At 42.1% G+C, this 144179-nt stretch overlaps 4 protein-coding genes across 4 annotated transcripts; 3 read left to right on the forward strand and 1 right to left on the reverse strand.

Moving 5' to 3' along the window:
- Positions 1-17783: 17783 nt before the first annotated feature.
- On the forward strand, positions 17784-20550 carry marcksl1a (MARCKS-like 1a). Its single transcript, XM_035168345.2, has 2 exons — positions 17784-18137; positions 19169-20550. The coding sequence occupies exons 1-2, from the start codon at positions 18051-18053 to the stop codon at positions 19712-19714; spliced, it is 633 nt and encodes a 210-aa protein (XP_035024236.1). The 5' UTR covers positions 17784-18050; the 3' UTR covers positions 19715-20550.
- Positions 20551-24248: 3698 nt separating this feature from the next.
- Positions 24249-28810, forward strand: adi1 (acireductone dioxygenase 1). The gene is made up of 4 exons (XM_035167158.2): positions 24249-24433; positions 25205-25324; positions 25813-25992; positions 27272-28810. The coding sequence occupies exons 1-4, from the start codon at positions 24311-24313 to the stop codon at positions 27386-27388; spliced, it is 540 nt and encodes a 179-aa protein (XP_035023049.2). The 5' UTR covers positions 24249-24310; the 3' UTR covers positions 27389-28810.
- Positions 28811-30032: 1222 nt separating this feature from the next.
- trappc12 (trafficking protein particle complex subunit 12) lies at positions 30033-63523 on the reverse strand. Its single transcript, XM_047341820.1, has 12 exons — positions 63370-63523; positions 61574-62938; positions 58608-58724; positions 46032-46145; positions 42388-42526; positions 38719-38831; positions 38385-38457; positions 36685-36758; positions 35040-35138; positions 34189-34292; positions 33414-33501; positions 30033-31762 (listed from the first exon to the last, which is right to left on the reverse strand). The coding sequence occupies exons 2-12, from the start codon at positions 62924-62926 to the stop codon at positions 31520-31522; spliced, it is 2517 nt and encodes an 838-aa protein (XP_047197776.1). The 5' UTR covers positions 62927-62938; positions 63370-63523; the 3' UTR covers positions 30033-31519.
- A 20-nt stretch (positions 63524-63543) lies between these two features.
- On the forward strand, positions 63544-118891 carry eipr1 (EARP complex and GARP complex interacting protein 1). Its single transcript, XM_035167157.1, has 9 exons — positions 63544-63742; positions 63978-64061; positions 71830-71962; positions 76295-76451; positions 85331-85430; positions 94174-94310; positions 111146-111313; positions 114980-115147; positions 118457-118891. The coding sequence occupies exons 1-9, from the start codon at positions 63701-63703 to the stop codon at positions 118629-118631; spliced, it is 1164 nt and encodes a 387-aa protein (XP_035023048.1). The 5' UTR covers positions 63544-63700; the 3' UTR covers positions 118632-118891.
- Positions 118892-144179: the final 25288 nt, after the last annotated feature.

Consider the following 144179-nt stretch of genomic DNA (forward strand, 5'->3'; position numbering starts at 1 on the left):
GAATGGAGGGAGCGAAGGGTTCAGGGTCACAGTGTATGTGTGTGTGGGAGAGTGATTAGTGCCTCTGTTGAATGCTTGAACGTGAGAGTGAGCCATTTGTAATGGTAACCTTTGACCTCTCATTTCAGGGCTGCTGTCGTAACTACGTGTGTGTGTGTGTGTGTGTGTGTGTGTGTGTGTGTGTTACTGCACACATGTGCTGTCACAGGGGGAATTAAATGTATTTCCTTGTGCAGAAAAATCCTTCCCAGCACAATGTCTTACTGGGAAAATAATGATAATGCTGAAGCAATGAGGTCAGCTTCTCCCTGTCTCTCACTCACTTTCTCTCAGCCTTGACTGACCCAGATTGCCGCAACGGCCAAAGCAGATTCTGGTCCAATCCACCCTCCAACACTGCCACCCACCCCCCATGGACAGAGCGTAGCCCCCAGGCCTGCATGGGAGCCCACACTCCTCTTTCCCTACTCATGCCTATACTGTGTTTATCATTGTGGCACTACAACATTGTCCACGAGCAGCTAAAACCAGTGGTGACATCCACACATGCAGCTACAGCATGATATGCTTATAGGCCCTACATCATATAAAATGTTCACCAGCGCTGTCTATTTTTGCTTCGCACTGTGTTTTTTTATATCCTATAAGAGAAAAATATAGTATGCATTATATATAGAATGTTTACAACCTTTTGTCTAACCTCCTACATGTTTTTGTCTCACTACAGAAAAACAGACTTGAAAGGAAGGGAGACAGACGAAAGTAGAATCGAGCCAAGGGAAGGATGTGAAGGACAGGATGAGGTGAAGAAGTATAGGGATGCGTGTAAAAAGGTATTTATACTCTCCTATCTAACCGACTAAATGACAGACGGGAGAGGCAGACTAACAAGCATACAGCCAATATAGAGCCGCAGGAATAAAGCCGGGCGGCTGAACCAGGCAGTATGCAATCAAAAGTGGAGATGGAAAATCCAAGGGTGAAATTTTTAGACAGCTGAAGAAGCCTTTGTGATCTGACCCAAAGCCAGACATCATGTAACAGATGTTAGCGGCAAAGGGCAGATAAAGGCTTACTGATACAGTTTGAGAGGAGTTAACATTGAGTTACTCACACATGACTTTGAGTGTGAGGTCATAAACTATAGCCTTACAACACAACTGCTATACATTCTAATAAAGTCCCTTAACAACGTTGAACACAGATCATGCAGCTATTCCACATTGGTATCACATCATTTTAAACCTCAGTTTTCGACAAGCCAATTGGTTTAGATAACTCTACAGAAGGTAAACACTGATATTTTACAGTTGCTGTCACTTGGTTGCAAAATGAAACTTAAATACAGTAGCTAAGGTTGTTCACCTGGTGTGATGACGAGGGTAGCACTGGGGCGAACCACTTGGAATATTGCGTAATCACTCTCAACATCAATCTCCCACAGCTGCCACCTTCATCACAAAGCTCCAGCTACATACCACACATATTCTCACGTTCTCAGTCACACACCTACCAACAGCAAACCAGCAGGGAACCTACAGGTGTTTCTTAATCATCTCACTCTTTTTCAACTGCAGACTTTTACGACCTTGTTGATAATTTAGGAGTTTTTGTGATCTCCCACAATTCACCAAGGGACACCTGTGTGGCACTTGTTGTGGGTCAGATTAATGCAGGCATACTGTGTGGCACTCTGTGTTGGCAGAAGGCACTTAACCTACTTCCATGAAAGCATTAAGATCCAGTCATGTTAAGAGTATAAGCCAGGGGCCAGAAAAACAAACAAATATTTGATTTGATGGTCTCGCTTGAAGAAATCCAGCACTTACATCTATACAATGACATAATGTCCACAGTGTTTTCATAGATGGAGATGACAAGGTGTGGTAAGACCTAGGCTGATGGGCAGAGGCCAATTGTAATGACCCATAAACTTAGCACCGGGAGCAGTAATCGGCTTAGAAGTTCACAACAGCTTCTGAGAGTTTGACGGCAGGCAGGGTGGTAGAAACCACAATACATAATGAATTAAAGAGCTCAAGGCCGCCCCTAACAGAGTAATGTTATTGAGTTATCCCATAACTGGCTCAGCCAAATCTCTCTGCTGCACTTTGCTTAATGTACAACAGCTGGTGGCAGCTGGGGCCTGTGGTAGCCATCATGGATGTGATGGCATATCGCAAATCCCGCCTATCCCGCCTATCCTGACCTCCCATGATTCCTCGTGTCCTGCGGGCTCTCAGAGCACTGGGATTGGATGAGTGGTAAGTGCATATTGTATGTAGATTGTTCATGATTTATCCCTTCAAAACCGGATTCCTCCTAAATCAGTGGAGTATTATTAAGAAAGTGCTCTAGTTGCCTAACCATGAGTATACTTTCATCAGAATGAATTTGCCATATCTATGACCTTACGTCATAATTCTTAATTGTAAATGTTGCCATTGTACAAAAACAATCACTATATATGATTGTGTTCAGACCATAGACTGTATATAAAGAGGGACAATGTATCTATACTTCCATCCACTATCCAAAATTGAAGCCAAAACAATCTTATTACAAACACAGCCATCTTGCACATTTGGACCCAGAGTCTGCGCAGTAGCAATCGGGGGATAGAGATGGAGTAGCGAGGTCCCCCCGTTACAAACACTCAACTATAGCATCAAATAGGGTTGGGCAATATGACTTCAATTCAATAACACCATTATTTCAAACTTTTTCCCTCGATTACAATTAATGATCGATCACATTTATTTCGTTATCATTCGGTGTTGTGGGATCATGAACCTGGATCATTCAGGTCACTTAATGTCTTGTTTTCAGTCAATGTGTTTAAATACGTGTCTCATGAACTCTATAGCGAATCAAAGCGGAAACGCAACAGTTCGTGAATACGCGCATTGGGGAGAGTAGTAACCGCATTAAACGAATGAGCAAGATTAAGTCGGTTAGAGGTATAAATGTTGATTTGGATCCATTTTCGGTAAATTGCCCAGCCTAAGCATCAAATAACTAATTAAATCAAACTTACCTGAAATAGGAACACTTGAAAGTACATCAGTGTGATAAGAACTACTTAAAGTTTGGTCCATGTCCCATCAATTAACATGGAGGAGGCAGGATTTGTGACCTATAATGCAGCCAGGTCGTCCATCTTTATACTAAAATTTTGGATTATTTGATGTTAAAAAAGGGAACAATATGTATCGAGCCAGTGTTTGTGTTATAAATATTTGTGGGGGTTAATGGAGTCTATATTTTTGCTCTCTACGGAGAAATACGAGACGTGAGGTTTTTCAGGTTGAAACTCCTTCATTCATGTGAGCCCCATGCCCAATGAATTCCATAACTGTCGTCATGGCATTGTCATGGCAACCACAGAGACCCATGTCATTGATGCTGCTGCTCGGTCAACAAGGGGAAGTGAGAGCCAGACGGGGAGCAAAAACAGAGAGTGAGAGAAAAGCAATATAAAGGCAGGAGGAGGTCGAAAGTGGACCTGTCACTGTAGAGTCAGAAGTGACAAGGGGAGATCTACTATGAATAACATATTAAGAATCAAAATGTCATGTGAACCGACCATTAAAACGGTTTGATAAAGTATAGGGGCTGTGAGCACCACGTAAAATGAGTGCTACTAGAGACAGAGGGCTTTACACGGATCCAATTCTGTTAACAGACACATCAACTATGACTGTCCCCTCCTCTCTCTCTCCTGCAGGGATACTGGAAAAGAGCTGGGATGCACAGCAGGTACATGGTTTATTAATGGGTCTGACTCTATTTTGGGCCTCCATGTGAGGAACAGTTGCCCGAGAGGGCAAAAAAAAGTGCAAAACACATACTTCATCTTTACATAGCAGAGGGCATAAAGTTCCTTCCTCTCCTTTTCATCTGTGTCATGACATAGAAACAAAAATATGCAGAATATAAACAAATATCGTTGTCACATTAAACCACATGTTGAGTTATATTGCTCTTGCACTTTTTTTCTTACTCATGCAGGCTCACAATGAAACATCAACTGAGCCCTTCTTCCTCCATCTGTTTTCCTATTTCTGGCTCATTTTTTGTTACAATTTCTGACACACACACACACACACACACACACACACACACACACACACACACACACACACACACACACACACACACGCACGCACGCACGCACGCACGCATGCATATTTAACTCTGCCCTGACACAAGCACACCACTCTACCCTCCCCTCAGACTGGAAGGTACAAGATTAATCCATTTGCACAGCAGCAGGGAGGAGAGAGGGGTGACCAGTGGGACCAACATGGAGGGAAAGAGAAGGGAAAGAGGGCTGAGAAAGAGTCATGCACCGTTAGTTGTTATTTGACAGGGACATTACTGTATCTTTTACATTTTAACAGTGACAGTCAGAGCGTGCAGTCAAAGGAGGAGAAGAATGAGTCAGGGAGGCTCGGGTGTCACTTTACAATCTACTCGCCACAAACGTGATTCTTACAAACACGCTCTACCTCTGAAAACAATACTAGCACCGTCTGAAAACAAGACTGTGGCTTGTTTGTATGTGCGAAGACTCTGAGGCTGCTCCTCTTTGATGCATCGGTGGATGATAAGTGACATGTAATGATGCAAGCTGATGAAAAAGTGAAAAAAGAGGGGGGGGCTCAGCTCAGCAAGGGAATGTGATTCATGTCGGCAGAGAGCATGTCAAGGCTGATGAGAACCGTCTTCATTTGCCGTCTGTGAAGATGCATATGAGCCTACGGGAGGTGAGGAAACAATCGGAGAGAGAGGTATGCTGCCTGGTTCCATTTTGAGAGAGTTAATTAGGCTACGACCTCTGATAAGTGGATTGTTTATGGAAATATGAAAAACCATTTTGTCTGTTTGCAAACCTCAACAGTATTACATACACTGTTGGTCAAACAAGTAGTTTGTTTGAAAGCCAGCTGCTCCTGGACTGGCTTTCATCACTGTTGTGTAATTACCGTCTGTGTAATTGCTGGAGAGGCCTGGGCCAACGCCAAGTTGAGTTGCTTTCCATTGCAGTGACCCCCTCCCTCTTACTCTTGTGTTGTCCTCATCTAAAAGGTGCATCTTCCTATTGATCCCCTCCACCTGCCAAAAGATCCAGGAACAGCTGCTTGGTTGGACAGCCACATTACTCACCCCGGACACTTAGCAGATATCAATAATCAGCCGTTTCCCTCTTCTCTATTTGGAATAACAAGGCCATACATCAGGACCAACAGTCACTCGCCTGCTGCCAAACTACCTCAGGCTCCTTTCAGGCCTTATAAGGGGATTCAGTCTGTGGTTGGACAGGGCAACCAGGAGATGGGTCTATAGGTTGGGACATTTTTTGTCTTAGGTCAACGTGCCCAACAGAGACTGTTGCTTCTCTTCTGTGTCGTGTTTATATCCAGCTGCGAATGCCAAGACATTCAGCTTATTAAGTTTGATTTCTGCCTATAGCGGAGCCATTGTTGTCCTGAATCAACCTCTTGTTAGACTGTGACACAGCACTTTGGGAACACACACACATGTGACATGCTATCGATCAAGCTGAAGAATGCGTCCTTGGACAACCTTTAGTGTGTGTGTGTGTGTGTGTGTGTGGGCAGCATACACACAGGTGCGTTGTGGATTGTTGTGTTAACGCAGAGCCGAGCAGGCCCCTCTGACGGTTTGTGGTGTTTGATGATAGCACAGGAGCTGAGATAAAACCGGTCAAAGCTTCTCGCTGCTCGTTAATTACTCCAAATCTCCTTGACCTTGAGGAGCCCGGGGTCACTCAGCCCATTAGGAGAGACAACTTGCCTCCACCTTGACAACTTTCCCACGACACCCTCATAAATCTCCCTAAACGAATCCCTTTGAATGCTCTGCAGAGAGCCTAAAACCACACGGCACGGTTAAATAAGACACAGCGTCCTTTTAAGCTGTTTGTTGCCAGCCCATATACCAAATCCCATCCAGGGTCAAAAGTTAAAAAAGTTCTGTAAATTCCGGAGCCTTTTCCATTTTCTGTCGACTTGCTGTTGTGGGTATGACAGTTGGATACCTCCATGCTGGCAAATTTAGGCAGAAAATCGGACACCCTGGAATGTTTCAGGAATGACTCCCTTTTAGGCAAATTCTGCGAAAGTGAAAAAGGAGCTGGCCCATAACTAGACACATTGACAGCCATCATACTCTGCAGGGACCAATCATGACACCAAATAGCTTTGATAGTTCAACAGTCTTTGTTTACCAGAATGAAACCACCACTATACCCGAGGGCACTCTGCACCAGAAATCAGGCCACAATGGACAGTGATCAAATTGCTGCTGTTGTGCATCAGTCTGGTCATCTCCCTCTGACACGGGTTATGTGCTTATGTTACACACCTATAGGCTTAAATCCCCGCTGACATCAATAAAGAGCTGACAATCTCATCAAATTATGGCCGTCTATATAGTATATACTGTATATATCAAAGGCATTGTCATTGGGTTTAAGCAGATTATCTCCCACACCATCCTGAATGGGCCTGATCGGCTTACATGTTGGGTATTTGAGGATGTTAGGGAGGTCCGCCAGGCGCACCTGATCATATGGCGCAGACCCTCCTGAGACCTGCACCAACCAATGCCCTTGGCCCTAATACCGTGCCTGCTGTCACCCTGTGTCCCTCCTGATGGCAAGAGCTCCATTGTACATTGTTGCTGAAAGTCTTCTAACTGATTTCCAATTGATCTCCAGTCCCAGCTCATCACTGACCAATGATAACCTTGTTAGTATGCCCAGGGGGGAAGACACACAAAGGAACTAACAAATGGCTTATAGTTCCCTCGGCTGTTGTCAGAGCAGGTGTCCTTCATATTGTGCCTGTCAGTGGGAGATATATTCATCCCACTTTGTTTTAAATGTATCTTTCTTTTCAGGCAGGGATGCTCAAGCTCTGGCAAGGAGTGAATATACGAGAGAATAATACAGGCAGTAACAGTAAATCTTCGTCCAACCTGACTGCGCTCATTTCCTGATGAGACACAAATGTAAATAACTGCCTGCTGTACCCCACACCCTTACCTCGCTCCACCTCCCTCCCACTACCCTCTTTCAACCAATCAATCCCCAATCAATCACTTGCAATCACTGTCAGGCCGTATCCACAGAGTTATGGGCAACAGACCTGGGTTTGCAGGAGGTTAATACAGACTGGGCAGGTTGGTCGGGCTAGAACAGATCAATGCTAGCTGTCTCTGCAGACCAGTGGAGATGAGGTCAGTGCCGCACTGCAAACACAGATCATAGATCAATTCCAGCTCTGATAAGATAGTAAGTGTGCTGGCACAGTGGAAGGAAAAACACGCCAGACAGCCAGAAGTCTTGATGAGTGCAATACTACTGGCGGTGTGATGACAATTTTGAACCCTGGCTTGAGGACAAAGCCAGCAGGCAGGGTGAGACTTTGACAAGCGGAGACCATTGTCTTTGGAGCCCCATAGTTGTTAATCTAATAAGGAGAGGGAACTGTAGATGTATGTACAACATTCAGGCTGGAGACTCCTTACCTCATTTGAATGACTGACATGTGAGGTCTTCAGGTAATCTAAACCCAGCAACAACAAAAACAGAAGACATTTAAAGACACTGTGAAACTAAAAACATACATTTTCCAAGGTCGAACGGCTATGTCCCTTTCTTAATTGTTTGGCTTTTAATAGGTACATGCTGGTATATGTAACAAAAATCATTCCTCCTATAAAATTCTGGTCGTTAGTGCCCGTCTTTACATGGACAGCTATATTCCAGCTATTGAACATATCCTGAATGTGACATTATTTTGATTATAATGTTTTCATGAGTTGTTAATAGAATATTCAATTCACATTTCTGTTTACATGTCACAGAGCATAGTCTGATTATGACATCAAGCAGTTGCTAACTTCCATATGTCGATGTCTCAAAATGCTAAGAAAACTCCAACAGGACGTTATAATGCTATTAAAGTGCATAAATGTCTACATAATGTGACTAAGATCGGAATACTCCACATATTATATTAATTATTCCAAGTATGACCTTCAGGTTAAGGTTTTCAGAAAATGTTTCAGAAATCTTATTCAGACTTCAGTCTTAATCAGGATAATATTGTAATATTTCTGTCCATGTAAACAGAGTCAATGACTCATACCATGGTTGTTAGCGTATATAGAGTAATTTTTCCCAAATCAATATGTGACAACTGTTTAACCTGGTTCATCATTAAAAATGGCGGTTGAACATTAGCTTGGTTCGCAGTAGCTGGCAAGAGATGTGATGTGTTCAGATCTCGATTGAAAAGAACTTTCTCATTCTGATTTAAAGCTGCATTCAAGCATTTTTGGCAGGAAGAGAAAATTTGTGTTCGCTTTATTCTGAGGTGTTAGCCACAGCGCTAACCCTGTAATCATACCAGATAGGAGTTTGTTGCCAAGTAAAAGCAGATACAAACTACAGCAAGTTGTGTATCTCTTGTATACAACGTTGTTAATATTATAAAGTCCTGATAAATGTTGGAGGCTACAGGGAACAGATTTCCACACTCAGACTGAGGCAGATGCACATGTGCAGACAACAGGACAGTGTCAGAAAATATACTACCATTAGCTCCCATTGTTTTTCTTTGTACAATAAACATGTGCCACTCGGGTAATGTGTTTTTGTCGTGCCACTGTTGAGCCCAGGACATTTCTCAAGAGTGAAATGTAAATAACCCAGACTTAACACCTCAACCTGTCTCCTGAATGATTTAATAACTCACACAGATTTTCATGCCACGGTGACGGAGCACCGGTTCAAAGGGAGCTGGTTTTTTTTTATATTTAACTGTGTTTTGATAAACTGAAGGAAGACAAGAGAGGGACTTGGGGACAAGAGATAGAAGGGGTGGGTTATAAATAGGTCAGTCACAAACAAGCGCAACACACGGCAATGATGCTCCATGACAACCCAGCTGCAATGGCAGATGGATAAAACAGAAAAGTAGAGCAAAATGACAACCAAATAATGAATCACGCCAAGGCAGAGTGAACCGAAAAAAAAAGTCATCCCTCTCTTTGCCACTCAACCACTACTTGTTCTGTAAAGCTGCTTTCAGACTTGCATTGAACGCCGCACGTTTCCTGAAATTTTCAGGACAGGCTGTTTTGTCGGAACACAAAAGTAATTTGCTCCAGTTATTTTAAGGAACCTTTCCTGCCCCCGGGTGAAATATATCTGAGTGAGCCCATGTGAGAATACAGCAGGAAAATTCACAGTGAACGTTTCCAGCACACGAAAGACACAAAACTAGGAAAACATCTCCAAAAGAATATAAATATCTCAGCTTTTGATAGAAAAGGGCTGACGGCAAATTTTTGACTTCTTCCATTCTCCCCCCCAAACTGAGTTCCCACTGACTTGAAGACATAATTACTACAATATAATGTATAATGTCCTCCTGAGTGCTCTACCCAGGTATCACCCTTCAACTGAACTCTCCGGACATTTTCCAGTTATGAGCGCATCTGACCTAGACAACCTTTTGCAGTTCATGTCTAAAAATGGCTCAATTGAGCAGGCAGATGTAGGCCTAGAATAAAACAACGTCAACATACTTTTACCAAACGACCTTTAAAGTGCTATATAAAAAAGGTTGCTAGGTTGTTATTATTTTTATTAGATCATCATTATTATCATAAATGTCTATGAAAGCACATTAAAAATCCTCTTATCCAAACAGAACCTTGCATATAAGCGTACGCTGTTTTCTTCTTATGCGGTTAGAAAGCAATTTAGAGTAATCAAACTGTGAATGAGGAGTCGACGGCAGAAATAAGCTGCCCGTCATTTTTTTCAGGGCAGTAAGAGGTCCAGAGTCAATAAATCCATCCCACACACGGCTCATTAAAACACAATGGCTGAGTATCAACTCTAGACATGTATTCATTTTCGCTGCAGGCCTTTTCTGCTCTCTGCCATTTCTGCCCCCCCCCCCATGCTGGTGTGTGGGTTTGTGTGTGTGTGTGTGTGTGTGTGTGTGTGTGTGTGAGTGCATTCGGTGGGAGGGGTGGGGTGCTTCGTGCGCTCGGTAAACAAAGTTTGACTTCTCGCCACTGCTCTCGGACAGACACGCAGGATTACAGTCGGACAGCTGCAGCGAGTGTGGACACAGTTAAAGCAGCAGGGATAAGAATTAGACAGGCACCACATACACGCACACAGACAAAGTGTATATACACAAACTTACACAACAGACACACCCTGACACACTTGCAGGAAAACCCAAATTTACAGCACTGTCTCTCGCCGCACAATAGCATAACAATCTGTCGGGGTAAATTAGTGAGATTTCGCTAATGGCTTTACTGCGTCCACACAAATAATACACAGATTAATACAGTCCCATTTGTAAATTATATATTCATTTTCCACTTAGTCTGACATGGTATTATTCTGTGACAGAGGGAACAACAACATGACCTCGGTGACATTAAGCTCATTATGTCTAGACAGAACAAAACGCCGTCAAACATCCCATTCTTCTGTGTTCCAGTCCTGGATGAGATTACTGTCGAGCGGAGGTCCGAGGGGCACGTCTGCCATCTTTTATTCCAAGATGAGGCTGGGATGTTGATATCTGATGTCTGAGTCATGTATACAGGATGGGGGATAACCCTCAAAGCTCTCTCTTTCTCTTTCTCTCTGTGTCAGGCTCCCCTCCCCCAGCCCACGCTGGACTGCCCGCTGAGGCACAGCAGGGCTGCCAGGTCATACTTAACACCAACCACAGCCTCTCCACAAACCTCTCTCTCTCTGTCCCCATCTCGCTACCCTCCCCCACCCGATCTTAAATCTGCATTACAATGAGGATGGTAGAGGAAGACGAGGAGGGGGCAGGGGGTTTTGAGAAGCCGGGGGAGAGGAAAAATTGACGGGGGCTCGGAGAGAGTGAAGATCTCACAGATTGGCCCAAAAAAAAAATGGCCCCCTAGTAGATAACCCAGAACTGAGCTAATGAGTGTGTGTGTGTGTGTGTGTGTGTGTGTGTGTGTGTAGCGGTGGTAGGGGGCAAATTAATTTGCATGTGGCTGCACGCAAGTGGTTGTTGTCAGATATATGTCTTTGTGTACACTTAAACAAACCATTCTCGGAGCAGCAGGGGACCCATGTGTGTGTGGCGTTGTAACGCTCAGGCCTTTTTTTTTAAATAATATGCAGGAATGCAAAGCTGTGTCATGACAAACGGCCCATTAGGTTTTATTGGGCTGCTTTTTTAACAGTGCAGAGTGTGTCAGGGTATCTATGCCCCTCCGCTTCCAGACCATTAAACTGATTCAACGAGGGATAATTGATTTATGTCTGTCACAGGGCAGCAGACGTTTTGTGATCTTTGACGGAAAAAAGATGTGTATTTAATGATATGTGTAATTAAAGGTAGATAAACGGTTCCTTCTTCTAATAAAGTGCTTTTCGGTTAAAATAACAATTCAGCCTTTTAAAATAATGTCATTGTCCACGAGACACGGGTTTGCATATTTACCAGCAGAGGCTACACCCACACCACTTTGTTGTGGTTTTAAAAGGCATCACTGTTGCAATATGTTTACACCTGCCTTCCACACTTTATACTTTTCCAGCAGCTACAGCAGACAAGTTTGGAAATGCTGTGGGCCCAGTTTTAGTTCTAGTTGCGTTCTTGTCTGGACGGGTAAAAACTGAAAATTTGCGTCATTTGCGTCGTGATCATAGTATTTGCTGTAAGTATGCAACCAACTGCAGAGGACACAATCTGCTTCCTGTTTACCTCAGCACACACGTGCCCAGTGTATGTGGATGGTTCCTTGATATACATTTTCAGGTGCGTTAGTATGGACAGGAGTTATTACTGATACGGAGCAAAAACGCAAATAAAACCTAAAGTGATCTCGTATTAGTATTAGTCTAGACGTAAGCAGAGACTTCATCGGCTGAGCTGACAATATATGTTGGGTGGCTATTTTTTAAACAAATTAAAAACCTTTTATCATTAAAAATGTTCCTTAATATGTTTTTAGGTTTTATTAGTGTGCCTCGGAGGTGCTTGGTGAATGTCTTCATGTCCAGCTCGCATTTTCCCCACTGCCTCCAGTCTTTATGCTAAGCTTTGCTAAATTCCAACATCAGCATGCTAACATAATCACAAAGACAACGCTAATATGCTGATGTTAAATGGTAAATGGTTCTGTATTTATATAGCACTTTTCTAGTCTTGATGACCACTCAAAGCTCTTTACAGTACAGTTTTACATTCACCCATTCACACACACATTCATACAGTGCATCTATTAGCAGCACTTGTTGCTATGAGGGGCAATTCGGGGTTCAGCATCTTGCCCAAGGACACTTCGGCATGCAGATGGGGAAGACTGTGGATCGAACTGCCGACCTTCAGGTTGGAGGACGACCGCTCTACCCCTCAGCCACAGCCGCCCCTGTATATAAGCAGGTATATAAGACAAAATACAACTGAGGTTGATGCATGGCCAGATGACGTAAGCCATTGTGATTCCTGTGGATCTGAAATCAAACCATCAAATACACATCTGCTATTTCTGGGTTTACTTTCTATTCTGTCTATAATGCTTAGTGTGTGGGTGTGTGTGTGTGTGTGGGAGTAAGGGAAGAAGAGGACAGCTACTGCAAGAAAGCGTGGGAGGAATGAAGAGCGGGAAAGTGGAGGAAGAAGAGCAGGCTGTGATAATGATGAATGGGATGATGGCACACTGACCTAGTAATGCTGCGGTGCCGTCGCCATTGGGGATGAGCTGCCCTACTACTGTGTGCCCCTGTCTGACACAGGCACACACACACACACACACACACACACACACACACTCTAACCCCTATCCTCTCTCTCTGCTTCACTCATCAACACTTCTTAACCCCGCGCCCTCCCTTCTTGTCTTGTCATCTGTTTTATCTCCTGCTTATCACTACTTTTTTTCACCTGGCCTACATGTCATGACAACAGATGGAAACAAGCCACCGCTGGGTGAATTTGGCTGCAGTGACTCAAGCAGAGGCAACCGCTGGCAGAGAGAGAGGGAGGAAGGAGATGCGCAGTACACGAAACTTGAGAGAAAGAATGAGGGGGAAAAAAATAGAATGTGACGACGGGGTGGCGAGGGTAAAGGTTAAAAGGAAACCGCGTTTCATTTCCCTGCGGTCACACGGAGGTTGGGATTCTCAGCTGCGTAAATTGTGGGAGTCGGAGTCATCTCAAATAAACATGCAAGAGATGATAAGGGAAACAAAAACAACGGCAAAGCCATATCCTCTTCCACCCCCCTACACACATACACCCTTGACTGGGTTCCCACCGACTAACATCCCTCCGAAGATGTCGATAGGAGCAGCGGTTGCCGTGGTAACCAGCTCCGTGGTATGTCTGCACGCACACAGCAATGTCTGACACCTTAGGCACCGGGAGACGGAGAGATTGGGGGGGATGTGAGGCAAATCTACACACATCAGCATGATTGCTGCCGGTTTCCCTGTGTTGCGTTTCCATGCTCCCCTGTGACGCCGACGACCGCTTTATCAATGAGGCGAGTCAGACATGCAAGCCTGGCTGAGCATTGGACATCCCAGCTACAGCATCCATTCCTCCTCCTCCTGCCCGAGCCCCGACAGCCAAATGCGTCTGCACAAGCCGCCCGGCCAAGATGGCTGCCATGTGTAGCAGTGTCGGTCGCCTGCTGGTGAGCTCCTTTTTGCAGTCAATAAGCCAGTTGATCGAATTAATTAGCATCACAAAAGGGCTTTCTCTTAAGTCTTACGAGCCCTTATTCATGCCAGTGAAGAGGCAGTTGCACCTGATTCTCCTTGTGATTAGGTGCTTGGCAATGCAAATGTTGTGTTTGTGCCAGACTGTAGCAGACCTATAAAATCACATTTACATCTCAACATGCTCACAGAACTGCTTGGATATCACTTCTGAGTCAAACGTTTTTTTGCATTGGATTTACACGCAAACGTTTTCATTTGAAACGGTCCCTCGATATAATCCACTGTAACGTTTGTCGTCAGATTATTTCCAATTAAAAACCTACTTTAAAGCCACACCCCACTCATGTGTTTAGCCCATTAGCTCAGGAAAATGGCAACAAACTATAAACCGTTATTATGTCACAAAACCATAAGGCAGCACGCAGGAAACGGCCCCCTCTTGTCTCTCCGATTGTGTATGCATGAGCTTCTGACGAATGGAGGAACCTTGGGAAATTACATATTCATCATGCTGAAATGCCCGACTAATCTGTTCAAGGTGACTGTCATAAACTTTTCTCCTTCCTGAGGCAAACTGAGCCCCGGGGACGTGTTTCTGATTCTTCCTCCATCGCTCTGGTCCTCCTTGCTCTTTTTTCCCCCTTTTGTTTTCACTCTCTCCTCTCTCTGTCTCAATGGAAGCCTTTTAGCAGGCTTTGCAACAGGGGCATTGATGAGTGCAGGAGAGAGAAGAGTGTGAAGAGGAGGAGGAACGCTGTGTGAAATGTGAAATAAGTTGGCAGGCTGGAGGCTGGAGGAAGTCCTGAAGCAGTAATCTCCTTTTTTCTCAAGGAGATCAGGCCTTGTCATCATCATACCATGTGTGTGGTACAAGTATGTACTACACACTGTACGGGTATGTACACACATTCACACCTTCACTGTCAGTATTCACTATGAAAACAGACACATCAATCTCAGCTGCAGCCGTCTGCATAGACCCGATAAGCAGTTTTCTGACGTTTCCCTGCAAACACAGAGTGTGGAGGACAGCAGTAAGTCAAGAATCTCCATATACAACACTACAGCTGTTTTAAGATGTGATCCTTTGGTTTGCGTTTCACCTATGAAGAACACAGCGGGAGATTGTGTGGGTCAGACGCGTTCACAAGAGCAGGAAAATGTCCAGAACTTCAAGGTGAGGGGTGGTGCCTGGGTAGAGCATGCAGGAGGCCGGACGTTTTAAATTCTGCTGCGGACGTCGAGTGTCTTTGTCTACAGGACATCGACAACAGCATTGAGACCCTTATCTTCAAAAGCTTTCGAATGCCGTTGTCTTTCCAAGCTGACATCTTCGTCTGTGTCTTCTACGTGTGTCGCATCTCTTTTTCATCCAGAGATATTTGTATTCTTTCAGATCTGCGTCCATCGCGTCCTCATGTCATGAACATGCTCACTTGCTTGCTGGGAATTTCCCAGACATTTTCCTACTGTATTCTCACATGGGCTCACTCTGATAGTTTTCGGATGTTTTACTAGGCTGCTGACAAGAAAAATTAAATATTAAATTAAATAAAACGTCCAGAGCAACTGATATACAGCCCCTCTGGAAAAGTAGGATGACTCAAGTAAATGTGCAGACTTCAGTGCCTGTCTAAAAGCAGCTTCTGAGCAAACACTACAAACCCTATTTTACAACTGTTTCTGTGCTCAGCAAGGCCTCCTGATTGTGGAGGTAAGGCCAAAATGGAGAAAAACTCATTTGTTTTCCAAATGATCCACATCACTGAAGACACCACCTTTAACTGCAGCTTAAGAGCCTCAAACCCGAGGCCATTCTTGTCAGGGATCCCTCTGCAGAGGCTTGGATTCCCCGCTGTGATATATCTCTTTCTTTTGCTGATTAAACCAGAAGCATCCCTTTGAAACCTGACCACCTGAAATGTATAGACCTCCCCAGAAAGACTCAGGCAATCCCACATCACAGGGCAACAGAGAATTCCCAAACCACGACTGAGCTGTATGATTGAGGGGGGGGTTAAAAAACATCTTTTCAATTCATTGGTCTCCCTCTTGACTCAGTTTGGAAGAATGTGCGAAGTGGTGGTCGGACCCCTCAGGGTGTATTCCTCTCTGGAAAGCTCAGCCCACTGAACGGATAGAGATCATTCTCTGGTTGGCGTATGCATGCCTTGCATACCACGGCTGTGACATGTCTGAGAGGGGTGTGTATGTGTGTGTGTGTGTGTGTGTGTGTGTGTGTGCGTGTGTGTGTGTGTGTGTGTGTGTGTGTGTGTGTGTGTGTGTGTGTGTGTGTGTGTGTGTGTGTGTGTGAGGAGGGGGCGTTCTGTGTGTCATTTAATTGGTAGAAACAAGGTAAAGAGAGAGAGAGGGAGATGTATAACCGGATGCGTCAGAAGAGCTGTGATAACAGGAAACTGTAAATTCCACAAATAAAGGATGGCAAGTGGAGAGTCATTTAGTCGACATGGTTTCCTCTGTGGGATAAATGAGGGCCTGGTTAATGGGAGAGAAAGGACAATTACTTTAAAGTTGCCAGAATTAAGAGTTATGCCTTCAAAATAAAGCGGCTTGCAAATACAAATCCATGTGCGACCTGGTCCCAAGTTTCTAGTGTATCTCATAACCTCAGCTTCAAACCCCGGACCTCGCTGGGTCACAAGCGGAACCCATCAGTTTCATGCCACCCAAAGCAAAATGCAGTGTCATTGCTGCTGCGACTGTGGGACACACTGCTGCGGCCGAGAGACCTCGTGGAGACCTCGTTACGGGCTGACAAGGTGATTCACTGTCTCCCTGTCTGTGGCGGTGACAAAGCAGCCCCAGTGCCATGATCGCAAAGTCTCTCCACCAAGTGTGAAGCTGGCCGTGGATTATGTAACCAGTTTACTCTCGGGGAGCCCGGGCACTGTCACTCAAAAAGAGAAATCCAGGGGAGACCATTCAAATTACCATTCATTCAAATCCTCCACATGAGAGGTTTATTTTAGCGAAAGGAAGTCACTGAAATACATCGTAAAACTAGATAACAAGGGTCACCGAGTGTATACAAAAGTAAAACAGTAAAGTATGAGCTTTGACTGATCGACTGCACTGGGCCTCAATTTTTTAGGTTTTATAGCAAAAATGTCCTTTCCCTTACTTTAAATTATAAATGTGCCTATTCATCACCCCCTGTATATCTTGGAGATGTGAGCATTTAAAAAAAGGGATGTTCTCTTCTCAGAATCTTCTATTTCAATAGTCCGGCAGTCCAACCCTCTGCTGCTTAACAAGAAACAAGCAAAGATTTGAGAAAAGTCATTAAACTAGAGTGTCAGTCAGTCGAGCGAGGCCAAGGCCAAACAGTCCTCTAAGTATGTGTTACTGTTGCACATAATAATTCGCTGGGCGAAAAGGTCAAATAACACCCTATCTTGTAAAGTATTAAAAACTTTCCTGGAGTCGCGCCCCGATTTATATCCACACCTAAATTTAATGACTTCTTCCCTGACTCATACCACAACCTTCCAACAAATTTCGTGGTAATCCGACCAGTGTTTTTTTGCAAAATCTTGCTCAAAAACAAACAAACAAACACACATTCAAACCAACTAACCAACAAACAAACTGTGAGGGTTGAAAACATAACCTCATTTGGAGAGAAAAAAATACACAACATTTTGTATCGCAAACGCGTTGTTGGGTCTTCGTCTCTAGTTGATATTCTCCTGCAAACCTTCAATTGGTTTTACAACTGTATCTACCATTTTAATATATGTTATTGAAGTGTTGTCCTTTTGTCACAATACATACGCAACATGTTGTGAGTACGTTGATAAACTAAGTACAACAACCTTCCAGGCACCTGAGACAGTGGAAAAAGTCTGTGCTGATGCTCCAGTTCAGCGGCAGTCTGTGGCAGTGAGCGAGGCCCATCCCCCGGCCGCAGATTGGTCGAGGCCCGCCTGTCACGCCCGTGGGAGGAGACTCCGGTCGATTTCGAGGCGCGGTTGAAATACTCACAGTCGTGTCCCTGACATCCTTTAATTTGAGCCCAGCAGCCTTGGGGTGCACACACTCACACAGACGGGGATCATCTCGCTTCAAGACCCATCCAGGGAGAAGGAGAGCCGGTCGGATTTTGTTTTCACCTTCCTTGGGCAAGAACTCACCCCACCAGCCCAGATCTGGATTTTTAAAAAAAAAACCAAATCTCCAAAGCTCCCCCGAGGTTTTTCCCCTTTTCGATTTTTATAATTTTTTTGTTCGCAACACCTACAGGAGAGAAAAAATGGGATCCCAGCTTGCAAAGGGTGGAGTAGCTGTGGAGGGCAAAGCCACCGGCGACCCTGCTGCTGCTGCCAAAGCCAACGGCCAGGTGAGTAGAGCCGAGAGCCACATGGCCCCCAACGCCCACTGGCAGCATGGGCACCCCGGGCTGCCGTGGGTGCCGAGCCGCCGATTCTCCGGGCTGAGACCCGTCTCTTTGAGTGCAAACACGGGGCTGTAGTGAGAGATCAGGAGTGAATGAAAGTTAAAGAGCCGGTGGTTTTGGATGGAGGTGGGGGGGGGGACCTCCAGCAGAGCAGCCGTCGAGTGGCCACGCTCGTCCCCGCTCTGCGCGCACCAGCCCTGCCTTAGTTGAGGTGGTCTGCTGCCGGTCCACCTGAATGTGTCACTGAGAGAAACACACATTCTGGTGGCAATGTGCGGCCGGAGCGTGTTTTTTTCTCTCGGGGGTCTGGGATCGAGCTCCGGCGTCGAACAAAAGATGCAACAAGGATGTAAATGCGCTCTGCTGGGGGCGCAGTCTGCGGAATCAGAAACAAAGCGCGTGCAGGCGCCAATTCGATCTCCATTTTCCTCCGAGCGTCTTTTAGTCTGTGTTTTAAAGGGAGGTTCGTGGAGACCCGGTGCTTTGATTGATGGGTGACTGATTGATAGAGAGTTGACTGAGTCTGACCTCAGATCAGATGTTTAATGTGCCACAGTGTGCTCCTCCATCCACACATGTTGACTTCATACAGTCCGTAGTGGATGGAGTGAAAATGAGTGGCTTTGTCTGATGTCCGCTCACTCCGGCAGCTGTATAGATGTTGGATGAGAGAACAAACCAGTTTCTCTGGGATTCCTTTGTTCCCTCAGCTCGCTCTGTGTTGACATTTCGATGCAGCACTACTGCCCCCGTGTGTCAGCGTAGGGTCCTGCAAACAGCTGTTGATCCCCCTCTGTGGACCAAGCGCCTCTCTCTGTGTGACTGATATATATTCAAGTCAGCTACTGCTAGTCTGTCGTGTGATTTGATAAAATAGATTATATATATATAATATTTTCTCCTCCCTATGCAAAGTGTTTGTTTTGGCCTAGTTCAAATGTTATTGCATGGCTAACCAATCCTCTTCTTTGCAGGAGAATGGTCATGTCAAGACCAACGGTGACGTGTCAGCCAAGCCCGACGGGGAAGTGGCTGCAGCCGATGGAAACGGAACAGCTGAACCAGCCAAGGAGGGTGAGACCAGCGCTGGAGATGCAATCGAGCCTGCTCCTGCTGCTGAGGGCGAGGCCGCCAAAGCAGAGGGTGAAGCAGCCAAGGAGGGCAAGAAGAAGAAGAAGTTCTCCCTGAAGAACTCCTTCAAGTTCAAGGGCATCTCCCTGAAGAAGAGCAAGAAGGGCAGCGAGGAGGGCAAGGAGGAGGCCACTTCCCCCACGACCGAGGACAAGCCTGAGGAGAACGGCCACACGGCCAAGGAAACCAAAGAGGAGACGCCGGCCCCTGAGGCCAAAGAAGGAGAGGCTGCCGCCGCGGCAGCAGCAGCTACACCAGAGGGCGAGACCAAGGCTGCAGAGGAGGCCCCAGCCACAGAGGCTGCTCCTGCTGAGGAGCCTGCTGCTGCCCCCGCCCCCGCCGAGGTCACAACACCCGCAGCCGCCGAGGGCGAGGCCAAGGCCGAGTGACTGCTCCCCGTCATGGCACCTGAACTGATTTTCCAAGATTAAAGTATATAAATATATATATGAGAGACTCGTGCCACGTTCTTAAAGTTATAACAAAACTACAAAAGAAGACAAAGGATATATCACGTTTGCTGATTCAACCACCAGTTCACTGCCTTTTATTAGTTCTTCGACAGACAGAATCTCACCGGGCCCTCTCATGATTAAAGTGTCGGCCTGTGTCGCCCCCTCATGGTACACACAGGGACTGACATGTTGGAAGGTAATGGATTGGATGGGGAGCGAATCAGGAATACTGACTTATTTTCCCAATTCATGGAGAAGCATCCTTTTTAACAGCGTGGCAGCCCTATAACATTTTATTTTTCTTTCTCATCTTTTTGTGGGATCTAAAAATCGTCACCGTTGTGGAGCGGGGCAGACCATCTCCTTCACTCGAAATGACTGTTATACGGACACATGAAACCTTTCAAATGATCTTTTAGAATTCTACATTCCTATGTTTTACCCCAAAATTTCCAGTATTTTGTCATGTATAGAAAAGTGAAAATCGAGGAGGGGAGGTGGAAAAAGAGCAATGTCTTTGTTCGTGCATTTTCATTCTTTTTCTGGCTAAAACTACATTCGAGCTTCTTGAGTATTGCAGTGTTCACATTTCAGAGTTTATGACGCAGGTTTTTGGGATTGTGTACAAAATGTGAGCTTTTTATCTGCAAACTGTCTCTGTAAATATGTTTTGGCCAATATTTTTGGTTCTCTTTATTTTGCTATCGTTTGAAGATGTTAATGGTTTTATTGTAACTTTTAATAAGGGTAAATAAATGTCTGATCCCCTCTGTCTGTGTTCTGTCTGCTGATTCACACCAACACTGCTACTGGAGTTTGACATTTAGATTTTATGAGTTTGGAATTCTGCTGCACATACACATTAGATTCAAAAGATAAACTATGATCTTAGATTAAATAACATATATAAACAGGATTTCATTAGATTATAAAAGTTACACAAGAATGAAAACATTTGTAGCATGTGACAAACAAACAAGGTGTAATAAAGCTTAGAGCTCAACTGTATTTAATTTGTGGGCTGATTTGGATACATCTTATCATATTTCTCATACAGATAAATATATATTAGGGAGAAGTTTGGCACTGATTCCTAAGATATTGTTATCAAACCCTTATGATGAGGGAATCAATATTTAAACGAACTATTATGAATAAATAAATGAAACTTATATACCCAACTTTCATCTAAAAAAATAACCACAATCGTATATTTGTTGCAGTGGATATTCTGTAAAATCTAAGTTTTGACATTGCCGCATATAAGCAAACAACTTACATGTTGGTAAAAAGTGTATATTGGCAGATTTTTATTGGTTAACCAGTAAATCGGTCAGGCTCCAATCACCCTCCATTCAGGAGAAGATGAACTTTCAAGAGCCTGAGCCATACTTGATTTATCCTTGTGCACGATATAATACACACCTACACTTGCTTCTGTAGGAAATACATGTATATACTTTGTATTTCACTTTATTGCATCTGTATATTTCACACGGGTCTTTTGGCACAACATTAGGAGCACATCATATCCTTCAATACACCATATATGCAGGAAAAATAGGCAGGTCTATAAGACCGTGATGTGAGGCAGCTCCACTCATGTTGCATAACAAGCTCTCTTACATCGTTATGAATTAATTATGGCAACACATGATATTTAGCCATCAGATGGCAGAATAAGGACAACTTCATTAAGATGTCCCCCACCAAATGGTTAACAGGCTTTACTATCATTTGTTGGTCTTTGGCTCTCTCTAGTGGAGAAAAGTATGGATGGAACTTGATTCTTCGCCCTGTTGATTTTAGGTTTACAGTAAAACATGTTAAAGGGATAGTTTACAGCAAAATGAAAATTCACCACTATGTCGATGGAGGGGTGGATGAAGTGTTTGAGTCAACACTTTTGGAGTCTCTGGGGTAAACAGCGTTGCAGTCAAATCCAATACAACTGAAGTAACTGGGGGACTACATCTTCAAATGTTAAATAAACAGAAAAAATACATAAAATGCCTTCATACTGCTCCTGTGGGTTCATCCAAGTGTTCATAAGCCCCAAAATTCAAATTTGACTCGAAACGATGGCATTTACACAATGATTTTAGCCCAAATGTCCTCTGTGATCCTCCTCTGGAGCCACGTTCATGTTAGCACACACCACGCCTCTATGGTCTCTGGTCTATATCGCTAAAGGCAAACTCTTCACCCACCCCACCATCAGTGTAGGGGTGAGTAGATAATGAGTGAATTTTCATTTGTGGGTGAACTATTCCTCTAACGCCTCTCGTATAAAATGTTCCTGGTTTGTTAGTAGATAGTTAGTTAAAGTTATGTTTTACTTCTCTTAATATCCTGAATCTTTTTGACTACTTTTTTTATGAAGTGTGAAAATGTGTGTTTTCAGGACTTCCATTAAATAGTTTTCCCCCAGAAGGTCATTATGACATCATAAGCTCCATCACTCCTGTGGATCAGTGTGCTGTTAGGGAGAAGGGGAGACAATTAGCATCGTAATTAATTTTAAATAAACTGAATTATTGTCAGTAGACTGGTTATAAAGATGGACAACGTGTCTTCAATTTCTCCCACTATCCAGGAATGGAGCAAAAAATATCTATGTGATAAAATATGTCAGGAAAAGAACTCATTAAATTTTGGTGCTGATCCGGATCAGGGGGCAGATCCAGGATTTACTCCTCTTTCTCTAGCGTTGTTAGATACAGCGTTTTCCCCCATTTTCATAGAAAATAATTCATGTATAGGGGACTGAAATTCATGAGTTTGTCCAATTTGGGGCAGATCTCAATAAAAATCCAGATCTAGTGAATTCAAATGTGGTGGAGAAAAGCCATGAAGGCAAACTTCTGCAATGTGCAGCTCGACGAGGCTTCTGGCCCCAGAGCACCAAGGTAGGCTTCACAGAGACAGACACACCCAGTGACTCCTCTACTTTTAATATGACCCCCCAGGTGCATTTGTTCAGTCTTATCTCTTCTAGGTCCCTCACTCACAATTCTACATTTGATACAGTCTATATTTTATCTGAACTGTCAGTGTTGATGAAGGGTTAGTAGGCAGGTCCTGATCAAGAGAAATGAACCTTGCTAATGAAAAAACAACAGAACTTCAAGACTTATCTATTAATTATAAAAAATACTTTGGGTAAATGTGGTCATTACAAACTTTGTCCATGCAGAGGATACTCTCAGCACATGCATGAAGTATGGTGGAGCGGTGTGCTGCGCTCTTGTGGCAGCAACATTGTGGTGGCACCAGGGCAGACATCTGGAAACAACAGCCCAACAAACATTCCAAACAATTTTTATTTACATATGCAATATAGAAAAAACTCCTCAAACACCACCTGTTCACTTAGCCCTTTGCCTCAAGAAATGCTCCACCCTGCCATCAGTGCTGTTCAGTTCTATCCTGTTTAATGCAAATTAATTTATTTTCTTTACTTTTCTCTTTGGTCCCAACGGACATATGTACATTCAATTTCAATAAAATGTTATTTGTATAGCGCCAGATCATAATATACACTGTCTCAAAGCCCTTTACATAGAAGCAGTGGTCGCCAACCCGTCGATAGTCTTTACGGTCGATCCCCCAACTCTCTGGACTCACTGGCTGTCGTCGCGCCGCAGATCAGCTGTGTGTCGGTTGTCTGTTCTTCACACGCGCTGTGTGTCCGCTACTGGCGGTGGAGCTGCAGGTTTATCTCCTGCATTTCCTTCAAGAACAAGTTGGTTTATGTACTAAACTAAATGTCAGGACTCTACGGTATGAAGATGCGCATCTTTCGGTCTGTCGATAACAATCAAAGCCCCGTTGGAACAAATGAGTGGATTCAGAAAGTGAAACGCTGGAGTGCTTTTACTTTGAAACGGGTTCGGAAAGTGTTGTAAATACATTTGTGTCATAGACGGATAAACATTGTGGTTCACAGCTGAATAGACAGAGAAAATGATCGTTCATCTGAGTTTTAATGCTTATCTGATGAATTTATGTCACAAACAAATGGTGTTCCAGTGTTTCTGTTGATGGAATCCATTCCCTTGTTTAAAAAGGTTTTTTTATTGTGAAATATTTGCAGGAGCAGAAGATGCATGGCTTCATACTGTGTAGTACTGGCATTTATTTGAGTACAAGGGACTTCTTTCATACAAGGCAATAATCATATTTGTGGCCATATTAAAATCAAAGCCTATATGTAAAAACATTGTGCTGCAGTAGCAGCTCCTCTGCAGAACTTGATGTGGAACTGAGAAGCTACATATTGTGCATTGTAAATATGAATTGATATTCATTTGAATATTGTGCATTGAATAGAAAAGTTGCTCGAAAGGGTTGGTGACCACTGACATCGACGGTTTTATAAACAGTCTATGGTCAACACTCTGACTCGAGTCCTGCCTGCTACTTCCGCCCTCGCAGCCCTGACGTCATGACGGTGCAGTGCGTCACGCTGCGTGCGACACGCAGTGGTCAGTGGGGCTTCCTGTTTACTTGTGGAGTCCAGCAGCTGCAATGGAGATGGAAGCGTGGTACATGGACAGCTCGGACGAGGACCAGAGGAGGCCGCACCGGCTGGAGCCGAACCAGTCTGCTTCACTGGGAGCGCTGGAGCAGCTCGGGGTGTTCCACAGGAAGGTAACACACAACCCCAACTTCACACCACTTCAGCTCCCTCCACGTTCAACACAACACAACGTGCACCACATGCAGCTAAAGTCCGCGTTTTAAATGATGAATTCACTGAGCTTCTGTTAACTGTAACTACAGTTGCATAACCACCGTGACCCAGAAACCAACGTTGTAACAAACATGTCTACATTGGGTTGTTGCCCTGAATTTGTTGAGCTGACGAGTATCGAGGCCTGCGGACGAAGACGCATTGTTTGTACACATTACCATTAAAGTCCTGTGTGCACAGATGTTACATCAGCACGTTCTTCAGTCTGCTGCTTTGCTCCAGTTCAGCAGTGAAACCGAGAGAGCTCCGTGTGGCGGGTTAGAATGATGCGTTCAGAGTTCTGCTCAAGCTTCCAAAGTGGACAAGTCACATGTTTGTGGCTGAAGACAAATCTCCACCTTTCAAGCTCTGCTGAGGAATCTTATACATAAAGGTTGTTGGTGGACACACTGGAACAAAAATCCGTGTTGTGATCCCTGTGGAACCCCTTAGTGTGATAACTGTATTCTATTTTTGTGTGCTGGATTTTGTCATTTATTTTTTTATTTAATTTTATACCAATATGGACCCTTAAGTCTGAAATAAAGCTTAACTAACTATCATATGAGAGGCTGACTGCCAGCATTTGAGTTTGTTATAATGTGTAACAAGAGATACAAAGACGACACATGGTTTTTGCACCTTTCCACACGTGAGTTTGTGTACTGACGATCATTTTGTCTCTGCAGTTGAATGCTGATATCTACGAAACAGACCCAGAGCTGGAGCAGATCCGCAAAGACCAGGGCTACAGCTACAAGGACATCATCACCATCCACAAGGACACACTACCTGGCTATGAGGACAAGGTAACCTGAGGGGGTTACACTGCAAAAAGCTGCACATATTAAATTAGTCATTTAATGATCTTTTTACTTCCACCAAGGAGACTATGTTTTCATTTCTGAACCGATTTCCATCGAGAGAACCTGTTGCATTTTGGATGGGTTTCAGATAAACAGGTGGACACAGGAATTATTCATTCTACATTCTTTAAAATGGCGAGATAAGGCCTTACCCTCGGTGGAAGTATGCGCCCTCAGTTAAACCTTCTAGTTTAATTCCGAGAGGCTGAATCTTTGTTGGAGAAGATGCTTCCAACAGTGGAACGTTATTGGAGTAACTGGAGATTGTATAACATACATAACTTAAGCATTCAGTGTATTTCATATAGCCATATTTTGCACGCATCTGTAAAGATAAGAATGCTCGCACTTAACTATGTGTCTTATTCACTGAGTTGTAAAACTTCACCCCATTATTCAGGCCTCTGTCTTTTGTGTGACTGTCCACTCAGCTGAAGATGTTCTTCGAGGAGCACCTGCACCAGGATGATGAGATCCGCTACATCCTGGACGGCCGGGCCTACTTTGACGTCAGGGACAAGGAGGATAGATGGATCCGAATTTCTATGAGCAAAGGAGACTTGATCACTCTACCGGCAGGAATCTACCACCGCTTCACCCTGGACGAGACCGTACGTCTGACAGCATCTGCTTGATTACACTAAACTAGATGCTGTGGTTCTTAGCTGATAAAAGACGCCCTTTTCTAATCGAGTAAGTGTTAACTAGAATAACTAGTAAGTCAAATTGTGCGTTGTTTACGACCCTAGCTCGAGAGGCAAAGGGAAGTAAATATACCAGGTTGGAATTGGCAGTTTAAATTAAAGTCATTGATTTACAGAATTTTTAGGTGAATGTTTCAATCAAATGAAATTACATAAGCATCAACAAAGGCTTGTACAAACAAGGGTAACAAAAGGAGGACTAACCTAGAGCTAATGATGTTACTAAAACTAAACATCAGATGCAAAAATAAACACCTACGCTAATAAACTTTAAATCTGTTAACAACACAAAAAATAATCCACACCCCGAATCTCACTTGAGACTATACAAAACTCTCTAAATGGTGCATTCAAACAATTTCTAACATCCAAATCATACACTAACAAACTTTAGGGCTAGTCACAAAGGCTCTAAGGCGTGCTGCTCATCGACCGCCCTGATTGAAGATTCAGCGGGAGGTTATGTAGGGCCTATGCTCTCCGGTGATTGGTTGGGAGGCCTGGGAATCTGCCAATCGGGAGGGAGGGGAAGGAACGACGGCAGGTGCTGCTGATTGAAAAAAAGCTAGACTAACACCCGTGGGAGCCAATCCTGCACCGGGGGCCGCACAGCCTACTTAACATAAACACACAGCAATACATATCCCAAGGCAGCCGTAACGTGCGTCATCTGCATAACAGTGATAATAAATACAATGCTTCTAAAAGATAGAGCCAGGTGAAAGCAAAGTGAAAATAAAAGTGGGCCTAAAATGAAACCTTGAGGGACACCACGTTTAATAGGAGCAGATGATGAAAAGCAGTTCCCCATACCATTTTAACACTGGACCCAGAGGATAAAAAACAATGAGCTCCTTAAACTACTTTTTAGTTATCTCGGGATGCATCCAATTGCATTACAAGTACAACCATTTCACCTCCATGAGATTCATGTCATAAATCAGCTACACCCATGATTTTCATGCTGTGACATGTCGTAATGTCTGTGAGAAAAGTTTATGAGCTATTTTATTACAAGGAAGCAGCACAGGATTATGCAAATTAAAACAGGATCATTTTGTTTGCGTTCAAATGATGTCACAATGTTAATCATAGGCTGTTCAAAGGCTTACTGGAGAGAAATCTTGAAGGCAAACATGCAGCTTGTCAGATGCATGATTATCATTGGGATTGTTTGTTTCCTCAGAACTACACTAAAGCCATGAGGCTGTTTGTGGGGGAGCCTGTGTGGAAGGCTTACAACCGTCCAGCTGATGACCTGGACATCCGTTCGAAGTACATGGCTTCTCTGCAGGGATCCTGAGAGAGGAAGATGCTGCACACGTTATCATCATCGACAGACTGGAATCCATCAGGGTCTCTGATTGGGTTCTACCAGGGCAATATAGCAGGTTTTCCATGAGTATGTTAAAGGAGATTAAAACAGAATGATTAAGATGTTTATATCGAGGCAAATGAAACGATGTAGCTTACATTTAGACAGTCTCAGTGGAAATCTGAATAATGACTTAAATGCTCTCAGATGCAAGCGTTTCATTTTTTTAAATATTTGTGTACTCTTCAAAACACTATATTTAAGTGGCAAATACTTCAGACTTCACTACAGTTACTAAGATAAAATCTGAAGTACCCATAAATATATAAAGTAGTTCATATAATTACCACCTCTGCTGCTCTGACAGAACTCTTGCAGGATGAAGGAATAGATTTTATGGAGATGGATATTGTTATGATCAGGTGCATTATGGAGACTGGCAGGTGATCCGTACCAACATTACCAAGTTGTATTAACCCTCCCCAAATCTTACCGAAATCTGTGAACTGTGTCATGCTGGTGGATGAAGACATTTAAGTCAGAGTGAGAGAAATAAACAAATAGATCTACACCCAGACAATCTCCAAATCACCAGCTACTGTCAAAATAGGTCTAAAAGTCTAAATTACCATAAATAGCAATGTTTCACTTAGGAAGGGGCCGTTAGGCATAATGAGCCCCTCTGTCTTTGGTACGTTCTTTAAATATGTAGCTGATGCTTTTATATTATATAAGTATAAAGTATGATTTATATATAAGTTAAGCTTTGATTGCAGAGATCTAAAATGTGCTAATTAGCACTAGTGCCAACTGATACTTAATATTGTTCTATAACAGAATTATGAGCATCCGTGTATATATTGTCCGATTTAAAAACCTTTTTTACAGGTCGATACAGAAAAAAAAATTGCTCAAGGTAAATGAGAAATGGTGTAGTCAGATAGTTTGTCCAGCAGATGGCGCTCCGACTCCATTGTTTACAGCACTGTCTGCAGTACATGTAGCGTCACAGCTCTTTACAATAAATGACATACTTAGTACTTTGTGAAATACTTTGCTTAATGAACCACAACCTGATCCCTCCTCAGGATAACTCAAACAAACGTGTATATATCACAACTCCATAAAATTGGCACCAGTATTAGTCGTGCCATAATTATTACTATGCTGTTTCTGAATACTTTTACCACTGCTGGGTAATCTGGGTAAAAGGGCCTTCTTCTCTTTGATTGTTTTATGTATACGAGGTTCTGTCAAATCTCAGCTTCACCAGCATGGGAGAAAAATGAACAAGGCAATGAATAATTAGCGTTTTAAATTTTCACAGTAAAATATCCTGGTGATGTTTGAATATTTGTGAGCGTGTGTGCTGCAAAACTTTATATCTGAAAATAAAACTGGCAATCACAAGATTTCTGTAAGTTATTTATCACCCCACTGACCTTTAGGCTGTCAAAACATGGCCAACAATGCATACATGCAAAGTAGAACTTTTCAATTTTTCTTGTGAATCGCTAACTGACTGAAATCATAAAGGAGAGTGAATTAAGAGTAAAATTCAACCTTCACAAGTGAAATGTGTGAGAGCTTTACTGTCTGGAGTACATGGCACTTTGTGCATATAGTTAGTTTCCTTAAGATCCGGTTGTTTAGTTTGTGTCATATATTGTTATATAATTTTAGTTCAGTGTCATTGACTAACATTGTGGAAACCCTTACCCCTATTATCTATTCCCTGCCAAAATAAAGAGCATCCAGCTATTAAGTCTCCAGCAGAGGGCCCAATCACTCACTAGTATAATAATAATAATACATCTAAAGTGACATTTTATCATTAAACACGTCGGTTGGGATGTCCGGAAAATAATTACTTTGTACACACTAGTAAAATAGTCTAAAACCAAATAAATATTTTTTATTTCTCCATTTGGCCAAATGGGTCAGAACATTATTTTTGGTGGCCAATGAAATGAGAGGAGATGCTGTGTTTATGTACACAGATGAGAAACGCTCTCTGGTGAGGATGGTTTTCCACTAGCTGATCATCCCAGGTAGTGTTTGTTACTGCTTTAATGTTTATATAATTTGGATGGACAAAACACCTCTATGAGCCATGAAATACAGTAAAATTACTATTCAAGTAAATCAACATTGTGATTAAATTGATGTAGTTTGATTGATTAGATTGATGCTTGTGTATCATAACTACTGTAGGTGTAACTTACAATTGGCGAGTGAATACATGTGTAACAGCAGTCGTGAATTTGGGCTCCGACAATTTTGAAATGGACTTTATTTATATGGCGATTTTCCAGTGTTGTCTTTACAGTACAAGTCACATTCATGCACACATTCATACAGCACTTCTATTACACACACGCTTCATACACACAGCCGGGCAATTTTCAGATTTACTTTCTGATTCATGGGCGTCCAACCACCAACGTTGTGGTTAGTGGACGATCCTGTCTACCTCCGCTCCATGTTTCCTCCTGCAGTATCTAAATTGTTCCTAGGACTGCCATGTTTTAGTTATATATAGATGTATATATATAAACCTATATGGGGTCTATCGTTATTATTAATATAACTCGGTCATGATGTAGAAATTAGACAATTAAATATTCAAGCGTTGATGAGATAACAAGCACTTTTATACTTAGACTTTTGAAAACACACACACAAAATGAATATGTGCTTTGTGTATATGTAACAATGCCTTTTTTAATATACATAAATATGATAAACACAATTTGTAAACAATGATAATTAAAGATCAACCGGAACAAATCAATAAAAGATTTAACAAGACAACATTTTGATACAATAATTTAAACAAATCGCTCTACTCCGTTTACACTCTTGGATTCCTAATATCTTACATGATGATTTAGTAAAGAAAACAGGGCACAATGAAATCTGAAGGACGTGTTCATCTTCACTGTTAATAAACCCGGTAAAAAAAAAACATGCACCTCAAACTGAGTGGTTAGTTAGTCCAGTATTACAGGCGTGTGTTGATGAACAGAGGACATTAAACTTGAAGCACACTGAAGCTTAGGATAATGCCCACGTCAAGTGCCGGACCATTTCTTCTCAGGGACCGCCACGTCCCATGACCTGTAAGGTAGGAGTCACTCGATGGATGTCATTGGCCAGCTTTTCGTAGCCTTGGTAACCGATCCACTTTTAGTATAAGCAATAAAGAAGAACTTCATACCAGAGTCCAAAATGTGAAACTCAACAGCAAAGGGTGTAAATGTGGCAACGCTTGTTAATAAATGTGCCATTTATCTTCATTCTTTCAATTCGATCTAAATAAAGCAGTACTGATGTGACTGTAATCAGTGCAGAGGTTTCATATATGAAAGGGCTCATTAGTGACGCTTAAGACTTGTAGCAAGACGACCCTGCACAAAAATATATTCCCATCAAGAATAATCATAGGGACATAAATTCTGATTAATACGTTTTTAAAAACGTTTCTCTATTACAGTTCTATTACCCAAGAATCTTCCCTCAAATTCTGTCATGTTTGTGTGATGTAGTGAGTGAATCACCACCTCTGCTCACGGCGTCTGATTATTGATAACTGGTTATGAAAAGGAACAGTGGAATGTAGTGGTCCGAAAAGAGTCATTTTTAAACGAAATGTGAATTCCTGCTGTAATACATCCAGTGTGACATAAAAATGTATAAAACATTGTCGAACCCACAGCCAGCATGGTCTCAAAGATAATATTATGACAATGGCTTGAACAGCCATGCCATAAGCACTCAAGCAGATTCGGTAGTGATGATAACCTTGTTAACAGCGACCCCTGCTGGTCATATGACTCACCTTGCAGGTCGTAGCGGTCCCTCGGTCGTCCCATGTCTTGCATTGACGTCACTGAGTCTCTTGAAATCACTGGGCCTGGTCAAGTAATAGTCTACAACACAAACCCCTTTAAAACGGCAACGTTCCACACGTTTGCTTCAGTACGGATTAAACAAGCAACTTCGAACTAGGGATATGGGGAGTTTCAGAGGAGCCGGTAGGTGGATTCTATTCTCGGGGGTTTACAGTAGCAGTAGTGTGTGGGTGTGTGTCCTCCCCCAGTCCCACCTCCTGCCTCTTTAGACCAGTTTGAGGCACTGTGTGTTGAAGCTGTCGCCCTCTCGACAGGCCACGGCCTCCAGCAGAGCCTGCTTCTTCTGGGTGCTGCGGGACGACTCCAGCTCGTACATGGTGGTCAGGTTGAAGAGGACGCTCTCGTGGAGGTAGAGCGCGGGGTCCTGCTGCACTAGACCCTCGAGCTGGCCCAGGGACTCCTTCAAATGGCCCAGGTACAGCAGGCACACTGCCGCGTTGTTGTTGGCCTTGAGGAGGGAGGCAGATTAAATATGAACTTCTCACTAATGGTGTCATTACTGTTGGCGATTACAGTTAATGTTTTTGGCACTTCAAACAATCAAATCACACCTGGACCTGTTCAGACGTGGTATTAACATCCGTCCTGAAAGATCCAATCACAAGCGGACAGCTTTAAGTTCGTCTGTTCACACACGGTATTTAAAATGAGTCCTGAATGCGTCTCCTGTGACCACTTGTGATCGCATCTCACTTCCACGCTCTATATGCAAATAATCATGTATGTCATTTGTGTTTTCGTAAAGAGCAAATGATGTTGTTTTAGCCCCCGTTGGAGTTTACAGATGTGTCTGATGACAATGTTTGTGTGTGTGTCGGTCCGAGCGAGAGAGAGAGAGAGAGAGACTGAGCAGAGTCAGGAGGAGCTGAATGAATCGATGCTGTGCGTAGATCTGCTATGAAGAAAATATCTCATAATGTGGGGATCAGTGTTGATATTGCGACGGTGGCCACAAACAAATCAATGCACATTGAGAAGTGTAAAAATATCTTCAAACTGTAGCACGTCAGAGGACGTCAGCCGAGTAGTGGGTCCTTCATATGTGGCCAAAGACTCATGTGCATTCACACAGCAAAAAGAATGTGGCCACATGTGTCCAGCTCTGAATGTGGTTCAAGTCATCGGATCTCAGGAGGCGTTTGGATGTGTCCCGACCTGAACACTGATCCTTTGTGAAGGCATCACTCAGGACGTTAATACCAGGTCTGAGCGGGATCACCGAGGACACTGTAGCGTAGATTTCTAAACTTTGCCACACAACTACCTGAATGAATCAACAGCGCTTCTATATTATTGCACCGGGCCTGGGGCGACAGAGCCTTCTCCGTCAGGAACTCTCTTCCCAAACACATCTGTGACTGCACCGACCTTACCATGTTCAAAACTCTAATCAAAACTCACCTTTTTAGAATTGCTTTTAATGTGAATGTTTGATATGTGCTCTATGTTTATATTGTGCTACTTTTTATGCTTAACTTTTAATGTTGTAAAGTGTCTTTGAGTATCATGAAAAGCGCTCTATAAATCAAATGTATTATTATTGTGTTTTTAGATCAACTGTTTCTCAAGGGCTTTACATGATACTACATGCTATTGCTTATAGGTTGAATTTTACAGTTAAAATGTATAACAACAATCAATGTTCTGTAACTGAAGCACTATATAATCGCAGAGGCTTCAGGAGGTGTTCAGACTTTGTACAATTTAATGAGTTGATTTACTTTTAATTTGCCACTTTTGCCCAAGAGTCTACTGAATAACCAAAAAATGACAAAGTGAAAAAATGTTTTTAGAAATGTTGACAAAAATAATAAAAATCAGAGTGAAATCTGTTATGTACAAATATATTTAGACCCTTAATTCAGTGTTTTATAGAAACCATGTTGGCAGTAATAACAGCTTCCATTCTTCTTGAGTTGGTCTCAGCAGCTGCTCCACGAAACATTTGAACAATGTGTAAATGTTTGCATTAATATAATAAACATGCTTTTCAGACTAATCGTGAGCAGATTCAAACAAAAGTAATCATCCCAGTGGTTGTGTAGTTTGTGTTCCTCTCGCATGTTGCAGAGTCGTGGCTGCGATGTGCTCGTACTTACCACAGGGTTTTTAGGGTCAATTTTTAAGACTTCAGTGAAGGATGCATGAGCTTCACCGTAATTGTTCTGACTGAGGTAGACAAAGGCCCTGGAAAAAAACACACACAAAAGATTCAGCCTTTTTTTCAAAATTGAGCAGTTTGGAAAGTCATGTGAGCAGATACATGGAGGCAGCCATTTTAAATTTGGTAAATAAGAAACAGGGTATATCGTTCCTCTTCCTTGATGCCGGCTTGACCCATAACATGTTGCAGTGAGGATTACAGTGTGAGGAGGCATCTCTGTGGAGCCATGGGGAAGTGTATGAGGGGGCAGTTAATCTGTCACAGATTGTAAACAGTTGGTGGTTCAGGTGCATTGTTTGGATGCGTGTCACAGAAAATAAAGTATCTATTAGATGTCAAGCACAAGTGTGAGAAAAACAAGCACTTCATGTTTTTCCATTAAGTGTGATTGTATGATTATTGGGAGGGGTTTACAGGTCACCCCTGCCTTAGCAAACGCACAAGATAAAAACAATAACTAAAACACATAACATGACTGATTCTGAGAAGAGAGCATCAACACATGCAGCTGTGAGGAAGATAGCTTCTGTCACTTGAGCTCTGCCTCATAACTCCACATCTCCTCAGGCCAGAGCTGCAGAGGTGTGACATCCTGTGCTAAATCACAGGCCAGGAGGAAGCACAGAGGCTGTGGAGCAAAAATGATTCTGAACAGCCTAAAGTAGACACTCACACGCTGTACAGAGGTGCTAAACGTACGGCAGACATACCTGTTCATCAGCATGCATGTGATGTGACTGGACTGGCTCCCTTTCATCTGGCAGGCTCTCTCCACATCCTGGAAGTGCCTCTCTGCTGTTTTTACATCTCCGATCTAGCCAACAACAAAGCAGCAGCGACACATTAACCACTAGACTGTGTGCGTATATGTAGGTGTGAATATTGGTACAAGTACACCCCCCCCACCCTAATTGCAACAATAAAGCGTTGTGAATCTGAGACATCCTTGTTTGGCATCTCTTTCATGGCAAGAGCTGAAGAGGTTCATAGTGAGGTTGATGTCGTTTTTAGAGTTGTCCACCTTACGGAACCCAGACAAAAATGATTAAATAAATAATAACTGATCAACATAATATATAACAAAGAGTTTCCCAGTGTTTCTATGCAAAGGACTAATGATGATATGATTGAAATATACATAAACAGACAAGTAGTTATCAGCATGGTGAAGAATGACCATATCAGTATTTCTGGTAGTAGAGTGAAAGAAATTAAGACGCCTTATTCCTACTTCTGCTCCTGATTCTCATCGGAGTCAAATAAATAAATAATTCAGGAAATTGATTATTAGCTTTGTATTCAGGAGTTGAATGTGAATATTGATATAAACCTCATGTCTGTGCAATAAGTACAGACAGCTTGGCATAAAGATAAAATGACTTTCCGGAGTCTTGTGTTCATCGTGATGTTTCCAGTCAACCTCTGCTGTGGAGGGAGATTCTGCATAGAAGTGCTGGTTGGGCCGACAAACTGGAGTTTGTCAAGAACAGACTGAATAAGCCACCATAAACCTCTTCCTGGTAAGCTAGGCTGCAATGTGTGTGTGTGCTATTTTGCAAACCTGCAAGAAGATGCGTCCTATACCACTGAGCAGCTGCACTCTCTGGTGAGGTTCATATTGGATGATGGAGTTATAGGTCTCCACAGCCAAAACATAGTCCTGATGGAGAGAGAGAGAGAGAGAGAAAAGAAAGACAAAAAGGAAAGAAAGAGCGCAAGAGTAAGAAAGAAACAGATTTAAGAGAAAAAAAACATAAAAAATTAATGAAATTAGTATTAAGTAGCAAGCAAGTTGAGGTGAAATGAAGAAAGTAAAGTAGAGTGTAGAGTGTAGAGTGTAGAGAGAGAGAGAGAGAGAGAGAGAGAGAGAGAGAGAGAGAGAGAGTGCATTAATCAAACATATGGAGTATTAGTGGGGCGAAGTGACCCTTCTCCCACCTCCACACTGCACTGCTACTCATCGCTCACACGGTGACTCGACTGCTGAGCCGGGCGACAAAGAGAGGTCAGAGAGGTGTAGGGGTGTGTGTGTGCAGATAGATAGAGTGTGCACTGGGCTGGGACAAAATACACAGTGTGTAGATGTGCAGGTATGTGTGTATCATGGTGGAGTATTTTACGACTGCTTTGGCTCAGTTTTCAGATCACAACAGTTTCCAGAGAAACTCTTCATGAAATTATACAAATTTTAACCAGCATAAGAAAAGCTATCAAATTGAGAAATAAATTCTATTTATTTCTGACTATTGACTATACTGTATAACTGTAGATATCTATTCGAGAGTCTGGTTTTACACTATAGTTAAATCCACATTCTTACAAGCAATAAGATATGACTATGGCTGGTCTCTACATTGCATCTGTGTTTATTCTAGAGACATTGGTGTGACAATGAAGTAGACGTATCGTATTCTTTTAGCTTTTCAATCACGACCTTGAACTGTATATTTGTGACCAGTTTACAAAGATTTAAATCTTCAGTAACAAACAAATTTGATTAAACACATTTTCAAATCAATCATGAAAACACTGTATTGCTGTTGATTCATTTCCGATGCATATTGTTTCCCCGCATAGATGATAAAGCTGTGATAGAACACACCTCCCAAACAAGCTTCAATAATCAAAATTTTCATTTTTAGAACATTTACGTAATGAAAAGAAACTAATGGCAGCACGAATGGTTTCAATAAATATGAATTTAAACAATATAAATCCCTTCGGCAGGTTTCGCTTGACAGTCAGCTAGGATATAAAGTACTTGTGATTTGAAGGAAATGTGCTACAACCTGGAAAGCCAACGGTAGTTTTGTGAATTGAAACCGAAATTAAGCCAAAGCAATTGAAAAATACTGGACTTCACCAGTAGATGGCACTGTGGTTTCTCTGTACAGTCTGATCCAAATACACTCTCCATCCTCCCTCTCTCTCCGTCTTGTTCTCTCTCTCACTGACCACGAATCCAATTAGTGGTCAGTCTAGGGGGATTTCACTGTGAATCCTCCACCAGCCTGGCATCAGAGATCTCTGAGACTCCCTCTCTCACACACACACACAGACTCACACACACACACAGACTCACACACAAACACGCATGCATCCAGGTAGATGTGAACAGAGGGACATATTCAACACACTGTGATACACAAAGCGTCAGCAAACACACACACACACACCCTCACACACACACACCCACACACACCTACCTTCATCAGCAGCAGACAGTTGGCCATGGAGTACATGACCCGGCTGAGGCGAGACTGCCACAGTTTAAGTGATGCTACAAACAGGTAGAGAAAAAGAAGAGAAGACAGAAACAGGGTGACTCTTCCTATTTTCACTTGTTTTGGGTGTCCCTGTAGTGTCACCCCTTTTCTCCCCCTCTCTGAAAGCCATCCCTCTTATCCCTCCATCCCCCTCATTACACCTCCTGTCTCCCCATCCCCTCCTCCCCCTCCACAGCAGGGTTTATTTTAAGGCGAGGTGGTGAGGAAGACACTGCGGCACACTCTCACACGCTTTCCTCTTTTCCCTCAGACAGTGTGTGGAAGGGCTTGTGTGCAGGCCTATTAGCATTCATCGCCGCAGTCATGTGTGTGTGCGTGTGTGTGTTGGGGAGAGGAGCTAATCACTCAGTAGGGGTCTGATGTGTGAAGGGAAGGCCCTGCGCTTTATTGACTTGACTGTCGACTGTCTGCATGGGCAGGGAGAGGAGAGACAGAGGGCACAGCTATTACTCTACTGTTAGAGAGGGGGAGAAGTCGGCAGAACCGGCACATCATCGCCCTGCCAATTCTCACAGTTACAATCGAGCAAGCACCTTGGTACATTTAGGTCAACTTTGCCAAGTGTCTTGTTGTTGTTGTTCACTGATGTGAATTAGCTGATTAAGTAGCTTTAAGTCACTTACAAAAAAAGTCAAATCAGTGATCACGGGACTTGCAAACGAAGAGAGAGAGAGAGAGGACAAAAAAGAGGAGAGGAGAGGAAGAAGAGAAGAAGATGTGAGGGAGAGGAAGAGGAAAAGAAGAAGAGAGGAGAAGGAGAGGAGAAGAGAAGAGGTGAAGAGGAGAGAAAGAGGTGAGGTGAGGTGAAGTGAGGTGAGGGAGAGGGAGAAAAAGAGGAAGAGCAATAGAGAGGGAGGGGAGAGAGAGAGACAGAAAGAGAGGAGAGGGGAGGAAGACGTGAGGAGAGAAGAGGAAGAAGATCGGAGGAGAGGAAGAGGTGAGGTGAGGGAGAGGGATAGAGAGAGGGTGTGAAAGAGGAAAAGAGAGAGCGAGAGAGAAAGAGAGGGAGAGGGAGAGGAAGAGGGGGAAGAAAGAGAAGAGAAGAGAAGAGAAGAGAAGAGAAGGAGAGTTCTTTTAACATGGGGTTATGTGGAGGAGTGTCGACCCAAACCTGGTGAATTTTAGATGAAGGTGCCTATTTCCCCAGCACACTTGTGCAGATGTGAGTGGATTGGATAGAATTGATCTGTATTGATCTGCTCGGCGTGAAGGGCTGGAGAGACCGTTTGATATGCAGCGCGAGTAGCGGAGCAGTGAGGTGCTAAACACTTTTAGAGCACCGCATTGGTGTGTTTGTGTGGTTGAGAGTGTGTGTGTGTGTGTGTGTGGCCAAGGTATGCTGCAGTCCTGCACCAGGTGTGCCTCTGCCTCAGTGTGTGTGTCTGTATTACCCACTGGGCCCCATGACCTCACTCTCTTCCCACAGTGTGATGCAGTCTGGGACTGAGGCCAGATCTGTTGCCAAATGTCCATATGAGTGAGTGTGTGTGTGTGTGTGTGTGTGTGTGTGTGTGTGTGTGTGTGTGTGTGTGTGTGTGTGTGTGTGTGTGTGTGTGTGTGTGTGTGTGTGTGTGTGTGTGTGTGTGTGTGTGTGTGTGTGTGTGTGTGTGTACTCTTACCTTGCCTGTTCTCCGGTGTTAAGGTGATCATAGTTCCATCCTCAGCCAAGCCTTTCTCCAAGTTCTCTAGAATCTGTTAATTGAGAAATTCAAACTTCAGAGAGAGGTGTTGCTTTACAGTGATTCCTGAGGGCTTTTTATGTGTGTATTAGAATATGCATATTCAATAACTCTAAAATCCAACCATATTTGGCTGTTTATACAGGTGGGCTTAAGGATTAGGATGGCTAATGTGCTTTTCTGTGGGTGTGTAGTTTTATTGTGCGAGCGCTACAGAGCATGCATATCTTTATGTTCATCCAGAGGCTGTGTTGGTGTATGTGTGGATACTAACGGCAAGGCAGACGGTTTTGAGAGTGTGCAGGCGGTCCAGAGCCTCCTGGGGCTTGGCCAGGTACTGGGGAAGCTCAGCGTGCAACAGCCGCATGGAGAACGGCAGCATGGAGCCTGCACGGGGAGGAAGGGAGGGAGGAGAAGAAGAAAACAGGAGACAGAGGGAGGGAAATGTGTGAGGGGAAAAAGGGGAAAATAAGAAACAGGGTGGGATGAGGACATAGCAGGAGGAAGACAGAGGGAAAAGAGAGGGAAGGCGAGGGAGAGAGCCAGAAAGACACAGAGCACAAGATGAGAATATAAACCCATCCACCCACACACAGACTGCACACCGCCCTGGAGGCAGGAACCTACAGATGGCATTGAGCTACGTATGGCTGCTTATTAAACCCTCTCATCTCTCTCACTGGGTGTGCTGCACAGCTCCATCACTCATCTCTCTGCCTCATCCCTCTGTCTCTAGCTGCCTCTACATCATTCACACTGCCTCACTCGCACGCACGCACATGCGCGCGCACAAGCCCTAACTTGAGGAAGAGCCTATATTCAGGTGAGTCCCCAGGCTTTGATCAGGGTCTCTTTGATACTGTCTGATGCAGTCTATGTATCTCTATTTCTATCTCTGCCGTCTATCTGCTTGTGCTTTCTATCTTCCCCATCATCAGAATACACACTCCTTTTCCCCATTAACCTGTTGTCTGTATGACTGCCCTCTGTTGCATTGCTTTATCTTCATACTGATGGGACAGCACTCTTCTGTATTAGCAAGTTTCATCAGATTACATTTTCTATTTTTAAAATATCTGTTAGAATTAAATGTTTGTAACAAAGAAGGAAAACAACCCATGAAACCACAACCTTGTACACAAGTATTAACAAAGTACCTCTTGAGTTTTTAACCAGTAGTGGGGTTACTTAGCATTGGTGTGATGGTGTTTATTTCATTTATAGCTCGTCTCTTTTAACGCAGACTGCACATTTATGCACTGAAGCATATGGGTGATTAGATTCACCAGCACTGCAGGGCCTGGTCACATCAGCATTATTGGGACATTTTTGAGGAACATAGATTGAATTGCTGGATTTAATTTGGCAAACTTTGACAACCTAATTAGTGTCGAGGACCAATAGCACTCCATTAAACAGACCATGACTATAAGTATAGGATGGAGAAAGCTGTCGGATTAGCTTATTCTATTTTAGAATATTTTAAAATTTAATGTAACTTTCATCTGTAGCACTTATATTTATTATATATTTATTTTATTTATTAATTATAGTCTGAAGGATCTCTGGGACAGTCTACTGAGCTGTTCTTTTCAAAATGGACTCTTTCAAAGACTTAACTGACCAAAACCTGGGAAACCAACCTCCCCAAAGAGAAGCAGTTGCAGCCATTGCATTAAAAAGTTAGAGTGATATACTGTGTGTATTGAGAAGTATAGAAGGTCTATGGTCCCCCAGGGATGTTATAAAAACTGAAATGGCCCTTGATGGGAAAAAGGTTCCACACCTGTGATTTAGACCACAACATGAGTGGACAAGAATGATCAAAAATGTACTGAACAAATAAACCAATAAATACAATTAATACATATTTAAAATTAAAAAACAATAATTAAAATTTTGATTGGATGGTGGGTAAATATACATTTATTGACTGAATTGGATTAATCTGGGTGGACTTTGGACATATGAACAACGAAGGATCACTAAGCTTTCAGTCCCACTTATTTTAGATTCAACAACAGTTGGTGGCAGATGCGCCAACAAACCGCAGGGAAGAAGAGGACTGCTAGAGTACAATAGGAAATGTCGGTGTAACAATCCAGGTTCACTATGTAAATGATTTGTAGACACTGAAACACTTTCTGCACATTTGTTGCATCCTTCGTCCGCTACATGCATAGACCAAGTGTCACAGCGGCGTGAAAAGACTATCCCAATTCGAAGGCTCCTCCAAATGCGACCAACAAATGTGTCCTTCTACTCCCGAGCAATGGAGGCTCCACTGGGTGGATCCTTCCCGGCCCAAGATATCCCATGATTCATTGCGCTTCAGTGACAAACTGTTTTTAAAAAAGGTAATGGTGGCAAAAAGCAGGACGAAAATGTCAGGAGAATGTACTCAACCGAACAGCTAACGGTTCGCATGAAAAATCCCGTTTTCAACATTTGTAATCAATTGAAGAACATTTTACTCCGTAGCTTTTTCGCTAGGTGATGGCCGTAATGGCGGGACAAGCTGGTGACACAATAGGAAGACCAGACCGTCTCATTTCAGTACGGCCACCACCAGTACGGGTCCTCTGCAGGATGCAGCCACTGAATTGAGACACAGCTATAGATGACTTTGGTGAGAAACATTGAATGTTAAACTAAACAGGGGACCTTTAGATTCAATTTGAGACATTTAAATATTCTTACACGACTCGTCTCCTATTAATGAATTTTCCTGGTCTTTTTGTTTGACATTAAACCACTTGACTCTGATTTATTAGAGTGCAAAAATATTATTTAAACTAGCTGTTGAATAAAGACACAGACCCTTTCTCAAAGAAGCTGTGAATGTTAATTTTTGACTGTTAGCAGATTTTATTTCACCTACAAGAAAACCCATGCGGGACTTTTTCATTGATCTAAATATTAAAAGGAATCTGACCTGAAACTAAAGATAGAGCTAAAAAACAGCATGAATGAAAAATACTTCATAGGCATGTGGTAAATGTGTCTTTTTATCCAAATCAGAGTCAACTATTCATTTTGCAGACAAATTAATAACCAAAAAACGCTGATTTTTCACAAATGATGGTTTGATCTTGATAACAGAGAGAGCGATACACAAGCACATGCCTCTTATGGGAGTCAAGACTTGGGCCAGAGAAATGTTGCAACTTCTAACACCAGGCTACACAACTCGTGCCAGTTTGTCTGCGAGCACCTAGCAGGGCACAAAGCATTTAATATTGAGCAATGGAAAGTCAATTGGTGCTCTCTTTAGAAGGCTGTGCAGTGTGGTGTAGTAGAGTGAGTGTGTGTATGTGTGTGTGTGTGTTCAACTGTGTCTGTGCAGCTGAGTTTCTGCCTCTGCCTTCACTGTAGTAGCCCAAGGGGCGAAGCAGATCCAAAGTAATGGGAATACATTAGAGAGCAATTCATGCAGTCTAAAAAGAGGAAAAACAAAACCAAGGAACTGCTGGAGACAAGTGGAGTTGTTGGAGCTTCTTGACGATACAGTCTTATATCAAGCTCCTGGCAGAAACTTTCCTTTGAATATTTAATAGGATAGCGGTGGTATGCTTGTGTATCTTTAAAAAAAACGTGGGTAAGATGCAAAATCCTTTTGGAGACCAGGCTAATAACACATTCCAAATTCACAGATGAAGAGCTTCAGAGCAGCTTTTCAGTACTATCCTGAACAGCACAATTCAACCTTCAGTCGGGTCTCCATGAGAATTCACAGAGTAGATTTTGGAGAGTGCAACATGAAAAGAGATATCAAACAATGTGTGATTTTTACAAAGCAAGTCTCTATAAAAGAGCTTCTGTGATCAATATGAAAAGTGCTCCTCCTACATAAAGGTCAATAATAATAAGCAAAAAGATGATGATGGTGTTGTTTTGAGCAAGTGGAGTATGTGTGTGTGTGTTTGTGTTTGCGTGCATATACCTCTCCTCCCAGGGTAAACAGTGGGATAGTACTCGTAGTAGAGGTCTGGATGATCAAGGTTGCCAAAGGGTTCAAACTCCAGCTCAGCATTTTGGAAGAGGTTCAGCTTGGTGAGAAGAGCCAGCCGCACAAACCAGAGCTGCAACACACACAGAAACACAACTCTCTTTATTGGTAAAATGTAGAAACCATAACTCGTGTGTAACGAGTACAAAAAGAAAAGATAAAAAAACAGATACTTTAATCCTGTGTGGTCACAGTTGTACTGCCCTCTGCTTGTATGCCATTTGACTATAATGTCAATAACAAGTTAAAAATAAGATAGCAATTTTCAAATTATGACATTTGCCCTCAAAGTAAAAAAATTATTCACTCAACTTGGTCAAAGAAATTCCATTACATGCTGCAATTATGTGATAAAGTACCAGGACTTCTATATTATGTAATATCATTTTTTATCTATAATGTAAAATATTCATTTTTCTCATCTATAAAATGTGGAGAATAACATTATGAGAAACTGCTTTTTTGTTTCACTGTGGAAATGAATAAAAAGAAAAGATGAGTGACCAATCAATTACTACATAATGTCCCTCAGGTTTACAGTGGGTTCTAAAAGGTAAACATAAGAAGTACCAAAAGGAATACCTTTGCCGTGAAGCATATTGAGATGAGGTGATGCTTTTGTTGGCATTATTTCTACAGTTTGGGCAAGTACATTTAAAAACACAGTTAAGGAGGACCACATATTTAAGGCAGTAAAAAAGATGTAAAAAAAAAACTGCGATATATAGCCAGAGCCAACATGGTGGATTGATTGGCAGTCTCAGGCAGAGCCTACTGCATGGATTGCTTATTCAGCAATTCATCTTCTGGATAAAACACCATTAACAAGCATAACACTGTTATTACAGCAACACTGATAGAAAATATTAAATTATACGATTTCACGTGAAGGGACATGTGTTTCAGACAAAGAGAAGTTAAGCTCATAGGACCTTTAACTATCGCTAACAATTATCAGCACACTTTGATTTCTTATAAAGTGGTTTAAGTTTATTTAGATCTCATTAGCCTTTGTGTTAATTCTTCCTGGGGTAATCACTTCATTGTTGTCACAAAGTTGATAATTCTTCAGTGGTATTTCATTAGGCCTTCCAGAGACATCTGGCATCCCAGGTGTGCCCCCTCTGCTTCTACCCCTTCCTATAGATCTCCTTTGAGCCCAGATCTGGTCAGTCAAAGTCAGTTGCTGTTATACTTGATCGTCTCTGACAAAGACCTGGTGGTTTGCCATTGGGCCCACACTCAAACTCCCATCTCTTTCAGGAGCCCAGTGATTGATTTGACCACAAAACATCTGCAAGTCATCTCCACCTGCACTCTACCACCTTACGATCCTGCTAGACTCTCAAGGCTCAGTAAACTCCCCAATGCGAAGGGACAGCAGGAGCAGGTCTGGACTGATTTTGTTGCCATGATCTCTTGCAGATAGATATGCTTCTGGTCTAGATCCACCTGCATCCAACTGGCTGTGTCTAGCAGGCTTGATTCCATCCACATAGTTGGAAGCTTTGGGGGTTGAGAAAGCATGGAAAACGTTCCCCTACATTCCCACCTTTGCCATTCAGATCCCATCTATGACATGGTAATCCCAGCAGGGCAGTTGAAGGGCTGAAATTTTGCCGACCAACCCAGAAAAAAATGATTATGGTCTGGCCAGGGGGCACAATGTCAGCCCTGCAGGACAGCATGGAAAGCACTGATTGGAATGCTGCCTCTTTGATTCAGATCAGTTAAAAGAGGCAACTTCCTGTGGGGACTGTATCGATCTAGAGGCATACACAGAAACTGTGACAGTCTACATCAATACGTGTATCTGATGATGTCACAGTCACTAAAACCATCACCTTAAGGGCAAACCAGAAGCCACGGCTGACAGCTGCGGTTCGATCAAAGATGTTTCTTTCAGATCTGGGGAGAAGGCAGCCCACAAAGCAGCAGGAAGTAAACTGTTACATGGTATCAGGAAAAAAATGAGAGAATCAACTACCACTTTACTGACAACACACGGCACTTGTGGACATCAGAGCCATGACATTGAAAAGCCCTACTACAGACTTTGGCTATTGAAGCCTCCCTCTGAGATGTACAGTAATTAATTACTTCTAAATGGGTTTTTACAGGTTGATCAATGAGCAGGGGATGATGACCAAGCTCTGCATGTGACTACAGACAATGTGAGGAGGACACTTTCCAGGCTCAACCCTCACAAATAAGCGGAAACAAATAGAATGGTTCATTCAATTATGAACTGGCTGGACAGCTGGCAAATGTCCTCACAGACATCTTCAACATCTTGCGGCCCAAGCAGTCATCCCCCCCATGCTTCCAGTCATCCACCACCATCATCCCAGTCCCTAAGAAGTCTTCCATGTATTGCCTGAATGTTTATCACCCTGTGGCACTCACATATGAAGTGCTTCGAGAGGCTGGCCCGGCAGTCTCTCAATTTCACTTGACCTCCTCCAGTTTGCTTACCACTCCAACTACTCCACTGAGGATGAGCAAATATCTGCCCTCCACCCAGCCCTGTCCCTATAACATTTTATGAAGTTAATCCAATTGGGCCTCAACACCTCCCTCTGAACCTAGGTCCAGGACTTCCTCACTGGTGGTCCACAGAAAAATCTAATTGGCAGCTACACCTCCTTAGCGGCCACACTGAGCATCGACACTCCCCAGAGCTGTGTACTCAGCCCACTCTGAACACTCAGCTGCTGAAGTATGACTGCACTGCTTCATCCAGCAACAAGTGCATCATTAAGGTTTCTAACGACACAACAGTGGTGGCCCTTATCAGCAATAATGATAAAATAGCTTACAGAAATGAGATGGACCTACTGGCAGTGTGGTGAAACAACTTTGTCATAGAAATAAAGGAAAATAAAGGCATTTATCATCGACCCTTAAAAAAAAAAAGCACGATGACCACATACAGTTGACCATCAATGTGGAGAGGGTCAGCAGCAGAAAGTTCTGATTATGATAAATCACAAAAGAACTCTATGGCAACAACTTGCCCCAGTGAAGCAGAAACCTGAATATCAAGTGTGTGTGTGCATGGGAAAAGAGAGAAAGAAAACATGGAACTGAGCAAATCAATGTTTTCTCCACAGCCCTACCACGTAATTTGACTAATTTTACATAGTAACAAATTTCATTATCAACATGTCGTTGTCAATATTGATATTGTGGTGGACGTCCACAAGTAAACTAACTAAACTAACTAAATAAATATGCACATCCTGTATTTTAATATACATTAATTATGTAGTTGTAACATAGGCCAGGGGACATCAGTTAAGTAGATGATCTTTCATCATGGCCCGGACATATTCACGTACTCATTGTTAAAAGAAAAAGTGATGTGGCCATATGGGGCCAAGTCCACCTTTGAATGTGGTTTAAGTGATTGGATCTCAATGTGTCTTGGGTGTATTCGCATCTGTTCTGAAAGCTGTCTATTTGTGATCGGATCACCAAAGACGCGAAATGTGAAATTTCAGCCAGGGCCAACAACAGGTAGACTGCTGGAAACACAGAACAATGGAAGGATGAAGAGAAAGCAACTGTCATCTCACCTGCAGTGAGTCGGTGGTGTGGGAGGTTGGCTGGCCGGCCTTCCCGTATCCCTGACCATGAGCTGTCAGCAGCCGGCCCGTCAGATCTACCGCAGCCCGCCAGTTCTTACTAGTCTGCAGGGGAGAAGACAAACAATAAATCTGAAACACACACCATGACTGACTGATGGAAACATGCAAGACGAAATAGGTCTAAAATACATCAATGTCGTATTTACAAACACACAAAAGGATACATCACGAACAATGTATACATTTAGTATCAAGGACCTTGTTTCAAGTGCACTTATCAAACCACTTGCTGTGTTTCTCATTGAATTCTTTTTTTTAAAAACCTGGATCTTATTTTCATGGTTTTTCAATCAGGAATGAAAACAGTGAATTAATCAAAGCATTGCTTGGTGTCCAATGTGTTCAAGAGTCCGAAACGCAGAGATATTTACTTTACTATGATATGAAGTGAAGAAGAGCAGAGAAATCCTCACATGTAGCCAAGGAATATTTATTGTTCCAGCTTTATAAATGATTTAAAATTATATAATATTTATAACAAATTTAGTAATTGTTTCATGTTTTGCTAATGTGTCTAGCCCATTCAGAAGTGTTATGCAATGTTCCCTGATCTCAGCAATAAATTGTTGATTACAATTTCGTATCTACAGAGAGGATTGAGGGACAAATCTCTCAAATTCATTATATATTTGCAATAACCTGGAGATATTTAACCCAATATCTTTCTGACTTTATCATTATTATAACCAGCATTTTTGCTTTTGATAAAGACAGGAGAGAATGATAGGAAAGGGGTTAAAGAGGGGCAACATGCAGCAATCGGTCCAGGATGGATTTGAATATGGGCTGCTGCCTTGTTAGTAGAACAAGCTCTACCAGGTGAGCTAACAGGACACCACACATCTCTCATGTGGTAGCAATGACAACAGAGAAGGAATTTTGACAGACAGACGAAATTAAGATTTTTTGAAAAAAAATTTAAATCAAAAGCAAGCATCTTTTGAGGAGTTCAGCTCTGTTACTGAGGTTATTATTCAGGAAAGTTTAGGGGGACGTCCTATCATCTTACTAATCACCTCATGTGACAGCGTCAGCTCCAGATATTAGTGTTCAATGACAAAAAAAGACGATCAGTATGTTGTGGTCAATGTTGATATGTTTGTGTATCCCAAAGACACACAAACACACACACACACACACTGTCAGGGGTACATTTTTGGCACATTACACAGAGACTATTACAGAACTCTTAACATTTCATTAATTTCTTTGAGACTTATCCTAACCCTAAGGTGAGGAGAGTCATCAAGATATTTTTCACAACAACCCGACCATGACCTCTCTTTCTTTAACCCCAACATTTAAAACTGACAAAGAAAATCTGCCTTTTCACAATTGGTTTCACAGCTTTTGTCTGAAATTGCACAAGTGGTCCCCAATTGACTGCTCTTTAGTTTAAAATGTGTCCCCAAAGGTCGCCTGTAACAGAACACCTCCCCCCTCCACACACACACACAGATATTAGCAGCATCTGCTTCCACAGGAGGTGGTACACTAGGTAAGAGGGGGGCAGAGGTGGGAGAGGGGTGTAGAGTCACCCCACCCCATCAACACACATGACAAGGTCGGTTTGCCGATTGGGTCTGAAGTGCAGTGCCATTCATCACAGCCAGGGAGGTAATTAGGAGAGAGAGGAGGAGGGAGAGAGAGGGATACTTTGCATAGTTGTAACACAAAACTCATCACCCATCTCTCTCTATGTTGTTGCTGTCCTCTCTTCCAGTCATCCTGCCTCCTTCCCTTTCCTTTTCTCTCCTCCTCAGGGTTCTCCCATACTTTCCTCTCCCTCCATCACAATGCTTCCTCCCCTCTTTCCCTCCATCTCTCTGTTCTGCCTCTCTTCTCTTCCTGCTGTCATTGCTTCCTCCTCTATTGCTGCTTCCTACTCTTCCCCCCTCCTCTGCTCTCCTCCCCTGCCCGGTGCCAGTAGCTGCGCTGCCTCTGAATCTTCATTACGGGGGGAAATGAAGCTGAAAACGAGGAGGCAGCCTGGATGGCCAAAAGCAGCTGCAGTCACTCACACACACACACACACACACACACACATGTCCTACAGTACTCTACAGTAGACCGCTGCACTGCCACAGGGCACAGGAAGATAGGTGTGCAAGTATCTGTTTCTAAGTGTCTATGTGAGACTGGGATACAGGGTGAGAAGGAAATGAGAACAGCCATGAAGTACAGCAGGCACATTCTCTCACACTCAGACACACACACACACACAGATGGATAAGGAGATTCAACAGAGGATAAGCAGCATATGGTTGAAAAAAAAAAAATCTAGCCCACATGTAGTGAAAGAGCGCAGAAGTCAAAGTTGGTCATAGTGGTAGGAAGAACAAAAAAGTAGGAGCTCTGGGCCAAAAGAGTTGGAAGGAGAAAAAAGGAGCAGTGGGTAGCAGAGCAGAGAGAAGGAGATGAGGGGAAGAGAGCTGAGAGCCAAGGGAGCTGCAGAGAGGCACCACGAGGAGCCAAAGTGAACCCCCACAAGGCTGGAGAAGTGAACTTCAGCTCAGCCTTTATGTAACAATGCAGCATTGCTGCTATGCATGGCTCTATAGAGATGTTATCTCTCACCAGGTCTTGAATCAAATCAGTCCAAACCAAACTAGATGTCTGCAGTAATAAATGATCAATGAAATGAATAGACAGCAGAGGGTCTAAGTGGCTTGAGTAGGAGACTCTCTTTTGTCAAGGTTACGTTTTTGTGACTTCTTAGTTTCATGGCTATGTTTGTACTTTATCAACCTCACTGTTTATTGGTAATTTCCAGGAAACCACAGAGAGGCTTTTAAAAATCATTTTGAGACTTCAATTAATAGTATATGTTAATAAACAGTAAATGTTAGGACACCAGACCAGATTGTCCCACATCATCCCTGACCAGTAGGTGCCAATCCATCTCTGTAGAGTTATTTCATTGTCTAAGTGAAAAATCTGACATGCTGCTGGTGCAAGGGATAAAATCAGAGGATCAGAAAAGTGAAACAATTCATCCTCTGAGCCCCACAGTTATGCATAACATTGCATGCCAATCCATCCAATCTATATTATAGATATAGATAGAACTTATTCCACGTTTAAAAATTTGCAAAGTGCTTTTTGAAAGCTTGCCATGAATCCCATCATGCATCCACACTGCATTGTTATTCCCAGGTTTGAATGATTTCAATTAACACAGAATGCAAGTGGTAGGAGAACAAAAAAATAGAAAAACAATAGGCCGATGGTGATTAATAATTAAGCTCAGCTAAGTGACTCTGCAATAAGGCATAATCAGATCTCCCCAAATCAAATGAGGGGGAATTACTGTGATGATTTATTGCCAGTGAAATTAAATGAGGAATTGAGTACGGAGGCTTAGTGAAAGAAGTGTGTGTTGGAATTGTGTAGGCATCTCTATAGTGCAGGAGTGGGGAAGAGCCATTTTCATTTGTTTGTATTTGGTGGGTAGTAGACTCAACTTTATTTCTTGACAAAAGACAAAAGGAAGAAGATAAATAATGCGGAAGAAATCTTATATGTCCTCACTCAGTGTCACACCAGAGCTAAAAAGAGTTGTTAAAGTGATAGTTCACCCAAAAAAAATTCACTCATTTTCTACTCACCACTATGACGATGAATATTGGGTAACACCACAGGAGCAGTATGGAGGCATTTTATGTTTTTTACTTTGAAGACACCATTTACTTCAATTGTATTGGGTTTGGCTGCAACGCTGTTTACCCCTGTTTTGTGGAATCAAACACTTCACCTACCCCTCCATCGGCATAGTGGTAAGTAAATAATGAGTGAATTTTCATTTTTGGGTGAACTATCCCTTTAAGCTTAGTACTCAAATGAAAAGCTAATATCACTCATCAGGAATATTCACCCATAAACAGATGAAATGTAAAGAGAGGACATGCCTTAAGTACATTCATCACTAAAGAACACAACTTCATTGATTGTAATTAAAAGGCTTTACTTCAATAGTACTACACTGCTTCACACACACACACACACACTCCTACACACTCACACAAATGTGTGCATGGAACATGTTCAAAAAAGAAAATCCATTATCTCTCTCTCACACACACACACACACACACACACACACACACACACACACACACACACACACACACACACACACACACACACACACACACACACACACACACACACACACACACACACACACACACACACACACAAACACATAATTAGTCTTGTCATACTTTTAAAAGGGGTGAGGCTTTTTAATTGTGTGGAAGATCGCAAGTTCAGTGCACCTATCCTTTGGTGAGTTTGAAAAAAGAAAAACCTGCACAACAAAGCTTGATGAACAAACGAACGCCCACTTGTTCTCTCTCAAGACCCGAAGCCTCCAGGCGATTCAGACTTAAAAAGGCTTGCACACACCAGCTTTAGTTAATACAGGGATCTCCAGTGCTACTTCAATTAAGACCTGACATTTTGAATTACAAAGAGGATGTGGGAAAAATATTAGTAATATGCAAAAAGTGCGCACCAGTCGGTGAAGAACCTTACTTTGATGCCTCTGCAGTTCGTCTACAAACACCAGAGGACAGAATGTCGCCCTCAAGCTTTAGGACTATCTGCCTGCCTACTGTACTGATATGAACTTAGCAAAGCAGCCATTTCGTCTCCCACAGGCAATCGCTGGACTCTTCAAACAGTATCACTGAGAGACGTTGAGATACAAACCAGCATAATATATTATGTGAAAACACCATTGTAGCTCTTGGCTTATAAGAGAACTCCACATAACACTCCCTAAGATGGTTCAACTCAGCTTCCAAGTTCTAAGTGATGCTCCACTGGGTAATATCAACCACTGATTGACTAGTGGGCAACTGGATAGCTTTTGATGGTTTGGTTGTCAACAATAACAGCATGTCCCATTTCCCTTTCCTCTGAGATGGCAGCTTAAGACAGCATTCAAGATAAGTTCCGTTTCAGGCCTGAATCACAATCAATGAATCACAAAGTACAGCGCACACACAGTAAGTTTTCCCAGTACCACAAGAGCTCAAGTTGAGGCTGACAGATTTTGGAAAGACACTGATTGGCCAGCAACATTGTACTTAAAAAAGGCATTGCTGAGATCTGGAAATACAATGAAACGTGAACTGTGAGACAGTGAAGATGAGTTGTCTGAACACATCTGAATGTAGAAGTGTTAAAACTTCCCCATGAGGTGATATGGAAAGGATGGAAATGGAGACAAGGGCAATTCTTTTGTAAAAAAATGAAAAGTGAAAGTGAAAAAAGATTGAGAGGAAATTTCAGAACATGCATAACTTATCACCCCGTTTTGGCAGTGAAACAAAATGTTTAGATGCAGTACTCAATTCAGACATCAGAGAGGTGGGGGGGAAGGAGTTAAAATATTTTATGACCATTTGAGACGCACTTTGATTGAAGTCAAGAGGTTGTATTAAGACAAAAAATAAATAAAATCAGCCAAATGATCCAAGTTTTGCTCATAACCTGAACGAGGAGCAGAGTTTGTATAACTTAACCATTGGCCGTAGCTTTAACTTCCTCTAGAAGCAGCTCCCGTTTATCGCACTGCTAGTGAAAAACACTTGAGGCATGGGCCTCGATATTGATACCCAGCAGTGGATTTGTTAATATTTACCAGGGGGGGATTGGTCACTCTCTCTCATGAGGGGATAACCCGTCAAATCTGTCAAATGACAGATTTGACGGGTTATCAAGGGGAATGACATTTTTCGTCATTTTGGTTAAAAGGGGACAACATCCCCACTCGTCCACTTGCATCATCAACTGTCTAAGTGCCTATATCAGTGGGTTGGTACACTTTGGTCCATCATGAAATACAGCAGACATTCATGCTGTTCAAATTATGAAGTGCACTTACTTTTGTGATCCTGACTTTTCCTTTAGTGTGACCAGAAAGTTTACATTTATGGTTTTTAACAAAAATGCCAGTGCCATGACATGTGAATAAAAACTGTCCTATGTTAGCGTTGTTTACCAGACATGAACTGCAAGTGGCATATTGTTTGTCAGGTCCATAAGTGCCATATTGTTAATATGCGTATGCCCTTTAAGCAAAATGAAATGGAAAACCCTCAGGCACATTTTGATGCCAATGTTGCTCTCGATAACTAGAACTTGGCACAGTTGAGTAACATTTTTGAATGGTGCAAATACAAATGATAGTAAAAACCAAAATAAAAAACCTCCCAAGTTGTGACAAGCTAGAATTATTCTGATGGCTCAACCAAAAGACTTAACTCCATCTACACTGATAAAATCGGTCTGACTCTGATCTTATAGCTGCAGCCAATGTAAACAGAGCCAGGTGAGAACAAGCACCACTAAGGTTTAAACATGCCCTTCAGCACTACAAACGCTGATGGGGCATTACCCACAGCTCAGCCTGCAAGTGTAACTGGTGGAAGAAATGACAGCTATGTAAAAAGGTTATGATAATGACGAGTAAAGGTTACAGCAATGATATCAAAGTGCAATGCAGCAGCTGGGTTGTTGCAGTGATTATGGGGGTGTGTCTGTCTGACCCAGCCAAGGTGGGTCTCTCTCTCACACTCACATCTCTCTCTTGCTCTCTCTCTCTCAAACACACACACACACACCAAGACACACACATATATGTTGGCCCCAGGCCCAGACAGCATCATGCTGTGGGAGGAAAGACAGAGTCTCCGGTGGGAAGTACAGAGGGAGCAGAGAGAGAGAGTTGAAGACAGAGATGAAGGAGAAGGAGGGAAGGACGGGTAGGAGGAGACAGGGAGGATTCGGGGGGTGATTGCTAATGAGAGAGACAGATGAGGCCAACCCAGGGTGGTGCTGAGCCAGAGATTAGCCCACTGCTGACCACACCACATCGAGGGCAGGAGAGGAGACAGAGGTCATAGGGAAGACAAAGGCAGAGGGAGATGGGAGGCAGATATATCTAAATAAACTCGGTTCATAGAACAGCCAAACCTCAATAAACAACCTTTTCTAAAAGGAATGGTTTTGATTTTATTGTAAAGATATTAAGATCCTGCTTTGGTTCCACTTATTTTTATAGTTTATGATACCATTGTACTCACCAAAGTATGATCTAGGACAGAATAGCAGAACAACATCACAGTCCAATGGTGCAACACGCAGTCAGACAATCAGACAGTACTACTTTCATAATATAATATTTAAAATCACTGCAATTCAAAAGGTATAAAACAGAGAGAGCCAACTAGAAAACATTCAAAAGAAAGAAATCTATAATTCTTTCCTTTCACATGTGAAGAATGCAGCAGGAGATTGTCCGGGTCAATGCATTCAAATTAACAGGAAAATAGCCGTAATATTCAGGTGAGGGGTGGTGGAGAGCATGCAGAAGGCAGGACGTGACGTGTAAATTCTGCAGCGGAAAGCACAGTGTTTTTGTTTACAGCACATTAACCTCAGCCCTTATCACCTCGAATCGTGTCGTCTTCCCAAGTAGACGTCCTCGTCGGTATGCTCTGTGTGCATGGCACCTCTTTCTAAGAACTTTTAAGAAATCTGGATCGTTCCTTCAATGAGGATGAATAATGACTCAATTAGAGACAGTTACTGAATAATTTAACGGAGTCTAACAGCTGTAAATCAGTCCTCTGAGTCCAACTAAACTGGTTGATAAAAATGTGGCCTTATTGTGTTTACCTAACTGACAAAGCCTTGTGGGAAACCTGATGAAAATCAAGATAAAATGTCTGTATGAAAACATTTAATTGAATTGCATCAAACGGTTTATTCCAATGTGTCTCTGCAAAGTACTTAAGGAAGGGCGGCAAAGTAACACGCTGCAAACCACAGTAACTGCCGTTATAAATTCCAATGAGTACAGTAGTTTTGCAAATGCAGTAATTTCCTCTCACTTCTGAATACGATAAACTCCTTTATTTGTTACTTCTGAAACCATCTATCCATCAATTGATAAACTGACCGAAATAATTTCTTATCAACAACAATTATGACATTGAGTAATCATTTATCAAGGAAACATTGTAAACATTCTCTTGATACAGTTTCTTAAATGTGCAGTGGACTTAAAATCATTCATAACGAAAATAACCTTCAATTGCTTTAAATATGATGATTCTTATTCAGAACCTGAGAATGACATGAAAGCAGAGAGCGCAGCGTGGTGGTCCCACTATTTTTCCAAAGATGTATTGAGAATATTTCTAAAGATCCTTCTCAGCAGTGTGTTACAGTGCTACATTATGTAGCACTCTCACTCTACACGAAGATTCATCAGAGAGAAGCACTGAGTGTGTCTGTGTGTGTAATGGCAGCTCTCCTACAGAGTCCTAGTGGTGTCCACATTTACCAGATGAGGGGAGACACATACAAAGAGATAAAAGAGAGAGAGGGGGAAGAAATGCAGCCTCTTCAAGTTGTATTGATTATACATTGTCATTCATTGCATTAGTGTACATATATGCTTCTGTATATGTATAAAAATGGGGAGTATGCAGTGGCAGTGGGTGCAGTCACACTCTGGCTCTGCAGCATGACTCATTCTGCCAGCTCATAGCAGAGCTCCGCAACACACACACACACACACAACAAACAGGATGTCACACAGCAGAATGAAGTTCTGAAGTGACTGCTGGTGTCATCCTTGAAAAAGGCCATACAACGGATAATCAGAGCTGACATCAAATGTGGAAAAACAAGAAACATGTTTTAAGAGTGTAAACACACATGTACATGATAACCCTGACATGTGAAAACAATCACACACAGGCATGACAGCTCACATACACACACTTGCGCTGAAGGCTCGACATTAAGGCTCGTCTTCTTATCCAAGACAATTTGTTTTTTTGTGGGACAAGTGGAAGAGAAATACTATGTCACTCATTCACCAGCGTATCCACTATAGGTAAATGATCAAAGTTGTATCGAATATAAGTCTTATAAATAACTGTACTGTGGTGCTACAGAGATATTTTACAATGGTAAGAAAACTGATCACCGGCTGCTGATCCTGTCGTTACTACATAATCTTTACTCAACACACTGATTCTTTGATTATATCAACAAACCAGGCAGGCAGCCGAATCCACCAGAGTGTGATACAAGTAACAAGAGAGTTTTACTATAGGGAACTGATTGTAGCACGGTACCTTTCATCCCCAGACATGATCTGACGAATTGAAATGCCTCTAAATTCAGCTTGTGTAAAGAGTTGAAAAGCATCTTAAAATGAGGTACCCCTATATAATATAATTTAGACCGCTACAGGCTGGTAACATTTGCATAAGATTACTGACTGACCCTGTGTTTACTTCCTTCACAGACAAAGAAGAAAAAGAAAACATCAACAGCATCAATCCGCACTCAGCTTTGGGAGGAGAAGAGCGATATGAGACAAGATCTGAGAGACAAGGAAAGAGAAAAGGTGAGAGGAAGCACAGGTAAACTACAAAAAACAAAACCTGACTGATAAAAACAAAAAATCCTAAATGTAGGCAGCAAATGCTTGTTTTTCATCTGTCAAGATATTTCTCATTACCAGGCAGTTTTTATGTAAGATCCTTTCAGGTCATTTAGAAGCCGTACCTGAAGTTATGTTGTTTATCGGAGAGCAAAGGCAATGTTTTTTCTCCTCTGTAAAAAAGTAACAATAAAATGGACCTGGGTATGAGGTATTCAAACCACACTGAACAACTAAACTGGAGGAGAAAAAGAGGGATGTTATAGGTTTTTTTACAAGTCATTCCAAACTCAATCCCTGGATAATTTACTAGATAAATCTCTAACTTGTAATCTATATCTAAACTAAATTGAATTGAACTGTTTTAAAGCAACACTTTGTAACTTTTACTCAGCAACAGCGCCCTCTGCCGCCATGTGTGGTGAGTAATTCTGTTGGGCTCTGTGTCCAAGTGATTAAGTGGTTTTCATGTTGAGCAAAAACAAATTGGGGCTCTGACTGCATAGTCCCACTCACTGAACTGAAACACAACCGAACGGTGGATATTACCCATGATCCCCGGCTTCCTGAAACAGAAGAGCTGCCGCTGGAACAAATACACTAAACATTGTTTAGAATTCTTCATCTTTTATCACGGAGATAAAAGATGTTTTTTAATGACTTCTACATCTGTAGATCAACAGTTCGGCAATATTCTTGAACTTGCTGGGCCTGATTCTGACAATTTAAACTGCAACTCTCACAGGAGATCGAATCTGCTCACCAACGTTACATATTGCAAGTCAGTGTACCATCAAAGTAATCTTCAAGCTGTTATTTTAAATTGAAAAATAGCAGTGTTGCTTTGATATTTCTGAAATGAGGCTTATTTTTTCATTTTTTGATTCATAAGTTGCCAATGTTCAAATTAAACTAGTTAAAATAATCAAGAAGCCAAAATCTAATCAATAGTAGCTCCTATCGCACGTGGAGGCCGGGCACAGCCCAAAGTGTGCCTGTGTGTGTGCTTCAGGGTCAGGTGAAGTCCTCCTCTCACACAACATTTGCTTTCCATTTCTTTTTTGCTTGTCATTCCATGACATCTCTCCTGTAGGCCCGTGTTACCTTTCTGGCTCACAGTCTTTCTCCTCTCTCTCTCCTCTTCCTCCAGGGAACCACCCACACCAATTGGCAGACAGTGTGTGATCCTCTTACACACACACACACACACACACACACACACACACACACACACACACACACACACACACACACACACACACACACACACACACACACACACACACACACACACACACACACACACACACACACACACACACACACACACACACACCATATAGTGCAGTTGAATGCAAGCTTAAAGTACCATCTTGTGTGTGTGTGAGTATGTATGTGTGTACACAGAGTCCAGAAGGCCCTTGAAATATGCACACCAATCCCATGCATAATACATGGGCACAGCAGGAGAAAAGAACTTGTGAGCCGAGTGGATCTCCACCTCTCCACTCCACCCCACCTCCTCCTCCTCTCCTCTACCCCTCACTCCATCACGCTGTCTGCTGCTGCTGCTGTGCATATGTTTTAAATAACAACCGTCTCTCAGGGTCATTTGTGGGTCAGAAATTATGATGGAGGGAAGGCACGAGGGTTGGAGAGATGGATGGAGCTTGGAGCTTGGTAGGAGAAGAAATATAAGTCGAGGAGAGGAACGATTCACCTCTTTCAGTCCGCTATAAAGCTGAACCACCCAGCAGTTTCAGTTAAGTCACCAACTGTTGGAAAGGTCAGACGAGCTGCAGACACCACAGGATGTTAAGCTGTAGTGACCTACATATGGTTCGGTCATTTACCTCCAGAAGATCATCAAAGCACCTGCTGAGTTATTAAGACTTAAAAATGGTCCAAATGTAACCACTCATTAAATTTACTGTGGGTTTAAAATCTGTCTCGACACCGACAGCTTTTGTTGTAATTGACTGAAGGTTGTACTTGATCTGAGTTTTTGGTAATGCTTCAAATATATATATATTTAAAAAAATAGTCATCATACTTTCATCATTACCTCTTTATATAAAATTGTTTATTTTTCATGGGCTCTGCTCAAGTACACTACAGTCCAGTGCACTTTCTGAGCCCAGGGAGATATACAATGTGATACATTAATGTTTGGTGGGAAATGTGAACCGTTGTTAAAGTCGTGGTGAGTAAACACTATTGCAGGTTTTCATCTCAATCTTTTTGAGGTAATTGCGCAAAATTGTCTCTGGTCAGAAATCTTCTATTAATATACAATTTGAGCTGAACAAGCTAAGAAGCTGTTGAGAAAACAATCTCCTCAAAAGGCCTGACTGAGTTGCTTGACCTGGATCTTCCAACCATATCGCATAGTCATTATTGAGAGATAGAGAAATTTCAATTGTCATGAAACTATGAACGTTGAGAATAACTACAAGGTTTAAAATGACAGGTCCAACTCCAGCACAAGTGAGCATGTAAACCATAGAAAAAGAACAAACTGCCAAACTAGCAGTTTGTTTCAACTGTGTGCAAACCTCACAATTCCAAAAATAACATATGAACTAGAATGGTTGAATGCAAACAGTCTCCTTATGAAAGCTCACTTCATTCAATAGATCTGGATTTTCTTTTTGGATGTGCAACAAATTTCACACACATAAATATCAGTCACAAAACATGTCTGATGTTTTTTCATCAAGATCCATTAATTATTCTTTGAAAAATTGCAGAAAATGTTGGAAAATGCCATATATTGCATTGATCCGGATCAGCACCAGTTTGTTCCTGACCCATACCACATCCTTCCGACAAACAAGCAGACAAGGGTGAAAACATAACCTCCTTGGAAAAGGAAATGAGTTGAATTAAGGAAAATACTATGATATTAAAAAGACACGGTCTTCTTTTTATCCCTTATTATATATCAGGTTTCATTTCACACTGAAGACTGATCCTCAGAACAGAACATCTCCGGGTGACACATGCACAAAAAAGTACAGTGAGTGACTTACGATGAGCTGTTTGAGGCCTGTGAACGACTGCTCCACGGAGTTGGAGTTGAGAACTTGACGCTTCATGGCCGCCTGTTCTCCCAGGAAACGAAGCATTAGGTCTTTCACAGCGTCACCCTGCATCAAAAACACACTCACGTTCAATATAATGCAAAATGACAGAGCAGAACACATGAAGAGCCTGGAGAGTGTTGCCATGCTGGCGTTTACATGTGTACTAACTGTGTGATATAGAAATATCCGATGATGACATGTTATTTGGAGTTACTCTGCGGAGTGGATTGTGGTCTGGTCGTCCCTGAGTTCTTTCCCTAAACTCCATGCCCTAATCTTGACAGCCTATCAAATAATATCATGCAGGTTTCTAGGAATTTAAAGGGTAACGCATCACACTTTAAACTCTCCTGCTCAATTCATTGCTGGCTGAGAGGCTTGATCACATCACCCCTGCTCTTGCCTCACTACGCCGAGATCTACACTCCCCGTTAGATTTCAAATTGATTTTAAATTTTTATTGCTCACTTTTAAAGACCTTAAACGGCCTAGGCCTTTAAGTGCCTCTCTGATTTACTGACCTGGTGTGTGCCCTCTCGACCACTGACATCCATGGATGGAGCTCTGCCTGTTACTCCCTGGTCTCACTTAGTGAAACTCTCTGCCTAAAATCTCCCAGACACAAGTCTCTTCTTTTAAATCTCTCCTTTTAAAAACCCCTTTAAAGAGAGCTTTTGCTTGACAGAGGATTTTATTTATATTCTTTTATTCGCATTGCCTTGTCTGGTTAATATTTCTGTTTTTGAAAGCACTATGTAACATTCCTAGGAAAAGCGCTCAATAAATAAAGTTTGTTTTTATTATTAACATTATATTATTATCACTATTATTGTAAAACAGTAACCACCCCTAAGAGGAAAGGAACAAAACAGACTGGAGAAAGTGCCATCTTTAATCCAGCTTTAGAGTGGATTTAATTTGTTTGTTGAAAACAGACGGTTAGTGGGCAAAAACAGCAAGATGACGGAAAATCACTTATTCTTATTCATTTATTCAAGCAGGCATTCAAACACATTCTGGGGGGATAATGAACACAATCAAAGCTGGGAGGTGGACACACACACACACCATAAGATTAAACCGAATAAATAAGTAAAATTGTTGCTTCATCAGGGCGGTTATTACGGATAAATGTTGCTCTCAAGCTCCGAGGATGTTTATGAGAAAATAACATGATAAGGAGGAGCGTGGAAGGAGCATTGAAGGAGCGTGGAAGGAGCGTGGAAGGCCATGTGCATGTGTATTTACAGGTAACTGTCTTCTCACTAATAAATAGTGCGGGAGCAGGTGAAAGGCTGATGGATAAAAATCACTCTGTGAGAACGCAAATGTCTGAGTCAGTTGCTCCAGATATTTATGCTCTTGTGTTTGACTGTTTGTGACCTACTGGCTGCCTAAATTTCCCTCGAGATCAACTAACTAACTAACTAACTAACTAACTAACTAACACAACTGCAAAAGCAACAACACCAATACAAGAGTCTGCGTTTTGTGTTTTAGTGTGAGACGTCTCGACCACCTGTGCTATCATGAAAGTTGCATTATGGGAAATGTAGCAAGCGGTTTGTTGGATCTTGACTCATTTTAGAGATTAAAAAGATTCTGATGTCTGCATATGAATGACCACTCTTCTTTTTTTTTTACCTGTCTCTTGCGAGTCTCCCACATGTATAACTTTTTAATACTTAATTGGTTATCAAGTCTTTTAAAACAAGTTAGCTGCAGCCTTTCAAAGTCTCCTGGGGTTTCATCAAATGTCTTGTTGATTGACAATTGAATTAATTGAATAACAAAGAAAACACAGTACTTATTGACTTTTCTTTTGTACAGAAATTTCCACTCCTGCACAAATGAAATTTTTGTGGTGGCGACAACAGATAGAACAGTCCTGAATTTTGACACATTTTTTGTGAGTAAATCAGCCTGTATGGGTTTCCACAAATTATAGATGAGAAAATGAAACAAATACATTTAAACTTTGGTAATTTTGTACTGTAAATGTCCTCATCTGTAATCTGAGGTTTACTGACTTTGATCGGAACTTGCTGTGTTTATGAATGTGCTTCAGGATGGCTGTACCCTCTACTTGCTGCATCACGTTTACACCGCATTATGATACGTTAATCCGGAGTGGCCTTCATGAGTACTACGACAGTGAGGGCCAGACATCTTTACGTAAGCGCTTACCTGATTTAAACATAAGTCATTTACTATTCAAGTTAGCATGCTTGAGATGGACAGAGAGCTTAAGCTGCATTGCATCTTTCATCACTCGATTTCTCTGTTATTTTTCATTTTTCTAGCCTTCACACTTATCGACAAGTCTCTGTGGGGCACATCTAAAAACCCAGAAATGAGGACAATAGAGATATTAATTGTTGGTTATGGAGATGCATGTCTTCTATCCTCTTGTACATTACATAGGTTTTTATGTAAATGTAAACGTGACGTGCCTGCTTCTCATTGGTCGAGGGGCGGGACTTTATGGACCACCTCGGTGCTGGGCTTGATGACGTGGCAGCTTCTGATTGGTTGGGGGTGTGGGACCTGTTACTTTGACAATGTCCCTCTATACTCTTTAGCTGTAAACAATAACAGTGGACTTTCCGCAGCAGAATGTATACGGTATGTCCTGCCTCCCGCATTTGAAAGTGTCGCATCCCGAAACTTAATGATAGTATTGATAATAATTTCTGTTTCAGATCTAATTTTGACAGTGATTGTAAATAAAATTAGCTTTTTCAATGAAGATAACAATTATGTATAATAATGAGATACATTCAATTAAATGTTATCACCAGCCGCCACTGCTCCAAAGTGTTAAATTAGTGGAGTGGCTCTGTAAAGGGACAACTTTCTCCCTTTCTTAACACATCAGTTGTAGTATTTTACTGCCTATGTGCTTGTCCTACCTGCAGGTTGTCAAACTTGAGTCCTGGCATGGTAAGTTTGCTTGTCTCCACGTAGGCTGGGCTGAACTGCTGGGTGGCCACAGAGATCAACACCTTCCTGGTCTCTTCAGATGGCAGCCAGCCATCATGGCGCCTATCCACCTCACTCAGGCTCAGCGCTGTCGCAAACGGGTCATCATTGCCTGAGAATACAGCTTGGAGCTGGTTGAAGGGCTGTGGTTGAGTGGCTGGGGCTGAGGCAGTTGGAGCAGTTGGAGCTGGGACTATTTGGGGTGTAGGAGGTTGGGACTTAGTGGTTGATTCTGTAGGGACAGGGCCAAACACTGTGATAAGGGTGGGAGTATCAGAGTCCAAGGGCCCTCCAGCAGAGGAGATGGATGAGGAGGTGGAAGAAAGCTGGCGCTCAGGTGTCGGGGCTATGGGTGCAGGGCTGGCGCCCGGAGGGATCTCTGCATTGGGATTGGAAACAGAGATGAAGTCGGAGGGAGCAGTAAATGAATCAAAGAAGTCCGAAGCTGGATTGGTCTGTCCATTGTCGGTGAAGAACTTACTGAGGCTGGGGCTGGGCTGGCATACAAGAGGGGCTGTTAACTTGCTGGGGGTCACAGCATCATCACCTCCCCCACCACTCCCCATGCTAAAGCTGGGGGACTTGATGAGGGTGGGCTGGAAGCCATCAGGCACCAGAGACTTGGGCTGGGTGCCGTGGCTGAATATGGTGCACACTGGAAGAGGCTCGTGTTTTGGGCTCATCCCTCTGGCTTCCAGTGGTGCTGGATCCTCACTTTGAAGGTCAATCTGTGGATCCTGTGTGTCAACCTGAGATGAAACAAAAGCCACAACATCCTCTTGTGAGTCTGTCTGCTCTTTTGTGTCCTCTTCTACTTCCTCCGCAGAAGCCCCTCCCTCCTGTTCCTCCACTGAAACTTGAAGAGTAGTTATATTCGGTCCAGTTTCACTTAGTTCCTCCTTGTCTCCTGAGATCTCTCCTGCATTCTCCCTTTCCTCCTCCTCCTCCTCCTCCTCCTCCTCCTCTCCATCCAGAAAAGAGTCGATGGGAGCCACATCATTCTCCTCACTGTTGATGGGCGAATCAGAAATCATGACGCTCTCCATCATCTGCTCGTTGAGCTTGTCCATCAGGCTCTCTGACGGCGTGGCAATGCTGACCTCCTGGGGAGTGGCAAACTCTCCACCACCCAGGTCGATGCTGTCCTCCTGGGGCAGGACGTTGTCTCTGGAGGGGGTCTGGATGGACGTTGGCTCCGGGCTGACTGGAGCGTCCGTTTTGACATCCTCCACGGTGATGTCCAAGGTGACTGGCCGCTGATTAGGAGCGTCCCCACTTTCCATCTTATACTGACACTGACAATATAAACACAGGTTATTTACCTTTTAATTTCAACAGTGACTATTCAATATTCTTGCACAACCCTGCCTTGGCCACTTCCTGTAATTGTATGCTAAATACTGACAAACCCTTATCGTCAGCACCGGGCTGCAGGCTCAGAAGCAGAGTCGGTTCACTTCGGTTACTTTCAAGCTTCCGGTTTCATCAACCACGAGCAGTTAATCCGCAAAGCAGAGGTTGTTGTCTGGTTGTTGTTAGCTATCCGGCTATTGCTACGTTAGCCGGTTGCTAAGCTAACCTAACCTAACCTAACTTAGCAGCTGTGTCATACACGCGTCAATGAGAGCTAGCCGCGCTTTAAAAGCAGCGGAACATGCTGCTATGCTAACCACAGCGCTACACAATGACAGATGCAGAATACAACACAACAACGGGGTTCTCTTACCGTACAGCTGACTGACAGCGAGAGAGGCTCCACGGGAAATCTACATGTACGGTGGCTCGCAGCTGACAAACTTCACGCCGCGGCGGTGTTTGGTATTCTTAACGCCCTCTACGCACTATTAAGCGCTGTATGCAACGTCGCATGAGTGCCGCTACGTACTTTACCCGCACGGTTGCGCTTCTCCTCTTTTCAAATCGCGGAAGTGCAGCTCCTGTGGTGTGTTGTGTTCTGTCCGCAGCACAATTTCTTGTGATATTTGTTTCATGTCCCCCCCGTGAGACGAGGCTTTTAAAAGAATAAGGAAGTGCTTCTTTTTCCTTACGGACACAACATGGAGGACGACGCTCCTGTCATCTACGGTCTCGAGTTTCAGGTACATGTTGATGCTACACTGACAGCTAACGTTAGCTCAGCTCTATTATATTATATTATATCCCTCAAATTAGACGTTCTTAGCTATTCTCCTCCGTGTCACCCTGTTGCACCCACACCGTTTACTTTGTTGTCTGCATATAGGAATGTTTTACTTAATGTTACCTCATCGCAGTAGTTATTAACAGGTTGTTTGTGTGGATGTACAGTCATGTACTTGTGTATTTACCTTTCAGGCACGAGCTCTGACTGCCCAGACAGCCGAGACTGACGCCATCCGTTTCCTCGTGGGCACCCAGTCTCTGAAGTTTGACAACCAGGTGAGGAAAACACTTGATGGCAGGTTTTATATTCCACGTAAAGCCCGATGGAAGAGACGTTTCCCAACAGGAGGCAGGGGACCCAGTGTTGTTACTCATTTATGTCATAGTGGTAGTTTGTGTGCCTGTGCAGCTGTTTGATATTTGTCTCTTGATAATAAGTGTTGTGCAACCATCCTGCTACCTGCTGCATTGCATTACGCTGCATCTGCTGGGTTCAAGTGCTGATTATTTTCATTATAGATTGTTTTCTTGATGAATCCATCAGTTGATTGGTCCATGAAATGTCAGAATATGGTAACCCTAACCCTATGGTTTTATCTGTATTTAAGGGATCCCTAAGAAGCCTCCTCAAATGTCTTGTTTTGTCCCTGTTCATTGTGGGTTAAGGGCAGATGATGTTGCTCCTTGTTAAGCCCTATCAGACAAATTGTGACCTGTGATTGTGGGCTATACAAATATAATTTGATTGATTGATTGTTAATAACTACTATAAGTTGAAGTTTTTCTTATGATCAGAGAGTGTATAAGTGTATACTTGTAAATAAGAGGTTAAGATTTCTGAAACATAAGTTTGACAAAAACAAGCTACATTTCATAGTTTTCCACATTTGACTTTCAGTTTTGCACTTTGCTCTAAGCCAATGTTTTCAACATCATAAACTCCCAAATTCAAAGCATTGGCCAAAATGGGGGTTATTATTATTATTATTATTATTTTTATATAAAAGCTGCATTTTGAAACAACTGCAGGTGATACATTCCTTTTTTTTATACAGTGGTATAAAATGAAATTAGAGCAATTTCCTTTCTGGGAAAGGATGTGACAGAGTCATGAATAGCTTCCTCCAGATCACAGGCACACAGACATGATTTGGTTTTTGAAATATCTGTTAAATGTTAAAAGCATGACCAAATAACCTCACTTCACACTCCGTTTAAAATTCAAATCGGAGTCAAAGATGAATCTCTCATTTTTTTGTAGAGAGCATGTCAACATGAAGCCAAGATTTTCCTCTTGTCCAATGTTAAGTTGAAAGAGCCAGCCAAAAAAAAAAATCGTAAAGAAGATCATCCCTAAGGAAGAGTGAAAAAGATTTGACCTACCACAAATAAACAAGCTTTTACTACCTACTAAACTATCTACTAATTCCATAAACCTCTGTCTGTCTGTATGTATGTGGAACGCATATCTTGCGAACCATTCATCTTATGTGAGCAGACGATAGTGTAATTTGGATAAGCAAAATGTTCAATATTGATAAAAATGGAATAAACAGGCGACCAGCGTACTGGGGTCAGTGGGGGCGGGGCAGTGCCCTTTACTCAGCGGACAAATTTGAATCTCGTTCAATGTCATTGGATAAACTGCAGCAGCAGTCAGCAACTGGCAGCCTGCTAATAAGATCCGTCCACTAGATCATTTTGATAACTTGATTGTTTTCATTTCAACAGACTGACACAGACATTTGTGAACTCGTGCACCATTTATAGTCACTTCCTCTTTAGTAATTTGTTCTACAAAATAAAAGCACAACCTTTGTCTTGTTGCTGTAATGCTTTATATCATGCTGAATTACAGAGCTTTTATTTTGAAAAGTTGGGAGCTTGGGTCGATTGTATCAATTGCTGTTTCATTTTATGAAAAACATTAACTTGAAAATGTCAAAATTTCCCAGAGCTCTGTGGGATATGGCACATGGGCAGATGAGTAGTTGGAACAAGGATATAGTATTTCAGTCACAATCACATGAAAATAACAACATACATTCAGAAGCTGAGAAGAGGAATATAATTAATAAAGACATTAAATATAATATTACAGTTTTAGTTTTGTCAGCTAAATGGTAAATCAAAAAATGTAAACAATGAAAATAGTTAATAGTTGCAGTACAAAATTAAGTAATTGTTGAGTCTACAAAATGTGCAGATGACTAAGGTGCAGAATGCCATGACAATTTCCCGAAGTACAAGCATCCACAGTTGACTTGTTTTGTCCAACCAACCAAAGATATATAATTAAACTGAAGAGAATTATGATGATAGATCAGTTCACTCATCGTTTCAGTCTTAATGTCGAGATTCTTGCTTAAAAAATTACTCAAATTATGAATTAATGATCAAAGTATTGTAATTGCAGTTTACTTTTCTGACTGTAGAGTAATTGATTAATCAACAAGTTAATTCAGCAACAAATGCTAATAAGTAATCAAAGTGGTTGTTGATTAATAATGTGTTGATTAATAAATTAACTATAGGTTTCAGCGTATACACATGCATCAATAACTGCACTGAAGCCATTGTCATACTAATTAATTGACAGATCTGTTGCACGTGCATCCGTGATGTATTTTACATGTGTGGCTTCTCAACAAAGGTCTGTAGTGAGGCTTCTGTGCTTTGTGTGTCTCTCTCTCTGTGTGTGTGTGTGTGAAAGAGAAAGAGTGAGAGTGTGTGCACGCATGCATACATGCATGCAGAGGTCATTACAGAGACAGATGACAGAAACAGTTGGCTCTAAATGGGGGGAGAAATAATTAGCTCTCTGAGAGCAAGAGGAAGAGAGGGATGAAAGTGTGTGTGTGTGTGTGTTCGTGTGTGTGGGAGAAAGAGAGAAAGAGAAAGATTTGTGCCTTGATAAAAAAAAAACCAGCCAATTTTCTGGCAGACTTCAGTGTGAAAACTGGGACTGAATACAGACGTAGTTCAATCCAAGGTTTGTGTAGACAGTCTAATACTGTGCTTGTTGCGACGGGCGACAATGCATCCCAGTTGGTCTGTGTAATTGTTATGCACTGTCACTATCTTAACATACTCCTCCTAACACTTTCCTCCACTCTGGTGTGAGCACAGAGCTGAAACACAAGAAAACCAAAGAGGTGAATTCTTCATAGTCCTGTTAAACTCATCCTGGTATTATTATTGGATTTAAATAGTAAGAAAAGTGATAATTGCTCATTAATTCAGTGGACTCGTTGCTTTTAGGCAACTACAGACTGCGATTTTGTGTCAGATGAAAGTTAATAATGCGAGAAATCGTCGGTTGTCGCTTCAAAGAAGGCAAATCCAGCTTTTTGTCTCCTCAAATTGATTCTGATACTGATTCCTGTTTTTAATTTGACTCTTTAACTTCTGGCCAATATCTACTAAAGGAAATTAAGTCAGGGTTAGGGTTCCTGCTACCCGTTACATTGTTTTTCTGCATTGTTCCTGTCAAATAAACCAATAAATAAAACGGCTGATATAGATCGTATAAAAAGACACTGCCTGCTACAGCTCTGCATTGAGCCTCAGTATGTTTCAGACAAAATGCTTGTTGGCTTGACTACTTTTTGTCTGTCAAGATGGTGGCCATGTCAGATAAAGTGATTATAGTCAAAAATTCATGGCCCAGAGACATGACAGACTTCATGTTGCTCCCCATCCAATCTCTGTTTCCTATCTTTAACGACCTGTGTGACTTCACCAGAAAGGAAGCACTTGCAACTGACTTCAGGGGACAAGACTGTAAACAAACATGGCGTATGAAGTGGTGTGTAAAATATGGGTGCTTTGTGCTTTGAAAAGCCCAAAATCTTTTCCTCTGTTTCACAGTTCCACCTTGTGACACTAACGGCATCATTCCCCTTTTGCTTCGCCAAGTTTACATTTGTCAGCCGTGCTCCGATTGGTCAACTTCACAGAGGTGCAAAACCTGTTGTGGAAGGTGAAAAAAAAAAAAAGAGATGCGGCATCCTAGATGTGGCGTTGGTTGTCATCCATGGCGCCCAATGCCCGTTAATAATTTCCGAACTCACCTGATGCCCTACGTCTTCTGGGTCAGGCTGTAATCGGGCTGATATTGTGTAGTCTGACCCCTGCATAAAGGACAGTGAGCAGTTGTCACTACGGCTGCAGCTGCCGCCTGGAAAGATGTTTATTTTAAATTGGCAGCAGGTCAATGCCTTTACTAGTAGTCTGTTAGCTGCTATCCACTGTTGACCTCTAATCTCACACACCTTAATTGAACAAATTGTAGTTTAAAATAGAGAAAATGGATCGCAGTATAAACACATGTTATAATAGCATAGTTAATGTAGTAGAGATAACAGGAGAATCTTGGCTTCATGTTGACCCATATCATGCTCTCCTCCAAAAACTTAAGAATCCTCTTTGACTCGGATTTGAATTTTAAAACCGAGTGTGATACAAGAGGTTATTTGTTAATGTTTTCTTGACTTTATCACATCCTTAACCTGTTATTTTTTAAATCTAGAATAGCTCTAAGTCTAGATATTTTTTTTTTTTTCAAATGTCATGAAAATACTTAAGTTAAAGATGTTTTGTCTAAAACCGAGTGCAGCACCATTAGTGTTCACGAGAAAAAAAACATGGAGTCCAAAACTGTACATAACCATTTGTACTATTCGGATTGGTTTAAAATATGTGTTAATCCAAGTAGTTAAAATACAAAAGGCAATGTCTTTATTGACCTCTGCTTTGTTTTCTAATATCAACGTCAAAGGGCATCCAAAGCTTTAAATCCTAAATGGGATCATTATTCATCCTCTGTTCTGTTCTTTCAGATCAGCCTCCATTAGACTCCTGGGTTCAGTCAGTGCGGTGCCTTTTATTCATGAAGCTCATTCTCTCTTCCACTCTGTGTAGCTTTGCTGGCAAACATTGGTAGGCTCAGTTCTTCCGAGTTTGAACTCGCCATATGAAAAATGTGTTTTCGATTGGCATTTCAGCCCTGATAGCTTCTGCTGTACCATAAGCCCGCTGGCCTCTCCACCTCCCATTAAGCATAATGCAGGTTGGAAATGCCTCTCTTAACTCGCCGAGCACCTCTCAAATCCCTCAGAGACCAATAGCTGGAATGACAGATCGGGGGGAGCGTCGGCATGGCATTTAAGGCTGCTAACGAGATAAAGCGCCTGAGCTTGGCACCTCTCACCCGCTCGCCTCTCCTTCGCCCTGCTCGCTGTCATCTGTGCGGCTCAAGAGCTTTAGCGGAGACGCGTCTGAAGTGGGGGCCACAAGCCAGCTCGTCTTTATCCTTTCTCTTACCCCCTTCTTCCCAGACTCCCCCTCCGCTCCTCTATACCTCAATTCCTCCCACTAGCGGCACATAATTAACAGCACTGGGCCGGATGCCCAAGTGGCTGAAGGCTATGAGTCACTCCCCGGGCAGGGAAGAATGGCGGATAAATCACCTGAGGGAGGAGGAGGGTTAGAACTTCTCTCTCCCCTCACACCTGAGTTCATTTGGGGGGACCCTATTACTAGGCCTTCCAATTACCCTGTCCCGCCGGCCTGAATTTATTTGTACCGCTCCCTCTCCACCATAAAATTATAACTTTGCGTAATAATTTTTTGCTCGATGCAGTCTAACCCAAGGTTAATAGCCGCCTAGCTGACTTTGAAAAGGCTGAAGGATGCGGCTGCTCCGATGCTCTTCTCTTCCTCCTCCTCCTGCTCCGTACGCCCCCTCCTTTCATCCTCTTGTTCTGCCTGTAAAAGTAGTACTGGCAAGGGGAGTGGAAATGCCTAGCAGGAGTTATTGTCCAGTGCGACCCCATTAACAGTCCCCCGAGGTGCAGTAAGTGTCTCTCTTATGGGAGAAACTGCCATATATTGTCTGATCAAACCTTGAGGCCCTCACTTTTTTACGGCAGCGGTGGGCCCTGAACTGCTTTCAGTGGAGGGCCCTCATAGAATAGATTTCCATCTAATGAAAAGAGATCATGGAGGAGTTTCCATTAACTTCTTATGGATAAAAGTTGAGCTTGTTTATTCAACTTGTGAGTGCTGCAGTGTGCACAGCTGTTGATTGTGTTATTAAAGTGCAGCCAAGGCCTCAGTATTACGCCAGGTCAAGGAGCTACACCGCTGAGAAAGGATTTATAGCTGAGTATTATGTAGTGGTGTAAGTGTTTACAGTTTTTATGGCCTTCATCTTCTGCATCCTCAATCCTGACGAGAACAATTCCATCTCAGAGTCATACTATTTGAACTTTCACATGTATTCTTCTGTGCCATGCAAGCATCAGTTTAACATCACTTATTCAGATTTAGCAGTCATTTCCGACTGGCTCGCCTTGGTTCACCTGTTATGGAATTTAACAGCAACAAAATACTTTCTACCCTGGTAAGAAGTACCCGCAGCTTAACAAAATTATATTTAAAGGATGCAAACCTCAGACGCGTAATTGCATCAGACATTCCCCTCATGTCAGCAGAATGAGAAATCGGCTGGGTTAAAGGAGGAATCCATTTAAAAATGCATCCTAAAGAAGCTGTCCAACATTTTGGGGAATGCGCTCAGTCACTTTCTCTCCAAGACGTTCACGTTATGCCTACTGCACACTAGGGGATTATCGGCCCGATTTCCAGTCCAATTCAGGACTTCCGAAGATCCCGGGGTCGTTTCATTTTTCAGGTTGATAATCCTGTAGTATGAGGGGTTTACAGACTTAATGTCATCAACTAAATCAGAGCCTCTCTGATTTTGAAGCGTTAATATCAAACATGTTTCAAAATTGGGGAGACAAGTATGAAAGGAACAGTGATTGGCCGAGTGAGCACCATAGCCAATAAGAGTGAGTTCACCGGGAAGCGTCACCAACTAGACTTTAAACATGGCTGCCTACAGTGTAGATAAGACTTTTTTTCCCGTATGAGGAGGACAGTAGAAAATGAGGGCAATCTTGTAATGTTGAAAAGTGGCAACGGTATGAGTGCATGACTGATCAGGCAAGTTTCTGAGTTCCTAAATCTGAATTCGCTCAGAAATCAAGTGTGTGCTCCTTTGTCCCGACTGAATTTTCTTTAGTGCATACGCATTCTCACAATTAAAATCATTTACATCTGTCATTATGTCTGTGTTCTCCCACATTTTATAATTTCCCATGTTTCAAATATATATTTATTATTATTTGTTTGGCCTTTTGTGGTGTTTGTCAGTGCATGTCTTTATCTTGTTTTGTTTTGTAATCTTTTAATTGCTGTAAACCAAATTGCCTTTGGGATTAATAGTCAGTTTTGCGGTAGTAATAGTAAAGATGTTTTGTATTTTATTGTATTGTGTAGCTATTTCCCTCTGCCTCCAGTGTTTATGCTGAAAGAGGTTGACCATCTGTCACCTTCTAACTTAATACACAGCTATTCACCACTGACACTGGTTTTCTATATTGTTCTCATTCATGTATTTAACTGATAAGTAAATCTTACAGTATGCAAACCAATAACAGACATGGGAAATTAGAGGACACACAGCTAAACAAAATCTGTGCTCACACAAATGTCTCTTTGGAAAAATAGCACAATTAAAAACCTTTCACAGAAAAACTCTTGGATAATGCTCCCATCCTCAGTCCCTTTGAGTTGGGCTAATTGTCTTAAAAAATGAATGAGCTTTTTATTGATTTTCTTTTTTGTACCTTTTGCTCCAACTCCTCCAACATGTCATATGCAGAACTCCCGTGAATGGAACGCGACTTCTCAAAGTGCCTTAATCGTCACTTTAAAGGCCAAATCGAGATGAAAAGTTTTCAGCTGTATCAAGTTGAGGGGGGGGAAAAAAGAACCAAAGCGACGTCTGCCTTGAAATTGCATTTACTGTCATATTCAAAGAGGAACCTTCTTCTTTTCCAGAGGAATCTGAGGAATGAGTGGAGCTTTGAACTGTGGTTGGTGTGCGGAGGGAGGAGCACACAGTGTTTTTAAGCTCTGGCTTCATCCTCAACACATCTCTTCCTCACTGTCTCTGCCTCTCTGTTATTTCCAGATCCACATCATTGACTTTGATGATGAGAATAACATCATTAATAAGAATGTCCTTCTGCACCAAGCTGGGGAGATATGGCACATTGGCGCCAGTCCTGCAGATAAGGCTGTGCTTACCACCTGCTATAACAAAAGTGAGTCCCACTGTTTCCTTATGTCTCTGGCTCTATTCTTTGCCTCTTTATTCAGCATGTTTCTCTTTCTCTCTTTCCTTCTGTTTCTCTTTGTCTCCTTTTTGCATTTGCTGTATCTTCTTTACTTTGTCTACATATGTCTTCCTCCTAATGAACTAATACTGACCTGGAGTTAAGTTGAAACTCAGAACATGTAATTGCATCTTTAACAGATGACCTGTCTCCACAGGTCTGATAGTAAAGCGGCCTTGTTAGGAGTCATGTTCAGACTGATAGAATCAATACTAATGTGTGGACATGATGACCCACGTGAGGGATGGTGGCAGCAGCTGCAAGTCACTGTCTGCCAGGGGAAAAAAATCCTTTAAGGTCACGTGTATGTCAACTGTAATATTATAAACATGTTTTTTTAGGATTTACACTATATCTGTACAGAATTTAAAGTCGAAAACTATATACAACAGACCAAGACAGGTAAACCAATTGTAATCAAAAAGGACGTCCCTTGGGATGTTGGACAGTGTGAACATGTCAACCTTCACATTCTCGTCCTCATACAGGCTGTGGTGAAGGAAGTATTCAAACATTTTACTCTAGTAAGAGTATAAATAAAATGTTGTCATGTAAAAGTAAAAGTATCGGATCTACTGTTCAAGTGAGTAAAAATAATGTGTTGAGTGTTGCCTATTGCCTAATGCAATGGTCGACTTCATCATTAACTGTGTCTCCTATATATTCTGCTATTTGCTGTAGTGGAGTAAAGTGAAATGTACCTGTAAATGTAGGCAAAGGTAACAGTAATGCAGTGAATGTACTTTCTTACATCCCAACACTGCATACAGGAGAATCAGAAATGTATTACTAACTAAATTCTTTCTGTAAACATGTTAGCCAACTATATTTGTTTTCATAATATATAAATGAATACACAGGTAGAAAATCAATGCATATATATATAAACACATGACGAAATGAGGTTGAATATCTTGTATATACAATTAAAAATAGATCCCCTTTGTGGCTGTTTGATGCTGGTGTCAGAATTTAACAGTTTGAACAATCTGATAACTTTATACACTATATTGCACTTTGTTTTTGGTCTTAACATATAGTGTAAATATTGTTGTCATAGCCACTGATGTTCTTTCACACTTTCACAGGCTGAGAAAGGCTGACTTTGACCCCTCATAGATGAAGTGAATAAAGTTTATAATCATGTAACAAAAGCACAGGGGAAAGTTCCTGTGGTCGAGAAGCGGCTTATATACAGTCTATGGTTAGTACCTACCGACTGCCGACTAGGGACAAATCACAAGCCAGTGGCAGGTTGTTGAGGGATGTGCTGGAACAAGTCTGATCCATGGTTGCTTCGCCTCGCAACATACAGGACTTAAAGGCTCTGCCTCTAACACCGTGGTGCCTGATATCACAGGACACCTTCAGTATTCTTGTGGAGTACATGTTCCAGTGGGTGGCATTTAAAGTGGCATCAAAGAACTAACAGCATATTAGGCACTGGTGGTTATAATGTTTTTGCTAATCACAACAACACTCCAGGGTTTTCCCTACCAGTATAACTCTTGGGTGTACTGCCAACATCTGAACAGAATTAACGGGGGAAAAAAAACATATTGGTCCTAATACCAGACAGCATTTATTTCCAAAGTAAAAAAGTAAGAGTTGTCTTGTGTAACATGATTTACATGTTCATTCATTAAATCAGATATGCTTTATGAATGGAGAGCATTTCAGTGTAACTATGGTCTTTTACAGAGTGTTGCATTATGGGTTGTTTGCAGCCTTATTATGTTGCAGTCTGAGAGTCTGAAAAATGTTGACTTGTCAGAGAAAATAATTATACAAGAGGGATGAGAGTGAGAGAGTAACCGCCTGCGCTACAGTAACTCAGTCCGCTGACAAGTGGCCACTGGAAAAGTGAGACGTCCAATAAGAAGAAAGATTTTGGAAAACAGCCAAACACTGTTACACTGTCAGGTGGTTATGGCAGGAGGAGTAAATGTAAGTTCAAATCAACTCTGTTTTAACATCGTTATTTTGTACGGCACACAGCTGTGATCACTCACAAAAACGATTACTTCAGGACATAGCGCTCATCCTCGGTGAGTATATTTGTTTCGCTCTGCCTCGCTCTTGCTAATGCCTGAGTGCACGGTGAAAAACAACAACTGGTGTTGTATTTTTATAAATACTGTAACGATAATGGTCCAAAATGATGTGAAAATCCAGGCTGCTGGTGGTGTAATGGTGCAGGGAATGTTTTCTTGGCACATTTTGGGTCCCTTAATACCAATCAATCATGATTTAAACGCCACGGCCTATCTGAGAATTGTTGCTGACCATGTTCATCCCTTTATGGCCACAATTTACCATCTTCTAATGGCTACCTCCAGCAAGATAATGCAGCGTATCATAAAGCAAAAGTCATCTCAAACCGGTATCATGAGCGTGACGATGACGTTGAGTGCACTTCAGTGGCCTCCCCAGTCACCAGATCTGAATCCAATAGAAAACCTTCGGGGTGTGGTTGAATGGGTGATTTGCACCTTTTATGTGCATCTGAAAAATATGCTGAAATTATGGGATGCAGCCTCGTCAACATCTCACTACAGGGTTATTTTTGGAAAGCTAGAAAAATGTGCCAATGCGCTCTTCTTTCAAGTATAACCCCTATGTATTGGGAGTAGTGCCTCTCCCTGGAAATTCAAAAAGACGAGGCAGAGACACGCCTTCCGACCCCCTCAACCCCATCTCTCCCCCTCACACATGGACATCGTAAACAAAAACAGATGCCACATACTAATTAGCTTGCTAAAGATAAGTCATCTAGGATGTCTAGGACTCCAGAAATGCTTTATGAAGACTTTCCTGACAGCCAAGACCACAGTCGTCCTAAGCTGTTTGGACCACCGGCACAGGTTGCCTGTGCTGAGACACCCAGAGCTAAACTGTGTGTGAGGACTACGGTTGTCCCGCACTGGTGTGTGTGTGTGTGTAAGAGACAGCTGAGGGGCAGGAGAGGATGGGGGACGATGTGGTGGTTTAGTTTCAGCATGGATTTGAAAATGAGCGCGGCTTTCCAGATTCACGTACATGAGCAGTCGCTGGTGGCGGGTGGCCTCCCACCTTTGATTGAGGGTGTTACCATTTGCAGCTATGTGTACATGTCATGATATAGAGACATCCCAAATGGTTGACTCAACGTAAGCAAGGTCCAAGGCGGTTTGAAACACAAGGTGGCGTTATGAGTTATGTTCAACCCATAAATGTAGATTTTGTTTTTAATTTGGTAATGAATGTGATATTAAAACCAATATTATGTATTTCATCAAACAACAGTCGTATAATTTGGTTTGCAGCTCAAAAACACATTTAAGTTAAAACTTGTTTGTAGAGTTAGAATTGCAGTTTTGAGGGTCCTCACAAGAATGTGTGACTGAGGTTGCAACACACAAGAGCAGGAAACCAGACCACACACACACACACACACACACACACACACACACGCACATGAGCGCGCACACACACACATCACCTCCATCACCCTCTTCCCTCGCTCTCTCTCCTTTCTCTTACTGTCTCTTACTCTCTGTCAGGTGATCGCTACATGCTTGAGTTCACAGTATGACAGCCACTCTCGACCAGGCAGGATCTCCCGACATCCCACTTCGCACTGCTGCTCACACACACACACACACACACCCACACACACACACACACACACACACACATGCTCAGATACAGTATATACAGTACAAACAATATACACACATACTCAAGTGCATTCCTTACAATGTTTCTATATGCCGCCTCCCACCCGCGCTCCTGTTTGCGGGTAAGATAGGGCTTTTGTTCAAGATGATTGCTTGCCCACATACTCCAAATGTGAGGTTGTCTAAAACCACTCAAGAGCCCGTGGACTCGCACCACATTGCTTTTTAATTTGACAAATAGGCCTAACGCCAGTGTTTCATAGCCCAACGCCTGCCCACACACTGTCAATAGCTACACCAGAAAGAAATTAGGCTCTTTTGCGTTCTCCCTCTCTGCTTTCTCTCTCTCTCTGTCTGTGATAGGTTGTGCCCTCCAGCCTTAAACTTTTATTCCAATTACTGTATCAGTTCTACATTTACTCCACTGCGTCCAATTAGCAGCTCTGGCTCTGGTGTGCATGTGCCAAAATAACTCATTTGTGATGTGGATTTAAAGGAGTCTATGCATGTCACTGCATTAGTGTCTGCCCCCCCAACATAAAAACACACACTATACTGTGCATGACCGTGTTGGTGTGTTTGTGTGATTTCTTCCCTCCAGCCAGCGACAGCAGGGTGGTCTCTTGTGCGGCAGTATGGCGGATGCCCACTGACTGGGAGACAGGTAGCCACGAGTCACCTGACGACACCGCCCACAACCCTCAAACCCTGGAGCTGCTTTGTCACCTAGACAACAGTGCCCATGGCAACGCAGCCTGGTAGGTGTTGCTGAGGAATGACTGTAAAAGTCTTCACACAAGTTGATGCAAGTGCAGTGATTGTTTTTGATCCAGAGCTGTGTGCAGTTGTGTTTGGCTCCTGTGTGTATCTGAATGAAAATATTTTTTTATGAAGATCTGAATAAAATACAAACAGAAGCCTGAGACCCTTAGATACCATTCTGGTGATAAGGTGTCTTAACCTCATTCATGTGATCAGTTTTGGTCGCTTCCAAAGCTTTGTATTGATTAATGCATAATCCATTTTCTGAATAGAACTGAGCAGTAAATCAGTACAACTCTACTCTGATGTAAGATTCACATTTAGCTAATGGAATTTTATGATATATCAGTTAAACGATACGGTCTTTTGATTTATTGAATCTAACTATTCAAAGCAAACAGTGAATCACTTTTGGTCTCCGTAGTCATATTAGAAATAATTTTCAAAGTTCGACAAAGTAATTTCAGAATTCAAGGGCACCTTAGCAGTGTTTTCTTCCTCTGCATCTCATGATACACACACACACACACACACACACACACACACACACACACACACACACACACACACACACACACACACACACACACACACACAACATACCGATTAGCTTACTAGTTAAGTGCTAGTTAAGTGCGTCAGTATGCACACTTTTGCAAAAGCAATGTCGTATGAAGTAGAGGGCTTCTCGACAGCTTCCTGACGGCTAAGGTGACTCTGGTCCCGAGGCGCTTGAACCCCTGGCACAGGAAAAGGTCTCAGTCAGTGGTTCAAAAGGTGTGTGTGAGACAGTCGTGTCTGAGGAGATGGACGAGCATGTGGTAGTTTAAGGGTTTAGTTACAGCAGCTTTCCTGATTCTCACTCACGGGTGGTTGCTGGTAGCGGGGGGCCGCCAACCTTTGAATGATTGGGGTCAACTTTTTCATATATAAATGTCATTAAGTAGAGACGTCCCAAATAGTTGACTCTACGTAAGCATTGGCTCTGAAAGGTCCAAGACAGCTTGAAACACTAGGTGGTGTTTTGAGCCAACACATACTATTTGTCATAAATATTATATTAAAACCAGCTTTAATATATTTTATCAAAGAACATTTATATTAAGTTTACAGCTCAAAAACACATTTAAGTGAGCAGTGTCTCTTAAAAGGAAAAGAATCTTACCTTAGATTACCCTTATCATTATCATTCTCTGTGTGTATAACTTTTCCGTATATTTATTTATTTTTCATGGCTCAGACTGACAGATTGACCGGCCCTGATCTGAGATTGTACTCCAGGCCTGATCTTTTTCTCGTCTAGTCTCGGCTCCTGTGCACAAGCCCTTGCTACAATTCAATGTGTATGAGAATGAAAATCAATGGTCATTCGCCTTTTTAGTCCACTGTTCATCAGCTGCCTCATGATTGCTATCAATTTTAGAGGCGCCAATCAGTTAGCATGATGTATACTGTAGCAGGTGTCTGTGAGGCAGAGATAAATATGGATAGAGAGTGAGGACAATGGAGGGAGAAAGATGGTGAGAAGCTAACAAAGCATAGTGGGTGGGGGTGTGTGTGTGTGTGGGGGGGGGTACACAACTCTGTGTGTATTTTGTGCTTGTGCGTAGAAACTGGAGGTCTTTGTATCTATTGGGGTCGCTGTATCCATGTATGTGTACTGTGTGTGTATGTGTGTGTGTCAAAGGGTAGGTCAAGCAAGGCTGCTGGGTAAAGATTGATGGCTTTGAGGTCCAACATCTCAACGCCCCGAGAGCTGTAACCCTCACAAGGGCACCACTGTGTGTGTGTGTGTGTGTGTGTGTGTGTGTGTGTGTGTGTGTGTGTGTGTGTGTGTGTGTGTGTGTGTGTGTGTGTGTGTGTGTGTGTGTGTGTGTGTGTGTGTGTGTGTGTGTGTGTGTGTGTGTGTGTGTGTGCACGCTGGGCGCTGTGAAGCCTGTAGCCTATGCTGTGCACTATTGGCTTCCTTAGATGGATGGCTTTGGTCTGCTGCCCACCTCTTCCATCTCTTCATGACACACACACACACTTATCCCCACTGACTCTAATAATACTGGCGGCTTGCACCTTTGTGTGTGTGTGTGTCTGCGTGTGTTTGTGTTAGCAGCCAAATAGTGAAGCGATTGGAGCGTGTATACTTATGAGGCTTTTGTCTTTTTCGTGTGTGTGTGTTTGTTCACCTGCTTCTCTGTATGTTTGGGTCTGCTGTAGCGTGTCTGCCCGTGTGTAGCCTGCTTCCTTCGTGGGTGTGTTTTCCAGTCGCTGGTGTCCCTCCACTCCCACCAACAATAACACTTTCTCCTTCCTCCAAATCCCCTCATTGTTTGGGTGGGCAAACATTTGAGCCTGTGCCCTGTTGTGAGGCGTGCTCTGAATGGAAATATCGGCAGAATACACCCAACAAAACAGGGCTAAACAGAGCTGGGGAAAAACCATGTTTTTTTTCTTCTCTGGTGCTCGGCTGTTTTTTCCTTATTCTTTCTTGCACTTGGTTTCGATTGGGAGCCGCGTGCCAGTCGAGCAAATCGATTCCCGTGGAGCCATTTGAGCCAATCAGAGCCCTGGGAGAGAATGGTAAAGCGCAAAAGGCAACGAGGTTTATTTTCTAAAGTGGGGTGTGACAGGAGGGGGTAGGAGGTGTTTGTTGGTGTGATTTTGTGTGTTTGTGCACACAGGCATGAATGCAATCATGTGCAGTATGTGTGATCATTGCAAGTGAAAGGCTTTTAGTTTTTCCTGGGTTTCTTTAAAAAGTCTGGCTGCATATATGTCTTTCATACCCTATAGAGCAATAGTGTCTCTGCTCTTTGCCTGTTTATGTGCCTGGTTTCTCAAAAGTGAGGAGTATGAGTGCAAGGGCCAAATTCTAACTGAAATTATGATCTCTTCTCACCCTCTGATTCAGTGGCCCTGAAGTGCAAATCACAACATCAAATTACCTAACACGTTAACTTTTAACACAGAGGGTGGGTACCTGCTATCTACAAGGTTTGTCGCTGATTGGACCGACACACCATCTTTTTTTCACAAAGGAAATGACAAAACATTATTATCAATTGTTGCCTTAAGGGTTTAGAATTCACACATGTATTGAGTAAAATTACCAGACCAAGCAGGATATGTGACACTAATTTAACTAATATATAATCTACAATAATTACTATCAACCCTAAACCAAACACGTTCTACTGTGCTGAATGGTTGTAGGGCTTCACTATATATTTTATCACTGCTGTGTGACATTCATTAGTCCTGTCCTGACTCATTTTGTACTTGTGGGGAAAACACTGTTTGCTGTCCTGCAGCCGCAGAGATTTATAAGCTTTAGTCAAAGCAACAAATATTGATTCGAATTTATTTTTCAGTGAATAGCAATGATATTGATTTACTGATGTCTGGTGGTTCTGTATAAACATGTTGGATGGTAAATAAATAGATAAACAAAGGACTTGACATTTGGCATGTAAATATTAGATTTTGTATTTTTATTTTATGTTTATTTTTTTTATAAAATTGCATCAGTCTTTTTTTTCTGTGCCGATGCCTGTAGTGTCAGCGCGAGAGGCAAAAGAGACGAACCAGAGAGAGAACGTGAATAAAAGATTCAATAAGGGTTTCGATGTCAGCAGTGCTTAACAAATCCATGTATTTCTCTAATGTAGATCCACAGTGGCACCATTTATCATAACCCATGTCTAGCCTGTGTTTGCCATTTTAATCTGCAAAAGTCAGCCCTGATGTTTTCAGCATTGCTCTTTGCTAACAAAAGAGATTAAAGGTTCGGTAAGAGATTCGTTAATATTAGGGTTTTGTAAATTTCTGTGCTTTGGCAGCTCACATTACTCAGGTTGTCGGCCATTGTGTGGCTTAATGCTGATTGATCCACTCATTTTCCACACCCTAAAGTCGGGTATTGCCTGCATTTTCCAGGTGCATTTGTCTATCTATCGGAAGGAGTAACCTGTTTATATGTTTAAGTAACTGTAATAGTGTTTATTTACAAAAGTAATTACTTACATTACCAGTTACTCACAAAAAAAACAATGGTGATAAAATGACATTACTCCCAACACTGGAAGTGATGTGTTCAGGGACTGGTAAAGTCAAGGAGACTTCAACACAACAGCAGAACCAAAATGGAAACCTGTGGTGTGAACACAACATGACACTCATCAAGTAATAAACACTGAAATCTGTGAATCTCTAATTGCATTGATAGAACCAAGTTTCTCCCACCATACTTGTGTGTGCACAGTTTTCCTTTGTAGTTAGTGCCATTTGGGGTATTTTTATTTGGTCTGGCCCCTCAAATAAAGTGGGGTGATAAACCTAAACAGCTTTTGATCATCTGTCTGCTGAATTTTTTGCAGTAAGTTTGCCGTCTTAACCTGAACCCTTAAACCAAATCTTAAATAGCCTTTTGAATGTGTCACCAAATCCATTTTCAGACATGAACTTTGTCCGGAGTTGTGCTTTCACATATAAAGAATGCAGCAGGAGGTCATCCAGCCAAACGTATTCACAAAAACATAAAAATCTCCAGATCATTCAGGTGAGGGGGGGCGCAGGAGGCGGTCTTACATTCACAAGATCACAAGTTTTTGTTTACAGCACATTGACATTGTAATCAATGCGGTCACTCACTCGTGGTGAATCCTCCAGATACTGGGCTCATTCTGATATTATCTGCCAAGGGGGCTGGCAATAAAAATTCCATGTAAAGTCTGGAGCCCCCGACTCATCCATTTACATTCTCACATACAGCCCCCTTGGAGAATTTCAGGACTGCATATCTGAAAGCAGCTAAAATGAGGACCAACCAAAATATCCCATTTTTCCTAATGGTCCTCACAAAGATAGAAGTACAATTACACACAAAAACACATGACCTCAGTGTCACTGTATTCATGCTAAAATCTCATCCAGTCACACATTCACATGCCGTTTTTGTTTTGGTTGTGGGCTTTGTATATGAAGGCCTGTGATGAAACTCATATGACTGCACAGCACAGCAAAGTGGGGCACAATCTGATGAGTGAGAGACATAGAGAGAAACAGAGAGAGGGAGCGAGAGGGGCATCTGTGTCCCAGGCGTAGATATATGGGGCTGTAAAACCTCCATAGCTCTCCCCAGCAGTATTTGCATACCATTCCAGTACAGTGTGCCAGCTTGTTGTAGAGCTCAAGGTCAAATGCACGTAACTTTTTTTCTTAATAAGAGAGAATAGGAGAGGAAGGTGGTATAAGATACTATAGAGTCAACTGTCTCTCCCTCTCTCTTCCTCCCTATATTGCATGAATTAATAGAGACTATAGGAAAGCATACGGTGTGTGAATCCCAAAGTGGTGAGCATGTTTTAAGTGTTGAGCTGCTGGGAATGTGTGTGTGTGTGTGTGTGTGAGAGAAAGAGAAGTGGCTTCTAACATCCTGCCTACAAGTGTATATGCTGAGATACCGCTGTGTGCATGTGCTCTCATATTAAGTGTGGAGACATAAGTCTGTTCATTCAAACATGTTCTAACTTATGGGGACTCAACTTCCATTCGGGGCCAAAAAGCTGGTCCTCCCAAGGTAACTCATTCTCTTTTAATGTTGGATTTGCTTAGGATAAAGGTTGGGGTTAGACATGCGGTGATAATGGTTAGTCAGGTGTTTTCAGGTCTATTGTAATACAATATTCACACATGTTAACTTGTGTTTGTAATAATTTCTTGGTTTAAGGAAATAATACCACTGATATACCTGGGGAAAAAATAATAAATCGTTTTAAAGTTCAAGCCAAAAGAGAACAAATAAACACTTAGTCACTGCCACCTTTAAATGTATTCATCTGTAGCAAAGGGATCTTGATTGTGTAAGCTGATCTGAATCCTTTTTGCTGAAATATGTTCTCTCCATGCTTGGGTCTCTAATATATGCACTTGGCTGAAGATGTTTTTTTACCTGGGGGAGGACACCACAGCTTTATGGTTTCATTAAAAAATGTTCAGGTGGCAGAAAGAAGACAGTTGCTGGAATCTCACAATTAAACTTCTAAGCATATGATATCATTATTTACCATTACAACACAAGTAAATCACATTTCAATTAATTTCACACATGACGGCTATTTGATTGTCTTCTAGATGCATGTGTCACATGATTTTGGTCCAATTGGGTTTGAGTTTGCTGTAAACAATAGGCTAGTGTCATTAGCTCAAGATTAGCGGAGTTTCAGACCCCCAGCCATTTTCAAAACAGCAGTGGTAACATAAAAAAAAAAAAATATATATATATATATATACATATACATATATATGAATTAAGGATGCTGATTTGGAGAATCGTTACAATTAAACAATCGACAAAAACAATGATCCAGAATTTGGCATTAGTCATAGAATCAAATTTTAGCATATATAAGCCTTGTCAGGATGTGAATGTTCAGCATGGACAGGTATGATGACAGCAACCAGCGACTCTTTAAACGGTCATGTGACCTTTGGTCTCCAGGCAATAAATGTAAGTCAGTGTAAGGGTCCTCCTAAATGAGAAGTGGGGTTGGTGTATCTGTGCATCCCTGCCCATGACTTCATGCTCTTCGGGAGGACAATAAAAATTGTCCCTCAGCAGCCATGAATTTACAGCCCTTATAAACACAGCTCCTTGTCCTACCTCCCATTTTTCCTCCCTCTCTCTATATCTCTCTCCCCACATATGCATATTTGAGACTTGGACTACATTCAAAAGCAGTACTCTTCAGACCAACTTCTTCCTTCCTGTCATTTCTTTTATCTCTGGCTAGCACGCTCCCCTCCTCTCACACGCGCTCTCTCTGTAACACTGGCATTGTTGTTGCTGCTTCAAATTGACAAATGAGTCCGAGGAAATGGAGTTTTCTAATTGATGAAGCCTTTAAATAAATAGCATCATTTCGTAAACCGCTAATGACAGTAGCTTCTCAAAGCTGATGTGCTCAGACACCCCAACCTTCAGCCGCAGACCACGTCTTCACCTCCCTGACATTTTACCTCCTTCAACCCAGATTAGACACAGATTTCTTTTTTCCTTGAGCCAAAAAGTCACACTAATGAAAAGCCGAACAAGTACATTGCAGCTTTTCCAGGCCAAGGTTAAGTTACGCTTTTTGCCATGTCTCCGACATGTTGCTTTTTAAAGTCGACAGAGCTCAGAGTTAAAAGGACTGCTTACTCACATGGGCTGTGTCCTCTTTTTCATACCGTGTAGTTGTGCCTCTGCCTACATTTAGCTGCTGAACCGATCCAAACTGAGAGCAAACAACAAAAGCATACAAGTGGTCCAACCAACACCGAGGGAGTTAGAAAGCTAAAGTTCGGGCTCTGTTGTGTCAGGTGTGGTTACGTCCCTGAGGTTTGTGCGCAGAGTGGATTCCTTAGGTAGAGCAAAGTGGAGAATCACAACTATGAGAGAGAATGTGGTGCGGAATCGATATTCTGCAAAAAATCAAAGCAGTATGCAGTTAAATCTACCACTTTAGTAACACCAGTGAGGCTACCCTGTATCCCACTGCTGCTTTTGAACACTAGATTGACAGAATTGGGCTGCTAGATTTGGCAGTAAGTACTCACTTGTATGCAATCGTCAATTTCTTGGCAAAGTAATGATCCTGCAGGCTGTAGCTTAATTCGTGAAAATCAAACCAGCTACTGGCAATATCCTATTTTAGTTCAGTTTTATTTATATAGCGGCAAATCATCACATACAATATCTCAAAGCACTTTATGATATTATAGGGAGAAACCCAACATTTCCCACAATGAGAGAACCTGTGTCGACATGGGGGGAGGAAAAACCCAGTTTGAACAGGAAGAAAACCTCCAGCAGAAGCAGACTCGGGGTGGGTGGCCATCTGCCTCGACCGTTAACATGACAAACTGCAACACCTCTGGCTGGTGATGACACAGACTGCTGAGTCTGGCTTACAGAAGCTGGACAAATGTAAAGGGGTTGAACAGTGACCAGCGAAATGTATTTGGAATCATAGAAAATCAAATATTTAGGGGAATTATAGGAAGATTAATAGCTTACAAGCTAAAGTAAGAAAATTTACATTTTCATCATACTCAGAAGCACTTTGTGTTCGAGCAAATAGAAAATCATAGCATGCTAAGACTTTAAACTGAGTGGCTGAACATACTTAATTAACATCAGCACATTAGTATTATCATCGTGCTCATATTAGCATGCTGACATTCGGATTCATTTAGTGCACTGTTGTACCTGTGCACAGCTTCACATAGCTGCTACCATGGCTTTGGAATCTTGGAATCAAAAAAATGTGAAAAAAAATAAAATAAATCTAACAATGAATATATTGTACTAACAAGAAATGTGCCTGATATGTTATTACTGTTTACCACACAGCTCTGTTATTTACCCCAAAAAACAGAGTCAACCACCCTGTTGCACTGTGTGACATATTCTTTTGTTTACCATGAAGAATAGAGAATACCTTCAGCTTGTCAAATTATCCACCTTTTATAAATGTAATTTCCTTTTTGATACTGTAAGTGCAGAAAATAGGCATCCATACATGTGTAAGATAATACTGACCTGTAGCATGACCTGGAAATACATACAGATGTTTAAAGTCAGTTCAGCGGTGCTGCATTTTACAGGCAATTGAAGAATCTTACCAATTTGGCATATTACCATATATCTGCATCATGTGGGGATAAGCGCGCATGCATGCATGACCAACCTCTGGATTAGAATTGACTGTGTGTGTGTGTGTGTGTGTGTGTGTGTGTGTGTGTGTGTGTGTGTGTGTGTGTGTGTGTGTGTGTGTGTGTGTGTGTGTGTGTGTGTGTGTGTGTGTGTGTGTGTGTGTGTGTGTGTGTGTGTGTGTTACAGTGTACTGTGGGAACCCATGGGGGATGGCAAGCGTGTGATTTCACTGGCTGATAACCACGCACTACTCTGGGACCTGCAGGAGAGCTCTACACAGGCCACGGTAAGACACACACATGCACGCTTGCACGCACGCACACACACACACACACACACACAAACACACACACACTGTACACTACAATAAATACGCACACACTCTATATCACACAATATAGTAGCTAACTCATTATTTGATAACCACCATATCGTCTCGGTGTTATCAGATGCAAACATCCTTTCTCTGACACAACAGCAGAGTGTGCACTAGTAATTCTGTTTCACACACTCACACACACACACACACACACAGCCTGGTCAGGTTTCTAAGCTGTGGCACTTAAATATTATTCTGGTCAAGTCTCTGCCTCTGTGATACTAATAAACAAGAGGAAAGTCCTTCACTGTATCTGTTTTCACAGTAAACTTCTAGTTCCACATGAAAAGTTCAGAGACTACATGGCCAAATGTATGTGGCCTTTGGAACATTATACCTAAATTTGCTAGTAGAACAAATGATTCTAAAACAATGAATTACTGATAACTGAGAAACTTTCTCAGAGCACCAAGAACCTTTTAGGGAACTTAGTTCTATATGGTGGTTATGAATAATGTCTGTCTAGTGCCAGAATAACCGTATTAACTGTGTTTAGAGTAAATACTTTCAGATAGTTCACAAATTATTAGAGTGGAATTTAATACAATTTTTACAGGCTGAAGACTTAAAGTTTCTGTACTGATGGATGACGTGACCGCTCCACAAGTTTACATTAGTTCTTATCATATTGGTGTTTGTTCAAGTGCTATTTTCTCTGGTAAGTTTGTTCTTAACTATTTGATCCTATAAAAACAGGGTGAAATGTCATGATTGACAGCTGAGGCCGACTCACGATTGGTCGAATGTTTATAGGTGGGACCTTGATATCGAGACTCCAGCCCTACTGTGCAGACTTTGGCTCCAAATGCCATCGTCGGCACAAGATGGCTCCGTTGGTATCTAGAATATTTTGGCTTCATTTTTAGACAGTGGAAGGAGACACGTCCTTCAGGTGAAGTGGTAACACAGGAATTTGCAACGGGTTTTTGTAGTTCCCAGTTTTAGTTTCTATGGTTACATAGTTCCTGGAAGTGCTTGGTTTTAAGGGGCTTTATAGCACCCTCAACTTTTTTAGAAAAGCTTCCTACTTTATTTTGGAAAATTCTACCCAACCAAACCAGCACAACTATTTCTTTATGGTCCCCAATGTGTGTACAATAATAATTTTATGTTAAATCAGGAGAGGGACAAACACAAACTGTTGTCTCACAGTGATTTTAGAGAGACAAACATATTTTCCAATACTGCAGAATTGCACAATAATGACTTTAAATTGCCTACAAATATATTTAACACCTGTAGCTGAATTTTGTCTAAGCACTCTCGGTCAGTTCACTTAGTTGTGTCCTTCCTAATGCAAGGTGAAGAGGCTTTTCACTGTAAATTCTCTGTCTCCAGCCCGCCAGCTTTGCAATTAAAATGCCCATTATGTATTCAAAGACTCAAGATAATGGTGTGTGTCAGGTGTATGTGCATGTGAGGAAGAAGTAATAGAGTGGTCTGTCTGCCCAGTGTTTCATGGGTGTGTGTGTTGTTCCATTAGAAGCCATGAGCGATGGAGAATATAGATGGGTCATTAGTAATGCATGCACTCATTGAGAGATTCACATAAAGGGCAGCCGGGCCACACACCTAATAGGAACAAGTGTGTTTGTCTGTGTGTGCATGCATGTGTGGTCATGTGAATACAGTAATCTGACCTTTTGAAACATTTCTAGTCACAGTTTGGATAAATGCATGTACATTACTTGCCTTGCTGTCTCTTGCTCTGTCATTGGGGGGGCCATGTGTTGTACTCCGATTCCAAATTTTCCACATTCACATCGACCAAGGTTCAAATCACAATGATGAGTTTTATTTCAGGTGATTTAATGTTGCAACTGATTTTCATGAAAATGCAATGATTTAGATTGCTCATGAGATGGAGCTGTTTGTAGTCTATACATAGTATCAGGCTGTTGAAATGTGCAATATAAATATCGAATTGTGGAGGGTTGTCATGTTGCGGGATGACTGAGAAGTCTGCCATGTTCATTTGTCTTCCTTCAGAACATGGCCCTGGGCCAGCATTTGTTCCCACCGTGCCTAATGTATATGGATATTAGCTTTAAGCTAGCGTTGTTCCATCTGTGGTGTGTGTTGACAGTTTGCAGCTCTGTTGGCAAATTGAGGTTAGACCTTTCCATTTAGACTGTATGTATATGTACTATACGTTCTTTATCCCAAAGAATCACTGGCAAGATGCATTTTTTACAAAATTCTGAGATGCAGTCAGGAATCAAACATCTTTAAACATGATTGTACTGTCATATTCACATTGAGGTGAAAATATGATTGGAGAAAATCCATCTAGATATCAGTTGAATTTTGTTTATTTTATTTCATGGTGCATCATACTGTAATTTACCATACTGATTATTTGATTGGCTGTTTCTCCATTGATTCAGATACACTCACCGAGTAGATTATTAAAGGCACCTGTACACGTGCTTATTCAGGCAAGAACCCAATCACCCAACCATGTTGCAGCAGTGCAATACATAAAATCCTGCAGATACACGTCAGGAGCTTCAGTAAATGTTCACATCAGAATGAAGGAAAATGTGATCTCAGTGACTTTGGTGTGATTGTTGGTGTCGGATGAGCCGGTTTTATCATGTTTGAAACTGATGATCTCTTGACCTTTACACTCACAGCAGTCTCTAGAGTCTCTGAATGGTGTGGGAAAGCAACATTTCATCAGTAACATCTTATTGAAGAGAGAGTTCAGAGGAGAATGGCCAGACTGGTTGGAGTTGACAGGGAGCCTACAGTAGCACCCCTTTACAACTGTGCTGAGCAGAATGAACATGTCGAACCTCAAGGTGGTGGACCACACCAGGTTTCTCTCCCCACAGCCAAGAAGAGAAATCTAAAGCTGCAGTGGACAAAGACTCAGCAACACTGGACAGAACATAGCCTGGTCTGATGAGTCTGGATTTCTGCTGAGGCTACAGATTGTAGGATCAGAGTTAGATGTCAACTGCATGAAGCCCCTTAAAGGGATAGTTCACCGAAAAATGAAAATGCACTCATCTAATCACCAATATGCTGATGGAGGCGTGGGTGAAGTGTTTGACTCCACAAAACAATTTTTGGAGTTCCAGGGGTAAACAGTGTTGCAGCCAAATCCAATACAATGGAAGTAACAGAAAAAAACATAAAATGCCTCCATACTGCTTGTGTGGTGTCATCAAAGTGTCCGGAAGTCCCGACATTCAAATTCAAATGGCTTCCTCGTCTTAAACTGGTTTCATGAACAGGATGGTGGATAACGTGCCTTTCACAGTCACCAGATCTCATCCAGCAGAACATCTTTGGGATGTAGATTGGCAGTTTGAATGTGCAGCTGACAAATCTGCAGAAATGATGATGATGATGATGATGCAGTCACATAAACATGGAGCAGGATCTAAAAGGAAAGTTTCCAATATCTTGGGGAATAAATGCTAAGATGAATCAAGGGTGTTTTGAGAACAAAGGGAGGCCCTTCTCAGTGTAAGTATGTTGTTCCTAATGAGGTGCAAAAATCTCTCTATAATTAATGTGGATTAAATAAATCCTTAGTCATCAAATGCTGTGTGCCCAGAAATGCAAAAGATAACATGTTTGTCACCAACAATGATACCACAGTGAATAAATAGGGAACAGGGACTTTAAAAGGTGGTTGCTAAAAATATATGTAAAAACAAAATGATGTAAAAATAGTTAAAACCCTGTAGCATGGCCAACAAATCAAAGCTGATCACTGATGAGGGTTTGGTTTAAAAAAGAAAAGCATTCAAAGTGGTGGACTTACCTGAACACTGGAAGCTGACATGGTACATTTTACTTCCAGTTCATAGATTTTCTGTGGCACAGAATCTATCAGCACAGCGCTGTCACGTCATCACACACCCATCTGCAGAGCCGAGTTTATCTTCTCGACTGAAATGCTGTCGTTGAGCTGTTACTGTGAAACATCTGTGCATCTGTGATGCTGGTGCAAATGAAAAATAAAACCATTTCCCCACAATCAGTATGTACATTTAAGTCACCAAGTCTCTCAGCTGGTCATCGTGTGTGATGATGGTGCTTGCTCCAGGGGGAAGGCTCAGTGCTTGTGTTACACTGGTGCTTTCATGTCGCTGTGGAGGCAGATGGGTGAGCCACACGATCACCCGGAAGCGCAGACGTTGGTTGGTGTAATGCCGGTAGCCCGCTGAAGTTGTTGGGACTCAGGCAGCATAAGCACACATTCTGAAGGTCCATCTGCAAAGCTAATAGTCCCTTATGTGTTAATGTTTTGGCTGTTTTTCCGATTTGTTTTATTTGCTGGAACCTGGACAGACAAACACCAACAGGATTCTGTGGGGTAAAGCCTTTGGATAGGTACAAAGATTTATGTTCACGTTAGAAGTCTAGATCTAGTCTATACATGTTCAATTTGTGCCACTTGAGCAATATGTATTGTTTTGCATTTGAATTGAATTGGATCAGACCTCTAGATTTGTATTGCTTTGAGTCAGAGCACACTTTCTGCGAATTCTGCAACACAAACATTAAATTCTTCAGCTGACCAGGAACACGGCAACAGCACTGTCACATTCACCTTGGAACATACCATCCTGTCTGATGAGCTAAATATGGCAGAGCTGTGAGAAACAAGTCTCACAACACTAGTAGACAGTATCTGGTGGATAATTCAAATCTTCATGCATGCTGGAAAAGTTTGAACAATGATAAATGACCCAAAAACCGATTTAATAATTTAGATTGAACCCTCCTCAAAATGACACCATGGACGTGAAAGACATTCAAACATTATACTTGCTCTAGTCTCTGCGTGCGTGCGTGCGTGCGTGCGTGCGTGCGTGCGTGCGTGCGTGTCTGGGGTTGGACCAGGACGCCTGCGGCTTGTTGATCCTGTCCTCTGACACACACAGTGGACAACATGCAAATCCTGGAATGAGGGAGAAAGACAGAGGTGGAAAGAAGTGAGGAAAGGAAGGGAATAAAATGAGAAAGGTGAGATGTAGGGAGGGCGGAGACTGAGGGAGCAATGAAGGGCCCTGCTGATTGGAAAGATGGAGATTAGGGGGGGTGATATGGAAAAGGAAAGCGAGTGGGACTGATGAGGAGAAAGGGAATGAAAGAGAGGAGAAAGAATTTGGCAGCCAAGACAAATTCCTCCAGTGCTGATGAGAATGCTAATCTCCTTCTCTCCCTCCCTCTTCCCTCCTTACATCCCACTCTCCTCTCTCTCTCTCTCCCTCTATCTGTCAGAGGGTGATGTGTTCATCTCAAGCCGTGTCCAGCTGCAGTGTGGATGTGTCTCTCTCTCAACGGCCTGGCCTAGATTTGTTTGTGTGTGTGTTCTGTGTACACATGTATAAGACAGGATCATTTGCATTAGCATAGCAGTGTACATTGTTTGAAGTAGTGTGTGTGTGTGTGTGTGTGTGTGTGTGTGTGTGTGTGTGTGTGTGTGTGTGTGTGTGTGTGTGTGTGTGTGTGTGTGTGTGTGTGTGTGTGTGTGTGTGTGTGTGTGTGTGTGTGTGTGCACAGCTCATCAATTAGAATCGCTAGTGGAACATTTCTACTGGCTCATGGCACACCCACACACCTTGTCCTGCACATCTGCTCACAGACGCACACACACACACGCTCCCTCTCTTTCTCTCTCACTCACTCACTCACTCACTCACTCTCCTTCTTCTGGAGTCTGGAGAAAGCATAAATGCATGGCGATTTAACAGATAGCTTTGCATTAGTGCCGCTGGTGTCCTAAATGAATGCGTCCCCTGGTGTGGTGTGTGCTGCCTTGTTAGGGCCCCTAATTTGGTTAGAGCACTAATAAAGCTAGGAACCTGGGATGCACGAAGATCAGATGTTTCTGTTGCAACACTGTAGCGTTGCCGCAGAGTGGGAGACTCCTGCTCCAGACCTCCCACTGATCGCAGAGCTTGCTGGGCTTCTGTACTGTCTTGGGGGAAAGTAACGGGAACTTGATAGTCTGTGAAGAATTCAGGGACGGGCATCATATTTTGCAAGCGTGTACCATTGCAGGACGACACTGGACTGTGTTGGACTGCTTTGTTACTTTATTCTTTAAATAGTCTTTGCAGTAGATCGTTTTCTTGAGTGTGTCTTGAACACAGAAGCTCAGTCAAAAAGGAAACCCAACTGTGTCTTTTGAGAAAATACTCAAGACACAGCGGAACAACCCAAGCTGATCTTTAGGGTTTATGCAGAAATGTGTACAATCAAATGTGAGGTGGCCACCATGTAAAAAATGGATAGAAGCATTAGACATGATGCTAATTATTTACCCTAAAATAGTAGCTCCGTAATTAGTTTGATAGATCACTGACTTGGAGTAAGAAGGATTAATTCCCACAAACTTTGTTGAGTGTGTACGCTCTTCTGTGAGAAGTGTGGAACTGACTGATAGTCGTAGCTTGAACTGTCAGAATCAAGCCCAGCAAGTTCAAGAGTCATGCCAAACTGTAGATCAGTTAAAAAAGGAAAGAAATTGCCCCCGCCAGCAGTCATGTGGCTGATTGTGTTTTGTAAAACCACAGTCTTACTCACACAGGATGATCTAAAAATGCAGGATATTCAGGGACAGTCATCATGCGTCATGTCATTGCTCCCAAAATATTCTTACTGCCATTTCACTTAATATTTTAGTGTATGTAATTGATTTGTATGCTTAGTAACAGTAACCCAAGAATTAAAGATCTATTTACAAATCACGCCAATGCTCCTGTTAATAAATTGTGTAGCAGGAATAGTTTGAGTTTATGGAGGTACTGTGATTTAATCATGAACACTCATGGAAAAGTCATGGAATTTTACATCAAGGCCACAGAGGAAAACCTGCTTCTCTTCCTTGTCTGATTCTATCAGTCCCTTGTCCTCTGCCACCTTTCTTCAACTCCTTTCTTATGACTCCTTTCTTTTCTCCTGCCTTCTTTGTTCTCCCTCCTTTTATCCCCTCTGTTATTCTTCCTCAGCCTTCCTCCCTCCCTCCTTTCTGCTCGGTTGGCCTGTCTCGCTCTCGCTCGCTCTCCCTCTGTCTTCTCTAGCTGAAATAATGAGAGTGTACCAGGGAGCTGTGCGGTGACGGCGCGATCGATGATCCCTGCTCCGACAGGCAGAGATGGGAGAGAAGGGGGGAGAGATGAGGATAAAAACCCATAGATAGTCACAGAGCAGAGAAAAATGAAGCAGTGTGATGCGGCTTTTTTTGAATTGTCAGATGCATCATAATTTAAGGGAAAGATAATCATTTCCACAGCCAGCCTGATGAATTAATTGGATTCCAGTTTTAAAGTAACCCGATGAAGTGATATGCTTTATAATTCAAAGTCCTTGAAGTGTGTTGACTTTGATTAATTTCACCGTTTCTGTTGCCCTGTGAAATATGTGCAGCAGGTTTGATAAATATCCAATGACAAGCATGTCATCTGGTTTGAAAAGTCTTAAATGTTGCAATTGAACCCGACTGCCTTTCAGCTAATCCGCTCTCATTTTCGTACCCATAAGTAAATTAGCAAGCTCGTGCATAGATCTCCACCGTGGGGCCGTGGAGAGTCAGGGGTCAGTAGGGGCTGCTGACTGAGCAGGAGGTTATAGGGAGACAGGTGCAGTCTTCACTCTGGGGATTCTTGCTGTATAGGTCCTGTCAGAAAAACCTGCATGCTCCAAGGCATTGAACTGAGTTCAGATCATACTAATCCATAGTTTGTAGCGTACTGCAGGCACGAGAGAGTGGCTCTTCATATTAACGGGATGCATTCATTTAAATTTGGTTCAATGCTACCGGTGATGTCCTTTTCATTTTTGTTCAAATTTCATTTTGTTAAACATGGAATTTGACGTTACTTTAATATTCTGTCAATCACTTCCAATCTTAAAGAAATAGTTCACCCAAAAATGAAAATTCACTCATTATCTACTCACCACTATGCTGATGGAGGGTGGGTGAAGTGTTTGAGTCCACAAAACACTTTTGGAGTTTCAGGGGTAAACAGCGTTGCAGCCAAATCCAATGCAATTAAAGAAATTGGTGATCACTTCTTTAAACTCAAAAAAACAACAGAACAAAAACATAAAATGCCAGAATGTCGGGGCTTACGGACACTTGGATGAAAGCACAGGAGCAGGGTGTAAAAGGCTTACTCAGAACTTTAAGCTACAAGCAGCTGCCTTTAAACGCTAAAATAAGGAGTTAATGAGCTTAAAGAGGCTTAACAGTTGTATGTTAACCACAATGAGTGACCCCCCTATCACATTACACATTTGTCATTTGATCAATTGTTAACATTGAAAGAAAAGTGCAGCTTTAAATTGGTTGTGAGTCCTAAAAAAGACTGAATCCGACCAAATCCCATTTTGAAGTGTTGACTAATAGCAAGGAGGGTAGAAATAATAATGTTGGTGAGTGTGTTGATCTTTCAGTATGGTGTTCATCTACTGGCAGCTGGTTTGCTAGTAATGCCCCAAATATTACTACAGAGTCTCACTGGACGAATGTAGTTCTTGAGTGTGACCTGCAGAGAAAATTACTTCTAATTATGTCTAATTATGCTGGATGCTCACCGCCGGCTGAACCAGTCAAAGAAATTTGGATGAGATTCACATCCCCGCTCAGATATTAATGAAGAGGTTTCTTGTGTTGCTGCAGGTCTCCAGCACTGTCACGCTGGAGGGCAAAGGTCAGCTGAAGTTCACCTCGGGCAAGTGGAGCCCCCACCACAACTGCAGTCAGCTCGCCACAGCCAATGACACGGCCATACGAGGCTGGGACCTTCGCACTATGAGGTGAGCTCGGTTTGCTGTGGGGCTCGTCGTAAAAAATACAATATTCCAACATATTGTGCATACATATAGCTTGAATCCTTTTTCACATCTTCAAATCCTGATATTGATACTTAAAATTATCCTTTGAGGGGTTCTATTTTAAGACCTCTCCTCCTGTTTCACTGTATCGATACTTTTCATGGAAAATTGAAGAAGTACAGATGTTCCAGTTGATAAGACCACATCTACTCATCTACTGGCTGCTGATAAGCCAGTGCCAGGAAGATTTCAAAGTAGGGCTTTGGTCTCACAGAGCATTGAAAACTCAAAAAGGAACAACACAAGGCATGTTTTCTATAAGCTGTGCCACTCAGTATTAAGGCACTTCTTTTTTTTAACATGGCATATTTCCACATGTACCTGACTTAAAACCAGTCGGATGTTTTCCAACAGCCAGAATTAAGATCTGACAGAAGTGAGTCGTGTAAGAGTCGTGTATGTTAAACTCCCAGGGCTTAACTCTCAGCATGTGTTTACATGTCATTACAAGATTTTTTCGGGCAGTACACAGAAACATGCATTTAATGTGACTCATCAGGCTGAAAGAAAATGTTACTGATGAGTTTTGCTACAACTTTTGCCCTAATCCACATCAGAGCACAACAGTCATTAGAAATATTTAAAAATGCCCTTTTATATCCAGTCACTGCAAAGCTCTGATTCTCCCATTTTATGCAGTTTCAATAATATAATATGCATTCAGTGATATCTAATTGAATCATGTTTCATATTATGACTCAGGCTGGGTATTGAACTCGACTACTTTTTGAGTCTGACCAACATTTAATGAATTAATGAAAATGTTGTGAAGGGCTGACACATCCATTGAATTATGATCCTTCTGCAAGTTTTCCTTCCTGAATCAATTTCCATATTCACACGACAGTTCCTACTGATGTGAGTTAACAAGTCATCCCATTAAGCAAAGCAGCAACAGCACAGAACCAGGATCCTTCAGACCTTCGATACGTGTTAGCTTGTTAGCTTAATGACATTTCTCCTGTTTTGCCAGCAGAAACACACCTCGTATTTCTAAGCAGCGGTGCCGTTTATGTGTGTTAGTGAAGGGCTGATGGCTTTTTATCAGCTACAGAGAAAATTAAGTCGGACTCATCAACATGAGCCCCAGTGACAAGAGGTTTGACAGGACCGCATTTTTATGTTATACTCTGTGGCATGAATGAGCCGAAAGTGAGGGATCACTCTCCCAGGACGGACAGACATGCAGTGGATGTTGCGTGTAACGGAGCACATCAACAAAATAAGAATATTTACAACATTCATGAGAAATGACGAGGTGTATCAATGTTTAAACTAATTATACAAAACAAAATGTCTGACAGATGAAGGAAGCAGCAATGACAAATGTAGTGATAGCGTTATTGCCAGTAATAGCAGTTTAAGAGGGCAGGCCTATTGTATATTTAAGTACTGCCGCCATGATCCAAGATCCACCATGTATCCATCCTGGATCTGCAACGATAAAGCAAATGGATTCCGGTGAAGAAGTCAAGTCAGTAACAGTAACAGTATATAGCAGCATGATTAAGAGCTGGCCCAAGGCCGACCTGAGCCAGCTCTAACTAAAATTCTTTATCAAAAATGAAGGTTTTAAGCCGACTCTTAAACATAGAGAGGGGGTCTGCCTCCCCAACTGGGAAGTGATTCCACAGGAGGGGAGCGTTATGGCTTTTTAGTTGTGTCCATGCCCTCTCTGCTAACATAGAACTGGGAGGGTTTATGACCTATACTGCAGCCAGCCATGGGGGGGGGAATGAGGGGGTCAAGATGCATTTGCTTAACTTTTGGAAGCTTTCATGGCGTCTATCTCTATATACAGTCGATGGATATGACAAAATTAAACACTGGTGCATTTGAAAGGTGTGAGATCCATATGTTTCATAGTAGAAATGGGAAATATTCACAAGATGTACAATAAGCAGGAGATATTACATGCAGGGGGGGTCGGAGGAGACCTGGTCATTGCTACGATTCAAATCCAAACTCTACAACCAGAAGTCTCCATCTGGCAAATCTCTGTCCTTGTCTTGTTACGACACGTGTTTATCTTCCTGTGGTTGTTGTTCATGAATGTAATGAAGTGTTTACCCCTCCTCAGCACACCTGATAAGGTGCGAGGTGGTGGAACACTAATGTTGACATGGAGCATTGTAGTACCACACATTAACCTTGTAACTGCAGGTTATCATCAGCCCACCTTACAACCTCTAGCTGTGTGTGTGTGTGTGTGTGTGTGTGTGTGTGTGTGTGCTTTATTTGTGTTTCCTGTGTTTCTGCGATACGTGATGAGTGAGGTCATAATGTGTGGGCTCTGCTAGAGGAATAATAATCACCTCGCCATCGATCGCCATGATAACAGCAAAGTGCTGAAGAGATTGAGAGCGGGGCCGGGTGAAGGAGAGAGAGAGAGAGAGAGAGAGAATATATTTACAAGATGCGCATCACAGGCTCAGATAAGATAGCTGAATCATTGATATCACTCCCCGTCAGCCACATAATAAATTAAAGAGTTCCTGCATGCTCCGTTTTGGCCATTCTCCTCCTGCTGTGCTATTTTGAAAGATGCAACAGTGCTGATTTGGCCGTCGGCACAAAAGGAAGGAGGGGGCCAGCAGCGCAGGGCTTGTTAGCAGACACGACAGTCTCATCTCTGATATGAAAGTGAACTGAAAATACACCATTATTATCTAAAGAGACCCCTGCAGCCAGTAGAGGGAGCACTGTGCATTGGCCTTAAACAAAAATATTAAAATAAGCTCATTATTTCCCCTTATATATTTTAACATGCAGCGTTCGTTGTGTATCTCTTCTGTTAGTAACAGTAAAGATAAAAAGATAATTTGTTTTCAGACTGTTCCAGCTCTTCGTTGAACACGTGTTTCACCATCCCATCAAATTTACGTACTCTAGATGTCTTGTAAATTATTTTTCTAAATATGCTGCCAAAATTCTGCCTTGTTTGATTTAAAATGCGCTCATGTAGAAAACCCCTCTTCCCTCCTCTCGGCCCAGCTAAAGGCCAATTCACGCTTCTGCGTCGAAGCTCCGCATAGACGTGTAGCCTACACAGAGCCCTACGCCGTACCCTGACGTGCACCCTGAAGTATTAGAAAAATCGAACATGAGGCATTTCAGCAGCCTCCGGAAAGGTTTCTACTGTGGGAGAGGAGAGCGCCCTCTGCTACAGACTTTGGGTTTTTGAGCCATGCATTATACATACCGTATACATTCACAAAAAACATAGACAACCTTAAGGAGTGGGAAAGACTGAAAAAGTATAATAGGTCTCCTTTAAAGTATTTCTGCTTGAAATTAGTTAATTTAATGAACTGCTGAAAGATCACTGAACTGATAACATGAATGAGTTGTAAGAAAGTCACTCATTTAAAAATTCTTCAGAGACTTATTTTGTAGTTTAAATATGTACAAATCATGGGTACATATTTAGATTTTTGGTAATTTTTATAAAAATGAAAACAATACCTACCATTGTTGAACGTTAGGATTGAATTCAGCCCTTCATAAAGCATTTTTTTATGAAATCAATTTATTGGGCCCAAGAATGAATAAATATGTGGTAACAAATTGTGTCTTAGATGCACATATACCATTCCAGTGTTTTCAAACATGGCCTCTACGTTCTTTCTTTACGGTCATCCATGAAACGGACCTGAAAATGATTAATTGATGAATGGATTATTTGACAGGCAGAGACATTTTAAACAACAGTTTTGATCATTTTAGCTTTGCTATGATGGTATAATGAATCTCTGTGATTCAGCTTTCCATTGTTCCACTAACAAAACATCTAAACAAGTCATCTTAGTCTCTGAGTAATTATAATGGGCTTCTGTTCCTGTACTGTTACTGGTGATCTTCTTATTGTCATTAGCAGGTTTGTGGTTTCTATGGTTCCACGTCATTTGTCCATCAGAGCTATTTACTGAATGAATCCCCTCCTTTAGCTTCTTTCAATCCAGTGTCTTAGACGTACGCAGGCACCAGCCATGGGTGCTGTGTGTGTGTGTCTGTGTGTGTGTATGTGTGTGCGTTTGTGTGTTCATGTGTGCACATCAGTGCACAAGTGTGAAGTGGTTGCGAGTGGAAAGCTTGCAAGTGTGAATGAGCAGTGAGTCACATTTGTCTGTGTATGTGTGTGTGTCTATGTGAGCAAGTGACTTGCATGTGACAAGTGACTGTGTGCTCGCCTGTGTTTGCTCTCTGCTATGTGTACCTTTCTGCTTTTGTGTGTATGTGGTGTTGTGCACTCATGCCTGTACATAAATGCTGTGTGTGTGTGTGTCCAGTTGGTGTGGCAGCTGTGGGATGGCAGCCTTTCAGTACGCTCCACTGCCTCCTCGGACAAACTCTGAGGTGTCCCCTCAAACCTGCACAAAAGCACACAAAAGTACACACACAGCAAACACTTCTCTTCTCTGCCCCCTCCACATAAACTCCCAGGGCTTGTCACCCACTCTACCAACCCAAACACCACTGCCCTACTCTGAAAGGAGTAGAGGACAAGAGCCCGACGGTAGCACCCACATCTAGTTAGTCTAACACCCTGAAGAGCAGCACGGTATCTGCAGCCCCCTCTCTTCTAGACACACAGCACTTTGAGAAAACTATAAAGATAACACTACTTATAAAACATATATGGATCCTGTTCTAGTTTGTACTGATGTAATATGCAGCATTATGTAAATTATGGAATACTCACTCCGATATTGGGGACAGAAAGCGGTGTTTAATGGAAAATCCTGACACATTTTTACTTCTTTGCAGCCTGTCTTTTTTAGCGTATCTTGGCTTTTACATTATTCAGAAACTAATCCCTGTTGTACACGGCTGCTGTTGTGATTTTTGGGCAAGGTCTTTTTCATTAATGTGTTTCTAAAAGGTCGTATTTCACTTCTGCCACAGGTCATCAGAAAGTGCTTGGCAGCATTTTGAAGAGTTCCCTTGATGAATAATATGTGCAAGTGTAACATTTTGTATAGGGAACATGGTAGCTGTAACAAATATGTCTTTATCACACAATATTAGAAAAATACAGAGGGCTAAAGTCAGGATGTTGAAATATCTGGCTGTTCCTGGGGTTTACTTTCAATATTCAAAGACAAATTTCCATTTAGCGGCTGCTATAAGAAACTGAAGCCTTTGTAGTTTTAACAGTCCTCGCTGTCCTGCTGCAGATATATTTAAATCTAAAGCCTTTTCCACTGGTCTACACCCACTAACATTAAACATTTTTTGCAGTGGGAATAGATACAGTCAGCATTCACTCTCGGGTCAAATGACTCTGCAGTAGACACAGGTCTTTATCAGCTCCAGCTCCAATCAGAAGTGATGGAAACATGAAACCCAGGTGAATGCGCTCATTTCTCCTTCTACTTCTTTATTTTGGCACACTAGACACTGACACTGCACCTATTACAGCGTAACACTGTCACGCGCATTTAACTTCCGGACATTAAAAAATCATTCAGTCGCCACTAAATTTGAAATGGACTGAATTAATAAATATAAAAGTATCACTTAATCACTGGTCACCAGGGTGCTTTCTTCTGTTGTGTATTGTGTTTCTGGCATGTTCGTGGCGTTCAACGTTTTTCAATAGGGAAAAATCTACAGAAAGGCAAACTCCTCTTCTGCCAAAGGAAGGAGTCAGTAACCTTTTTTAACAGCTTTACCCGCATCTAAATAACCCATGTATACTTGCTAATATTGTGTGTATTTGGCGTTATGGAGTAATCGTGATCCCTATGGGAAATTATATTTGTTAAACGACCATCTCTATCGAAACCTTATACACGAGCCATACAACATCACGTGAAAAATATTTTTTAATGGGGATTTATGTTTTTCTCACACGTATGCTGAGGTTTCACTGGGGCTCTTTAAACGACACATACAGCAGATGGATAAGTTTGATGTTCTACCTATAGTATGTATTTTAAGATGGATGACATGAAATGTGTCTCAATCTCCACCTGGTGGCTGGCTGCATAATTGGTCATAAACCCCACTGCCTCCATGTTAGCGGATGGGACATGGACCAAGATAAAAGGTCACATACATTTTTCTTAAAGATGGTTTCTCTCATTCTAGGTTGCTCTTATTACACTGATATATAAGTATTGCTATTCTTGGTAGGCTTGCTTTTTTAAATACTTTTTATGATGTTTTATGTTATGCTATATGTCACAGATAAATATTTCAATGGCTTTATCACACAATTGTAGTTTGTTGTTTCCACTCCAATCCCACTAACTCTCAGTAAGGTCACCTAATGATTGACTCACTCCAGAATAAGTAAGAAGTGTGGGGGGGAATTCAGTATGCCAATAATCATTGACATAATTGGATTTTTATTGATAAGGATTAAGTTTGCATGCCTTTCAAAATCATGACAGAGCGCAACAATAAACACAATGTGCAAATTCACCCGGCTAAAATGCTACATTTATTTAATTCACCTCCAGGTTAATAATCTTATTTCTGTCTATCTATATTATACCATTGCAACAACTTTTGCACACAGCCCATATAATCCAAATTGTGTTATCCTCAACACTTAACACTGGCTATTGTTCACTTGACATTCATGCCAATAAATCGTATTAAATTGATATGTTTAATTTAAGTGAATTGAATTTGTTATTGGTGCTCGACACTTACAAATTCACAAAGGTGCAGCACAGGTGCACATGGTGATTTATTGGCAGTAAACAAGTAGTTCCACTAGTACATGATTAGAAAGTTGAACAGATTTTGTCTGGCACAGATGTGTTCCTGTGTGGATTTCATAACTACAGACAAGACTAATCTAAGCAGGCCAAGTGTGTCTGTTGACAATGGGTCTGGGCTGGTCTCCCTCCGGTCCACTGGGACTAGTTAATCTTCTTGCCATAATTGGCACAGTTGTTCTGAGAAGGACTTCTTCCTAAATAGAGGGCTTTATAAGAGCTCATCTGTCTGTGGTGCAAAACTTTATTGGAATAACTGAGGGGGAATTGTGTCATATTCACAGAGCTTCTTTGATGCAAATTACTGAGTAACTTTCTTACGCGACTGAAAAATACGCTTACGTAAACAAGTGAAAATCTCAAAGTGACAATTAACTTGTATATATTGACTACTGGAAACCTTTCTCATATACAAGTAAAATTTGCTCATGTAGAAAGCGTAAATGTTCCCTGATAATTGTGTGACTAGGGAAGAATTTCAGATAAAACCAACTGGTAACCCAACGTGAAGACGACCTTTAGTTTGTAAACTTCCATTTTTAATCCTTGAGTCTGGAATTTTGTCCATCACCATCCTGTTTTTTTGGAACCAGAAGTAATAATGATAATTATAGTAATAACTTTATTTTTATAGCACTTTCCAATACAAGTTACAAAGGGCTTTACGACAAACAATATGAAATTCAGAAACAGAGTAAAACATTATTTTATTAAATAAAGATACAGATAATTAACGTCATAGACAAGTGACCATATTTGGAAGCGAGGGGGGAGCTGAGGAGGATCTGACAGAGAACCCAAGGACACTATGCAAGATCTCCTACACTGACACCCTGACGGCACCAAGCTCTAGGCTGCACCATGCTGAGTGGCAAGCAAAGTTAGTGTCCATCATTTGAAGTTTGAAGATTTAAAGTTATCTTTTGCTAAGTGTGTAAATGCTGCATTTGGTAAATATTACATATATAGGGAACAATAGCTGAAGTGACAGTATGTTAGCTTATACAAAATATACTGTAAGAATGGTGTAATGGAGTCAAAAATGCACTTTCGTGATTCTCATTTCTAACTTGTGTATTGCAATTTGTATTCATCATTCCCAGTGCATGTAAATTGCTCCCATTACCATCTGTTGTTGTGGCATGGAGGATGCAAACATTGTGACCAAAGACACGTGATATTTTTTGTGTCGTAATTAGTACAATATCTTTTTTTATACTTTTTGTCTTAATGGGATATATTTTCTGTACTTGCAATAAATTCATTCAAATTTTTGGGGTAAATGTAGGACACATGTTTTTGTACTTGTGGGATTTATTTATTTTTGTAATGCGGAAGGCTATTTGTTTCTGAAGTATCATTTGTTAGAAACATGGAGTATTTGTTTGTCAGGTTGCATTTTGTTTTTGTGAAACAAAATGCATTAGTTTGTTAATGATGTTTTGTATTTGCAAACCAGACTGTGTTTGTAGGTGAAGGGTGGGGAATTAGTAAAACATGTTTTGTTTGTTTAAGTTTTTTCATGAATGTATCTCCACACTAGCCCCATACCTAAACCATGACTATATCAACTAAATGCCTAAAACCAAGTACCCCAAGTATTCACTTTATATTATTTTTATACATGTGTGCAATTGCACACATTGGACAAGCCATCCCCATTTTAAGTGTTCTTTAGTGTAAAGTGTTCCCCCAAAGATTGTCTCTGACCACGACGCACTCCACACGCACACACACACACACACACACACACACACACACACACACACAGAGAGAGCCATACCATGCACTGCAGGGTGCATACTGAAAAGCAGTGCAGTGCTGCAGTGAAGCATGGACTATTTACACCTCCCCTGTGGTGTGTGTGTGTGTGGGTGTGGGTTTGAATGTGTGTGTATGTGTTTGTATGTGTGTGTGTCATAGGCAACATAGACAGTGTGGACAGAGCGGCTGCACAATGAGCAGATATGAATAGAGTGTAAAAGAAGGCTAAATGATGGATAGTGGTGCTATATGCTCCTTTGCTGTCCAGGTTAAAAGCTTGCTGTCTGTTGGTACAAAGAGAAGAAGCCGACAGCATCAGAACTGCTCATCCACACAGACAACACACGCTCACACATATACGCCACCTTTCCTAAAACAGCCTTTTCATGCCACCTATTCATCGGATTTGACAGTGCTCCACCGTGCCATAATCATAGGGTTCCGAAGGTAAACTATTATTCAAAAGCTTTTTGTTTCATACTTTATTCACAGATTCAAATATAGCACCATTATGCAAAAGGTGTTGTCTGTTAGGAATATCATATACGAGCCTTTATGCAAAGGATGTCAGCTGCTTTAGAAAATGCTGGTATTCCATGTGCCACTGTTGCTTTGAGTTTGACCTTTTGAACTCTGCTACTGTCAAATCAATCATCTGTAACCTTTTCATGTGCTCCCACTCCCACCTCCCCCTCAGTAGACATGAACCAGACATTATACTGTAACTCTCATAATGGTATATTCATGACCTTATGCAGACCTCGAAATTAAAGAATAAGAAAGAACATCTCAAGATTTATGGTTGCAACCCCACCACCCCTCTTGCTGACTCTTACTGGGAGCCTTTTGTTCTCACGCTGCACATATTCAATATATTTGTAATTATAAGGGAGGCAGAAATCGTGACATGAAAATTGTTGTATTTTTTAAAAAAAGTTTGAGATGGAGTTAGACTTAATCGATATTCTCTTTTTTTTATCAGTCATTTTTACTGTTCTAAATGAAAACTGCTGCTCAAAGATGTTATCAGCTGTGATTAGCTGGGTAGCTAAGTGAGCTATGGTGACCATATTATAAATAATAAAGAAATTTAACTTTTAATTGTACAGAACGTTCATGCAACACGGGTGTTTTCATCAAGATTGGGTGATAATTATTTCTATACTCAGCACCCCTACCAATGCACATTTAAACACCATGGACGCCACAACGCCTTATAAAGGAGGGAGTAAGCCTCCTGATATGTGTTTTCTTTTTTCTTTTTTTCTTTTTTTTGCATCTGTCGCGTTTTAGAAGTGTCCTCACCCTCCACCCTATCGAAAATACGGAGGAACGGCAGAGTCCAGTGCATGTCTGAAAGCAGCTATTGATTGAATGGCACACATACTGACCAATATGTGTTGAGTTCAGATGTGTGATGCGTCGTTTATGTTTTTACCACTGGGTTAGGTAATAATGAGTGGGGTTAATTGAGGTGTCATTCTGTATTGAATGTTTATAATATTGAAACCAGGACAATCCTGTACAAACCAGGACATCGGTTCCCTGTAAATTCAGCTGATGTCACTTCTACGCATTGGTTGCAAAGTAATGTCTTGGCTGAGTTTTTAATGTTTCCAGCTGACTCGTTCTACAAAGGCAACTCAGTAAAAAAGGTATTAAATATGCATTTGGTGGCTGCGTACATAATTTTGTGCGAGAAGACTGACACTAAAGCAGTTGTTGATGAATGGAAGACCAGAAGCATCCTTGTTCTTAAATTGCAGTAAGTAAGGCTGCTTGTCTTTATATACTAGTTTGTATTTGGGCAGCTGTGGATTTGGAGGTAGAGCCGGTCGCCCACTCTTCAGAAGGTCGGTTGGATGAGCCCCGGCTCCTCCAGTCCACATGTGGAAGTGTCCTTATGCAAGACACCAAACCCCAAATTGCCCCAAATCAGTTTTACCATTTACCAATCATTCAAAAGGTATTATCTTTTCACTTTTAAACTTGAAGATAAACAGCATCTAGGATGAGGAGTTGTTTAACAAACCTTGCTAATTCTGGCTGAGGTATCTTGTATGTAAATGCCCCAAATCCATTACAGAGCAGGGCAGAGGCACTACCAGTAGCTGTATCCCCAGGACTGGCTTCCACACATGTGACCTGAATCCACACAAACTAATGTATTAATTTAATGGTGCGCTAACAGATAAACTCATTGTGTGATCCATTCTTTACAGTGTAAAGGGTAAAACGGACACCACCCAATCACTCTTACTACAACCCCGTACACACCACTTATGCATTATTACTTGTGGTACAATGATTGATACAGTATTACCAACAAGTACTGAATTCAGACATCTTTAATTACACTGAAATTATGTGTAGAGGCTGTAACATAATTTATTTCCAAGGTTATCCTGAACTTACAGATGTAATATTAGTTTTTCTCCTGTCGTCTTCTGTGTGCACTTCCATCCATCCATGAAGATTCCCCCAATCATTTAAGTTGCTTGATGTAGTGATCCCTTACTTTTATTCACGGAAAATCTCTCTTCCTTCCTTCCTTCCTTCCTTCCTTCCTTCCTTCCTTCCTCCTTCTCTTCTTCCGTCTACCTGCCTGCCTCTCTCCCTCACATCTTTCTTTCCCTGCCAGCTCCATCTCAAAGCCAGGCTTTAATTTTGATCAGCGATGAAATGATTGCTCTCCTCTTTCGATTTTTCTTTTCTCCCCCTCTCTCCCCACAGCAGTTGTCATAGAAACAGAGACATGTGTGTGTGTGTGTGTGTTAGAGAGAAGAGAGAGATTTTGTGTGTGTGTGTGTGACTGTGAGCGTCTGTGTTCCAGTCGATCCCCTCAGCAGGGAGATTTATCACCCAGCCTAAGCCAGGAAGGTGTGTGTGTGTGTGTGTGTGTGTGTGTGTGTGTGTGTGTGTGTGTGTGTGTGTGTGTGTGTGTGTGTGTGTGTGTGTGTGTGTGTGTGTGTGTGTGTGTGTGTGTGTGTGTGTGTGTGTGTGTGTGTGTGTGTGTGTGAGAGATTGAGTATGAGTGAGAGAGATGGTCAAATGTGTACAGCCTTTGTATCTTCCCTCTTACACACCTCTATCTTCTTCTGTATTTGCACATAAAGCAGTATTTTAGGGATTGTGTTTTCCTGTTTTATGTTATTATATGTGTGTGCCTAACAGTGTGTGTAATAGGTCCCCTGTCCCCTCATCAACCTCCCATCACACACGCTCACACACACTCAGCAAAGCTGGCTGGATGACTTTAGATGGAGTGTGCCTGGTGGCTTAGGTCGGCCACAGCTCTAATCCTCCGCACTCATACAAACACAAACACACACATACAAAAAGTCCCAGGTCTCTCCACTATTAGCCCTGTGCCGAGGGAGTGTGAGAGTTGAGTGTGTGTGGTTGTGAGTGTGTGTGCGTGCGTGCATTTGAGGAGGGGATTGCACAGAGACACCATAGAGGGAATGAGCGAAACTAACCCAATTTCCTGCTCCATTTCCTTTTTCACGCGGCGGCCGCGTCCCATTCCACGGCGGGCCGGCTTGAACACCAGCCACTCTGCAGCCTGGGGTCACGCCTTTTACCTCAGAGTCACACTCAGGAGAGGGAGGGAGCGCTGTAAATAAATCATGGGCACCAGCTCAAAATTAGACAGAAATTGAGAGTATAAATTGAATTTTTTAAAGTTCCGAGTTGATTATAACACTGTTGGTTGATAAATGCTTGTTTCAAATCACAGGTGATTTACCTTCTTTAAATTCAAGGCCCATAAATGCAATAAATAAGTAAATATTCCATAATGAAAGATTGAAGATTCAACAACTTATTGTCATTACACCAGCTGTCCAGGGCAGAATGAGATAGTGTTTCCCAGTGGTAAGTGTCCTTGCAATAGGCCTAAATAAAAAATTAGACAGTTTGAAAAACAATGAAAGAACAAAACAAGACAATCCCTGCATTCACAAGTCAGTTAAAAGTGTCCAGTGAAGGTTTAAAGTCAGTGAATTTAAGACTGAAGTGCAAAGAAAAGAGCAGCAGAGTCAGGTAGAGCAACTATGTAGCAGTCTGATTGCCATTTGTCATTGCATGTGAAGTCTTTTATCACAGTATATGAAATTTAATTCTGCAAATTCTATATATCGTTTCTTTAGATAAGTAGAACATTTAATGATAAACTCTTAATTGACAATATGTGTTAAACGTTAAGGTTAAAGTTTTGTGGAAATGTGTTCAGTAGCTTACGTTTAATCCTGCTGATAAAGAGGCGGTATGAAAACATAACCTCCTTGGTGGAGGTAATGAGGGAGAAGTGCAGCCAACACCAGGACAATACGAACAGACAGGGATGCCGTGTTCCATTCATTCCTACAGAAAAAAGACAAATCAAGGTACTTCATCAAATTGATGTAGTAAAAATCCTGTTAAATCCTGTCCAATAAAGCCATATTACAGCCAGCACTGTCCACAGTGGCTTAAAACAAGAAATATTGAAGTGATTACCAGCAGTGTTGGGGTTTGATAACAGAATCTGAATCTGGCATCTAATCCACTTATCAGCTCCGAATCCTTTCTCGAAGCCATCTGGGTTCAGGTTTCAACATTTGTGACTAAAGTTAAGAATAGTGGAAGTCTTGTTTCAGAACTTAGTGATCAATTAATTATATTATACATATGGCATTTACCTGAGAAATATTCACTCCCAGAACTAAGGTAATGGATTATTTACATAGTTTAATTTATTAGTGACAAGCTGTCTATTGTTGAACCACAGAAATAGGAACAGGCTGAGTTATTTTAAAATGCGTTGCTCAAGAATGACAAAACTCAAAAGTGATTGTCGGCCGAACACAGACTCTGGCTTGAATTAATCATGACATTAACATTAATATGTCACATCCAGGGACTGGATCCATAACAGAAGCAGCTAACAAAAGCAATAGTCTTTATTTGTTTGTTTAATTGTTACTAGGGAATAAACCATCAATCTCTGAGTTCGACAGCTTTTCACTGCCTCACTCGACTCATCAAACCAACACTTCTAATTCAGTCGAGTGCAAACCACCACCCAGGACAACAGTCCCCCTAAATCCAATAAAGCTGCACCAAATTCAACACGTTCATATACATCAATCTTACAGTCAGAAAGTGAAAAAAAATGTTACACCATCCATACCAGAGTTTTAAGGCTTCTCTCCTGATCCATGCCGCATCCGTCCGCCAATGTTTGTGGTAATCCGCGGTGTAGTTTTTGCGTTATCTTTCTTCGAAACAAATCAACGGATAAGGAACATAACCTCCTTGCCCGAGGTAATAAGTCTTGATTCAGAAAATAGACAGACAACAATCCAGCTAGAACTAGAACTCATCAAACGTAAAAACAAATACGCAAAGATTGAATAAATGTTTGTTTCCTTTTGATTCCTGAACTGTCACAAGAGATAGCAGCAAGAGCAACACTGTGTCCTCTGATTATTTAAGGTTGTTTTTTATTTTTCAGCTTTGTGCTGCTCCTGCACTGTCCTACATCGCAGTGACAACAGTGTCTATCAATGCCACTTTAAAAAAATCGTACTTTATGTCCGCACAGTATACTGCCTGTCTTTTCTCCAGTGAGGATGCACTACATATTCAACACATGATTATTGTATATATTATGCAACTGGGACACAGCTTGTGTTTGCAAATCTTGACACATCCGGAGATAGCAGGTTGAAAAGTGATCAATGTTTGTGTGTGTGCATGGTAATAAGTGTACACCATATATCTATTTACGTTCGCTCATTTGTACTGAATAAGTTATTTGGAACGTGCCTGTCAGCTCACTCTGTGCTTCTTGAAAAATGTGTGTTTTCATCGGAAGCTCCAACTTGTTATGTGACGTTTTCTGTCAAGCTCCATATGCCATCGCCAATGCCACGGTCTAGTGGTGGCAACTGCACGTACAGGCACACACTCGCAGAGTCACACACACATACTCCGAGTCACACACTGTCCCTGAGTTGTCTTGACCTAATTGAAGCCCAGCGGTCTGCCCCAGGTCATTCTCTTATACCTCCCCTATTTTAATGAGATTTTTAATTAGCATGTTAATTGCCTAACGTGATCAGCAGGGTGACTAGCTCGCTGGCTAGCTGCTGTTGGCATCCAGCTGGGCAATAACTCTGTGGCTTTCCACTCCGCTGAACAAAACTGTGCCAAACTAAGCCGTGCTAGGCCAGTCTGGAGAGGAAATGAAGAAAAACAAAGTAGTTATTTGACACAGTCTCATGTTGCATTAATGGCGAAGGCAGAGCTCTAGATCCTGTTAATTACCAGTTTATTCAAATGGGATTCGATTCTGTGAACCCCAGCTGATTGACTTATGTCTTATTTATAAAACAGTGTCAGGAGGCTACAAAGACAGCTTGCCAATATTAGTAACACAGCCATTAACATATATATACACCTGTACACCTAGTGACACTATTACACACACACACACACATTGTGTAGAAGGGCTGCTTGTGCCAAAATAGGATATTTGTGTTCTGTTTTTTCCTTCTTATGTTGTGTGAACAATCTCTTCCCGGGTTTCTTGGTCAAATTTGAATGTTCACCCATCTTTTATTAAATTGTTTTATAATCACCAACTACCCATTAAAGCTTGGGTTGGTAATCCTTGAAAAGCTAGTAAGAGCAGGCTACGCTTTAAAACAATGCAACAGATACATTCCCCCCCTCCCATCTACCCTCTTGTAAAAGCCACGCACCAAAACACATGAGCCAGCTTTGTCTGCTAGAAGCCGACTTTTCCGTGACTCGTTTGCTGACTTCTGAACGTCTCTGCTTCAGCGGGGTGTGTCTCTCTGGCTGAAGACTCCAGGCAGGCAGGTTGCTTAGTGACAGAAAAGCCAATCAATCATTTTATGCGGACTGATTAAAGTGACTGGTTGTGTTTATTAGATACTTTCCCTTTTCTTTTTTTTCAGATGAGTTGTTTTGTTTAGATAGATTCGCATCTTCAGTGTACTGGTCAGTTTTTTACAAAGCCAGTCATAACCAGTTTCACATCAGTTTTGAGAATGAATAAATCCACCTGTCTTTGTGGACAATTTCTCTTCGTGATTATCCCAAATATCCCTTTGCAACTTGGTCACACAAGCGAATATCATGTGACAAATTATCACTTTAATAATTGATCTAATGTGTTTTTCATTTTCTCATCCAGTTTGAGAAGATATATTTGAGTTATTTTTATATAACAGCCTATAACTTGCTGGATAGTTTCTTCAGCAGTTAGAAATTGTGTCTGTCTTTCATTGCGGTGCTGGGAAGGAGGCATGCAGTGGGATGATCAGAGCTTTTTTTCGCTTAAAATATCAGCCAGCTGTTTATGGAAATGAAGTTGATAAGAGCAGAGTTTACTAAAAGATGTTGCAATACTCCACGGAGCGGAGGGAAAGTGCAGAGTTGGATAATAAATCTCTTTGGCTTTGTTTCATATATGAGCAGCGTCTTCCATACTTCACTATCTTTATTATCTCTATGTTACCATACTGTAATTGTCGGGGGGGAAATGTAGCTTAGGGCCACTTGAAATAACTTAAACATCATTGTGTAAGGCAGCTAACAAAGAAACGCTGTACTTCACAGTAAGAGGGAAGTTAAGTTGTTGAAAATGAACGTCGCAGTGCATTTAGAAACATCACAGTTTTGAGGAAGGACGAAAGAAGACGAGAAGCAATTGTTTATTTTTAGGTGAACGTTTATAGAGAAGATAAGGTGAGTCAAGGAGAATGTATAGGAGTAGGAACTGAAAGGAGGTGGAGGAGGAGACCGGAAAGATGGAGACACAATGCACAGAGCGTCTTTCTTCCTCTATCACTCTGTTAACTTCACTCTGGAAGGAACTCAAGGTGGTGTGGTTATGAGACTTACCTTTATAATTTACCACCACCGGTGATCGCTGCTTTATTGAGCCTGGCCTTCACTGACAGACACAGATACAGAGGAGGCTTTGATTTAGCCTGGGAATGTTCTTCCTTGTGTGGACGCTGTGAATCATTCTCTCATATCTCCTTTTGTTGTTCTGTCCTATGTCCCCCCTCCCCTCTTTCTCCCTCTCTCTATTCCATGCCTCTCTCTTATCATTTCTCTCCCCGGCTGCTCCCTCTCACTCTTATCCCTCCATCCTAATTCCTTTCCTTACCTGTACTTCTCATCTTTCTCCCCCTTCCGTTTAATCAACTCAATCTTCCCCTCCCTCCTCTCTCTCCTCTCCAGTCAGATCTACTGTATCGAGAACGCTCATGGCCAGCTGGTGCGTGACCTGGACTTCAACCCCAACCGACAGTACTACCTGGCTAGCTGCGGAGACGACTGCAAGGTCAAGTTCTGGGATGTCCGCAATGTCCAGGAGCCTGTCAAGACCCTGGAGGAGCACTCCCACTGGTGGGTGAATTGTAAAGGGAGGGGTAACAGGGTTGGCCTGGGAGGGGGCTGAGAATCTCAGGTAGTGGAGTCAGTAATCTTGAATCACAGGACATGCGAAAAGATTTGATATAGGAGGTAGCAATCATCGTCCAAATATTTCCATGGGACCTTTACGTTGGCATGGTTGTAAAGAAATACATCCACATTAGCTACACTGAAACCAGAAGAAGACGGGTAAATACGTAAATTATGAGTGGAGTATTTGAAGTACATTACTCACTTTAAGTTCTCTAACAGAATACCTCATGATGTTATAGTTGAACTCTCAATGAGCAATTTGCTACTTCTGTTCAAATGTTGCTTACGTTGGTCAATGGTGTTTACCATCATGAGATAGCCTCATGAGAATGCTGCGGTTGCTACTATTATTGATTTATTGTTATCAACTATCTAATTGTTTTGTGTGATAAGCAGAGTCGATTTCATCAGTCCAGTCTTTCTACCATAAATATCTGCGTTTAGCTTAAAGGGCCTGTTTAACACTACTATTCTATTCTATGAAAGTCAAGACATTGTTCTTTTTGCATTGTTCTGATATCCAACACATCTTTATTGTATGGATCTCACTCATCTAACTCACTGCGACATCCACATTGGTCTAGAACATGTGCTCGTGTTCAATATTAATTACACTTAAACAATATTTTGAGAACTGCTTACGTTCCTAAGTTTATAAAATGTCAAATGTTAAAGCAGGTTCTTAATGTCTGGTGCACACATTTTAAAATACACTAAATAGCCAAAGCTTTATGGACAGCTCTGTCTGGGTCTGGATTTTAATTCCAGGGAAGAGAAATTTTAATGCTCCACATGGTCCAGCAAACTGACCGTGCCAAGCTTTGGGCTCAGTTTTCATGTCGGCTTATTTTCAAATGCAAGTGAAATTCTTTCTCCGTCCGTCACTCCCTGACCCAGCAAGTCATCTGCAGCTATGCAGGTCATGTGTTGCAAGTAGATAAGCAATGCCCACTGGCAAGTAGAAAGAGTGACGGCATAGCCAATGTGTTGCATTAGCTTGGTGCTGTAGCAGCAAGACATAAAAATGCATTACTCTTAAAATACCCATTGATTCTGGGAAGGCATGTTATATGTTGTGATGATTTTAATTGTTTTTTGCACTGAAATTGCAGGAGCCAAAAAAAAACTAGAAAAATAATTGTTAGATTTTTTTATATATATATCCCTACTCACACACACAAACACATTTACTGACCCATACAATAGGTCTATAACGTACATTGGGTGTGATGTTCTGGTGACCGAATATTTTGTTCGGTTGTCCACATACTTTTGCCCATGATGTGTATCTGACATAAAAAAATAACAACACAATGTCCTTTGAGAAACAATATCCAGAGTCAATTGAACAATCCACGGCTTTCACTGAAAATAACTTTCCTTTGAGTAACAGAAGAAATAGTCCACATGAAAACAGTTCACTGTGTGTTTTGTGGTATTAAGTCATTTTAAAATCTCAACTCTACTGTTTTCGAGGGCGGTGGCAAACTTGATGGCAGACGCCACAAAACGAGACAAACTGAATCAAATATATCCAAATGACCATATACCAGTGAGAAAATATCTTATATTAGAAGTGATGGATGTCATAGATTCTTTCAAAGAGTCGCTCTGATTTGGCGCCTCGAGCACAAAACTTTTATCCCATCTCACTTTTAATGTTGGGAAGCTCAAGTGTGAACTTTTATTGGGGAAATTATTGGAGGCTGTAACATTTTATCCGAAACCTTTATTGTTGTATAGGGTATAAGTTGACAAGAAATATTGCCAAGCCATTCATCTATTTGACTATTTTAAGGTGGAAAAAATGTATTTGCATAATGAACAAAACGCCTCTCACTTAGCATTAGAGGATAATTCAGGCACATTTAGGAGAACGCACTGGCACTAATGATAAACTTGACGACTCTGTTGACTTCACTGTTGATTGCTTTCTAGTTTTATTAATGGCTTTATCTCCTAACTAATGAAATGCCCTAACTACTGCTGCAATAAAAAGTAGTAATACAGCAATTACTAATTAAATAGGGAGCTCCTCGTTTTGTCAGCGAGGATCGAATCAGTACGGCCCAGTCGAGCTCTGAGTTGTCCTCTGCGAAGCTTCAGGCGGTGCTAAGAGCTGACGGTGGTGTACTGCAGGAGCATGTTTCCATGGAAGACACACACACACACACACACACACACACACACACACACACACACACACACACACACACACACACACACACACACACACACACACACACACACACACTCTCTCTCTCTTCTGTGTGAGCTGAATAGACGATCAGTGTGTCTGCGAGCCAAACTGGGCTACTGCTGCAGCACACCAATCCTCACCTGATAAAGGCAAACACACACACACACACACTAGAGCGAGTGTTATCTCCAAAGGAAAGATAGACTTGGCAAACATATCCATAACCGTAGATAGCTGCAGATATCAGGTGTGTGTGTGTGTGTGTGTGTGTGTGTGTGTGTGTGTGTGTGTGTGTGTGTGTGTGTGTGTGTGTGTGTGTGTGTGTGTGTGTGTGTGTGTGTGTGTGTGAGCGTGCCTGCGTGTGTGTGTCTTTCAAGCACTCTCTTTATCTCTCTGTGTGTCTATGTGCATTTTTGTGTATTCAAGCATTTCTATAATGCTCCTGCATTGTGTCTGTGTGTATTTGTCCTGTTTGTGCACTTATCTCATATACATGTGTGTGTGGGTGTTTCCCTGAGTGTGTTTGTGTATCTGTGTGTGTGCTTATTGTGCGTGCTCATTTTTTTCAGAGCACAGCCAGGATATGGCCTCAGGGCTGCTGGGGGTATTAGGGACTATTTTTTAGCAGGGAAGCGGATTAGAGGAGCGCAGGGAACGGCGTGGCCAAGGCTGATTTTCTGTCAACAGCCTCGGTTATCCCTCAATCCCTCCCTGTGAGGGAAGTGGGACCGCACTCTGAGCTGTGCCCGGGGCTCACAGTGAGAGAGAGAGAGAGAGAGAGAGAAAGAGGCATTGACAAACACAAGGAGAGAGAGTGAAAGAGGATGAAAACAGGCAAGTGAGAGAGACAGTGTTGACAGTTGCAGAAATAGAGAAAAAGCGGACAAAATGGAGTGAGAGATGGAGGAAAGGTGAGAAACAATTGGATTGAGAAAGTGAAACTGAGCAACCGGCAAATAAAACCGGGATCAGGGAGTTTATGATAATGATCGTCAACTCATGTGAACTAAGCCCATATACTGACTCTAAGGTACCAAATCCCTATTACTGGCATCTGAATACACACCACGATAGGCATATTTTGCTGTGAATCCCACTGTGAGAATGCTGCATTTTCTGCATGATTTGTGTGGGCACGAGTGTGTGAAAGAGAGATAGACACATGCGGCTTCTCTGCACGCCTGCGTGTGCGTGTCAGCATGTGTGGTCTGCCTGTAAGCACACAGTCAACATACACTGTATATGAACGTTTATCACACACTCACTTTAGTACTATTTGGAACAATGGGCTATACGTACATGGCAGCCAACTCCATGCCCGAATATATAAATGTACCCCACATTGTGTCCTCCCCACATTGTTTCAATTCTGAATGCACGTCTGTAAATGTGTGTCTTCATCCCAGGGTGTGGAGCGTCCGCTACAACCACAGCCATGACCAGCTGGTGTTGACAGCCAGCAGTGACAGCCGCCTCATCCTCTCCAATATGGTGTCCATCTCCTCAGAGCCATTCGGACACTTGGTGGATGACGATGATCTGAGCGAGGGGGAGGAAAACCACCAGGACGACAAGTAAGAGCAACTTTACAGCGCTCTTAAAATCTGTAGTAATTGCTTTAATTATCTGTGGTATGATGGAAGATATAACACAGATTCAGTAGAGTTTAAAGATATTCAGTAAAGTTTAAAGATATAATATATTACAGTTCTTCAGTAAAATGTATAAAAATGACTACATCTATGAATTGAATACATTATTCTCCCATTTAGAGTCAAATAGACAATAAAGCAGAGGATGCTTTGGGGCATGAATACCATGTGATTGACAGCTAGAAACGTCCATTTGGGTGCAGTGTCCTCAAACTCTGTCAGGCTCCTCTCCTGCTCCTCCAAATATGGATACTTCTGCTTTCAAACACCAAGATGGTGCAGGAAAAAACTGTCAAACCCAAGTTTTCAAAACTGCAGTTTAAAAACAGACTAAATGGCCAACACAACTCTGTATAACACAACTCTGTATAACGCAAGCAACAGCAGCACTTATTGCAGCCCCCGAAACGGTCGTACAGCTGAATCTTAAATACAGTTTCAACCGAAAAGTGAACATTATGTGAAGTGGGGATTTATTACAGGACTGTTGTATAATACTGCATTGGTTTTAGCTTTGTGTACCTAAAAGAAAACTCAGTGTAAATTTAAACTGAGTGGCACAGCTCCACTGCCAGTCATTAATGTTTATAACCACGTATAAACCTTCCCTCACAGCCCCTCTTTTTAAACAGGGCTGTGATTTTATTCCTCTTTTTTAAAGAGTGATGAATAACCTCCGTCGTCTTTTATTGTATATTGAGACAGTCATATTCTTTTGTTCATATTTAATTTTATATTATAATTCAGATTTGGAATCGTATCAGTGTGTTAAAGACATTTATATTTCATATCTTTCCTGATGAGATTTAATTTTTTTTAATTACTCTACTCTTGTACATTTCTGGAGTTTTAAAAGGAGCCTGATGAAGCAAACTGAGACACTTAAGTGTGTATAAAAACACGCTGCACATTTCCAACTGTGCATTTGCTATTGGTCCTCCTGACATTAAAGCTGACTCCCTGAACCTTCACGTCCACACGCTGTGGCACTCAGACGGGTAAAAGCGGAGAGGTAACACATTAAAAATACTTTACTGTCAAAATACTTCAGGAGTTTTTCTCTATAGCGATTGGAGTTGATTTTAAAATTGCAGGGATATCATGTGTGATGGTTACCGTTCAGTGCTTTCCAAATCTGTCGCTGTCCTCCATCCATTATGTGGTCCCATTCCCCCTCTCATCCATAACTACCAGCTCTTACCACGCAATGACCGACTCTCATCCACAATTATCGTCTCTTCTTCCTAATCACCAACACTCCGCTTTAGCTTCAACCCATCCACTACAGTCATTGACCCCTCTTGTATGTACAGTGCGTGTCCACTCCACTGCACCTGAGCGCTACGTACAGATGTCTTCCACTGCCCGGACTGACTCGCCCTTAAAAATTCCACAATTCAGACAATTTTGAGGATGATGACCATTTAGCTAAGGTTTGCAAGTTAAAGCAAACTTAGATTCTTCAAGTTTTTAGTGATTGGTCATTCTACAAATTGTGTATTCATGGGATTAAAAGGCCTTTTCCCAGAACATATTCCCTTGTTTACTTTTCGGATCATTTTAGCCTTGTCTTATGCCAAGTTCAGACAGCACCGCTTTCAAAGTCGTCGCTGCGCAGTTCCACTACAAGAGTCTTGCAGTCGTAGTGAGACAATTGACTGGTAACAGGGGGTCACACAATACACAATATTTCACCAGGAGAAACCCCCGACAAGAATCTCTGTTCTCCAAAACTACAGCTGTTTTAAGACATGAACTCCGGACGGTGTCAGCAGAACTTAACTAACAAACTTTTCTCACACACACCGGCGTCAGCCCTTATTACCAAAAGATGTTTTGACATATTTGTCTGTGTCTTCTATTTGTATGACACCACTTTGTCATCCTGAAATAGTTTGATTATTTTTGTTTCGTTTTTTCATTTTTTCGCCTGTCACTTATTAGAACTGCGTCAACACGGCCGCTCGCTCACGTGGAATCCTGCGGAGAATCTCCTGCTACGTTCTCACATCGACCAGGAAAATCTCCTGCGGTGTTCTGTATATGTGAAAGGCAAACTCCTGAAAATATCTGGATTCAATTTTCCAGACATTTTTCTGAGTTCATGTCAGAAAACAGCTTGTGCCTTTGACAGTGGCCTGTGGCAAATAGCAGAACGGCCACAGTTACTCAGATAACCACTTCTTACAGTTGTCTCAGAACGCACCACTGTCCACAATATAAACTCTAAAAACTTCATAATCCTTGCTTCCTTCACATATAGCCTCCTTTTCTGTTCTTCCCCAATGAATCTATATGAACTGAGCACTCGGATCGTTTTTATTTTAGGCTGTAGCCCCAAGGGAGCCGCTTCTATCCTCGTGAAATAGTTAATGTGTAAAATAAATCAAAATATGTACGTCACTGTTTTCCTTCAGGACTACTTACCACAGTGGGTTTCGGAGAAATTTGGGATGGCAATAATGCCGGATAATAATTCTGAAATTGTATTTATTGTCACATTGTTGTAGCAGCGGGAGAAGTGTCTCAGCACTGGGGAGGCTGCTGTTTGGGTTGTGAATTCAGGGAGAAACAGTGAATAAAACAAGCAAACATTCTCCAGTTCCTCAGCAGGCGATGTGTGTGTGTGTGTGTGTGTGTGTGTGTGTGTGTGTGTGTGTGTGTGTGTGTGTGTGTGTGTGTGTGTGTGTGTGTGTGTGTGTGTGTGTGTGTGTGTGTGTGTGTGTGTGTGTGTGTGTGATAATCACACATTCCACATTCCATATCTATGTAGACGTGTTAGAATAAACAAACCATTAAAGGTACCTTGTGGTAGTACTGGGGACTGAAGGGTCATCTCCCTCGCTGGTTCCCGCTGTTCCACTGATTGACAGTCGGTGGGGATAATGCACAAAGGAATGCCACAGTGCACCTTCAAAACCAGTGAAGATACGAAAGATTAATTTGAACAATTACAGTTTCACAATATTCCCACTCAAATATGAGGAATACAATACATTCAACACATAAAACACAAAACATTTTATAGAGACTTCTGACCCCTTTTTTGTATATTTTCTGAAACGAGGAAAGAAGGTTCGTTGGACGCAGCCCTCAGTGGAGTCACATTGGCAGAGCTTTCCCTTTGAAATGGAAACTTCGATTTCAACGTCTCTACGTACACATCTGCAACATGTGATGCGTTCCTCTTCTCACCTCTTTGTGTGGTTTTTGTGTCTACGTGTGAACCAGGAGTAAGGAGCCCTTAAAGGACAGCGTGGTGTCCACCTACGAGGAGCACGAGGACAGCGTGTATGCGGCAGAGTGGTCGTCAGCCGACCCCTGGCTCTTTGCCTCGCTCAGCTACGACGGCCGCCTCGTCATCAACAGGGTCCCGCGGGCCCTCAAGTACCGCATCCTGCTCTGAGAGGAGAGGGAGGGATCGCTGATGTGAATTTGTACAGAGGGAGTGGAAAAGAAGAGGGAACAACACAACTGTGCACATCCTTTGCTCAAACAGCCGTCTTTACACATTCCTTTGTAACGTGGCAGAGTGAGCTGTCCCTGCAGTTTGAGGCAAAGAGCGTGTGTGATGTAAATATACTGTAGTACATGTATTTAATTGACCTCTGTAAACTAAACATCTGTTCTGAATATCCAGATTAAAATCTGAAAAAAACTGTTAAAGTTTGACATGGTGTGATTATTAAATGATAGGTTAAACCTCATAAAGACATCATAAAGATAATGCTTGACCTTTTTTAGACGTTAGACTGCACATCAACACAAATAGACACATTTCAACAGAGGCAGCCCACCGATAGGACAGAACATCACATGCAACATAAAACATTATTCCATAAAGACCACTGTGTCATATAATAATTAGCATTTACTTGTTGATTACTAACAACCTGTGTCCTCATTTGAACTGTCAGCACCAGTGTCAACACATGTTCTGCTGAAGCAAGTGTTAATTCAATTTGTTAATTTAGCTCCTGTCAGAGTTGCAGTTTCCTCAATTATAAAATCCTGGCATTTAAAGACACAATATTTGAGTAAAGCCACATAATGAGAATTAGAATTAATCAAATCTTAATCACAGTGACATGATCTCGCATTTTTCTTCATACTCAAGGATAATTCTGTTCATTTCCATTTAGCACATTTGAACTTTCATGAAGACTGCGTTTAGCATTGCAATGAAATGTCCCTTTCAAATCCCCAGAGGTCAAGGTGTCTTCAGACGTCCTAAACGCAAACATTCTCCATACAAAATCTGAAAACCCTACATTTGAGAAGCATGAACCAGGGGATGCTTCTAATTCACTTTTAACAATAAATCAGTTAATAACATTTTCTTCAGATGACTAACTTATTGTTTTATTGAATTCAGTGGAAATACCGCTGACCAGTACGGGCGAAAGTAACGTACCCTTGTTAAATATATTCATACACTGCATAACTTAGAGAAAGAAAATACTCGGTAAAAAATACCTGCTTTAACATCATAGAAAAAACAGATGTGGCAACAGACACAAAGCCTAATTTTCAGCCCATTCAATAAGCAAAACACTTGTTTGTTTTTTCTGTGATTCATCGTGTAGTGTAACACTTAATACGACTGTAGATTTATTCTGTACAGATGGAATAATAATACTCACAGTAGATTTTGTCTCTTTACTATCACTTTTTTTCTCCTTCTCTTCCTCCTCCTCCTCCTCTCTCTTTGTTTGCTGCTCCATACACACTGTGTGTTGAGGCTGGTTGAAAGTGACAGTCTGAGCCTCTGTTATGGCCGACACACCATTGACAGGCCTTTTAATTGCACCCTGACTGTATGGATCACACACACACACACACACACACACACACACACACACACACACACACACACAACACACACACACACACACACACACACACAACACACACACACACACACAGAGCAGTGCCAAGGGAGGGGCACAGGCACTTCATAAGCTATGCCAATTGGGGCAGGAATTGCTGTGGCTGAATACAGAGTATATTTGGATATGCAATCAGAGAAGCGTCACACACACACACACATATTAACACATAGTCCTTGTAACCCTGCAGTCAGTTATAGAGAGAGAGGATCAGGGTGGAGATACAGAGATATGTTGAGTGCTGAAAAGGTAATCAGTGAAACTCGCCCATCTGGAAGCTTGTGATGCTTGTCACACACACACACACACACACACACACACACACACACACGAGCACACACTCATTGTCACATCTCCACAATCTTCTGGGCACTGGTGCATGAAGAGATGTGAGGGCGACGAGCACGTGTGCCAGGGTCTTATCTGTGATAGAGTAGATGTCAGTATCTATGTTGTATTAAAAGACAAATGGTTGATGAGAAAAAGCCGATTTCCACATGTACAGAATATCCAGCAGCTGATATGAAGGATGGGGCTTTGTGACCAATCAGTCAATCCACCCACCAATAAGAGCTGAGGATTTGCATGTGAATCGATGATGGCACCTCTTTAGTATTCCTGAGTCCTTGCCCAGGACAAATTACACTAAGTATGATGCATTGATAGTCGATGCAGAAATATGGACACATTTTATTGCTGACACTGTGAATGCCCAGCCCACTGTGCCGCTTTCTCTTTATGGCATATTCATGTGCTACAGCATGTTGCTAGCCAACAATAACACGTGACAGCAGCTGATGCATGAATCAGAAAACTAAAGCTCGGTCACCCGCAAATATTATTATTATATTATTATTGTGTCATTTAGATTCATATTCATATTACCCACCAAAATCCTAAAGTGGAGCTACATACATAAGATATTTTAACCTTAAAACATAGACTTTGATAGAGATCAGTGTCATGAGAACAACCATAAAAGATGGAAACCATTAAAAAAAAAAAAATTGATCTGTATTTGATGTTTTTGTTGGTCCGGACAATCACGTCCTCCCTCTCTTTATAGTCTAGGGTTTAAACACATACACGCAGCCAACATCCATAGAATCTTCCAACCATGGGATTCAAAACAATACTTACGGATTCATATAAATACAAACAAACAAACGTGATAAATATGAACCAGCAATTTCATATCGTTAATAATTAATATATTGTGAATACATTACAAAACCTTTATTGGTCGGAAATATGGACACGCAAAATCATTGCAAATTTATCAAAGCTTTATATTTTCCAACCTAATCAAACTTGGATTTGCTACTTTTATGGTAATTTACATTATTTTGTGCTATTTTGGTAAATGTATTTCTTTTGTTTAGTCTTGTATATTTTAAAAGCCTGTCTAGGGACAAACATTGAAGAAAAGCATATAGTGAACCTAATGAGGGGGGACATTAAATTCAATGATTCTCTTGTCATAAATTTGTCAAATATTGTTTGAAAAACGGAAATTACAACCATCTGATCATACATGATGGATCCCTCTTTAAAAACTCTGATCTGTTAAAACGGTATAATCCCACTCATGATCCATTTTAATTTCTGTGGGTAAAGATTTCTTCACCCCCTGAACTAAATGAGCCACGTGTTAAAATGAGGATTTACAAAAGGGCAACCACAGTTCTTACTGCATCCTGACTAACTGAGCCAGAAACCCAGAGAGGAACCGTCGGGTCCCCGAGCACCTCAGGAATTATTATTTAGGCTTTATTGGACGACTATAATATTAGTAAAAAAAATCCAATATGGAAGTGCTGTGATCTTTTCGTCTTCCTCTCCAAAATATAATTTAAGATTTTACATTATAAGAGGTTTGATTGTTGTAGATTCTGCTTCTGAACATTAGGTTAAACAACATTTTAAAGTTATCTTCACCTCTAAGTATTGTCTGAAGCGTCTTTCCCTGGAATTCAAAAAATGCCCTAATAATGCCGTGCTCTGGAGTTTCCTGACGGTCAAGACCAGGGTTGTCCCGAGCTGTTTACCGGGTCACTTGCAAAACCCCCAGCTGCCGACCTTTAATAAGAAGCTGTTAACTTTTTCAAATATGTATAAATGTCATGACATAGAGACGTCCCAAATGGTTCACTCTACTTAAGCGTCCAAGATGGTTTGAAACACTAGGTGGCGTTATGAGCCGTGTTTAAAAGGTAGATTTGTTTATTATAGATTTAGTAATAAATGTCATATTAAAACCAGTTTCAACAAAGAACAATCGTATAATTTAGTTTATAGCTCAAATTATACACAGTATCTCTTTGAATATGAATAGTCATGGAATGCATTGAATTGTTTTCAGAATATAATGGTAGCGAGTCAAATTGTTTATATGTGTATTTTAAATCTGAAATAATGAGATATTTTACTTCCAAAACCTGTGAAATCCATTGTGTATTATTCTTTAAATGATCTTATTAACTTCTCATGAGGACATTTCATTAAATGGTGAAATGGATGCATATTTATGAATCCTCAAAAAGTATCTGTTTTCCCTGTTAAACCGACTTTTTATTATTATTTGTATTACTCCATGTAAGCTGTGTTCATTTATGTTTTTAGCCGCCTGAGGCCGAACGAGCCGAGACAATATCTCTGATGTTTTATCAATTAAACCTGTTATTGCAGGAGTGATAGTAAACAGTTTACACATCCGGCCGACACCGAGTATTATTACTGTTCACTAGGAGATTTGTTTGTGATGGAAATAAACTAGACTTTAAAATGGCACAGGGGGCTGCAGAGTGGATGACGTTAATGTCGGGAGTAACAACTACATTCGACTGTAACTTGGACTGTAACTAATTACTTTAACAAACTAAATTGCAATTGCTTACATTTAAGTGGACCTGTTACCTCTTCATGAAATAGACATGTGCAGACTAGCTAGTCAGGATATATAAGGTAACATGTACAGGTCATCTGATGGAGTTTGTTTCAATGATTGACATATGGCCGACATTTCTCCAACATGCTTGGGTTCCTAAACATGCGTCACTGCTACAATAACATGTCAACGTGAACCGTTGACCTTGAACAACGCTCCTGTGATACCACGAACCAAACACTTCACTCACACTTCAAATTCTTATGTGTATTTACAAATAAATAGACCAGCAATTTCCTTGTGGCTCTCATCTGTCTCCACCATTTCCTAGAAACACAGTTTAGATCTGACGTTTATGTTTATTACATCCAACAAGGAGGTTATTTTTTTCTACCCCTGTCCATTTAGATACGTTTGTTTGTGGGCAGGATTACGCAAAAATGAATGGACGGATTATGACGAAACTTGGTGGAGGGATATGGTAAAGGGGAAGCACCCATTACATTTTGGTGTGGTTGGGTTAATTCCTAGATCTAGATGAAATGATCAGGCATTTATAGGGAACTGATATTTATGAGTGTGTGAAATTAGGTGCACATCTAAATAATAAATCTGGATCTAGGGAATTTAAATGTGGTTTCATTAGGAGAGTGGGTTTGTGCTCTACTGAGTGCCATACAACTTTCTCTGCTACCACCTACTAGCAGCTGACTTTGTTCTGGTCTGGTCTATATGTAAATTCAACCATTTCTTTGGTTTTTCCAAAATGCATTCTTACGCTCAAATGCACTGTGCCAAATCTGATGCATTCAGAAGGAGCCAGTATATGAGTGTGAGTTGTAAGTATGACTTATTTCCTCCCCTCTCTGAGAACTCACTTCGCCACTCCTCAGATGTCCGTAGCAACAGAGTTCTGCTGCGTCATAAGAAATCCAGGGTGGCGCCACCTGCAGGTCACGAGACCCGGAGCGATACGTGCCTGCCGAAGCCTCAAGTCGTGAACCCCGACCTGGAATAAGAGATGACAGTGGCGCTGTGGCTGGTGGCGCTCGCCTGGGAAGGGGCTTGCGTGAAACGAAGAGAAGATGGCTGAAATATTTATGCGGCTGGAAAATAGAATGTTTTCTGAAGCAAAGGGGGTGCACGTCTGTGGAGTGTTTGGTACCTTTCACTGTGTGGAGGCTCCAAGTGGATAACAGTATGGAGGCCTTAGCATTTAGTGTTCGAGGCTAAAATGTAATGGAGACATAATATATCAAATTCCTCTTTTCAGAAATCAGCGGGCACGACTGTGTGTGTTTACTAATTCTTCCTATTGTCCCTCTCTGCAAATGACACAGATTTACATACTACAATATATTTGACTCCATCATCAGACATATTGTACACATGTCTAACACAAGAAAAGAAGCGCACTTCTGAAACCTTAAGTGTTTGTGAAACGCCTTCAATTGTACCTCAGGGTCACCCGGTGTCGTCCTCAAAGGGCGGAGGCGGAATTGGATTCAGCTGCTGTGGAAATGAAATAAAAAAAAATTAGATTTCATTTAATTATTTATTCATGTCGGCGATGCAATATGGAGCCACCTGGGGTGTTTGTGTGTTTGTGTGCGTGCGAGCGGGGGTTTCAGGTGATTATTACCTCAGAGACTTCGACTCATTTGCATGGAGGAGAATTTATATGACCCCTTGAAATGAGAATTATGCACAAACACGTCCGCACCAGGAGGAGAGAGAGAAAGACAAAGAAGAGAAAGAGTGACTGATAGCAGGAGGAGGAGGGAGGGTGCTAGAGGTCGGCAGAAGGCACCCAGGGGAGGGAGGAGAACGGCATGACTGCGAAAGGTATGTGGAGGATTTTGTGTGTCCGTGTGTAGGAAGAGGTAAGTCTTGTGAAGTGTGTAAGCTGAGGATTTTCGAGAATCATGCAGATCCGGCTTTTGTTACTGTTCTTTGGTCGATGTGTTTTCAAAATGCAACTTCTTTTATTGCACCACTGAGCTGGAATAGATCTGTAACATGAGCCAGACGCCTATTTGTGTTGCATTTGTATTACTGCAAACTTATTTAAAGGCCATTTAGAGTTACTTCTAATCGAGGATTTCCATTTTTCGCTACTTTATACTTTTGCTTCTCTACAAGAGGGAAATATTTTACCTTCCACTCATTACTTGTTACCTGTTGTAACTTACTTCACATGTAGATTTCACCCATGGGTAATACAACAGGCTTTTAAAACACATACAACTTTAAACCATATAACAACTGTTTACAACCTTGATGTGATAAATGTTTCAATTATCCAATATCTCACCAAATATAGGATTAGAGAAAATGTGGAGAAACACAGATTTGTGTATCAGAACTTTGTTACTTCCTCTCCCATTAACCACCTCACAACCCCTCACATTTATCCCGTGGCCCTCTATATAAACTCTATATAACATAAAACTGTGGTTCAGACTATAGCTCCACCTGCCGCAGCTACAACAGTAACAAGCTGCTTACACACAAGTTTTCATCTGATGGTCCCTTCACTCATTATCTCTACTGTCTACCCCTGTCCTCTGAGGGGTCGTGAGGAGGAGCTGAGGCCAATCCCATCTGACGTCAGACAAGAGGCGGGGTACACCCTGGACAGGTGGCCAGTGTGTCGCAGTGCTGATACACAGAGACCCTGTAACCCTCACCCTAAAGGGGAATTCAGAGTTTCTGCGTGTGCCAGTTCCGCTGGGGGCTGCTATGATCCTCGTCACGTAAATGTTGTCTCCCACCCATGTCTGCTGTAGGGTGAGCTTGGACACCTTTATGGACGTCCGTGTACAGCCCAAAATTTGTGACCGTGCTGACTGTATGCATCTGCTGCGCATGCTCCAGGTACTATGCACCTAGTGGAATGGAATGGAATAGAATGCGGCATCACATGACGTGGACCCTCATTTTAGAGTGAATGGAACCGTGTAACAGGAACTCTTAACAGACATGGAGTGTGGAACATATGCTCAACTTTCAACAGCAATTCACACCTATGGACAATTAACATAACCCTTGTCTTTGGACTGAGGAGAACATGCACACACGTAAGGAGAGACAAGATGGGACTCGAACTGCAAACCTTCTTGCAGTGAGACGACTGTGCTATCTACTGTACCAATGTGCCGCCATCATATGTAATAATAACAGTAATCAAATATGTACTTTTAATCATGTTATAATGCCAATGGGTTTTTCCATGCAGACATTGCACTTGTAATAAAGGACTTTTACATTGCTGAATTTGCACTTTTACTCCACCAAAACATCAAAATATGTTATGTATGAAATGAAATTTACTGCATTCAAAGCTTGTGAAGGACTAAAAACAAACAAACCACTTTGAATGTGCAAGGATTTCACTGGACAGGGATCAAATCTGTTAAATGTTAACCTAGTTGCACCCGAGCTGCAGCGAGTTCTTTGTTGGTGGAATTTCTCAGGCTCTTAGCTCAGTGGCGTCGGAAGCCCTGACGAAACATGGTCCCATCACTTTTGATGTTAGCTCGGAGCGTGCAAGGATAGCTACTTAACACTGACAACAAACCCTGTAGTCGGAGGGGAAAAGCTCCTGTGTGCCGTAAGCTACTTATTTACCATCGTATCCCTGCTGGAGAAGATGAAGTGCTTTAGGAAGTGGCGAACACAGGCTATTAAGCCATGGCTGAAATTAAAGGAGGGGTCTGTATTTATAGGTTATGATTTTAAATAAACCTTTATGGTGATGTCTTCTTTTATCAAACCGCTCATTCATTTGCATATGTTCTTTCTATTCTCTGGGATGTTCTAAATCTCCCTGGGCCTGAGTAGTTACATGTATTCACCGATTTTCTACAACTTATCAGACGTCTTTATAAAAAAACACATTAAAAGGCTCATGAGCTCAGTTTCTCCCCCTTTCTTTACTCTCTACTACACTATTAGAGACGCTCACTGGCAGCGTTGTTGCCTCTCTGCTCGATATCATTCAGCTGTCTGGCTGACCGACCTTCCTTTCTCCCGGGGTGAGAGCGTCCACAATGGACGAGCCACAATCACAATGCGACATGCACCCGGCTCCCGTCTCTCACCTCATTGTTCTTCAATTACCGAACAAGCACGCGGGGTGGAGCCAGCGGTTATTTATGGCTCTTGCCACCACGATGCACATATAATTACCTCTCAAAAGCTGTAATTGTGCTCATTTCTCACGTCCGGTACGTGGCCATCCGCTCCCGTGCCCACGTGTTGTCTCCATGGAGATTGAGCCGTTTTGAAGCCGATGAAGGACAGCACAGGTCTTAGGTCACGCTCTGGATTGTGGCGGGTGTTTGCATATGTGTATTGGACAGTGGGATTTGGATGCAGATGATTACACGTTTTTTAAAGAAAATTGAATTAAAAGGTCTGAAAGGTAATTAAGGACCAATGTTAGGTATGCATTGCCATGCAAATCTAGTTAAAGGACCGTTTTTTTGTGTCACAGTAATTCATCACCCCCAAAAACATCTCATCTTTTGAGATAAAATGACTCCATCCAAGGGCTTTTTTTTCTTTTTTTTTACCTTCAACTAAATGAAGATGGATGCAACATTATCCTCCTGCTTCAGTTTTGGGACTCCAGCGTTTTGGATGTGCGGCTGATTGACCAATGATTGAAGTGACTGGTGAGTCCGTCACTGGCGTCCTGGCAATACAGAGTGACAGTTTGTATGTGTCTGATCAACGGTGCGTGGCTCGGGGGACAGCGCGGGAGCAGAGGCCTGTGGCAACTCGCAAAAACCTCTTTGTCAATCAAACAACCCACAAACGGCACCCCATGAAATCCATTAAAACCACTTTAGTCATAGCCATACAGCTCAGAGCGCCACGAACGTGCAGCCCATGGTCAATTAATGATGGATTTTCAAAACTTTGGTGGTCTGAGCTGATTGCTAAGTATTATGTTCTCAGACCCAGTCTGTCATTCTTTATTATGAGTTGAGAATGGCTCACAGTGAGGGACCATTCAGGTAACAAAATCAAATCTATCTTTATAAATTATGAAATTATTATGAATTTATTCCATATTAGAGGCAAGGAATGATTTCTGTATAGCTGCAGTCAGATGTGCACTGAAATCCAGAGATCGCCAACAGTCCCCTAATGAAACCACAACAAAGTCCCTGGATCCAGACTTTTTTCTTTCTGGGATCTGCACCAAATTATGCACACTCATAAATATCACATAAACATACCTGATTGTTTTCATCAAGATGCAGAAGTTATTCTCTGAGAAATCAATGAAAATGTTGAAAAATGCCCGATCCTTCCATCGGACCCTTCCATCGGATCCTTCCATCGGACCCTTCCACGATCCTCCAGCGGATCCTTCCATCGGACCCTTCCACCGATCCTTCCACCGATCCTTCCACCGATCCTTCCACCGATCCTTCCATCGGACCCTTCCACCGGATCCTTCCCGATCCTTCCGTTCACCACTTCCCGATCCTTCCCTTCACCGATCTTCCGCCTTCCACGGACCCTTCCACCGATCCTTCCACCGGATCCTTCCACCGGATCCTTCCACCGATCCTTCCGTCGGTCTTCCCGGATCCTTCCACCATCCTTCCACGGATCCTTCCATCGGACCCTTCCACCGATCCTTCCACCGGATCCTTCCACCGGACCCTTCCACCGGATCCTTCCACCGGACCCTTCCACCGGATCCTTCCCGGATCCTTCCACGGATCCTTCCACCGGATCCTTCCACCGGATCCTTCCACCGATCCTTCCACCGGATCCTTCCACCGGATCCTTCCACCGGATCCTTCCACCAAGTGTTGTGACACGTCCAGTAGTTTTTGCACAATCCTGCTATCAAACAAACAAACGCAGATGATGTTCCCCTTAAATTCAGTCAAGCTGCAATAAATGCAGACACTCGTGTATCAGTCGATTTTGGTTCATGTGCTTGGAGAATCGAAAAAGGATGAATCCGATGAACGCACCTGTACCATAACACCTCAAACAGACAAGCATCACATTTTCAGTGGTGACTGGCTCTCTTGTCTGCATTTAAGTAGCGCTGCTTGTTTCACTGTCAACATCCTTTGTCACTCACTTCTGCTGTGGTTGTGTTTTCATTGTGCGGATTTTGTGGTTGTGTTGCGGCTCTTGCAGTCGTGTTTTGCGTTAATGCGCTTGTGGGCGACATCTCAGCCACCTTAGCAATTAATCAGAGTAAAACTAACTGAACTGGATAAGTATGAATTAATTACAGTATTAGGACTTACTGAGGTATAGCCCCAACAACTGCAGCAATAGAACTTGCCACATAGAATTTAATAAAGTGGAGTTGACCTCTATAAGGCCTTGGATATTAGGAACGGATGTGATCCCATGACCCCTACATCAGAGCCTTTTATTCTTAATAGATAACACAATTGTTTATCCTCATTACCAAGTCTGTTTGTGTATTTACAGTTTTGTGTATTTACGGCATCATCGTTTTTAACACTGTGAATTTTGAGTAAAACCATTTCTGCAAGTCCATCAGTCCTGACTCACTGGCAGGTTTTTCCAGGTTTAAGCAGGTTCTGTGAAACAGCCCTTAACTCTCGTGTCCCAGCCGGCAACACACATCACAGTCTGCGAGTCGACAGAGTGCGACACGCCAGTTGCAACATGAGGTGTCGTGTGATTAGCACGGCATCAAGAGGTAGTCAGGCTACAACAAGCACGATCAGAGTTTGAGCAGTTGAGTTGAACTGTGGGATAAAGCCTCCAGCTTTAATAAGAGTTGTTACTCTGCTGGAACTGAGACTCTGGAACCTTAGGAGACGTCTGAGCTAATCTCATCAGGCAGGTAACGGTAATGTAACATTAGCTGGTAACAAGTTTTTTACGGATACTGGAGAGAGGACATCAGGCATGAAGAGTTTATCTCCTGTGGCTGTGAACGCAACAACCATCTTATAACAGACAACTGAATCATTACAGACTGATGAGCAGGGAGGTGAACGGTTTAACCTGCTTCCTCCTGTAGTTTTCTCAGGTGAAAAAAAGAACCTACTGCCCAGCGAGGCAAGTCATAAAACTTTTTTTTGTCAGGATTCATCACCACAACCTGCTCAGTATATGGATGTAATGACTGCTCATTCTTTATCCTACCTTGATTTAAGCGCCTGTCGCGTGTTAGAAGCGATCGCTGTTCTCACATCGGGTTCTCTGGACTTTCTGTGGACTTTGGCAGCCAGGTGAAGAAAGTACTCAAAAACTCTGGAGGCTCTCACTCAGACATTTGCGCTCACACATGCACCCCCTCCAGAGATACTGCAGAGGATCACTGGAGTTCAGTGCATGTCTGAAAGCAGCTTATGTTAAAATGTAAATGGATGTATTTATATTGTACTTTTCAGTCTTATCGATTAATCTCCTTTAAAGTGCATATCATATGTCACACAACATTTTTTCTATCATACATCATTAATTACACCATTCACAGCCACCAGGGGTTCAGTATCTCAACCCAGGACACTTTGGAATGCAGAGTGGAAGAGCCAGGGATCAAACCAGACGACCCTCTCTACCTCCTGAGCCACAGCCCCACCATCGCTGCTGTTTGCTGTTTAGCAGGTAGTGTTCGTCTATGTTGAGCTGTTTAGCAGAAACCAGCAGCTTCCTGCAGCCAAAACGCTGTGAGAGTGGGGAGGATGAAACTAAAAACAGGGTTGTAGGTCAGGCATTTTAACAATGAGATGGTGGATGGTGTAAATTTAGACTCAGAGCACTACCTTTTTTGTGGCAGGACCCCTTAAAGGTTCAGTGTGTACAATTTAGTGTCATCTAGTGGTGAAGTTGCATGTTGCAGCTGAATATCCCCTCAGCTCATCCTCCCCTTCCAAACATGAGAGAGAACCTGTGGCAGCCTTCAGTTGTCATAAAAACTCAAAAGATGTTTAGTTTGTCCAGTTTGGGCTACTGTAAGAAACGTGGCAGCCTTCATAGAGAGGACCCGCTCCCGATGTAAATATAAAGTATTTAAATATAAAGGGCCCATTCTAGGGCAAAGAAAACAATAATTTGTACAATTTAGATGAAACACACTGTAGTGAAAACATCACTAGGATTATTTTATTTTCAATTTCTGCCAATAGATCCCTTTCACCTTAATCTTACACACTGGACCTTTAACAAGCTGCACAAAGTTCAATTATAAATCTTTATCAATAATTAGGGGAAGCAATAAATCCAAAAAGGATCAGAATTGAGTTGAAGTGAAATAAAGGTATAGCTGGACCCTTCTCTTCCTCTGTGGTGAATACAGGGGTCACAACGTGGTGTTGTCCACAGCTGCATTGACTTTATTAGTTTGAAACTTCATAAACACATTTTTGCTATGTTGCAACCTCCAGTTTTTTTTATTCCTGCTCTGACTCAGGAGAAGCATTGTTAATAGAGCTTTCCTCACAAACATCACAACCAGCGCTTGACTCACAAGTCGTCACCACAACACATCCAGCACCAAATATTTCATTCAGTGTGAATTTGTTTTTGCTGCACCACTCTCTGATATCACTGTGGAAACTGATAGCTTTAACTGTGCGGGATTATTAAATGTAGATATGCAGTATGTACTGCACTGTAAATACTGTGTGCTTCGGTCTGTATGTACGGCTCCACTACATGCACAGCCACTTGCGTGAGTGTCACAGCACTGATGCACTGATGCATGTGGATTAGCTACCAGGCTATGAGAGTGTGTGTGTGTGTGTGTGTGTGTGCCTGTGTGTGTGTGTGTGTGAGATCATGCGATGCCTCTGTCCTCCTCTGACCCCTGGCTGTTCCACTGTCTGACTGCACACTCACTCTCTCTCACTCTCTCTCCCTCTCCTCCTTGCTCTCATCAGACATGTCATCCGCCGTGGAGCACTGGACACACTCATGGGAACTGCTCGCCCCAGATCTGTCTTCTCCTCCGCCCAGCTGACCACACGCTCACACACACACACACACACACACACACACACACACACACACACACACACACACACACACACACACACACACACACACACATAGGCACAGATGCACTTGACATTTGGGTCACTGACAAGACATCAGGTGAGAACAGAAGAACCCAGGTGACAAGGAGAAGCAGTGAACCTTTGCTGTGATATTGCCCCTGTGAGCCTAAGAACACACACACACACACACACACACACACACACACACACACACGTATCTGTATATTTGTGAGGACACTCATTGATATGATAAATCTTTCCTGAACCATATAAAGCAAGTCTTAACCCTCAAACATCCCTTCGAAGGTGTGACGACCGGCCAAAATGTACAAATTTTCCCAACCTAAAATATCCTCACTGCATAAGGTCGATAACTCAGAGTGTACAAATACACACGCACCCATACACACTCCACACAATGTCAGCCTGTCAAGCGAGCAGGAGTGTGGGTGTTCCTTTCTCTGCTCTGAAAGCCAGTGAAGGTCTGGATATTGAGACAGCGGCCTTCCTGAGCTCTTGTTAAAACTCTTACCTCCAAATAATTTGGAATAGAGGCCACTAATAGGAGACAATGAAAAGCAGGAAGAGTTCTCCGCTGCCTCTGGCTCAAACACAAACAGGAAACAGCCTTGAGCCTGTCGTCTAAAGAATCATTACGTCTATTTTGAATCTCTGTTTAATTTCTTAAAATGTTATCTATTTATTAAAGGGTAATTCCGGTTTGGTACAAATTCACTCTTCTTTTCATGGTTTCATTTTGATCAGCTATGACAGTTTTATATTACTGCGATCTGGGAACATGGTGAAAGTGCTGCAACAAAGTCTGGTGGAGCAAAAGCTGCAATCAGGTCATCAGAGTTTAAACCTTTTAAAATAAGATGTCACTTAATCATTTCACACAGCCACTGGTGTCTATGTGTATATTGTGGATTCATCAACCCCCTCCATTTATTTTAATGTGCAGCATTAAAGTAATTTGAAACAACTGCTCTTTTGACCCACCAAAACTCAGGAGATGAACTGGCATCTTAAAGGCAGCTTAAAATCTCAGGAAATGTTTGAGGTAGCGGAAGCTGCTTTCAGACATGCACTGAAGTCCAGACTTCTCCTGAAACTTTCCAGAGGGGCTGTATGTGATAACGCAAATGTCAGAATATGGTTTCTACGGAAATGTTTGGGTACTTTTCCTGCCAGACCTTTAGTGAAATGTCCTGAAAATATCCAAGTGAGATAGAAATGATTATGAATATCTCAGGATGAAGCAGAGGTGTCACACGGAAGACACAGACGAAGATGTCAACTTGGAAAGACAACAAGATTCAAGAGCTGTGCTGTACAGTAGGATTTCTACATCAAGTCCTGTCTCCTGCTTGCTCTACCCATGTTCTGGAAATGTTCCTGTTGCTGTTAACGCATCTGACCCAGACAATCTGCTGCTGTGTGCTTCACATGTTAATGGCAAACTCAAAAAATGCCCGGACCTAATATTTCCATTTGGCTGCATTAGGAAGATGTCCTGGGCAGTTAGCAGCCGGCCTCATCATCAGTATGAACAGGCTCTCACACTTTAGAGTGCTCTATAAGCTTCATTTGACCAAAAGCAAATACACAAAACTTTATTTTTTCGGGAGACAATGAGAATCCTTCATCCTCCCCCAGCCAGATGTTTGAGTCCTGTATGTGGCTGGAGGAGTTTTGGACATGGTTTTTAAATACACATTTACATGAATATGCCACAAGAGCAATATATATCTAGCCCATACTGTCTTGCAGACCTAGTCTCCTCCAATGGAAAAAGACTGCACAAGCATCTCCTAAATAAGTGCTGGCCAGAGGATGTAATGGTGCACCTCAAACTCGAGCAGCTGAAATCATACATTTCTCACCCAGGAGGTTTTAGGTCTGGCAACCTTTTCTGTTATATTTTCAAAAATGGACATGTCCCATCACCGCTGATTTTCTTTAACCCCTTCATCATTTGCCTGTTTTATATGTCCAGTGTGTGTGGGACCAGTTCGGGTCTGCTGTGTGATGTAATGTGTATTGTTTTTAAGTAGGTATACGGTAGATGAAGTTTTGGTGAAAGTTCAATGAGGAAGATCTCCTGCGCTCTGCCTTGTTGCTCTATGAGTTAACTCTGGCTTCAGTATATAGTCGTGATCTATTTCACTTCCACTTTACCAGAGTGTCAGGTCACCTCCATCTGATCAATGATTTCTCTGCCTGTGTCCCTTGAACCAATCAATCACCTGCTGTTAATGCAAGTCAGTCCGTCTTTCTTTCAGACATTTAAAACGCTGCGTGCTCTGCTACTCATGTGTTCAGTCGGTTCAGACTCAGGCAGTGGTTTTATGGACAAGGCAGTGATCATCCAAGAGGATCCTGCTCATTTACACATCGACAGAAGGCGTCGAGAGTCGAAGCTCTTGCATTCGCCCTCAACGACCCTTCGGTAAATCAGCTCATAGATTCCGATCCTTGCAACATCAGGTAATGGACATCACTCAGCCACTACGTTCTCCGATAGCTCCATTTTTCTCTGGCTTCTGCCACCTCTGCTTATTTGTCCCATAAGCTGCCAACATCTCTTCAAGACATTTGCTGAATGGGGCATAAATCATTCATGGTAGGTGTTCCAGCTGGACACCGGCAACACACTTTTGGGGGATTTAGCCTCAGCTTGACTGGACGCAAAGATGGACGACATGACAGCTATCTAAGAAAGGCCAAAGCATCTACGCTGCTAAATCCTGCCTCCTCTTCGTAGTAGACGGGACATGGGCCAAACTACAAGTCAATTTAAATACACATTAAAAGAAAATGCTCAAAGATGGTTTGTGTCATTATCGTTTGTTCAAGTGTTCATGTTTCCGTTACGTTTGGCTTTAATTAGTTAATAGAAGCTTTTAAAACATGGTGAAACGTCACGATTGAAACTGACAAGAAGTGGGGACGCGTCGTCCATCTTTATACGCATGCCAGCTTACTGCCATATGGCTGAAGGTGCAAATTCAACTATACACTGTCATCATCATCATTATCTCACTCATTTTGCCTCATAGCTCTATTGTTTCGCATCAGTCCCATCACAAAATATGCCAGCACAGAGAAGCAAACAAACAAAAAGAATCTCCCCTATTCACTGATCTCAGCAGCATCTGTCTGGCTTTATAAGTGGAGCTCTAAATTCTTCTTTGTACTCTGATCAAACTGACGACAATAAAGACGTCAGATCAAACTTCCACTGATCCTCCACCTGCTGCAGCGATTTCCTCATGAAAAGAGATCCGTTTTTTAAAGATTTGTCCATACATCCACATCTGTCTCTCTCTCTCTCTATCTCTCTCTCTCTCTCTCTTCTGACAGTGACGGCCTCCAGCATTCATCGCAGCCTCACGTCTACCTCTCCACACTGGCCTTCAACAGCGTTCTGACTTTTGTTGCATGCTAACATTTGTCTCTCCTCCCTGGCTGAGACTATTTTCACCAGATGAAGGATTTTAGTCCCTGGAAGTCTTGGTCTTATTCTACTTTATTCTTCTTCTTATTTTTGTTTCTGGACTTAATCACCAGGTCCATTTGTTTTGGAGAGCAGGAAACTGTTGCAGGAGGAAAATTCAGCTCCCAGTAAAAAGCACAAAGTAGCATAAAGTTACATATGATGGTAAGATAATGAAGATTACTCAAAATAACTGAGTCTAAGGGGGCTTTCTCACTTACCGGACCTTCAGACTTTTTAGTTTAGTATGAAGTACAATATCAGGTGTGAAAGGAGCCTGGGACCATGGTCTGAACCAACAGACCAAAACTTAGTCCGACCAAGAGAAGTGGTCTCAGTCTGGATCCAACTGAATCATCGTTCAGATCATTTGCAGATTGAAGACAGCATTAAACAATAGAAGAAGACAAAGAAGCAGGATTGCTTGTCGTCTTCACCTCAGATGATATAATGGTTGAACAAGGAGGACGTTCATTTTGCTGGTTGTATGAAATGATGATCCATATTTATATTTTACAGTTGCAACAAAATTAACAAAGTGAAACGGTTCCTTCAAGGAAAGACTACTTCTCTTCCTTGCACTTTAATAAAAAATAGTTCACTTATACAATAGTTAAACAAAAGCCCTAGACACAGCCCACATAGGTCATGACAACAGGATGTATGTATGTTAGTCTTACATCCACTCCCTAAACCTGGGAAACCTGAACTAACTTGGTTCGGACTGTGATTTGGATTTCCAGGTGTGAAAATGCCCTCAAACTCTCTCTGTTGCTTACCTCACTAAATTTTGTATTTTACTTCCAATAGATTTCTCCACATTGCCCAGAGGTGGGTACATACTGTACTCTGACCACCCCACCTCTGCTCACTGCACTGGAAAACTGTGTGCAGACAACTGGTGAGTACAGTTAGTCAAACCTGAACCATGAAATTAGTCTCTAAATTGACAGTTTGGGTGATATTTCGTACACGTTCTGAGCTGAGGAGCTGCAGTCTGGACCCACTGAAGTGAGTTGTAGAGATGCTGCCGCCCACCTCAGCAACAAACCTGATGAGGACAGTGTTTTCATCCATGATTGAAAAATACTGGCCAAATGTTCAAAAATAAAAGCCCATTTGTAAAAGAAATCTCAGTCAACGTAACAATCAAATTTTTTTTTTGCCTCCAGTGTGTATTTATCCACAGCACTTAGTTTTGCTTTTTGCCTTCTGTCGCGACCACGTGATTGTGCATATTAAACCGCGATTGTATGTGATGAATATTTGATGGAATATATGATCAAAATAAATGTAAATGTGTATCCATTTCCGTGCATACTGTATGCCGTGTGTTCGGCGCTGTGGGGGAGTTCATGTCATGAAATGTGGCCGTTTAATCAAATCCCTCAGTTGGTCCTTACTGCCCCCACCCCACCCCCACCCCACCCACCCCACCGCTTTCATGGCCCCCACACCTCCAACCCAACCTTCACACCCCAGACACACACACACACACACACACACACAGCCCTGTCTCACCGGGCCTCTCAACAATGAATTAGTATTACCTTATGGCAAAAGCCACTCTGAGCTTCATTCATGGCTGTGACAATCTACTCTCTGAGGTGTGTGCTCCTTTATCTGCTGAGGCCTCAGTGTGTGTTTGTGCGTGTGTGTGTGTGTGTGTGTGTGTGTGTGTGTGTGTGTCTGCCTGCCTGCCTGCTATAATAAGCCTTGCTCTTTGTCTCCCTCCCGCCTTCCAGTTCCACTTTCTGAACGATGCGGGTGGAGGAGGAAGTGACCTATATAGGCTGCATCTCTCTCGTCTGCACCAGCTTCCTGCATTTCGGCGGCATGTGTGTGTGTTAATGTGAGAGAGAGAGTGCAGTGGTAGGCAAGTATGAATAATTCACCGGATGCCTCAACACGACCGCCTTCAATAAAACCATCCCCCTTAATGAGTCTTAATGACAGCCACGGCGTGGAGACAATCAAAGGGTGGGTGTGTGTGTGTGTGTGTGTAGGTAGTGTGTGGGTGGGTAGGAAGAGGAGCATCAGTGCCAGCCTGGTGGTGGTGATGGTGTGTGGTTGGTTGAATTATCGCGTGCATGTGTTGCAGCCAGCGAGCGTGTACCTGCCGCACGCTCGACGTGCTTGTTCAGGTACAGGGAGGCGAGCGCTGCCTTTGCCCCGGGCTCTGTCGAGGTTGCCCTGGGTAATACTACCTGAGACTTTGAAAAGAACATGAAAGCTGACTTCTCAGCAGGGGAGGTGAGAGGAGACGCTCGCTGGGGTGGAGCAGCTGAGGAGAGGAGCAGCAGCATCCTCCCCTCCCATCAGCTCTTCAGGCTTGTTTGTGGGTTTGAACTCCAAAATGACTTAATCCTTCCTCCTCCTGGTCGTGTTTACAGCATCTCCCTTTTTCTCCTCTTTCTTTTCCGTTGCTTCATCAAACTGACGACACAATCCTGCTCTATATGTTGTTGTCTCTTGCTTTGGAATTCACTGCTCACATCGGCCGAGGCCTCTTCCAGGTGTGTTTACGTGAATGTTTGAAATGGAGATAGTTGAAACATGAATGGAAACGGAAAACGTTTTTAATCAGACAAAATGTTTTTCTTATGTGAGACAAGTATATAATTATTATGATAATATATGGTGTAACCTAAATGTTGATTTTTGTGGATATGTTTTTGACATTCAGTTTTTTGGTTCATAGACCGAATCAGATCTGATTCCAACCAGGAGAGACTTTAAAGGATGAACAAATGTTTTTCCTTGAGCAATAAGAAAAGAAAGTGATGTGGTATAAATGCTACTATATACTATTTGGTGCTAAGACCTCTAGTGATGTCATCAAGGTTAAAGGGGGTGTGGCTGCATAGTATAGGAATCCTCCCATGGTCTAGACACTGCTGGCGGTTAATGGGATGGACAATGGATATGGAGGCTGGAGGTGACTGGGGAGGAGGAGGGTCGAAAAGATTCACTGAGGGAATTTGAAAATTAAAGGTTTGCGTGATGCATCATGATGAATCTGATGCAATGGAAGATTGTCTGCACTGTGTTTTCAGTGGTAATAACACAGAGCATGAGATAACATGAGACTTTCTGTTCAAACTCGATGTTTACTGAATTATATTTAATACTGAAAAAAACTAAACCTGATCAATCTCCCTCCCCGTGAATACATTTATTTTTCAATTAAAATATATCCTCTTCTTTGGGGTGTTTAATCAACAAAGTGAACATTTCTTTCAAGTACTTAAAGTCAGTAAGGAATTGTTTACGTGTTAGATTTTTGCAGCTTCCCATCTTTTTTTCCTTCCAGATAAGCAAAGCTGCAGGCTGATATGAAATCAACTTCAATCTCAAACTAATTTCCTCTCGAAATATCACCTCCCGCCCTCTGACCCTGTGTTTCGTGTCTCTCGGTCCATCTGCTGCAGACGGCGCTGCGGTGGCTGTTGTGCTCCACAACGCCACGGATGACCCTGTCAACAGCGACCCAGCAGCAGATGTAAGGGCCACTGTTGGCACATTGGTGTCACTGCCCAAACAGCTGTGCCACCAGAGGTGGGTAGTCACCGCACCGATGATGGATGATTCAGACAAGTTTTGCCTCACCAGCCCACATAACTTCTGGACTCTGGAGTTTCACAACAAGGCTGGGACATATTGAGCCATACCACACAACTGATGGCAGCTTAAAATATGTAAATACCTTTTTTGCCTTTTTATTTGTCATTTTTAGTGGAGAATTTGTTGTTTTCTGCAGATGTGTCAAACATTTAGTTTGAATGGTGTCTTTGAATAAACAATAATATAGTATATGCCTTTGAGCAGTGCAGAAATCATACTCAGAGAATAAATGTCAGGTAGTTCAGCCTTACTACAGAGCTGCTTATCCACATATATTACAAAATCACATCTATCCCTCATTACAAACTCTGTGGGTGGCTGTGGCTCAGGAGATAAGCGGGCCGTCCACCAACCAGTGGTTTGATCCCTGTCACTGCCATTCCGCATTCCAGCCATTAGGGAGTGTCCCTAATGGCTGTGCTGGCAGTGTAAGAGTGATGTATGATAGATAACATCCACATGGATGCACTGTATGAATGTGTGTGGATGGTTGAATGGCAAAAACTGTACAGTTAAGTGCTTTGAGTCGTCATCAAGACTAGAAAAGTGCTTTATGATAATAATGATTTAAAAACAACAACATAAAAATACGGTAAGTGCAAACGGAGCAAAGTGATTAACAACTAGACCAACGACCAAACCAGGTGTGGGGATGCAGGGGATCAGACCAGTGTGTTTGTCATGATTCTGAGATTCAGGTTTTTTATGTTGTGGACATTTACCTTGTTTACTTTGTGTTTTGATTTCCATTTTTGTGTTCTGTGTTTTGATATTAGTTTCCCCTCCAAGTTCTGCCATTCCTGTTTTATTTTTGAAACTTCTTTCCTTGTTTGTCTCTCTTGCTCTACTTCCTGTCCTCATGTGTTTCACCATGTGTTCAGTTACCCCTGCAGCCTTTTTGAATTGATCCCATGTTTTTGTGTTGATTGCTGCCCACCGGAGATGGTAAGTCTGTTTTGTTGTTTCACACTAGATCCACTTTCACCAGCCTAAGCTTCTGTGTCTGTATTTGGTTCAGCTTTAAGGAGGAATCCAGGGGACAGTGTGGCTGAGTGTGAGCGACTGACTAAGGTATGCAGGTAATATTGGAATGAGGGAAAACAGAGAAGGGTTAGGACACAAGTGAAATGTGCTCATATGAGAGTACAGCAGGAAAAATTGCAGCGAGTGAGTGGGCATGTTGATGACGTTTCTAAGACTGAACAGATTTAAAAAACAAAGAACACAAATGTCTCATATGCCGTATACACATAGAAGACGCAGAGGAAGATGTCAACTTGGAAGGACGAGATTTGAGAGCTTTTGGTGATAAGGGCCGACACCGGTGTCGATGTGCTGTGAACTCAAATGTGATTTCCGCATCATGTCTGAAATCACCAGCAGTGATGAGACAGGTCCTTATACGCTGCAGGTGAGTGAGCGGGTGATTGCTTGGACGAAGATGAGGTGCATGGAGGAGTAGGCGGGAGGAGCAGGAACCAGGAGTCCGGGACACAGTTACAGGGAGGGGAGCAGAGCGGGGACAGGGGATATAAATCCAATCCTACCCATAACTACAACATGGACCAGAAAAAAGCAAAACAGAACACACCTCTAACAAAGATTAGTTGAGCTTTCCTCTCAAACACCAGATCCAGGGCCATGTCAACAATATTATTTTACAATCATCTATGAAAAAGGAGTTTGGCTGGCATTTAAATATCATTCCCCTTTTCTTGATTTGTCCAATTCGATTCAAATCTATTTCCTTTCAAATGAAAACATTACTGGACTTCTACTTGGAGGGCACTTTCATATTCTACCAGCACTTACGAAACTTTCAATTTCCAAAAATAATTTTCTCTGCCCACTACAAGAATGTTCCCTACCCAAACCTACACACTATCACATTTCATGTTTTAGATGCACACAATCTGTTATATAACAGCACTAAGTTAATCTAATAAATCAATTATTACAGACAGAATTCTTGTGGGAGGAAGATTTAGACATAAGACAGGCTCCGTAAAATGTATCTGGAAATAAACCCAGTCTGTGTCCATTACCATCAGACACCTGCCTTTTTAATTGAATGTGCATGATCTACTCTCGTCCATCATTTCTTAATTTCTGTATTGTCTACAGTGTCAGAAACTCTTGTTAAAATGTGATGTGTATTTATTGTAGCTGTGGTGTCTTCACAGAGCATATTTCAGGCCCAGCTATTTTTAAATCGGAATCATATTTTCTTGTTTACAGGTCTGGAAATATCTGAACCTCCCAAACTAGCATTGGGATTTGGGGACCTGACAGCTTAATAGAATGATTATTCAAATCTGCTTGATACTGGAAATTGGCAGAGCCGAGGGCTTTCGAGGTTTGCACTAAAACTGCTCCCTGGGGAGAAAGCAGGATGCATTGTTTCTACATGTAACATGTCAACAAGATGCAAATGGGCCCAAAATGGAGGTCAGATGTACTTTTGTGGTGCTGTAATAGCGAGTGCAGTGTATACATATTTGTCATTTCTCCAGTGATAGATGCAGCACAGAGGAGACAGATTAGAATAAAATCTCATTCAGCCGTTTGCCATCTCTCCTATGCAAATTGTGTTGTCATGCCGCTATGGCAATTAGACAACGGATGGCGATGCAAGTCTTTCTCACGGCTTATTGTGCACGCTGCTTGCCCCAACCATCTTCCATAGCCTTGTGGGTAAGAAGTGACATGGAGGGAGGGGGGGAGAAGGGGAAATCTCTTCTCCTCCCCTCTTTATCTGTGGCTGAATGTTGCTTTTACACACAGCTTCTCAAAAGCCTGTTTCCCTCTTCAGAAGCCTCTTTAAAGCAGCTTGTTGCTAAGGAGATGAGAGCTTACGCTTCCTGGTCCTCTTCGGGAACCAAGCGCGAGATCAGCAGGCACCTGAAGTGGTGCTGCGGTTTGCACTCTTCGGTGGACATGGCTAGAGATGTTATGTGTCTGGCAACCACATCGGCAAACTGAAATAAACTGTGTGATGCCACGGAAAGCAAAGCATCAGATTACCCATATGTTCATTCTATAAGTGACCGGACCTTATTCTATACAATTCAAGATAAACAGTCCATGACCTGACACAATCCAATGTGTGATATAATACAGAATTTGATTCATATCCCCCCCCCTTAAAACAATCAAGCAGTAAATATGAACATTGGACACCTTGTTGTTCAGGCCGTAAGGATGGGATTTCCATTACAATGTAAATGTTGAGTGTCATCACGAATTAGCTCAGTCAAGGAAGTTATGTTTTCATTGGCCTTTGTTTGATCGTTAGTCTGTTAGTTAGCAGCATTACACAAACTACTGGACAGATTACCATGACACCTGGTAGAAGGACACAGTGTGGGTCAGTAAAGAACCCAGTCAATTTGAGTGTGGATTTGGATCAGGGGGCGGATCCAGGTTATTTCTTTCACTTTCTTTAACATTGTGAGAAATGGTGCTTTTCAACATTTCTGTTGATTTCTCAAACAATAGTTCATGGACCTGGATCATATTAACTGATATTTCTGAGTCTGTGTAATTTGGTGCAGATGCAAATAAAAATCTGGATCTAGTGAATTTAAATGTGGTTTTATAAGGGGACTGCTGGGCCTTGGCGGGGGGAACACTGCCTTTGCAAATAAAACATCACATGTAAACCAGTAGGGGGAACGGGCAAGTATCTGATTCAGTATTTAAAAGTATATTATTAGCTGCTAAAGCTGGCATTACCGCACTTGCTTAACTTGAAAAGACCCAGTTCCTTTTGTGAAGTCGGTGCCATCACTATATAAAGGGTTGAGGCAGAGTGGGCTGTGGCACTTTCATGTTTCTGTCTGTGTGGGAGCGTTGAGGACATTTACATTGGATTGGTCGATACCAAAACACACCTCTGACCGTACGTGATTACTCCCTCTTTGCTTTGCCAAACTCTTGTGTGGCTCCAAACCAATAAGAAGTCTTTTAATCACATCAAAGTGATGTTTATCCCTTCTCGTGATAATAGTGATTGGCTGTAAGGTAAGAGTTTTTATTCTGGCAGCCATATTGTTGCTCGTAATGTCCATCATCAACACTGTCAAAGTTGTACCCTGACTCCAAATGTGGAATGATTTAGTGCAGAAAGCATAAAGAAAGGCTATTGATCTACTGGAACTCTCCACAGCCCTCCTTAAGAATTCACAGGGTCAATAAACACGCATAAACCTCACCTGGCAAACCTTTTGTAAACACGCATGCAAAGTGGCTAATGGCTAATGATTTAGTAAATCTCACAGTTATTTACGACTCCGGGCTCCGTTTATTAAAAGCCAGACTTGGAAGGGAAAGGTGGTCATAAATTAGCTGCGCGAGAGGCAGGCGCTTGGGCTGAAGTGCAGGCTGAGCTGTAAACGGCACAGAAAATTTATCTTTATATCAATGAGTGTCTTCCGCACCTGGGAAACTGGGTGGTCCCTCGCTTTTAGGCCCAGTGAAGACCATGTTCTGTCTTGTGGGCTGTGTCTTAAGGTCCTTGCAATCTCATCTGTGTTAACCTCAACTGGAAATAAGTTTTGTCTTCTGCTGTGAGGGAATAAATAGAAATATCAGAATTCATCACAGCACACGGCTCTTCCTATTGCGAGAGATGATATCTCCTTCTATACACTGTATTCCCACGCTGTAAAATTCCATTAGGCTGCTAAAATGACTTGTCTGCCTGCTGCAAAAGGTGGCGTCCATTTGCAGATTCTATCATCGACCGAGCGCTAACCTCCGTTTGTCAAAGCACACACTTCCACACATTCCCTCGCATGCACACGTGCTACGTGCTCATGTCCAGCCAAGGCCGTAATAATAATGTGCAATGTTCGGATGTTAGAGGAGTTTCTTCAGATGACCAGATGGCTGTAGGGAAGCAACCTAATGGTCCAGACACCCTGGTGTCCATTAAACAGGGACCAGCTACGCTCTGTGTCACAGTAACGACCTATAGATTCTGCTGCTGCTCCTGTTGCTGTCTGTAATTGGAGTCCTTGCTAGCTAGCACACA

This window comes from Hippoglossus stenolepis, chromosome 10 (genome assembly GCF_022539355.2).
Source record: "Hippoglossus stenolepis isolate QCI-W04-F060 chromosome 10, HSTE1.2, whole genome shotgun sequence".
Lineage (NCBI taxonomy): Eukaryota > Metazoa > Chordata > Actinopteri > Pleuronectiformes > Pleuronectidae > Hippoglossus > Hippoglossus stenolepis.

What these genes read in the sequence shown, in the direction of transcription:
- adi1 (XM_035167158.2), top strand. Translation starts at nt 24,311, where the DNA reads ATGGAGATGGAAGCGTGGTACATGGACAGCTCGGACGAGGACCAGAGG. An exon ending in TCGGGGTGTTCCACAGGAAG is followed by an intron (nt 24,434 to 25,204) that starts GTAACACACAAC and finishes TTGTCTCTGCAG; the next exon opens with TTGAATGCTGATATCTACGA. An exon ending in TACCTGGCTATGAGGACAAG is followed by an intron (nt 25,325 to 25,812) that starts GTAACCTGAGGG and finishes CTGTCCACTCAG; the next exon opens with CTGAAGATGTTCTTCGAGGA.
- marcksl1a (XM_035168345.2), top strand. Translation starts at nt 18,051, where the DNA reads ATGGGATCCCAGCTTGCAAAGGGTGGAGTAGCTGTGGAGGGCAAAGCC. An exon ending in CTGCCAAAGCCAACGGCCAG is followed by an intron (nt 18,138 to 19,168) that starts GTGAGTAGAGCC and finishes TCTTCTTTGCAG; the next exon opens with GAGAATGGTCATGTCAAGAC.
- trappc12 (XM_047341820.1), bottom strand. Translation starts at nt 62,926, where the DNA reads ATGGAAAGTGGGGACGCTCCTAATCAGCGGCCAGTCACCTTGGACATC. An exon ending in TGTTTACCCTGGGAGGAGAG is followed by an intron (nt 38,832 to 42,387) that starts GTATATGCACGC and finishes CTCCCCGTGCAG; the next exon opens with GCTCCATGCTGCCGTTCTCC. An exon ending in TAGGACGCATCTTCTTGCAG is followed by an intron (nt 34,293 to 35,039) that starts GTTTGCAAAATA and finishes GTTGTTGGCTAG; the next exon opens with ATCGGAGATGTAAAAACAGC.
- eipr1 (XM_035167157.1), top strand. Translation starts at nt 63,701, where the DNA reads ATGGAGGACGACGCTCCTGTCATCTACGGTCTCGAGTTTCAG. An exon ending in GCCCATGGCAACGCAGCCTG is followed by an intron (nt 76,452 to 85,330) that starts GTAGGTGTTGCT and finishes TGTGTGTTACAG; the next exon opens with TGTACTGTGGGAACCCATGG. An exon ending in GAAAACCACCAGGACGACAA is followed by an intron (nt 115,148 to 118,456) that starts GTAAGAGCAACT and finishes CGTGTGAACCAG; the next exon opens with GAGTAAGGAGCCCTTAAAGG.